At 39.1% G+C, this 144,179-nt stretch overlaps 1 protein-coding gene across 1 annotated transcript; it reads right to left on the bottom strand.

Annotated features, from left to right (window-relative positions):
• Positions 1 to 79,708: 79,708 nt before the first annotated feature.
• On the bottom strand, positions 79,709 to 142,117 carry SLCO4C1 (solute carrier organic anion transporter family member 4C1). The gene is made up of 13 exons (XM_080678747.1): positions 141,751 to 142,117; positions 135,603 to 135,866; positions 100,723 to 100,905; positions 98,860 to 98,956; positions 97,007 to 97,128; positions 93,838 to 93,953; positions 92,646 to 92,790; positions 91,839 to 92,034; positions 88,319 to 88,472; positions 84,299 to 84,489; positions 83,375 to 83,439; positions 81,821 to 81,958; positions 79,709 to 80,012 (listed from the first exon to the last, which is right to left on the bottom strand). Exons 1-13 carry the CDS (start codon positions 142,091 to 142,093, stop codon positions 79,852 to 79,854), a joined length of 2,175 nt encoding a protein of 724 aa, XP_080534873.1. The 5' UTR covers positions 142,094 to 142,117; the 3' UTR covers positions 79,709 to 79,851.
• Positions 142,118 to 144,179: the final 2,062 nt, after the last annotated feature.

The following is a 144,179-nucleotide window of genomic DNA, read 5'->3' as shown; positions in this document are numbered from 1 at the left end:
ACAAGGTTTTGATAAACTACTGTTAAACATAAATGCATATCTTTCCTCATCCTAGCCTTCCTAAGATCCTGACAAAATACTATTGCTTAAAATGATGTGCTTTGGACTACTGACCTTGAACAAATTAGAAAAATTTTTGGTTAAATATGATTTAATTTTAAAGTCACTTTAGAAGTGAAATAGTCTGGAGTGTTGTTTATGATTATGTTGAATGGCAATGTTCACCACCCTCTTTCATTCTCACTTAGGTAATAGGTCTTGCTGGATTCTAAGTGGTGAAAGGACAAATGGAAAAAAATACAACATACTTACGGTATTAAAGATTTGCAAGACACCTCAGAACAAATTCAAACTCAGCTTTCACCTAATGATAATTATCACTACATGTTTTTTAAATGCTTGTATCACGCTGAAGAATTAATGGAATCTCAGCAGGCACAGGCTCTGCTTGTAGTAATTCTCCCAAAACCTTTCTAACTACAAACATTGATTGCATTGCTATATTTACTGACAAAATTTGTTTACCTCATACAAAAACATCTAAATGATTTGTGTATATGTTGTCCAATGGGGTATAAAGTTTCATTTATGCTAGGTGAATTACTTCTCAGATCTGTTTTGCATATATCCAAACTCATCAAATTGCTCAGACTAAATATTCAGATTTGTGTATATCAATTATACCTCAACATAGATGTTAAAAATAATAATTTGTGTATTCCTCAAAATGTGAATACTTTCAGAAGGTATTTTATAAACTATTTATATAGTATTGTTGGAGATGCTGATAAACTATAAATCATGACCCATTTCATTCAACAGAACTCTAAACATTAACTCAATAAATTTAGAAATCTGCCTAGCAGACTAATAATTTTTTTCTCTATTTTTCATGTTTGTTGTTTTGTGTTTGATTATATATATATATATATATATATATATATATATATATACACACACACACACACACACACACACACATACTCACATTTACCTTAAATATTTTTTTGTATGTGTTAATCCTCACATGAGGATATTTTCCATTGATTTTTAGAGAGAGTGGAAGGGAGAGGGAGAGACAGAGAAACATCAATGTGAGAGAGAAACATCGATTGGTTGCCTCCTGCATGCATCTGGATCAGGGGCTTGCAACCAAGGCACATGCCCTTGACTGGAATCGAACCCCGGACTCTTCAGTCCTCAGGCCAATGCTCTGTCCACTGAGTCAAACTGGCTAGGCTTAAATATATTTGTACTCCATGATAAACACTTCCATTGCATTATACAATAATTGGAACACTCTCGCAATTTGCAGAGAGTTGAAATGATCAGGCTCATTAACATGGATCAATATTCTAAATGATTTTCTTTCCAGACCACTTGTGTTCAGAGGTGGGAAAAAGTAGATGTACAGTTGTGAGTACACAATACACATAGTTCATTCTTGTATTATTTATTAATCATTGTATTATTTATTTGTATTACAATTGTAAACCTACTTTTGCCCAGTTCATATTTGTTTCTAAATTCTCTGTGTCATACCTCTGTGAGGAGGCAGGAAGGAATAAAATAGAACTATTTTTGACATGCTCCTAGGGAAAGCAGAAGTAGAAAATTGCGCTTTACGATAAAAAGGAAGAATTAAAATAATGAATAAGTTACATTGTAAATAAACCTACTCTAGCAACAACGAATTTACAATGCCTAACACTTAAGTTTATCTCTAGGGGGCAAAAGATTTAATTTGGAATTTGGGAGTTTTCAGCCAATGACCATCTTTGGGTTTACTGAGTAATTCTGCTCCTAGTCCATTGTCTTGGGGTCACCAATATGATTGTGTTGAGTGTGTGACCGACCGGGGAAAACTCAGTTCTACATATATTTTCTCCCTTCCTCCCTCCACATGACTTCTCTTTTCTCTTCCCCGACAGGCCCTTCCAAGTAGCCTGAACTTCCTTAGGGGATGGAAGCTGTATTTCACAGCCCTGCAGCACAACCAAAGTGAATGTTCAGCGATGTTCTCATATTGATGCTTCCATTAGAAAATCCTGGTTTGTGTGAGGACTAGTAAACTATTATCTAAAGACACTTTGCTTTTTCAAAAATATAAGCACAATGCCAACATATGTCATGACATGGTAAGACATGTAAGTTATCTCATTTATTCTGATCCACTGAAAATTTATTGGACTGCCTATATTTTTATTGTGGTAAAATATATATAACATAAAATTTGCCATTTTTACCATTTTTAAGTGCACAATTCAGTGTCATTCATTACATTCAAAATGATGTGTAACCGTCACCATAATCTGTTTCCAAAACTTTTTATCACCCAAAGACACTCAGTAACCCAGTAAGCAATGACTTCATATTTCCTCCTACTCCCAGTCCCTGGTCACCTCCTATCTCCTTTCTCTGTCCATAAACTAGCCTATTCTAGTTACTGCACATACATGGACTCATACAGTATGTGCCCATCTGTGTCTAATTTACTTTTCTTAGCATAATATTTTCAAGGTTTTTCCATGTTGCAGAATGTATCAGAACTTAATTTCTTTTTATGGATGAAAAAAAAAATTTAATTGTACATATTTACCACATTGTATTTAACCACACATTTGGCTACTGTGAACAATGCTCCAATGAACATTGTGTACATGTAACTGTTTGAGTGCCTCTTTTCCTTTTTTAATTAATTTTTTTGAGTACCTCTTTTCATTTCTTTTTGGCATATACCTAGGAGCAGATTTTCTGGGTCATAGGGTAATCCTGTTTAACTTTGGAAGTGGAGTGACTGTTTTATATTACATACATGAGTAGGTATAAAAATCCATTAGTCTTTCCACTTAAATACATTTGAATGTAAGTTTTGTGTGTGTGTGTGTGTGTGCGTGTTTTAATTTTAAACATTTGTTTGCATTTTTCATCCATACACATAGTCAGCCATAGACATTTTCTATTTTCTGCTGTGCTTTTTTTACTTATTAATGATTTATTTATGCATTTTATTATTCAGTTGAGAATACATACCTATATATTTTGTTTGACTATCTTCACCCATCCCCCAAACTGGCTGGTGTGTTTAAGACACCTTTTATCTCCATCTATTTCTAAAACTACTCTGCCATTTTACCCTGCAACCCGTTGCATGTAGCCACATAAGCTCTTTAAAGAGGATTAAGTAGCTTTGATATTCACGTTATTGCACCTGAACTGAGGTCTCTCAGGACTAACATATGATAGCAGTATTTTACTATTCCTTAAAGGAATGGGAAGACTATTTTTAAACTCAATTTTAAAATATTTATTAACTTTTAATTTTTCTATATTGCTCTTAAATAGCTGGAAGCCACTGCCACTTGCTTATTAATAAATGCAAGCAAATGGCAAACAAGTGAATATCAAAAGAACAAAGCAGAAAACTCAGAAGAGAGAATCTATTTCTATTTTATATGTACTTATTTTTAGTGACATGTGTGCTGAGTGCTTGCTTTTATAGAGACATATACTGTAGAGAAATTTGCCAATAACTAATTAAGTTCATGTGCATATGCTAAAATTGAATCAAACCATGTTTCACCCAGAGCTTCGTGACTCCCAGCATGCCACAACTGAACATACCTCACAGCCTTGAACTTGGAATGTTACAATCATTATAGCTGTCAACTGTTTGGCAATTCATAAGATCAGGGGAAATGCCATCGGAGAATGATTGGAGAGCAGGAAGGCAATGAATCAGCAGAGCAAATCCATATGCCAAATGCAGAGTCACTCTCAGCAACCCAAGACCCAGACATTCAAGCAAAGTGTTATGGGACAATAGATTTTTTTTTGGCTCTGTTACATCTTAAGAGACATCTTAATGAAAGGGAAATGATTAATGAGCAGCCTAGCAAGGCGTGTACTAGGATTAATAAATGGGAAACCTCTGTCACCAACCCCTTCTAAGGAGGCACCAATCATAACTTGTCATCTTAATAACATTTTAATGCCAGCTCCAGATTTATTACATTTTTATGGAAATTTAAATCAGAACCAAGTGTGGAACACCTCCAATAATGAGCATGAAAATGCAAAGAGGTTGGGATTAACATCAGCTACTGAGGAATTGGAAATGTTTCATGAGAAGCTGAGGGGCTCCCCAAACTCTTTTAGGGTATTTTAATGACATAAGTTCAGTTATTATATTTATAGTATGTGTGTGCACTTGGATTGTATCTAAGAATATTACTTTTTAAACTAAAATTTAAGGGAAGAAATTTTTCTCACTATGAACAGTTCCTGTCACAGACCATCCTAAGAAGCTTTATTCATCAATGCACTTCACACAGATAGAAATTTTCTATTACAACTTTACTCCCACAGCTGCACAAAGTGGAATACAGCACAAACCTTCCCAACTTGATTACAGGAGCCATATATATATATATATATATATATATATATATATATATAGTAAATATATAGTAAATATATATATAGTAAATATATATATAGTAAATATATAGTAAATATATATAGTAATTTTACTTCAGAAATCACATCAGAATGTGTACTTCAGATAACTTCAGAACCTGCCTTCCAAATTACATGACTATCTTTGGGACACACCTCAATATGGTATTTCCAAAAAAGTTACATCACACTGACACTTGATACAGTGGAAATCATGAAATCCTCAATGTTTTGCAAAGCAACAATGTCGGAAAGTAAATGACATTTGTTGGCATCTCTGAAGCAGAATGGATACATACCATCCACTCCACAGATGACAGAATCTTGGTAATAACTTAAGTGATATTTTGATGGCAAAAATACCCTTTTCCCTTTTTTCAGCATAAATATATAGGAATCTTGCTAATACATTTTAAAAACTATACTAACCTTGGATTTATATTTAGCTATCAAATGAAAAAATTATGGGATTAATTTTAAAACGAAAACATTCTCACTTCTTAGCCACTATTAAGCATTATTAAATAATTTACAGTGTCAATAAAAAAGCCAAACATGCTTTTATTTAATGCCATAAATGTCAGGTGCAAGGGCACAAACTATCTCTTCCACTTTCTAGCAATGCTATCATCAGGACTCCACCCCCCATCCAGTCCCATCAGACCTCTTCCTTCTCCTTCATCACCTCATTATTTATTGCATGCTTGCATGAATCCACTTACTGATTTATTTTAAGCATATACTTGTGCAAGGCAAAAGGCTAAAGGCAGAAATGACCACTATCATTATTTACAAAGTATAGACCACTATCATTATTTACAAAGTATAATCCACCTGAAATATTTCCACATATTTTTGCACATGATTTTTCTTTCTTTGGCATACCCCCTTCCTTTCTCTCCTGTCCACTCATCATTGCCATCCAGCTAATGTAATGACTTTCTTAGAAGCCTTCCCTTACTCATCCACCAAAAAATACTAAATTTTCTCTCTTCAATACTCTCAGTACCTCTTGTACATGACTCTGTACATATGAGTAGGAAATATGTGTTTACATATTTATCTATCACCCACCGGACTGTGAACTTCGTATGAATAGGAACCATGGCTAATTCATCACAGTGCTTGGAATATAGTCAACATTCAATACATCAATTGGCTTGATGACTGAATGAACAAGAATGAGGCAGCTTCTTTCATTTACCATCTTTCCCAACAACGTTGGGCATTTGTTCTGTATCTACATATATTTTTCCTACCCATAAGTACATATTTAACTTAACTTGGTATAGGAAAAGAATTTCTAAATTGTGAAAAATTTCACAAAAAAAGATAGATTTTACTATAGAAATACTAAGAAAATTATAAGAAAACATCACCAAAATTTTAAGATGATAAGTGGAAAAGTTGTCCTCCTTAAATATGACAAATATCTAATTTCACTAATCAGCATTAAATTGATCAATAGAATGTCAGCTAAAACAATAATGATATTTGTATAAGGGAGAACTTTTCCTTTATACAATAAATACAAACAATACTCGTATTTTCTGCAAATAAAAAAAATCTAACCCTAACCCTATTAATCCATCTTCTGAGTAGAGATTTTTTTATTCAGTACCGTTGAGAATGTAGCAAGTGGTCACTTACATATGCAACAGGTAGAAGTATACTTTCTGCATATTCTAACCACCAAAACCTTCCCCTTACACAACAAATACAAAGAATACTCATATTTTCTGAAAAGGTTAAGTTGTGGATAAAGTTGAGTTGTAATCTAACAAACACCAGTTGACTCTAATCACTAGGAACAAATCATGGTAATACATTTTTGGTCTGTTCCCCCCTCACCCCCCAAGGCAGTAAAACATTAACTAAAGGTCAACAATATGTGTATTTACTCATTGTTTTAAGAAAATCAGAACACCAGATTACAACTCTTCACATCCATAAGTGACACACTCAAGGGGCCAACTCAGTGAGCACCAAAGCCATAATGAAGCAAGTCCCGCTCCATAAGGGTGTCTCCTGCACAGCAGCTCTCCCACTGTAGTTGCAGCTAGTCCCCACAGCCAATTGGCCTGGATGTCAATTTCTCACAGTGACACCAACAGCAATCAAGGCTTAACTACAACAAAACTATGCACACAGCCCACAAAGGGGTGTACCAAGAGTGTCCACCTCAGATGATGGGGGAGGCTGAGCCACTGAACCCTATAGGACACCTACTACAAAAGGCCACTCTATCAACTCAAGGAGGCTTAGCAGCTACCAATACATAGAAACAAACACAGGGAAGCAGCCAAAATGCGGAGACAAAGAAACATGTCACAAATGAAAGAAATGGAAGAAAGCAAACTACTGGATATAGAGTTCAAAACCACAGTTATAAGGTTACTCAAGAATTGTCTAGAAATCTCTGAGGAACTTAGTGAGACTTTCAAGGATCTTAGTGAGAATGCCAAAAAAATGGAAAAGGACCAGACAGAAATTAAACATACACTGACTGAAATAAAAAATAATTTACAGGGGTTCAACAGTATACTAGAGGATACTGAGAATCAAACCAATGATTTAAAATACAAGAAAGCAAAAAAACACCTGACCAGAAGAGCAAAGAGAAAGAAGAATCCAAAAATATGAAGATAGTGTAAGGAACCTCTGGGACAACTTCAAGCGTACCAACATTTGAATTATGGGTAGCGTGCCAGAAGAAGAGAGAACAAGATATTGAAAACTTATTTGAAGAAATAATGACAGAAAACTTCCCCTACCTGGTGAAAGAAATAGACTTACAAATCCATGAAGCACAGGGAAACCCAAACAAGAGGAATCCAAAGAAAACGACACCAAGACACATCATAATTAAAATGCCAAGGGCAAAAGACAAAGAGAATCTTAAAAGCAGCAAGAGAAAAACAGGTAACTAACAAGGGAGTACCCATATGACTATCCGCTGATTTCTCCATGGAAACTATGCAGGTCAGAAGGGAGTGGCAAGAAATATTCAAAATGATGCGTAGGAAGAACCTACAAACAAGATTACTTTACCCAGCAAAGCTATCATTTAGAATTGAAGGTCAGATAAAGAGCTTCACAGACAAGAAAAAGCTAAAGGAGTTCATCACCACCAAACCAGTATTATATGAAATGCTGAAGGGTATTCTTGGAGGAGAAGGAGGAGGAGGAGGAGGAGGAGGAGGAGGAGGAGGAGGAGGAGAAGGAGGAGAAGGAGGAGGAGGAGGAAAAAATATGAACAACAAAGTAACAACAAATAGATTATCTATCAACAATTGAAAATCAAATTAGTAAAAAAAATCTAATGAACAGAATAAACTGATGAATGGAATAGAATCAGGGTCATGGAAGTGGAATGGACTGATGATCCTCAGAGGGACGGGGTGTAGGGGGGTGCAGGAAGAGATTAGACAAAGATCTTATATGCATGTATGCATTACCTATGGACACGGAAAATGGGGTGGTGAGGGTCTGGGATGGGGTGGGAACCGGGTGGAAGGAAGCTATTGGGGGGGGGGGGGGGAGAGGGACATCTGTAATAATCTCAACAATAAAGATTAATTTTTAAAAATTATAAATTCTAGTAGACCCTATGTAAATCCTAAGAGCTTTGATATACTTAGAGAAATTAATAATAACACAGAAACAGTGATTAATTTTAAAAATGTAATATGATAATAAATTATCAGATAGAAAATGTATTTTATTATAATGCAACACTTTTGTATTAATTTCTTGAATTGAATAATTTTGGTAAACTAGTTTATTCTGCTAATATGTCACTTGACTTACTATCATTCATGTTTTAATCAAATTATTACTGTAGTAGACCTAAGGAAGAAATAACTTTGGCTGGGTTTGGATGAACTCAACTAAAGTCGTTGCCATTCAACACTAGAAAATTAATTTGGATAAGAATTTCTTCTCCTTGCACACATTCTATTGAAAGCAATCCTTTTTACTACAATTGCCACAATCTTCATCTGTGTTTGTGATTTTTTAGAATATACTTTTAATGATCTCAGGGAAGGAGAGAGATATAAAAACATCAATGATGAGAGATAATCACTGATTGGCTGCCTCACTGCCTCCTGCACACCCCCTACTGGGGATCGAGCCTGCAATCCAGGCACCTGCCCTGACTGGGAATGAACCATGACCTGCAGGTTCATAGGTGGATGCTCAACCACTGAACCACACCAGCCAGGTCATGTCTGTGATTTTTTAAAAATATATTTTTATTGATTGCAGAGAGAAAGGGAGAGGGGGAGAGAAAGATAGAAACATCAATGATGAGAGAGAATCATTGATCGGTTGCCTTTTACAAGCCCCACACTGGGGATCGAGCCCGCAACCCGGGCATGTACCCTTAACCAGCATCGAACCTGGGACCTTTCAGTCTTCAGGCTGATGCACTTTCCACTGAGCTAAATCGGCTAGGGCAATGTCTGTGATTTTTAAATCAATTTGCTAGCCTATAACTTCCTCTTGGATTTTAGACCTTATATCCAATCGCATATTGGAAATTTCCATGTATAGGATTAATAATTCAAATGTATCATATACAAAACTAAATACATAATCTATACCCTCCCACTCAACCCCACCCTCATTGCCTCTTTTTTGTTCCCTGTTGCAATGAACAGCACCCCCTCTATGCAAATGTCCACATCAGAAACCTGAACCTAGCCTTGCCTTATTTATGGCCTTTATCCAAGTAATAGCAGAGTCTCTACAACCCTTCTTTTTATCTCCATTATCCCTATGAATTACTTACTCCCCCCCCCCCCCAACCTTATCACTAATTTTGGCTTACTGCAACAGTCCTGTAACTGATCTCCTGGCTTCCACTTCTGCTCATCTATAATTCACTGCCATATACTGACTTATCTAAATTAAAAATAACAGGTCAGTCCCTCTTTGAATTTTTTAAAACCCTTTAACATGGACCACATAATAAAATCGGGAATCCTTCGCAAGACTTACAAACAGTTCATGATCTAGTTCTCTGATTAACTCTTCAGTCATCTCCATCACCGTTTCCCTCCTGCTCTTCCTTTGCTCCTAAACTACCACTCACCCTATCATTTGTCCTTTTTAAAACACACAATTTGGTTTTGTTTGGCTTTTTCCTCTAAGCTTCTGCACATACCTTTTCCTTTATAAGAAATTGTCTTCCCCCGCTACTCTTTCCCTAGTTAGCTCCTAGTCTTTCTTCTGATTTAGCTAAGACATGTCTTTTTCACTTCTTTTTTCCAAGAATTATTCTCTGAGTAGGTCAGAAACTCCAGCTGTTTCCTCATCATAGTTCCCTAATTATACTGTAAGTGTCCATTTATTGCCTTTATTCCCTACTGTATGAGAGCTCTATGTTGGACAAGAATCTGTTTTCCTTGACTTCATCATCTCTAACCCGTGGGAGAGTACATGGTAGATTTATTAATAGGTATTGAATTAAGTATTTAATAGACGCATACTGGCTTTAATTTCTTAGCAATCCAAGGGCCATCCTGTGATTACACACAAAATAATAAATGATTATATACCTCTGAATTGATTATAGGCCTCTGAATGGTAAATAAATATCTTCTTCCAAGAGCTCAATAGATTTCAAAGGGAGCCTTAAAACTTCTAGAGCAGTTCTAGCCACAGAACTGGGAAGCAAAGAAGAAGCTTCAAGCATATCTCAGTTAAGATTTTATAGTTCATCCTGTCACAAATCATTTCTGAAGGCATACCTCTGTGTGTTCTTAGTATAGTTCCCTTCATCCACAAAGTGATCATCTGCCATTATAGGTCTCTTTCAAGGAAAAGCCCTACAAAGACTCAAAACTTTATTTCTGAAAAGGACACATTGGTATTTCTCAAATGAAGATAATGTATGGATTAAAACTATATTTCAAAATAAACACAACCAGTTTGATTCTGTGTTATCAAAACAGCTGCCAATACTCACTAAAAACACCTGGTTCCATTCACTTTGGTAAGGGCTCATTGGCAGAAACAGTTAAATGTCTTTAAATAGCTTCCTCAGGATTACCGTTTTCATTGGGATCCCAGACTATCACGGTAATAAATTTAATTGACAAAATTGACACATCCTCCCATCTTCCTCCATTCCTCTAAATTCTTCCCAAGCTACTCCTCATTTCCTCTCAAGATTAGATAGAAAGATAGACATATGATAAAGGATGGATGCATAAATGGATGGGACAGATGATAGATAAGATAGATTGGATGGCTGGATACATGGACAGATACATTGATATATAGATAGATGGACAGGATAGGTAGAAAAATGATAGGTAAATAGAAAAATTTTAAAAAATGTAGGTAGAAAAACCAGTAAAAAGAGGACACTTCAATAATACAAATTACTTCAGAAAATACTCTTTAACTACTTCAAAATGTCACCAGGCCCATCCCACTTTGTTAATAGCAGCATGAGGTACAATGGCTCACAGTTACTTTTTTCCCCTTTTGACAAATTATGGTATTGTATACTGAGAAATAAATACCCAGAGTATATAGTATATTGACAAAGATTTCCAAAACAATATTTATAGTTGCATAGAAGATTATGGGCATAGATTTCTAGATATCACAACTAATTTAAATACTATATGGTTAATCATGGTGAAATTTACATATTGTACAACAAACCACCACCAGAGAAGAGACAAATGTCAACAGTCATTTCCCTTTGGTGTCATTTTTTAAGACCTTGCAGATTCTGAGTGGTAATATGAAATTCTCTTATAAAGATAGTCATCTGGATGGCTTTGTCTTTTATCTTATCAACAGCAAGTTCCTATGCCATCACGGATTAAGGCAAGGCGATTAGAATGTTGGCAGTAAGTGATGTTCCTTGCCTGTCTGCATTATGGATGGTCCCTGGCTCCGTGTAATCCCACCCTCAGTATCCAGAATGCTAACTACAACTAGTCTTTTAGTGAATGACACATATACTAGTATACTAAGAAGTTCTCAAATATTATCACATTTAGTCTTCACAACCTGGAAAGTATTATCCCCATTTTACAGAGAAGGAAACAGAGGCTTGGGCAGATTAAAGATCTTCCCCATCAAAACACAGATAGTAAGTAATGGGACATGGATTAAAACATTTCTTCCTGAATCCAAATCCCAGTTTCCTTCTACAGAACAATCTTAGTTTCAGGAGCTTCTAGAAAGCAGAAGCTTCTGGAATAAAGGAGTTGAAGCACGGAGGCCATACTGGAGCTACCAAAGTCCAGTCAACAACCTGCTATCTAGGAAGTGTCCAGTAACAAAGTGTTTTAAGAGGACATTTTTATTAATGGTCATCCATTTTTAAAAAGTACATAACTGTTTTCATTGCAGAAGTCTCTGCCACAATCTGCAGTGCTGGTGGACCCTGTGATCCTTCTGGTTACAAATTACCCACTTGAAGATGTCACAGTGGCCTGTCCTTAAAACACAGGCCATCAGCTGCCCTTAGGACAACTTCTAGAAACTTCAAATGATTGAGGTTTTGTATAATTATTACCTTACCTGCTTTGGTTTTTTCACTGGAAATAAGATCCAAAGAGTTCCTTAAGCTGCCATTTTGAAATTTGCAGTCCTCATCTTTTATTTTTTTTATTCAAAGGTTTAGTAATATTTTGTATAAGAATATCAATTTTTCAGATTAATCCTTTCAGATCATTGTTTATTGAAGTACAATTTCCATGCAATAAAATGCAAAGAACTTAAATGTTTGGGGTAATGGATTTTTACAGCTGTATTACACCTGTGTAACCACCACACAAAATAAAATATAAATCATTATCATCACCTTGGGAAGCTCCCTCATGTCCCCCCACCCCCAGCAATCCATGGCCCCTGATCCCATACTCCACCCCCTCCAAAATAAAACACATCTTCATATCTATTGCCACAGGTTAGTAGGGAATTGCTTTCTTTTGCTCAGCAAAATATTTGTAAAATTTGTCCAAGTTGTTGTATGCTCAGTGACATTTTAATCTGACTTTTTCAATTTATTGGAGAGGAAATGAACTTCGTGTTGTTACTCAGAGAACAATAACTATTTCTCTGGAAAGATTATATATTATTCTTTTTGGATGAACTAGAAGCATCTATATTTAACTAACTGGATATTTCCAAAGCACAGAAAATGCTTTGGGGGAAACAGCATCAATACAGGAAAAACAGGCCAGTTATTGGCATCAATTGTGCCTAACAGACCAAAGTTCGTAAAACATTCAGACTTCATGAAATCCTATAGTTTAGGATATTCAGTGAGGCACTTAATTTTTCACTCCATAAGAAACCAGTGCTACTCCAATGCAATTCAGAGCATTAATTTACCTCTGCCATTAGAAAACTGATCAGAAGCCTTACACTGTACCATACAGACACAATTTAAGGACTGAGTTTTGTGACCTGCAGAAAGAAGTATTTCTCCCATCACTTGCTGCAGTCACCCACCCACAATTCCCACTATAACATATGTATTTTTTAATACAAAGTATTAAGAAGCACAGAAAACTCCATTTCACTTAAATCAACCAAGGACGCTTTAAGACCTTGACTACTACTGTAGCACTGGCATAAGTAGCTGAAAATGCATTGGTGTGATAATGTAAAATATGTCAAGAGTTACAGAGAGGATCATCTCCTTGAAATATGTTGTCTTTTAGGTATAAAACTATCAAAAGCAAGTTGATATAAAGCCCAGTGGCTGTTGTACGGTTTGCATACACTATTTCTCATTTTTAAAAGTAGCAAAATATATTTTAAAGCAAGTGCACTGCGAAGGATTCAGAGTTCAGCTCAGGCTTGAATCCTTTGTTGAGGGTCCTGGTGGAATCACGGTGTTTGACTGCACAGCACCTTAGTATTATACTGATGAACAAACCGAGTCCGCAAGCCCAGGCTGCTGGTCAGTGGCAGAGCCTACAGTTGAACTTTCGTGATCCTAATCCTCTGCTTTTGCCATGATCATATATTGCATTCTTCCGAAAATCCTTCTACCACTACTCATGCTTACAAAGCTTATGTGGAACCTCACTCCTATTTCTTTTCAGATTGTAATAACTCTGTCTTAGGCTTGTTATTTTTTCAGTTAGAGAATTATAGTTAAAACCCTTCCCAGAGGAAAACAAGACAGCATTTCTTTTTTATTGATTTTAGAGAGAGGGGAAAGAAGAAGTATAGAGGGACAGAAACATTGATGAGAGAGAAACATCAATCGGCTGCATCCCATCCCCCACCCCACCACCACCACACACACACAAACACACACCACCGGGGATCAAGCCCGCAATCTAGGCGTGTGCCCTGACCAGGAATTGATCCAGTGACCTCTTGGTTCATGGATCAATGCTCAACCACTGAGCCACGCTGGCCGGGCAAGACAGCCTTTTGTGTTGAGCCCAAAACAATAAAATTGTAAAATCTCCAGCCCATTACCATCTTCTCAGTCCCCAGCCAATGCTATTTCTGAGAATACAACCTTAAGGTGAAGAAAAAAAGAGGTGGGGATAGAGATTGGTGAATTCAAAGAACTATCACTAGAGATTGTAAACTGTTCACTTGTCCCCAGCCATTACCCTGGACCCAAAGATGGACTGGAGTCAGTACACTAAATGTCAACACTATAGGGCAAGGCTCCTGACTTCACTGCCATAATGCTGCCAAAGCTAAGATCATACTGCTGCTTTAATAGCATAAATAAAATTCCTTACATATGTGTTCCAGAGCCTCTGGGATTCCAGATGAGTCTGGCGAATGTACACAAGGCCCCTGTCCCTGGCTGAAGACATGGTATCATTCTGAATATTTTTGTTTTTGTTTTTGCCTTCTTGGTAACAGTGACCACCTTACAAAGATTCCTGTTTATTCGTGTGTTCTTATGCCTCTAGGTTGTGTCAAGATCTCAACTTTTAACTACTAGTAGGATCCATAGGTTTTAAGGAGCTCTGAGTTCACATCTCCTGTGTAAGATATACTTCTTAATGAACGACAGTTATAGATTGTATCAACCAGCAACTCAAAAGAACAAATCCATTATTACACTACATGCAAACTATACAACAAAGTCACCTACTTTGCCACTGAAAAATTCAACTTCAACAAATTATTGCATGCTCATCTCTGGATTTAATGATTCCCCAAAACCATGGCTTATATACCTCACAAATACAACAGCTTTTCAAACCTTTATAGGGCAGGATCCTCTTTCAATCTGCTCCAAATAAAGCAGACATTTATTGAGTGTCTACTCTAGGGCCAGAGCTAGAGCCAGGAATTACCATACAAAGTCAGCCAAAGGGGCAAACCGAATCTGTGGAAACAATCTAAGAATACAGATCTGTTCCACTAGCCATAAATGATTTCATAAAATGATTTTCAAATAAAAAAATCACACCAAATTAAAGACTGTGAAGATAATATCTCATAGTATTGGAAAAAATAAATGATATTGACAATGAGAGCACAAACCAATATAGAAAATAAAAGTCTTTGAGACATTCAATATAATCCAAATGAAATTTTTGAAGTCAATATGAAAAATTAAATTTTGCTGAAAATGGCATTTTCTAGAACAGATTGAGCCAGTCATCGCAAACTGTATTTTAAGAAAGAAGAGAGACAAGTTTTCTTTAAAGATTAATTTATATTAGACCTTTATTGTTGTGCTGCTCTTTTGCACTCAGGTAATTTTCAATGTCTATCTAAACAAAAATACTGCCTTCCCATGGATCCATTTGATTTTACAGCATAATTCTTTTCACGATACAATCAAGCTGGAGCCTGATCTCACCACTTAAGTGGAAACTGTTTCCTAATGGAAAAATACATCAAAATTGTGTCAATATAATTTTGGGGCAAAGTAATTTAACAATACAAGATTCAACACCAACTCTGTACTTTGCAGAATTCCTCTGCAAATTGTTTCTCAGGACACCAAGCATTCTGTTTTCATTTTTTACTTATTTGGTTGTTTATTTTTTCCATTTTTTATTTTATTTTATTCCCTATTATCTTGTTAGTCCATTTCAGAAATCTGTCTATTTAATGCAAAGATGAGCCCTTGGTAATGAAAGAATGACTACCACAATTTATTGTTAGCATTTCTTTTTTGAAGAAAAAAAAAGCTTATACTTTAACATTAAAGAACATGTTCAATACTGGGAGTTCCAAAGGAATAAACCGACTTCAGACAGGACTGGATCAAGGCATTCAGACAATGTGATTAGGAATCTATCTTTCTCCATCTGTCAAATCTTTCTCCCTCCACATCATCTTCATTTTCAGGGGTGCTCTTTTGGTGACAAATATAGATACCACCACATGCTCTTATATTGCACTGATTGCTAAAAAATTATTCCCAGCAAAGTTTCCAAAAATGACTCTGATTCACCTTGCTTAGGTCATGAGCCCATCCCTAAATCAATCCTGTTGATAAGGAATGTGAGGAGGCATTCTAACGGACAGAACTGAGAGTGTCAACTTCTATAATTGGGTTCTTGAGTTTTGAGGAGAAGCCAGCCATAAGGAGTTTCCCATGCAAATAGGAGTTCTATTCAGAAAAAAGAAACCGCATGATGGGCAGGTAAAAATGCAATGCCAAAGATGACTTTATATTATAAATGTTTTTAATTTCTCCCTCATTGCCCTCTGCCAGTTTATATCACATTCTTAGGCTTTGCTGAGTGACTTATGGGTCACAGAATGACTCACACTGTCTCCTAAGTCTCTCATATTTATTTTTTATTTTCTCTCTCTTTTTTGTTTTTTGGGGTTTTTTTGTTAATCTGCACCTGAGGGTATTTTTTCCATTGATTTTTTAGAGAGAGTGGAAGGGAGGAAGGGAGAGAGAGAAACACTGATGTGTCTGCAATAAATTTTCTTTTCCAGATAAACTGCAGTTTGACTGTTTTCTACCTTACACATAATTAGCCTTTTATTTGTTTGCTATCTTTACAAGTACCCTACAGCTTGTACAGAAATGAATTTAGAAGAATTGTTGGATTACTTGTAGTTCTTGTATGAGGCACTTGATTGGCAATTTATTTTCTCTTCTATGTTTCTAGACAATCTCAAACACACGGATGAGACCGTCAGAAGCACTCAGTATCCTTCCTCTCTTCCTTGGCCTCGTTGCTTACCTGCTTCTTATTCTACGTTAATGTAGCACTATTGTTGGAAAGTTTTCATTTTGTTCATCACTGGTAGTGTCACTGCCTTTTTCATGGCGCCTCAGTAACGTGTTCTGAAATGCCTTGTTACTCAGTTCTTATTGAAGGAGTATTGTGAAAAATAGGAGTTCTATTATTCAGAGGAAAGAAAGAGCATTATAATCCCATTGGCCAAGATTCTTAGTTTGACATATCCTTAATGATATAACCATTGACAGGACTGAAAGACATTCATTATACAATTTTAAACATGTGTCTCAATATTGGATTATAATGCCTATAGTGGCTGTAATTAATAGTCTTATAATTATGTTGAACATAACAAATCTAATAGATTGTATTATATGCAAGATAATTATAAGCAAAAGCCTTAAATAAAAACATCAAAGTGTCAAATAAAAAATAAGAGAGAGAGATAATGTGTATATTAAAAGCATCAGTTTGGCCCTGGTCAGTGTAGCACAGTTGGTTGAGTGTTGTTTCCTGCACCAAGAGCTCACAGGCTCCATTTCCCATCAGGGCACATGCCTGGGTTGTTGCTTGATCCCTAGTAGGAGTGTAAAGGAGGCAGCTAATTGATGTTTCACTCTCATATCAATGTGTCTCTATACCTTCCTCTCTCTCTCAAAACAACAAAAATTGAAAACATTACTTTGATAATGTACATAAAACTATATCATAAAATTTTAATTAAATTTGATTGTTAATAAGATTATGTAGGTTTCAAGAGTACAATTCTATGATATACAGTATAATGTGTGCACTGAATTGCATGCTCTCCACCCAAAGTCAAATCTCCCCTCATCATATACTTGACCCCTTTGCCCTTTACTATCCCCACCCCTCCTCAATTTTTTAATAGTGATTAGCATTTCTTATTTTTAATAGCCTTTAAATTTTATTTTTAATTATTTAAGATTTTCAGAAAAGCTGTGGAGTCAAGTCAGTTTACAGATGCCACTCATAGAGTTTTTCCTGTAGGAAAGGGCTCAGAGTTGAAATGTTGGATACAGACCTACACAATGGGGATGATAGGACCCTGAAACAATAGAGACCAGATGGTGCCTCCAAGTCCTCAGAAACCAAGTTAATTCAACTTTACAGTGAGTGACAAGGTACTTCTACACTCACTCTAATTTTGGTCAGAAGGGATAGAGGTTCTGACCCCAAGATACTTAATGGAATCTGATGTCCTCAAATATATGAGAAACCACCAAGGGTATAAGTCTACTTGTATCATCAAAAGAAACCAAAGATGGCCAGGAAGATGAAGGTAATTGCCCAGTAAAGGTTCCTGCCCAGCTTCATACCAGACTCAGTTTCCAGACTTGAACTTATGAACGGAGAGGTCAGTTCCTCAGCAGGAAGAAGCTAGCAAAACCATGGTAAATGTTTGTTACAATAATGTTCCAGGACCTTCCTCAAAGAGACCTATGGTCATTAACTTAGGAAACTGTGCACTTTGTAAGATAAGTACCCAAACATTTTGAGAATTGTTGAATATAGGACCCAAACTGAGATTTATATATTGGGTGGACAGATCTAATCCCAGAAATCTGCTCTTACCATTACCCCATATGGTCCTTTGCCAAGTCAGAAAAGAAACCTCCCTCATTTCTTGCCTTTTTCTCTCCCTCTCATTTTCTCTCCTAAGAAATACGTTTGTTTTTGTTTTTTGCATCTTAATGTTGTTCTATTTAATCCTGGATTAAATGGATGTGTGCAGAGGTAGAGAAATTAGCAGTTTTGGGTAGTGATCTTGGTTCCAGCAATGTATTGAGTCTTTTGCATATATTTTATTATTTATACCTCATCCTATATAATAAAAGTGTAATATGCAAATAGACTGAACAGCCAAACAGTGGAACAACCATCTGGACCACCATCTGGGACTATACTATGACACTCACTGGCTCCAGGCCAGCCAAGGTGGGTGCGATGTGATTGGTTGGGGGCCCGGCCATCGCCCCACAGTTGCTGTGCAGAGGGAGGCCCAGGCCACTGACCAGCAGGCTGCAACGGATGGGCAGCCTCCCTCTGTGAGGGAAGCCGGATCCCGGATGCCGGAGGAAAGCCGATGCCAGCAGCCAGGGGAAGGAAGGCCTACTCTTGCATGAATTTCGTGCATCTGGACTCTAGTATTATATAAGCAACCTAAGTGTTCATCAATAGGTGAATGGATAAAGATATGATACGCACACAATGAAATACTACTCAGCCATAAAAAATGAAGTCTTGCCATTTGTGACATGGTTGAAACTTGAGTGTATCATGCTAAGTAAAATAAGTCAGACAGAGAAAGACAAATACCATATGATTTCACTTATACATGGAATCTAAAAACAAAACAAACAAATCAAAACCCAGACTCACAGATACAAAGAACAGAATGATGGTTGAGAGAGGGAAGGGTGGCTTTGGATTGAATTGAATGAAAGGGAACAAGGGGTGCAAACTTCCAGTCATAACGTGAGTCATAGGGATGGAATGTACAGCATGAGGAATACAGTCAATAATATGTTAACTCTGTACATGACAGATGATAACCAGACTTTTTCTGGTGATCCTTTTGCAATGTAAACAAAGGTTGAATCCCTGGGTTGTACACATGAAACTAGTGTACTTGTGTCCATTACTTTGCAATGAGAATAGGTGTTATGTGCATCCATTTATATCTGTGTACTTATGGCTCTTTAATTCTGTTGTGGAGAAGAATCAGTTTCATACTATATACTTCTGCCCAACTTGCTTGGAAGAAAGGTTTTCAGCTATTCTAAAGTTGTCAAGGTTTCAATGTATAAAAAACCTGAGGCATTCTTTAAAATAATTTTTAAAATACGAAACCTTAGGTTCATTTTAAACTAACCTAAATAGCTGCTTACCAATTATCTAAAGTTATTGCAAACACACTAATGATACCAGGAAGCACTGCGATATGCATGAAGACATTTATTAGCCATTTACCATTATTCTAGCTTGTGCTATACTCTGATCTCTTCAGGTTTAATAGCCTTCTGCTGCCCTGATAGGAATGTATCCAATTGTACAGTCACAGAATACATCTCGGGTCATTAAAGGGAGAAGCCCTTATTCTAGCAAGTTTTTATGTATTCTCTACTCTGTTTCAAGTAAAGCTAAAGAATATGCATTAACACAATTTTGTTCATGTGGGAGCTTTTTTGTTATTTTATTAAGGTCTCTAGGTATAACCTCTTTAGGCTCAATGGTCTTTTTTAAAAATTCTCTTCTGCAATTTGTGTGTGTGTGTGTGTGTGTGTGTGTATGTTGTTATAAGAAGTTGAAAATAAATCATGACACAATGCATAGAATCTTCCCTCTGTTAATTAAAAAATCAGTTTCATTAAAACAGCTCTTCTCTGAAAAAAAAATACCCTGCCAATATTTGTACTAATTATTCTTTGCTTCTTTTAAAACTAGAGAAAATCACATTCAATAAAGGAAAAATTTACATTGTCCATTTTTACTTTTTATGTTTATCTTCTTAAATTATTTCAAAATGTTACAGTAAAATTTTATTTAGAGCATGGGAAACAGGGAAAATCTTTGAGGAAGAAGCAATTTTTAAGTGTAGATCTTAAAGACCTAGTAGGATTTCAGCAGATGGAGATGAAAAAACTACAGAACACAGTTTTTAAAAAGATGATCATGATAATAGTTGCCATTTACTGATTACTTACTTTGTTCCAGTAGTGCTCTTTGCTTTTCATTATACTTATATTTTTAGAACACAGAAGTTAGGTAAAATTATATCCATTTTACTAATTAGAAAACTACAGTTATGATAAGAAACTTCCAGAGGATCACCCATTATGTATTTGAATTGTACATATAACATGCAAAGATTTAATCCAACATGCAAAGATTTACTGTCTACCTAACAGAAAGACAGTATCTTTCCACTGTGAAATATGAGATCATTGTCACCAGTTTCTGATATGCTGATTTTTCTATTTTTTTTTTTTTGGCAAGAGATAGATATTGTGCAATAGTGATATAAAGTCTCCCTTTTAAATAAAAATTTTTAAATATAAAAATTAACCTAAGCATCCCTGACCCCTTGATATTCCCCTTCAGACACTAATCATAGTTATCTTCAAGCCTAAGGCAGTGCCTGGCCTTAGGGAATGAGGCACTTCAGCATCACAGTCAACTTCACTTCAATATTAACTCCTGACTTTCCTTGAGAGAAGAAAATCCTTTGAAAATCTAATGTGTCCAGTTTATAAATCATTGTTCATGACGCTACCACAGATGTTCAAAGAGATCCAACTCTGTCCTATCATTTGGTATTTCTATGGACTTTGAAATTTTTATCACTTTTTGGAAACCCAGCCTTCAGGGGAGAGACACTATATTATTCTGCATTTTGACAGTGTTCTGAATCATGGAGTTTAGATCATAAGTCTTCATCATTAAAAAAAAAAAAAACACTAAGAAAAATAGATGATTTTCTGATGAAAAGGCATTTGTGAACTGTTTTGGTAAGTATGATACTGATATATCAATTTACCTTCACATACTACTTTGGATATGGTATTAGAATACATACCAGACCTACTCAAAAAAATCAAAGTCTTCAGGCCTTCCTAGGGTTACTCAGTTTTTTTGTATATAGTTGTTTCACAAAATGCAGAAACTGCTGGGCCTTTTCATTGCTCACTAAGGAATATACTCTACTGCTCTGAATGCAACAATGTGAGGAGTTTTCTAAACTATAAAGTATAAAGTTATTCATAACAAGCACAACAACTCAGCTATCACCAATGGGGTATGCTTGTTGAGTACCTGTACAAATCAGGTCTTTCTGCATCTGAATGTCACCTAAAAGTCTTTCTTAGTCACAAATTGGTCTGGGATATCAACAATTAAATCTTATACTACTTGCTTAAATTATGAGTCCAGGAATCTTGGATGTTTAAAAAGAACCCATACTGCCCAGCTGGTATAGCTCAGTGGTTGAGCATCAACCTATGAACTAGGAGGTCACGACTCAATTCCTAATCAGGGCACATGCCCAGGTTGTGGACTTGATCTCCAGTGGGGGGAATGCAGGAGGCAGCCAATCAATGATTCTCTCTCATCATTGATGTTTCTATCTCTCTTCCATATATATATATATATATATATATATATATATATATATATATATATAATCAATCCATACCATCACAAATGGATATCATAAGTAAAAATAATTTACAAGGAAAGTAGAAGAGGGTATAGTGAGGGTAAATGGTGATGGAAGGAGACTTGACTTGGGTGGTGAATACACAATACAATATACAGATGTTTTGTTGTAGAATTGTGCACCTGAAATCTGTATTACCCCAATAAATTCAATTTTAAAAAAAAAGAAAATAATAAACAATTTAACTCTTGCTCTCTCTCTTTCCATCTCTCCCTTCCTCCATCTTTCTCTTTCTCAAGCACACACACATACTTCTGGAAGAAATAGCTCCTAAAAGACCAAGAGAAGAAAATCTGATCTCTGGGCAACCAGGATTCAAATAGTTCATTTTCAGAAGTTAAGTAATTGACACCATTTAGTAAGCAGTGACACACAAGTTTCAAATGCTACTTTCAGATTCAAAGAAGCAATAAATCAACGAAGCATGGAATTTTCTTCCATAGATGCAGTGAGTACTGCAGTAAAACCTTATGTAATGGCTGAGCCATACAAATACAATATGACATCCCTGAGATTAAGTTGATTAAGTAACACAGGAGTTTCAGAAACCACTAAAAAGATCAAAAGGAAACTGTTGATGTAATCTGTAAAAATAAAATAATTTCCATCTCTGAGTGACTGTTTTCTAATAATTTGGAAAGAATACTGCCAAGACCTTAAAGGGATGTGGTAACTTTTCTGTCTTGCTTGCTTTATTTCATGACAAGTCTTCAATGATTAAATCTGAATAAGAGTTGGAGATGTCATTGGTTTTTAATGAGGCCTAACAGCTAAAGATGTTCTTTCATCTAGAACTAAATTTGTCATTTATAATCATAATCTTACTATGAAGAAATATGTGCAAGTCAAATTTTTAATAAATTTCCATAGTCCACCTTTGTCATAGATATTTTAATTACTCTAGAACATAATATGAATATAATACAGTGTCATAATTTCTGGGAACTTACTACCTTGAATCTCAATTCAATATGTAAAATTAATTTTTTATTAAATAACCTCTGAAAAATAACCAATATTACTAATTTAATTGGCTTCAAAGTTTGTATCAATCACTTCATTATAGCGAGAATAAAAAGACATGAAATGTAAATTACAATTAAAACTGTAAAAAGCATTTTTTAAATCTGAAACATAACAGAAAATTTGAAAGAACACCTCAAAAATGTATTTGAATGAGACCTGTTGAGATGATGCTACCCCTCACCAAATACACTAGTTTGTGTTCCTTACAAATGAAGACTCTTGTACATAATCCAACATAGAAACTGAAATAAGGAAATTACTGATACTATGTCCTTTGCTTTGCATCCTGTCAGGAGTCTCAGGATTTAAACTTGTTCTATTATTGATAACTAGAGACCTGGTTCACGAAATTTGTGCACAAAGCCAGGTGGGTGGGGGGGTGTTCCTCAGCCCTCCTGCACCCTCTCTCAATCCAGGACTGCTGGCTCCTAACCTCTCACCTGCCCCTAACCACCTCTGCCTGCCTTCCTGATCGGCCCTAACTGCTTGCCTGCATGCCTGATCACCCCTAACCGCTCGCCTGCCTGCCTGATCACCCCTAATCGCCTCTGCCTCAGCCCCCGCACCCAGGACCCAGGTTTCCCTCCTCTGGCTGGCCGCAGGCACCCAGGACCCAGGGCAGCTTGACCCAGGAAGGACGTCCAGAATGATGTGCAGAACATGCCCCGTCTATCTGGATTAATTAGCATATTACCCTTTTATTAGTATAGATGTTCACTTTAATCAGTAATTAAAGTAGTGGTTGTCAGGTTCCTCCACTAAAAAGTCACATTTTCCCTTTGTAACAAATGAGTACTTGGTTGGAAGTTATTTTGAGACTCTGTAAAAATCTCATTCCTATTCCAAAATTCAATTTCTTTGTTTAAAGCAGTACAAACATAGGACACCTATGTCATGATTCATTACTATCATTTTTTGAGACTTTTTTTTTTCAAAATTTAACCCTTGGAAACCCCACCAAAGCTGGCTCCTATGTACTTTCAACACATACACATTATTTTTGAACACTTCCTTACTCACGATCCAAAAAGAAGTTCCAGCCTCATTGGTACATTTTCTGTCACAGTCCTGGCATTTCTTTATGGAATCATATCCCATCTTTTGGGATTACTTTTATACATGTTGTAACACCAAAGTGCATTGCTGGGACAGCAATTTTTGGTGTTTTTTTTTTTTTGTTTTTTTTGTTTTTTGTTTGTGTGTGTGTGTGTGTGTGTGTGTGTTGAGAGGGTGGGGGGACTTTAAGAGCAAAAAAATTTACATCATTGCCACTAGTTGGTTTTGTCAGATCTTTGGATTTTTGCCATACAAACAAGTGTGTAAAGCTATCTCACGCTGTTTGAATTTGAATTTCCCTAATGATAATGTTGAGCATCTTTTAATAAGCATAATACTAGTATTTATCATACCTTGTATTCTTTGAAGTGTGTTAAACCCTTTGCCCATTTTGTTAAATTGTTCTGTTTTCTTCCATATGTTTGAGTTTTAGGAGCTCTTAATATATTCTGGTTGATGAATCCTTTAACAGAGAAGTGATTTACGAATCTTTTCATCGTTTTTTCTCACTTCGATCACAGTGTGTTTTCCAGAGCAAAAGGTTTAATTTTTATTAAGTCCATTTACCCTTTTTTACTTTCTCAGGGATAACACATTTTGATTTTGTGGTTAAAATGGATCTTCACTTGTGTCCTGGCAGGCACAGGGTTTGCTGCTCTTCTTCTCTCAGAGACTAAGGCTTTCGTTTCATAGGAAAGTGGGGACCCTGAAGCCTTTCCCACAGTGCTGGGGGCTCCTCTTCTCCTGGACTCTACCAGGGAGGCTAGGATTTCCCTTGTCCCTCACCCCACCTCCAACCTTTCCTGTGGGTGCACATTAGAAGTTTGTGGAGAAGATCCTGAGAATGAGTGCAAATTCCCCGTTTGCCTGTGGAATGTGGGAGGGGTAATATTGCCATAGTCCACATTCAGCCTTCAGCAATGTGTTACAAAGTTTAACTGGATTCTTACATGCCCAGCATCTCATTCTCCCATTAGGCACAGTTAAGACTGCGTGTAAAGTATAGGACTGTCTTGGGTTCTATACCCTTAGAGGGACCTGGTTTTCATTAGATATCTGGTAACTTGCTTGTCCTACAACTTCAGCTCTCTTGTGGATACAAAAAAAGTTACAATTTTTTAGTTTATTTCTTCTATTCTTGTGTTTGGTTGATAGTGACAGACTTTTTTCCCGTTTTATATATACCAGGCAGAAGCAAAACTCTGAATAATTTTAATTATTTCTGCATTAAAAACTCAAGGGGCTCTGAGCAGACATTTTTCCAAAATAAAACTCCATAGTAAACGCCTCAAATGATGAACCAAACTTGCTATGTATGCATTTGTGTGTGAGCATTCACATACATGAAAGTGAAAAGAGGTAAGTTTCCATTTCATTCTAATAAGTAAAGTTACAAAGAAGTTAAAGATTTCCAAAAACTGTAACATGTGACACAATTTATTATACGATTTAGCCTAATTTTATAGTTGATTGATACACTAGCATTTTATGTTAGATGCCACTGAACATAATGAGATATAAAATTATGGGACTGCATAAAGCTTGTAAAAAAGACAAATATATATATCAATGGCAGTTACTGTTCAAGGAAATTGCTGATCACCTTTCCTTTACCCTGGGTTATTAAAGACCAATGTTTTCAAACATAATCTGAGAATGCAGTCTGGGGATCCCATCTCTGCTGCCTCTATGGGTGATACAAATAAATATCAATACTTTATGAATTTGAGTCTTCAAATAGTTCACATTGTTTTTGGTATTTTACCTCATAATATAAACTTTATAGCTTTGCCCTAGTCAACTACCGAAATAATGTCTCCATCCAGAAACAATTTTAGTAGAAACTAACCCAAAACCCCTAAAGAAATCAAAAGGAACCAAATGATGGTGTCACCTTCACTGAATATGCAGTACTGGCTCTGGACAGCAGGCCAAGGACAGGGCACTGCAAACCACTTACCTGCCAATTAAAAAACCTGCTGAGAAAGACTGACCTGTCAGGATGGGGGAAGGTGAAAGATAAGAATGGTGGGAGCACCCAGGCTTCCAAGGAGAAGATTGCAACAGCGTGGAAGGGCACACCAATGGAGTCTTTGTGGATGAAAGGGACCACATGACAAGCTCAGGGGAGGCCTGCATGGTGGTCTTGCAAACTCGGAGACCTAAAGTAACCACAAAGGATGGTCTGAAATTAAACTCTAACTAAACGCAGTCATGGTGGGCAGTTACGTCCTAGGCCGGTATCTTCACCGACAAGGTCAGCCTTTACCTTAACTGAGCCTATCTGTCTTTTTGCATCTACGATAACATACCCTTTGAAACGTCTGGGTAACTTGTAATCTCCCCTTTTTCTGGACCCCCTGGGGCACAACCAAATGTGGTGGGCACCAGGACAGATACCACAAATTCCTTCATTACTATCATGTTAATTGTTCCTGCACCCACCTAAGTATGTGTCTATCATTTTACTTTTTATCCAATCCCAGGGGTTCCCCCACCACCACTTTGCTTTCTCCCGCCTCTCTAGATTTCACGTAACCCACCTACATCCCTTCCTTTGATTGCAATGTATAAATACAGATGTAACCTGCCATTCTCTGGAGCATTATCTTAATTCATTGAGGTTCTGCTTCCCATCATATGTTGACAGTTTGGCTCAAATAAAATCACAAAAATACTTTACAGGTTTCAATGTTTTTTTACGTTAACATCTTGAATCATTCACCACGCAGGTAGGTGGGAGGGATCCAAGCCATGCTTACAGTGGTAGCTTGGTGTAATACATTTCTTTGGCTAAAATAAGTTTTTCATCAGATCTATTCTGGGAACTTATAAGTCTAAGGGAATAGTGACCAATCAGAGGGGATATCAAAGCACCAAGATCTGCAGCCTTTATAAGCCATAGGGAAAAGGAACTCAGTGGGACCCTTTCCCCCTCCCCATGTGGGAGTCTGTACTTGTTCTCCAATAAATCTCCACCTTTGCTATACCACCTTCTGTCTATGGATTCATTTTTCAACTCCAGCAGACAAAGAATCTGGGTTCCAGTACAAAAATTCTGTATCTGCTACAGATTCTCATTTATCTACCTCTTTTACATATCTACCCAAAGATTCTGTGTTTTAAACTGGAATGAAGCACTGTCAGGATCATTGCTGGGTCAGTGTTAGCTCTTTAACTTCTAGGAGAGTTTTCATTAAGTACCAGAAGCGAAAGGTCGCAGCTGTAGAGACCAAGACGTGGGGATTTGGTTTACTCTGGTAATTTTTTACTCAAACCAAATGATTTCAATCTGCTTATAACATTACTAATGAAATAAAATCTTTCAGAAAGCCTGCTGTTGACTAGGCTATTGTGGCATCAAATTCAACATGCAGAAAATCCTATGCCAATATTATAACTGGACCAGGGTGTCACTTTACTGTATTCGTTTACCGAACTTGCCTTCAAACACACTCTGTTCAACTCTGTTCTCATTTCCCTGGTCACATTTCAAACACATCACATGACTTTTGAGCCATTTGAAGGGCTCAAAACCCATGTTCAACTAGATTCACATTCAGGTACTAAAAAAAATTCATCCACTCTAAATCAGAACTTTAATCTCATTTTCAATCCAAAGGTTTCCTCCCCCATTACACACCTGCACCATTACTCAGGATCTACAGTGGGAGAGGTAAGACATGTGCTTTCATTTTTACTTGACTTCTTACCCCCTCCACACACCCCACCCCCAACCTGTTTTCAGGGTTTTCCAGAACCTGTGAGAAATTCAGAGAAGCAGGGTGAAGTTTTATATTTACATTTCTCTCTCCCTGCCTCGCATCGGCTGACTTCCAATGTCCCTCAGCTTGGCAGGTATGAAAATGTAGGCCTTTTGTGCAGCACAGGTCGTGCTCCTGGGAGGCCCTGGGAGGGCCCGGCCTTTCACGTTTTCTAAATATGGGCCATTACCCTTGAACCACAGCCTTGTAATTCACCCCTCCTCAACTCATGGTCTCCAAAGTACTCAGCACAACCTCTTACTCTGGGATTCTCCCTGCCCCAGCATGCTGAGGTATTGCTTTCCATTTACTATCTTGGCCAGTGAGAGTGGAGGACAGAGGTAGTCCTTTTCCACTTTGGCATATGATTCCAGTGGCTTTTCTTGTGGCACTTATTTATTTATTAATGTTTGTGATTCTCCCACGGGGGGGAAAAAGTGTACTAAAGATAAACACTAGCATAAACACTAAAGACCAAACACTGGTATAGTCTAAAGAATTAAAAATTAGTCACCCTGGGATAGATCATTGGAGTAAATATCTGCACAGTTGGTCAGCTCAGCCTCCTTTCCCATCTTATGAAAGCATTTTATTTATGTCCATTTGCAAGACATCTAGAAATAAGATTAAAGTCTCCAACTCCTTTTCATCTAAATCTATTCTTCTAGGATAGTGAGAATGCTAACAAAATGTCAAAAAGTTTCCTTTGACAATATCAAATATAAATACACAGCCACAAATTCCCCTTACCTAGGCAAATTTACTCTGCTTGTCAATTGTACATCTTTTACTTTGTAAAGGACTAGCTAAGAACCTGAATGTCAGTTCTGTTCAGAATAATGAATTTAAAATCGCCAGTGACAGAAACTCCTTATTGTCTATTTACATAGGAAAATGTAATGGAGGACAGTGGCTCTTACAGACCGGACATGGAAGTTTTCATCATTGCAGATCCAAAACATTGTAGAAAGCAAAAATGCCTAATAATTCACACATAGGCTAACATAGGTCACAGCAAGAAGAAGCAAAGTCTATGCATTTAATGTATTTTTTTGCACATGCTGGAGTGTGCCTAAAGTGCCACATACCACAGAACTAGATAACTACACAAATTTCATGTGCACACTACACGGGGTACACTGTTAACAAATATTTCACTTTGTATACCCTCTTCTTCCTTAGAGGCAGCCTTAGACCATGTCCCCTTCTTCAAGACAGCCTTCTCTTTGAACTGACATAGGGGAAACCAGAGTGTACTAATCCTTCTCTCCTCCCTGCACCATTCCTGAAGACCAGGCCACATTGAAACAAACATTAGATACAGTCTTGAAAAACTAAACATATGCACACATACACAGAAAACCCTGGGAGTTTCCTGTTATTCTCTGTACCTTTAGTTTGCTCCTCTAGTTAACTCTCCAAACTTCCACACTCCAAACTTTTTACTCCATAACGAAGACCTGAACAGAAAAGTTCACAGACCCACCCCCAAGCCTTTTGCCTTCTATGTGATTGGACCAAGTGAGAGCCCAGCTGGATATTGGAGGGGAGGATAGTGATAAAAGGGTAGTCGTGGTATTTATCCTCCAGTTCCCTCTGTGAGAGGTCACCTTGGATTGGCAATAACCTTCACCCCAATTGAAGGTCACAGCTGCTCTCAAGGTGACTCCCTTCCACAAGGCTGTCTTCCTCCAAGTTCTAGAAACCACCCCCTTCTTTGGTTTCTTCAGGTAAAGAGTGGTAACAGCGGACACTCTTCCAGGATACAACCTTCCACCACTTCTTAAATATGCCTTTTATTTAACTGTTCTTGATTTATGTAATTTGGAGTGTGTCATTGTTTCCTTCTGGAACCTTGGCTAATAGACATGAGGGTGGACAACATATCTGCTTCATTCTCTGCCATACACTAAGTAGGTCGCATAATGCATGACAAGGGCGCATAATAAACATTTAATTCAATAAAGGAAGGAGGGAAGGAGGCAAGAGGTAGGAAGGAAATCTGCCTGCAGGACAGGTTTGTATTCCTTCCTTTGGTGATTACCTGGGAGGGGCTTTATGCTAATTGTAGTGCATCTCTGCCATAGGTCTCTCCTCCAACATCTCAACTGAACTCTTTAAAAAGCTTTAGCAATTTTACTTTTAGGTATTTGATTTCTCTAAAAAATGCATGCCTCAGCCAGTAGCTCCCAAGCTTCTCACAGGCTTGTAGATAAAACCCAAACTCTTGAACATGGCACATAAAATTTGCCGTCTCTAGTTCCCACCATATTTGTTAGACTCATCTATCATTCTGACACCTCTTCATTCTGACAATAATTTGGCATGTCCCCTCCAAAATAAAAAAACTTTCAGCAGAATGGAAACATGTTCATAGGTCCAATATATTATGGAAGCATATATAGAGAAAATATTCTAAAAGTAGTGAATATGGAGGAAAATGAGTAAGATATTCATCAAATGACAAAGTTCAAAACTCCTTGTCCTTACACTTTAGATATAATAGTTCCCTATTTTATATCCTCTATATTGTTGAAATCAATCAGAAATTTTGTATTTATTGCTTCAACATAAGTGATTGATGAACATGATCCAAAAGGGAATTTATTAGAAAACTGTGAGGTAAATCAGAGATCAGTGAGAATAACAAAAGATCTAAACTAAGTAAAAGAACAAAAGCAGAGACTCTGCTAAAGTCGAGAATGGTGATGCTGCTGAACATTCTCATGCAGGCCGCCACCACCACTGGAATACATAGAATTCCATTTATTTTCCTCTTTTCTCTGTCCATTAATTATGTGAAGAGCATCAGGATATACACCCAAGATTTTGACTATGGGGCAGGCATAGTTTTCTAAAAGGAAATCAAGTGTCATTATAAAGAGAATGGAGACTAGATGCTGTGGTAAGGACAAAAAGCCCCTATGTGAAACAGCAAATGTTCACTGAAATTAGATTGTCTTTTATTTATTTATTTAGGAAATGAATATATATATATATATATATATATATATGCATAATATGCTATTAGACCGGACAAACAACCTTCCAGATGAAGCCAGGGCTGTGAGCTGTGAGGGCCGAGCCCCTTCACGAATTATGAATTTCATGCACTGGGCCTTATATATATATATATCACACATATATATATATACATATATATGTATATGTATACATACACACACACACACACACACACACACATATATATATATATATATATATATATATATATATATTAGTGAATAAGAGGTAATGATGGACTTTTAAATGTAGGCTATAGAAATAAAATAAATATGATGAAGTAACAGAATAATTTAAAAATGTGTTTTGGATCACAATATTCTATTTATCTATATCTAAGTTACTATACCAAACTAAAAGTAAAAACTCCCCTGAATATTTAAATGTATTATTTAATGATCTGTTTGTGATATAAAATACTTTAACTTTTTAAAATACGTTTTTATTGATTTTTAGAGAAAGGGGACGGAGGGGGAAGAGATAGAAATATGGATGAGAAAGAAATAAACATTGATCGGCTGCCTCTACACGCCCCCTGCCGGGGATCCAGCCTACAACCCACACATATGCCCTGGCTGGGAATCAAACCAGTGACCACTTGGTCCATGGGTCGACACTCAACCACTGAGCCACACCAGCCAGGTGATAGTTTAACGTTTTAAATGATTTTTCTTTTACTGAAATATTTTAAGACTTCTTTTTCCGATATCCCCCCTGTAAGAATTTGTTTCAGTGGAGTAACACAGCTAATCTAAGGGGAAGCTCAATGCAATAAACAGATTTGATACACCAAAGAAATATCACATTACAGGAATTGTTCAGAAAAACAATCAATCAATAGAGTAGGATGCACTTATTCCGTGTTATTCCTGTCGTGATGTGCAAACTAAACACCATGCTTTTTGTTGCCATTTCACTTAGCTTGCAGAACATAATTACAGAATTATCGGCTGTCTACCCAGAATGGATGTCTAATCTCAAAAGAAGCCAATCGCACACAGCTTGTCCCATTTGTTTTGGTCCCCTTTAATATCAATTGCAATGACTGCCGGTTTGACACAATTTTAGCACAAAGATTATAAGATTATACCTGGTTATATATCACCCATGGAAGGAAAATTAAATGTTTTTCAGCTCTATTATACGAGCCTTTTTCCATCTGCCTTCAATATTTATAGCCTTCTAAGGAAAGAAGGCATCAAAGTGATAAGGCCCCATCAATAAGGATACAATAAAGCAGCTACATATTTCCATGTATAAGCTCCTCATCTACTGTTTACATTTAGGACTCTCTTGGTTATAAACCAACTCACACAAACTTAAGTCAAAAGGCAATTGTTTAGTGCAGCAATTTTCAACCCATGTGCTGCAAGAATTTTTAAAGCATGCAATACCTGACTAGTCAGGGCACTGATCTCTTTTCCCTTAGACTGTCAAAAAAAATATTACAATCAATCCAGTGTAAATGAACCAAAATTATACTTTTGTGTGTGAAATTGGCAAAAAAATATATATTTTTTTGTTTGCCCCAGAACTTTAGTCATTAATTTATGTGTGCCATGAGATGAAAAAGGTTGAAAATCGCCGAGTTAGTACAACACAATATTGAGTATGACTTTGCATTTTGTCATGAAATTGGTGTCTAGGACCCCAAATGAAAATGGAGTCCTCAGACATTCTCCATTTTAGTAAGATTCTCCCAATCATTAGTGAATGTTACAGGTTAAAATTCCAGAAAGCAGACTCTGAGACAGAGTTTAGAGCCCAAGATGTTTATAAAGGAGCACCCTTAGGATCAACAGTGTGGCAGGGAAGGGAGGAATCAGAATTGAGAAGAGAAAGAGGCCAAAGTGCTATACAGGGTTGGACAGCCTCACCAAATCCCAGGAATCATCTGGAGCTAAAGTGACCCTTCTGAGTTGTCCCGCTTTGGAACAAAACAAATGGGCCTTTATTCTCCTGCCGCTGTCAGTCATCAGATGTGAACCGACTCTGGAAGGACATGTTGGTAGGTGAGACAGCTCTGCAAGTCACACAGATCCCTCAGAAGGCGAAGACTATTTGCTGTAGCTCCTGGGATAGCAAGTCCTTCCTTAAAGAGGGATCTGGGTGGCATGTACTTCTATCCACACACACCCCCTCCCTGTGCACCACTGAGATCTACCTCTGCACATATGTCAGGGAGCAGCATCCTTAGAGTCCAGTAAGCCACACTTCTCCAGAAAAATGAAAAAGTAGGTAGAAACTGCTGCCCTGTCCACAGAGGATACCGATTTTCACCATCCTCCACTCCCCATGCTAGATGTCGCTGACTCTCTGCTACCACCTCGGCTGGGCCCAGGGGCTTATTTGATGACGTGACCTACACTCTCATCCCAGAGGGGACTGGGCCTTATGTCAGTATACCATTTTCAGCTGGAGTTGCTATTACTGTTCATGTAAAAATGGAGCAATGGGAGTGTATTAGCCTGCTTGGGCTGACTTAGCAGAATAACAAAGATTCAGTGGCTTAAACAGAAATTGTTCTTACTGTCTGGAAGCTAAAAATCTGAAATCGAGAGCCAGCCGGGCTGGTTTGTGGTGCAGCCTCGCTTCCTGGCCACCTTCTCACTATCCCTCACGTGGCCTTTGCTCTACGCGTGCAGAGGGAGAGCGCTATGGTGTCTCTCCCTCCTCTTACGATACCAGTCTTATTGGATACAGGCTCCTCTCTATGACCTCATTTTACCTAATTACCTCTTTAAGTGCCCTGTCTCCAAATGAAGTCACATTGGACATTAGGACTTCAGCATTTTAATTTGGAGGAAGAGAATTCAACCCATAACAAATAGCACCAAGCGTGCCTAAGCAGTTCCCCTTGGTTCCTTAAGTGGTCCCCCAGCCCCAATAGTGGGTCAGAACTCCTAAGTCCTCCTAATCAGGATCAGTGATTCCTGCCAAGATGGTCTCCTTTAGTCTCTAAACACAAGAAGTTCACAGTGCCCAGCTGGCTGATGTAAGTAATTTGGATAGAACCCTATTAAGAGTGTGCTCACTTTGGGGACCAGACATCTAACCCTGCACAGTCTAGAGTTGCAGGGACAGGATGCATGCAGCCCAATGCAGGTCATTATGAGGAACAGTAACTGAGATCACTCCTGCTTTCACTCTGTGATTCTGGCAAAGATAAACTCAGTTGAGCATTGGCTAAAGCAGTGAAAACATTTATTCAGTAACTACTGACTAGGAGAGAGAGCTGCACTCCATTCCTGTTTGTGCAGAGGTCAGAATGAGGAAAGGGGAAAGATTACACATATAAAATATGCATTTTAGCCCTAGCCGATTTGGTTCAGTGGATAGAGCATCAACCTGCGAACTGAAGGGTCTAGGGTTCAATTCTGGTCAAGGGCACATGCCTGGTTTGCGGGCTCGATCCCCAGTGGAAGGCGTGCAGGAGACAACCAATCAATGAATTCTCTCTCATCATTGATGTTTCTCTCTTTCCCTCTCCCTTTCTCTCTGAAATCAATAAAAAATAAAAATATGTTTAAATATGCATTTTAAAGTTTTGGTCAACAGGAATTAGTTATTGATATTGTCTTTGCATTTCCAAAACAGATAATTAGATAAGAAATTTTACCTGTGGCTTTGTGACAAAGCCAAGCTAACTTGGTCCTTTGTATAATCATCAATGTAACACTATGAACACAAAAAATAATATTATAATAACTAATACATGTTGAATGTTTATATGCCAAATGTTTGACATAGATTACTTCCTTAATTTTTACAAATTTTCTATTATGTAGTTACTATACATATAGTATTATATATTACTAGAGACGCAGTGCACGAAATTCGTAAACGGGGGTGGGGGGGTCCCCTCAGCCCAACCTGCACCCTCTCCAATCTGGGACCCCTCGAGGGATGTCTGACTGCCGGTTTAGGCCTGATCCAGGTATCAGGCCTAAACCAGCAGTTGGATATCCGTCTCACAATCCTGGACTACTGGCTCCTAACCGCTCACCTGCCTGCCTGCCTGATCACCCCTAACTGCCCCTCCTGTCAGCCTGATCACCCCTAACAGCCTCTGCCTGCCAGCCTGATCACCCCTAACTGCCTCTGCCTGCCTGCCTGATCGCTCCTCACTGCCCCCCTTGCCGGCCTGATTACCCCTAACTGCCTCTGCCTGCCAGTCTGATTCCCCCAACTCCCCCCCCACAACTCCCGCCAGCCTGGTTGCCCCCAACTGCCCCTCCCTGCCGGTCTGGTCGCCCCATGCAACCTGCTGTTCGGTTGTTTGGTTGCCCCTCACTAACCCCCCTGCCAGCCTGGTCATCCCACACAGCCTGCTGCTCAGTCATTTGGTTGCCCTTCACTAAGTCCCTGCTGGCCTGGTCGCCCCACACAGCCTGCTCAGTCATTCGTTCAGTTGCGATGGTTGCTTAGGCTTTTATATAGATAAATAGTATTACAAAATATAGTACTTTATATAGTACTAGTGGCCCAGTGCATGGATTTGTGCACATTGAAAGGAAATCGGGAGCCCGTGCCCACATGCCCGGGGAGTTTCCATGTCCCCATGAGCTGCTGGGAAGTCTGTCCTCCTCCTCCCAGCTTCCTGAAAAAATATTTCCAAATGTCCCTTCTGCAGCCAGGGTTACACCTTGCTGGCTGGGAGGTCCCCGGTGGACACCTTGGGTCATGCTGGACACTTTCCACCGCTCAGAGCCGGATAAGAGATGCTCCAAGGTGAGCAATACAGAGTTGGGGATCTTCGGGGGGCAGAGGTGCTCTGTTGTCCACACCCCCTCTCTTCAGATCCATCTCTCTTTGACTTTTACCCCGATTGTCAGTCACCAACTTGTGGCCACTGTTATATTGCTGCCTCCCTCTGTAGCTCCGGAGCAATCAGTAAGGGATGAGATTTGATCTCGATGCCCACAGCAGAGTTCCAGGAGCCTGGCAGTGATATCAGGCTCGTCCTGGTTACTCCAAGTGTCTGCACTTCAACCATTCTCTGGAAATTGTAACTGCAGGTTTATTGGGTACGAGGGATGTAGCAGTGTGCTAAGTGGCAGGCAGCCGGGGAGGAGCCCGAGTTGGGGCCAGGCACTGCACTGCTCCCACTCATTCCGGCCTTGCTGCACCTGCCACCGCCGCAGTTCGGTAGTGCTTCTGCAGAGGCAGAGAGCAGCTGTGCTCACCAGCCATGAGCCTGTCTTCATGAGCACACTGACCTCCAGGGGGCAGCTCCTGCATTAAGCATCTGCCTCCTGGTGGTCAGTGCATGGGATAGCGACTGGTCGACCAGTCGTGCTGGTCCTTCAGTAGTAATGGTCGCTTAGGCTTTTATGTATATAGACTAGAGGCCTGGTGCACAAAAGTTGTGCACGGGAAGTGTGTCCCTCAGCCCAGCCTGCACCCTCTCCAATCTGGGACCCCTCGAGGGATGTCCGACTGCTTGTTTAGGCCTGATCATACCGGGATCGGGCCTAAAGGGGCAGTCGGACATCCCTCGAGGGGTCCCAGATTGGAGAGGGTGCAGGCTGGGCTGAGGAACACCCCCACACCCACCGCCGTAGCCATTTTTGTTGGGATTTATTTATCTTTTATAATTGAAACTTTGTAGCCTTGAGCGGAGGCCTGGGCCTGCCAGGGTGTGCAGAAAGCTTGCCTTCCTCCATTGCCAGGGAAACCCACGCCTCCTGCTCACTCCGTGGCTGCAGCCATCTTGGTTGGGTTAATTTGCATACTCGCTCCTGATTGGCTGGTGGGCGTGGCTTGTGGGTGTAGCAAAGTGATGGTTAATTTGCATTTAACTCTTTTATTAGATAGGATTTTATACATATCATATGTATATATATGTGTGTATATATATATATATATATATATATATATATATATATATTTATAAATTATAGGTCATAATAAAGAAAACAGGAGGATCCAAGATGGCGGCGTAGGTAAACACCTAAACTGCTGCCTCGCACAACAATTTCAAAACTACAACTAAAAGACAAAACGTCTATCACCCAGAACCACGGGAAAGCTGGCTGAGTGGAAGTTCTACAACTAGAAGGAAAGAGCAAACAGCATTGAGGGGTGCACAAGCACGGAAAAGCTGAGGTACGGAGACGTGCGAATCGGGAGCACTGCTGTTTTCAACCCGAAGGGAGATAAGCTCCCAATTACTCCGAACTCCAGTTTCTGGGGAGACGCGAGGGACCCAAACTCCTACGGGGAGAAGCTGGACTGTCTGCTGTGGGGTCGGAAAGTGAGGGAGGCTTGCTTGCAGGGCTGCATGCAGGAATAATTGTTTACTGTGCTGGGCGCGGGACGCAGGGACACAGTCGGAGACTCAGAGCCACAGAGCCGGCTTACTGGCAGCCATCACTGTTTGCCACGCCCTAGCCTAGTCACACCCTGAGACCCCGCCCTGCACAATCTACGAACCCACCCAAGCTCCAAGCAGCGGCTTTAGCATATGAATGGTCTGCCCTATTGCAGCTTAACCTAGCAAACTTGCAGCCCGGGTCAGACAGCTCCAAAAACCTCCAAACCCCAAGCAAAGAGGAGAAAACTGCAGTTCTCGCTGTAGCGCCTGCTGGGTGGCCTCAGACAGTAGCTGACCTGCACCCCATTGGAGATCCAGAAGCCAGTGTACCTATTGGTCAGAGTGAGACACCAGATTTCAACTCCTCACATCCATAAGTGACACATTCAAGAGGCAGACTCAGTGAGCACCAAAGCCCCACTGAAACAAGTCCTGCACCATAAGCGTGTCTCCAGCGCAGCAGTTCTTCCTCACAGCCAATTGGCCTGGAGGTCAATTCCTCCCAGTGTACCAACAGCAATCAAGGCTTAACTACACCAAGACTTTGCACTCAGCCCACAAAGGGGTGTACCAAAGGCGTCCACCTCAAGTGATTGGGGAGGCTGAGCTACTGGCCCCTATAGGTCACCTATCACACAAAGCCACTCCATCAACACAAGGAAGCAGCAAAATGCGGAGACCAAGAAACATGTCACGAATGAGAGAAATGGAAGAAAGCAAACTACTGGATGACATAGAGTTCAGAACCACATTTATAAGGTTACTCAAGAATCTTCTAAAAACCGCTGAGGATCTTAGTGAGACCTTTAAGGATCTTAATGAGAATACCAAAAAAATGGAAAAGGACCAGTCAGAAATTAAGCATACACTGTCTGAAATAAAGAATATACAGAAACTCAACTGTAGATCAACTTACCCCAAGAATCAAACCAAAGATCTGAAATATGAGGAAACAAAAAACACCCAACCAGAAAAACAAAAAGAAAAAATCCAAAAATATGAAGATAGTGTAAGGAGCCTCTGGGACAACTTTAAGCATACCAACATCTGAATTTTTGGGGTGCCAGAAGAAGAGAGAGAGCAAAATATTGAAAACCTATTAGAAGAAATAATGACAGAAAACTTTCCCTACCTGGTGAAAGAAATAGACTTACAAGTTCAGGAAGTACACAGAACCCCATACAAGAGGAATCCAAAGAGGACCACACCAAGACACATCATAATTAAAATGCCAAGGGCAAAAGACAAAGAGAGAATCTTGAAAGCAGCAAGAGAAAAACGGTTAGTTACCTACAAGGGAGCACCCATACGACTGTCAGCTGATTTCTCGGCAGAAACTATGCAGGCCAGAAGGGAGTGGCAAGAAATATTCAAAGTGATGAACAGCAAGAACCTACAACCAAGATTACTCTACCCAGCAAAGCTATCATTCAGAGTTGAAGGTCAGATAAAGAGCTTCACAGACAAGAAAAAGCTAAAGGAGTTCATCACCACCAAACCAGGATTACATGAAATGCTGAAGGGTGTTCTTTAAGAAGAGGAAGAAGAAGAAAAAGGTAAAGATAAAAATTATGAACAACAAAATGACATCAAATACATACCTACCAACAAGTGAATCTAAAAATCAAGTGAATAAAAAATCTGAAGAACAGAATGGACTGGTGAATATAATAGAATCAGGGACATAGAAAGAGAGTGGACTGGCAATTCTCAGCGGGAAGGGGGTGTGAGGGGTACGGGAAGAGATTGGACAAAAATCTCACACCTATGGATGAAGACAGTGGCGGGGGGTAAGGGCATGGGGTGGGGTGGGGAATCAGGTGGAGGGAAGCTATGGGGGAAAAAAAGAGGAACACCTGTAATAATCTGAACAATAAAGATTTATTTAAAAAAAAAAGACAAAAAAAAAAGAAAACAGGCCCAAATTTATTATATTAAGTATTGTAAAGCATTACAGTATTTTATATATTTTTTTAATTCTAGGTCATAAAGAAGGAAACAGGTGCAAAATGTATTTTAAAAATAAACATGCCTGCATATTTCAAACCGTGCAATCCTAAAATACATTAAACATTTCTCTACAATGAATCTCATAGTCTACAATACAGATTCAAGTACCTACATAATACATTTGTCATAAAGTAAAGCTCACCATTTATTCTCTCACTGAGAAAAACAATGAACTTCTGAGGAACCATTAAAGGACTTAGCTATAAAAGAATAGGATTTACTGCCCTACAATAGCTAACTCATCAGTGGAATTTACTCGGTCTATCTTCATCTCACAGGAAGAAAAACAAAATTAACATGTCTGCTATTTTCCTCCAGTGCCAGGCAATGCCACTCAAAACCTTCTTCCTACTATGGAAAGGCTGAATGCACGGAATTGCATCAACCAATATGCTCAAGTATGTTAGGGGAGAAAAGGAGAAGGCAAGATGTATGGTTACAGAATCCTATGTTATCCTAGCCTGCATCACCCTGACTGGAGGTCATCCATCCCCTGAACCACTGCACAAACATTGATGCATTGTGGGATATAGTTCCCAGTTCAACTTAAGTACTTGCTTAAAGTGGATTCACCGTCTAAAATTCCCTGAACTGAATAAAACAAAGTGCTATAACTTTTGGTTTTATTTAAATTGTCACATTGCCATCTTGTGGCTGTAGCTGGTAGAAGAGGAAACTGGTGATCCCTGGGAGGCCCTGATGCCTCTGCTTTGAACTTGGGCTATAAGGGCAGGATATCATCATCTCAACTGCCTGAGTCAGGAGAGGCTAAAAATGCTTCGTTGCTCTTACTGGCAGCTACAGAATCAGATAGAATATAGTAGAACTTCTATATAATATGGGAATGTGACTGCTGAGCAGGAAAAGGCATCTTATAAATTAAGTACAAGGTAAGTAGAAATTAAATTAAAATCTGAAACGAACTTGGTACAAAACATCATATATTTCTCCAGAGAAGGACAATGAGGTTGTTTTCTCAGGACCCGGTACTATTTTCTCTAACTTGGACAATTACAGAATAAATGCTTCTCAGGGACATAACAAATTGAAAATCCAATTCATGCAGCTACAGACTGCCTCCTTGCCCTGGCTGGGTGGCTCAGTTGGGTGATGCATCAATCCCTACACCAAAAGGTTGTGGGTTTGATTCCTTGCCAGGGCACATACTGATGTTGCGGGTTCAACCCCAGGGCGGGGCATGTATGGGAGGCAACTGATCAATGTTTCTCTCTCACATTGACCATTGATGTCTCTCTATCTATCTCTATCTCTGTCTCTAAAATTAATAAAGACATATCCTCAGATGAGGGTTAAAAAAATAAAACAGAAGCCACCCTAAGCAAGTCTTCCTAATTGGTTGATTTAAAAGCTTCAGGAAGGCCTGCATCAAGACAAATATAACCCTCATGCACACTTTGCTGTCTTAAATTACCAACCCTATTTTATTTTGAGTTACTTTTTTTCTTTTAAAAAAAAATCTTCATTGGAAACATAAATGGCATAACCTAGTATGGCTTCATATTAACACCTATGGATTCATGAATTAATCAAAATTTTATCTAAAAGGGAAAAGTAGGAATTTTGTAAAACAGAATTTCTTTTCTAGAATATTCTAGAGCAAGGAAATGTTCAAGAGAAAGATGTACTGGGTGAGCAAGTAAGCAGTTCAGGGAGCCTGCGAGGAGGAAAGAGGGAACAAAAGGCAGGGCAGGCGTTTAAAGAAAAGTCACAGGATCTGGAAGGTTGCACTTTATACTACCTTAGGACTGCTCTGCAATCTATGACCATCACTGTCTCTGTGACACTCCAAGGACACTTGATAGACAGCAAATAGCAGGTCTCAGGACACTGCCACTATGACCAGAGTGAGTACGGCAGGCTGAAGAGACTTGAAGGCCTCCCCTCTCCAAGTGAGTTCACCAAAAACACAGACTAGCTGCACCACACAGGATATTTATTTCCACTGGCCTATTCATCATGGGAAATTCTACTAATTAATAATTTCAAGGCAAGAATAAATTCTTGCTATTCTTCAACTTGCCCCAGATAGTCATCAAACTTGGAAAGACCTAAACTTTGCTAGGTTTGAAGTGCCATTTTTCATTTCCTTTAATTCTTTAAATTTCCAATAATCTTAAAAATGTTATGTCTTCTTACTACAGTCTCCTATTGATTCAAGATATGTGGATTTTCATAAACAACAAAAATATGTGTTTCTATCTCCACCTTAATAAATGATTTCTACCCTTTATATTTAATTGTCTACTATTAAGAGATATGTAGTCATTATTTGGGAAACACTCACTGTCCTTATAAAGGGTGGGGCAAAAGTAGGTTTACCATGGTTCCTATGAAATATAACACAATACTTAATAAATAATAGTACAGGAATAAATTCTGGCTCTGGCCAGTGTTCTCAGTGGTTAGAGCATCACCCTCTCATTGAAGGCTAGTGGGTTTGATTTCCAGTCAAGGTCATGTACCTCTGTTGCAGGTTTGATCCCCAGTCCTGGTCAGGGCACATGCTAGAGGCAACCAATCAATGTGTCTCTCACACATCAATGTTTCTCTCTGTCTCATCCTTTCTTCCCCCCTTCCACTCTCTCTAAAAATCGATGGGAAAAATATCCTTGGTTGAGATTAACAACAACAAAAAAGAATAAATTCTGTATTTCGTGTACTCACAACTGTAAACCTATTTTTGCCCACCCTGTATGTATGAATGCTCACTTAAGAATTTAGCAGAGCTATCACCTCATCTCAGATAATGTCCTACACTTTCATCACTATGGTAATTGCCTGACAGTGGTCAGCACATTACTAGAGACATTTAGAAATGAAATTACAACATAGATTTGCTTTTGAAATAGAAGGAAACAATAAAGAGAAATTATTTTATTATAAATAGAAATTCTATTCATCTCAAATATCAACCCTCTAAAGAAAAAATTGTTTTAGATAATCCTTATAAAGACAAATATCAATACAGACATTTTGGATTTAAGGAAATTGAAAATAATCTATAAAGAGGAGACATTCTGGGAAATTTGAAACACTGGTTCCAGTCTCAATTGAGATCTTTATTTTGAGCGCAGTAGTTAATTAAAGGAACAAAATTTGAAAAGTGAGACCACCGTATAATATTTACATAACAAAAAGTATAATATTTACATTACAAAAATTGACCAGATACCAGGTTAGGTCAAACTTTAAGATGCACTTGTGCGTAGTTCTGTTACTGTGTTGCAGAGGCTCCAGAATGAGCCCACCTCATGTCCTTTGGTGGGAATCTGAGGTGGCCATGGAATGACTGATGTCCACACAAGAAAGTATGAAAGCAGGTAAGTTTTGTGGCCTGAGCTGATCTTCCTCAGCTGAAGGGAAAGAGATGCATGAAGTCAGCCTATTCTCAAAAGGAAATCTGAGCCAAGTGGTAAGTGAGGCTACAAGCATATATAACTGAGCTACATTCTTGACACACTAGACTTGGTTCTAGTCCTTGAGGAAGAATATGTGAACTTGAATCACAAAATCAACATTCTCTCCAGTTCTGCTAATACTCATCATAGCTCTAGAGACTAGCACCCACCACTCTGAGTCCCAACTTTGCAAGTATCACAATCTAGTTTCTGGCACTGACTGATATTGTCAGGGTGTGCATCAGCTATAGTGACAGACACATAGCCATGCTTTTCATAGCCAACAGGCATGATGGAAAAGGCTGCAGCTACAGAGGAAGAATAAGGCAGATGTTCACAGGGCGAGTGAAGAGAGAGAAGCCTTTTACTTCTTCTTCCCTCTCCCCTCCTGGTGGTTTGGCATAAACAGCATGCTGAAAAGCAAGGTTGCTAACATATAACAGCCTTGATTTAAGCTCACAACTGAGAAGGTCATTTATCTGGCTTAGAATTTAACGTGTTAAAAAGCCATAGCCTATACCCTCCTAACTGCTTCACAAATGTATAGAGCAGTACCAGTGCAGGTTACTCACCTGAAGCCTTTACCAAGATTGAATATTGCAAAGCAAGACTAGCCCTTTATATGATAGTAAAGCAAGACTAGCCCTTTGTATGATAATCTTCCTTATGCAAACTTATCCAGACTTCAGAATTTTTTGTTGCTGATGTGTATTAATTTGGAGACATGCACTTAATTTTGTGATAATCAGTTGAGCTCCCAGTTGGCCTCTGAAAAAATTACACATTTGATATGACAGTGCAATTAATATGAAAAATCATAATTGGTTAATAAATATAGAACACTGGACTAACATTCATTTTTCTGAATACTTTCAGGGTTTTCTCAATTCGTTTTACTATCACATATTTTTCACTTGGAGTTTCCATTAACCAAAATAGGAAAGGTATGAACATTAACTTGAATAAACCTCATATTAACAGGAATATCTACATCTACAGTTGCCCTAGCCTAGACAATAATGAACATGAGGCTGCTGGTATTCTGGCTCCATTTGGGGCCTTGTTACTGATGGCCAACATTCCTCAAGGTGTAAGATAGTCAGATCTGAAAAAAAAACAAAAAAAAAAAACACTCTGAATATTCTTAGCTGGCTCAGGAAATTCTAAAAATACATGGAAGTATAGGTGTAATCCTGGTGTCTTGCTTATCATGTTTCCTTTTTCTCAGTAGAAGCCTGAAATGGATTAGCAAGAAAAGCAATAAGTAGAGGATGAAGAATAAACCCAAGATTGAGCAGGAAGACAACTAAGCAAGAGGGAGAAACTTGACCTTGACCACAGATAACCACTAAAAGGACATGCAAAACAGGTGTGGTTGGAGAGAAAGACTGAATTTACCTACCCCAGTGACAGCTGCAGAAACTATCATGTTGTCATTCTCAACTCTGGTCTGAGAGAACAGTCTCAACCCAAGCTCAACAAGCCACCTCATTTTTTCAAACTCCATATGGACTAACTAGCACAACCACTTTTTTCAAATTTTACTCAAGATATCTTGTATTTAAATATGAAACAGTCAACCAAATAATTCAAAGGAAAAAAAAAACTAAGCTTCTAAATTGTCTTATACAATATCAAACACATAGACTAAGAGAAGTAGAAATCATAATCCATTATGATAAAAAAGCAGAAATATTTGCTCATTCCCATCTAATATAAAAAAATGTACCTTTTTCTATTACCAATTAGATTTTATTGATCTTTTTGATAATACATTTCCCTTATTATTGAGAATCAATATCAAAATCATAGTCATTTGTAGTTTTGAAGACACGTAGTCACTGAAATTAAAAATACATTTTAAGAAATTCTATGGCAATATCTCCATCAGATTTTCAGCCTCAGATTTTCCTTGTAAAGATCACAATTTTACTTTTCACCTGCAAAACTTCATTTAATTGAGCTCTACTAAGACATAAGTAACTTTATATTTTTCCTTTATACTGTATCATTAAAATTAGAGATTTCATACAAATCTCTACTGAAAACCTTTGAAGTTTAGTTTTTCAATTTGTTAGCGATGTAAAGTGGTGCCTTTACATTATTATAAAATATATATACACATATAATTTTTAAAAAGCTTATTTTCAAGTTATGAGCTAGAAATATTTATATTTGTTTTTATTATTATTTACAAAGCAAATATACTACTTTTCTTTATTAGGAATTATTTTAAACACAATTCACAAATATTTTGATTAGTTGTATATTTGTGATATCTAATAAAAATGACTTTTAATTTACTTTTATTAAGGAACACTAAAGAATAAAACTGCTTTGTCAAATATAACAGATAGAGGTCATGAAAAATACCATGTTAAATTCAGGCTAAGTAGATTTAAGGGTGTGTAATTTACCTTATTGTGGCTCGTTATCCACAGAAAATAATTTCATTGCAATAGCAAAAACCATGAGCATTAGCATTGAAAACAACTCCACCTTACCAATTTCCTTGTGTTTACCATGTTTCTTGGCATGTAAGTTCATCTATTTAGTCATGTTATTGGTCATAGATCCATTGCTTCATCTTAATTCCCCATTTATATTCGATTTCTCTCCTCCCAACAATGATTGCCATGTTCCTATCACTGCTCTATTTCTACCATGATTAGGAAGCTCTTGCTAAATTATCTTAACTCGCACATTCATCCTACACAAAGGAAATAAAGTGTTTTGAACTTTATTTCAAGAGTTTATACCACTTATAGTATTATGGTATAGATGCCTACTTTTTCCAAAAGTTCAAATATGCTTTTCTCCATTAAAATAAGAAACAAATGGTGACCAGCCTTGAAAATTCCCTGAGCAGACAAAACCAGCTTAGTCATACATACAAGCAAAGTTTATTTGGCTTATTCCACAAGATTACCTTAACCTGGGTCATTTCTTGTTTGTGACTCTGAAATCGTATGCAAAATTAAACTGCTTCCCAAGATTGATATGAGGTAACCACTGACCAATTCTCTTTCATATAAAAAAATTTAATATAATAACCAGTCACTGTGAAGAACAAACAGTCACTGCTTTCTCACTGTAGGGGCTGCTTTATAACAATAAACCCCTGAACCTAATTGCCATGTTTCAGCTTGAATGCTCCCCGTTCGTGAACTGTCTTTTGGTGTGTGTACAATAAACTTTTACTAAATACTTCTGTTATTTCTGAATTTTTGCCACCACATCCTCCAAAATCCATGTTTTAAAAATACCATTGTAGGATTTCTATCTCTTAACTACAGAGGATTAAATTGTATCATACCACCCTTCCTAAAAAGAACAAGGAAAATATAGATAAAATACTTTTTAACACTAGAAATGCATTTAATTTTATTAACCAATGTCATCCCAATACATTTAATTAAAAATTAAACATATAGTTCAATAAGACTTTACAATATTTTTTTTTATCTCTTTGATAACATCAAGGTCCTACCAAGGCAGGCAAGGCTTGAAGTTCCAAGATTACATGTGAGAGACTGACTTCAAAAACGCCCCTGGTTTCCTACTCCTCCCATTTGCATCCACTACCATTGCAAGTTGATGCTATAGCCAGTGGTTGGCAAACAGCGGCTCGCGAGCCACATGCGCCTCTTTGGCCCCTTGAGTGTTCTAACGCCACTTCTTCAAAATAGACTCGCCCAGGCCGAAAACCGACCTCTGCGCATGGGCCACGAAGTTTCAATCTCACTGTAGTGCACGCCCGCACGTGGTATTTTGTGGAGGAGCCACACTCAAGGGGCCAAAGAGCCGCACGTGGCTCGCGAGCCGCGGTTTGCCGACCACTGCTATAGACCCTCCTGTCTAAAGATGGAAGCTTTTCCCACGCGCCTGCGTACAGGTGGGTTTGCGACGCACTTTTAGCCAATGGAATGCAACTACAGACCTGCTGTGCCACTTCCAAGCCTAATGGGCAAGACATTACTGAAGTTTTCTTCTTTCTTTCAGGTCCTCCCCACCACTGCCCTATGCATGCGTTCAGTGGATGACACACATGTGACATGAGAACAGCGACAATGCTCTGGCTAATGGCTAAGAGCAACCAACCTTCAGAAGGGCTGTCTAGTTACTTGTCACTGGTTTAAAAGAAACGAGAAAACCCAGCTGAAACAAAAGTCCTCAACAGAGTCCAGCCCAAATTACAAACCTACAGAATCATAAATAAATGCTTGTAATCCGAAGCTACTAATGTTTAGAGTGGTTTACAGCAGTTGCTAAGTAGTACAGTCCTGGGAGAAAAGAACACACACTGCTTTCCAGTGAAACTCTCTCTCAGCAACAAAGGGTAATAAGACATTCTCAGAAAAGGAACATTAAAAGACTTACCAGCGATGGATGGCTTCTGCCTCGCTTGGCGCACCTCCTCTGTGAATCTCCAGATGCAGCCACAGACCAGCCCCAACCCGGGTCCTGCACCAAGAGCAGCGGCTCACGGCATTGCCTGGGCACCGCCTTTTCCTACCTTGAGGTGTTCCCGACGACCCTCGCCTGTCCTCACGCCTCTCCAAGGCCCACGGCGTGGGTAGCTCCCACTCGCAGTGGCCTTTGCTCTGCCATGTGGCCTTCTGGGCCTCCAGCAACTGAGCAGCTCAGGCAAGCCTTTGGCGTTTTATGGGCCGCATGTGAGCCAAGTGGCTGCTCAAACCACGCTTTGGCGATCGTCCACACCGACAAGGTGCAGCTGCAGGGCCTCTATGCCGCTTGCTTCTCGTGTTCCTGAAGTAGCACCAGCTGGAGACACAGAACATTAAAGGTGGCCTCGAAGAAAACTTCCCAGAAATGTGAAAGTTTGGAAACAGTATTGGAGGGGGGCAGTAATATTTACAAAGAAAACTGATAGTTCATATGTAGAAAAAAAAGCACCATTTCAAACCAAAAAAATATAATTCTATTGCTTAAAAACAAGTTAATTCTTATGAGAGAGTAATTTGCATTTGACTCATTAAATAGCCTATTCCTGAACTCAAGCACCTGTTACCACTTCTTCAAGGCGTCAGTCTCATGTTTAGCATTGAATGTTTATATTTTCTAATAAGAAAACCTCACTTTTTAATGAAGCAAACTGCCGTCCCAGCAATCACAGAGACATTATTTATCTAAGAATATACAGCTTTCTCACCCAAACCTCAGGCTGCCCAGCAGTAGATTCAGATACAGGGGGAGAATAAACTAAGGTGCTAAATCTGTGATCATTGTCATTGGATGTGAATTGAAATTAAAATCTATATTCGCTAACTCTACACAGCCATTACCCAGCTATATAATCTCACTTGATACTTACAGCATAAAATCATTGCCAACGATAAACCAATGGCCCATACCTGATCCCACTCGGATAGAAATGTTTCACAAATGATAGGTATCTGCTTAATGGTCACTTTCACTCTACCCACACACCCTCAATTCCATATATTCTTTTCTTCCGTGTGCGTGTCCGGGAGCGGGGGGGTGGAGACTGGTGTAGTATTCTTCCCTTTTAAACACATTTAGGTTCTTCTCAGAAGAACTTGCCCCCTTTAACTCTCTTTGCTCAATGGGTAAAATTAGATGCATGTTGACCATTTCTATGCATGCAATGACTTCTCCCTGCCCATTTCATATCATTCCAATTCTGTAGGTTAAAAAAAAAAAAATAGCAGTGAAAAGTTTTAAGGGTTGTCCCCAACAAATAAAATAATGAAAAAAGTCCCTAGGTTTTAGGCTTTTCACTTATTCAAATCCATTTAATCGGGGGAGAAAAACTTTATTAGGAATGTAGCTATTCACCTTCACTTGAGAAGCACAGTCCTAGTTATCCCAAGCTGTGATCAAGCTGACCTTAGATTGAGGAGCATCAGCTAGAAGAGGTGACGATGTGCATGGGTGAGGAAAGCCAAGGTCTCATTTTTCTGTGCCAGCTCATCTGTGGGGATATAGAATTGGCTGTTTCATGCCCTTACACTTAGAATCCACATGCCCCTTCCCACTAGTCTAAGTCCTAAAGAGGCCTTATTTTCACTCTCCTGTGCCTTTTAGGAGTGCTAAGTGCAGATAATTTTATCATCAGGACACAGTTTTACTGCCCAAAAGTAACAGAAGAAGTTACGCTGGCCAATCCACACCACCATCAAGTATGAAAAAAAATCTTTCTCTTTTCTAAAGCATCTAAAGCATCTTGCCCAGCAGTGTTCCCATTGCTGCACGATTGGTGGGCTCTTCCTTCCCTGCTAGACAGGAAGAGATACCCAGACCAGAGAAGTGATACACATGCTCCTACTCGTAAGCTAGGAAGTAGATTCTGGAGCATTAACTTCTCATCTGCTCAACTGTGCAGCAGCTGCATTGCCCAGCCTTCCACCTGTGCCATCTGTGGTGTAGGGTTCTCTGTCAGGGTCACTTCCACCAGAGCTAAAGAGTTGCCATATTTCTGCCACACATCTCTATGAAAGGCTCTGTGGTGATAGGGACATGATGCTTTCACTGAACTTCCTTATGCTGGCACATGCTTCCATGGTTAAGGAACATGGAAGATACTTTTCCATTCTTCCTCCCTCTTTCTATCCCTGTCTTTACTCCCCAGACTTACTATAAAACATTAGTAAAATAAGAATTAAAAGTCACATGAATCCAACCAGAAAAAAAAAAGGCTAGAAGGAATTCTTCAAACAGAAAGTAAATGATAAAAGAAAGAATCTTGGAGCATCAGGAAAGAAATAAAACTGGGTAATGAAATAAATTATCTTTATTCTCATGAGTTTTCTAATGAACATATATTTTTTAAATGTTACCAGATCAAAACCAACAAAACATAAAAAAGTATAATATCTCATCTTCACCTGGATTTTATCCCAAGGATTAGAGATAGTTAATATTTACAATGTTAATCAATGTATCATCGGCTAGAACTGCCATATCAAAATACCACATAGACTGGGTGGCTTAAATAATTGTAATTTATTTCCCACAGTCAGAGGCTGGAACTCCAAGATTAAGGTGTTGGCAGGTTTGCTTTTTCCTGAGGCATCTCTCCTTGGCTTGTAAATGGTTGTCTTCTCACTGTGTCCTCACAAAGGCCTATTTCTGCTATGTGCATCCTGGTGTTTCTTCCTCTTCATAAGGGCATGAGTAATATTAGATTAGGGTTTCACACTAATGACCTCCTTTAACCTTAACCATCTTCTTAAGGCCCTGTCTTCTAATATAGTCACATCAGGGGTTAGAGGTTCTTCCAAATTATGAAGGGACAAAGTTCAGCCTATAGTATCACCCACCAAGATTTTTGGGCCCAGACATGTGACTTGCTTTATCAAATAGAATGTGAAAAATGTGATGCAGAACCATGAGCCTAGATTCAGGAATAAGGATACAGCAATGAGAAAGTAGCGAGCCATAAACAATACATCTTTCCAGTAATATAATGAAAAGTCTCAGTGAGTCAGCACAGGAAAAAAACACATCACATAAAATATGACCCTATAAACAAAAAAAGAAAGGAGGTAGAAGGAGAAAGGATAAACAATGACATACATGCTCATATGCCCTCTTCAAGGCTTTGGCCCAGGTTAGAGTCTGGGTACAGTATATATATTTTTTAAATATATATTTTATTGATTTTTTACAGAGAGGAAGGAAGAGGGATAGATAGTCAGAAACATCGATGAGAGAGAAACATCAATCAGCTGCCTCCTGCACACCTCCCACTGGGGATGTGCCCGCAACCAAGTTACATGCCCTTGACCAGAATCGAACCTGGGACCCCTCAGTCCGCAGGCTGACGCTCTATCCACTGAGCCAAACTGGTTTTGGCTGGGTACAGTATATTGGTTAGTTTGGGAGCAATGTTAAGGACAAGGTGCTTGGGAATCTGAAAAATCTGAAAAGTCATCACTTTGTAGGCTGACCCACACCACCTTGCAGGCAGCCATGTTAAGGGAGGGAAAGCCACACTGAGTCAGAAAATATGGATTAAACAAATGCCATACCCTTAGGTCTATGCTAAACATTTTTAAGTGTATAAAAGATAACATATTCTCCTTGCTATCAAGAAACGCACAATTGTTTTGGAGGAAAAAAAAACGATATTAGTACTACAAATAATACACAGATGGTCATCCTTAGGAGTCATATCATCAGTTATAAGGAAACAGAGCCCATGTTTTTGCTGCAGAGTGTTGTGATGCAAAACTGGTTGTAAGATCAAGCTTGGAATTTGAAAAGGAACACCCTGCCAAAAATCTTGCTGCAGTATGTTCCAAAGTACATTTGTACATAAGCATTTCATCGTCAAAATGTCAATAAAGCCAAATGCCACACAGCTTTCCAGTCTCCATGCTATGAGGCAGCATATTTATAGTTATGGAAACTGAGCCCATATTAACCACTAAATAAGTGTACATCTAGTATCATCTTAAGGAACCCATTAGACAGGTGGAAATTAAGTCAATTAATGATGCGTGATCTCAAGCCCTTTAAGTGGTTTTGTTGATCTTATAATTGATTTCAGTTTGAGAGGGATCATTGGTTTATATGTTGTCATGTTTCTATGTGGTCTCAGGCCAAAAAATTCCAATCTGCAGGATATTTTTCCCTCTTTCATGTGTGGTTTTAGAGCCAAGGTTACAAAATGTACTTGGTGCTTTGCTTTTCATAACTGAAGCATAGACTTGCTGAAGGGGTTGAGTTCAGGGCACATTTCATTACACATTATAAAACACTTAACAATTTTCAATTATATCCAGTCAGGCAGCAATATTCAAAAATGATTTTAGTAAAATCTCATTCTTGTTCTTCCAAATAAGCAATGCTTTTCATCTAAAGCCATGTTTTCCAAAGTGGAGTAAAAATTTCCCGTGGACATATAAGTTTTTGCCAATGCACAGAGTTCTGAGACAGGCCTGTATCTTGAATTTGTTAATAGTTCATATTCTTTCCATCCCCATCATTTTTTTCTTTACTTCTGTAGAGATCCTTATTGCTCTGTTGTTTTTCCAGTTTCTTCTTCTCTCTCCTTTATTTATTGGTGTTACCTCTCTCTCTCTCTCTCTCTCTCTCTCTCCCTCTCTCTCTCTCTCTCTTCCTCCTGACCTTTCTTCTCCCCTTTCCCCTTTCTCCCTCATATATACCCACAAGCATTTTTTTCTTCCCCTATTTCTAATCCATAGCACATTAAAGAAACCAGAGCCTGACTTCAAGAAGTGTGTTCCACCCATACAGTGTTACCTTGCAGGCAAGAGGAAGCTACTCATGAACAAATAATGACACTTCTGCAGCAACAAGAGTCCCTATTCTCCAGATAATCTGTGGTGGACAGGTATGAGCCAGCATGAACAAGGCTGCCAATGATAACACCTCACTCTTCAGCCCACACACAGGCCAGGGTTGGGCAAGGTACATAGACCAAGCTAAATGGAATCCTTCCCTGGTGAATTTCTGTTGCTATTGATGGAAAAGACCTGCTTTCTCTCAGGATGTGCACTAAAAGGACAAAACCCCAGTGATGCTCAAGGCCACCCTATCCAGCGAAGAGGTCAGAGGGAAAAGAGAGGACCCTTGTTGCATAAATGTCCTAATTTCAGTCTATGAAGACATCAGGGCTTTCCTGCTTTCAAAATCTATTTCTTCAAGTCTCCTCCAGGTTTTTTTCTAATAAATCTTTTTGTTTTATTTAGTTTTAATTATTTTGCTATGTTTACTAGAGTTCAAACTGTGTTTCTGTTACTTACAATTGAATAAGTCCTAATCAATATTACTATTTATTTCTGTCTCATTCCTTAACAAAATCTTCTGATTCCATTTTTAAGTTGCAAAGTATGATGGCTAATTTTATGTTTTAAGTGACTAGGCCACAGGATGCCTAGATATACAGCTAAACATTGTTTCTGGGTGTGCCTGTGGGCGTGTTTCCAAAGAGAGAGCATTGGGATGTACACACTGTAAAGCAGATCGCCCTCCCCAGTGTAGTGTGCACCATCCAACCCACCAAGGACCTCAACAGAACAAACAGGCAGAGGAAAGGAGAATTATCTCTCCTCTCTCTCTGTGGGAACCACGCCAGGGTCCCCAGATGGTCAAGGCCAAGGGCAGCACAGAGGCCTTATTGTCAATACACCAGAATTGCCAACGCCGCTCTAAGCATGAGCCTAATCAGGGTGCCCAAGGCCAAGGTACCATGAAAGGGTGCAAGGACACAGGATACACTGTGCCTATCTGTAGCCAAAATATGATTGATGTTACTATTGGCATGAAGCCTTCTTTGTCTAAGGAATATATATACAAGTTAGAGAGCAGCTAGAAGAGCAGCTGGGCAGAGCTAGTATAAGAAGCAGAGGAGTATGAAGATGAAGCTGGGAGAGAAGCAGAGGCGATAGGCACAGAGAAGGTAGCTCCTATGTGAGCAGAAGAGGTAGAGAGTTCAGATGGAGCTGAGAGCTGGTACTGCTATGATGTGAGGCTAAGAGCTCATAGAGAGCTCAGGTACAGTTACCATGTTAACCAGCCAGTGTGCTGGGCAAGGAAGACAGGAGAAGCTGCTGAGCCAGACAGGCTGAAGAAGCTACTGAGCTAGAGAGGCTACTGAGGTTGAAGCTCTAAAGGAGAGCTCAGGTACTATGGCTATGTAAAGCGAGGGGTCTAGAGGCATCATGCAGCTGCACAGACAGTAACTGTGGGTACAGACACTGAAGCTGCTTTATGGGAAGGATTTGTATTTACCAGCTGGTGTCTGGCTGCCTGTCTGTATATGGACTTTGCTGTGAAGAACTGTCTTGTCTGATGGCTATATGGCCACTGGCTACTGCAATAAAGACTCACTCTTATACACCCACAATCTCTCGTGGCTTCTCCGTCTGCCCCACCGCCGAGAATTGACCTGGTGCCTCTGACACTCTCCCACGTCTTAAAACTTGACCAGCTCAGGAGAGGCCTACAGATTTACAAACCCAGAGATCGAAAGTAACCACATACGATGGTATGAACATAAAAATTTCCAACTAAAAGAAAGTCATAGTGGGCAGTCACATCTCGGGCCATTAGCTTCCTTGACAAAGGTAAATCTTTGACTTAAGTGAGCCTGTCCAAGAAGTAATTTTTGCATCTGAGATAACACACCCTTGGAATGTCAGAGTCATTTCCTTTCCACACTCCTCAGGGCACAACCTCCCACTGAGTATGAGACCACAGAACCTTTTATTACCTTATCTCTATGTGCTGTAAATGTTCATTGTTAACTATCCTGTAGCCACCAATGTAAAAGAAGTACATGTCTTTACCTCCATTTTATTTTTTATCCAGACTTCCCTTCCTCCCGCCTCCCTAATCTATCACCAATGAATTGCATGTGATGTTCCTTATGTCTCCTGCTTTTACTCTAATGTATAAAATAAGCTGCAAATCTGCCATTCTCTAGAGCAGATTGAGATTTTGCTTCCTGGCAATTGTCCTCAGATTGGCTCAAATAAACTCATAAAAATTATCTATAGGTTTGGATGTTTCTTATGTCGACAGTACACATAGTAATAGCCATGAGGATGAGCTATGTCGATAATGAAATTTCCTCCTCTTTAGTTTTTAAAGCAAAATATATCCTCATTTTTCATAAATGTTATTGATGCTATTTTGTTACCTGCAATTCGGTTCTTATCACATACTTTGGTTTTCAGTTTCATTTCTTTTATGGCTGCTTACCCCCTCCCCCAACCCCCCACCCCCACCCCAAGACACACACTTTTAGTCTAAGGAGGTCAAGGAGAAATATATGAGAAGCAAAATATTTTAAATGAAAGACATCATTTCCCACTATAGGAGGAAATAAAGCAGAGAAAGAAAAGTCAGAGTTTTTCGCCCAGAGCGGACCATGTACCTGAAAGGATCTGAGAGTCACCAGAACATTTTCAGCCGTCCTTGATTTCCTCACCACTGCCTGGGGCCAGACATCAGAATGATTCAACTGAACACTACCAGACCCCGTCAGAGATCTAGTCAAAGGAGCTTTGTAGTTCTCATTATCCTAACCTGTTTCCAGTGGCGAGAGGAATCATTCAGGATAAACCGGAATGTGTGAAAACATGAGTGTGTGAGCAGACTGGGTAAGAACCATTATTGCCATTGGAGGGGACTTGGGATATCAGAGCTTTTCACGAAATGTAGATATTACACAGTGGGTGGAATTGGGTAAAGTTCAGTCCTTGCAGTGGAAAAGTTATTCTAAATAAGTAGAAGTGTATTAATTAAGTGTATAGATTGATATTGGGTGGCGACCTCTTTGGGAGCTTCCCGGGTGTAATCTGAAACTGGCTCCATTCTCAAGGGCCAGGAGAGACTGAAGAAAAAGCCAGAGCACTCCAGGTTGGTAGGTGGCAGGTTTAATAAGCAAGGGAACTTACGAGTCTGTAAGACAAGTAGATTTCTGCACCCACCCATCAAATCATAAAACCTTTATATAGAGACCTTAATTGAGTTTAGTCATGTACCCAGTCCAGATAGTCTCACTAACACATTTCTATCTCGAGGCTGTGTGCTTGGGCAGCCTCTAGTATAGGGAAGGCAGGGGGGCACAATGGAGGGAGTGAGAGCCTCCAATTGCCCCAGCCCAGTTTGGGAGTCAAACCAGCCTTCACATCTTCTTGTCTTCTTAATGGCCTTCCCCAGCAACTAATTGTCCCTGCTTCACATCAGCTTTAAAGTGGTACCCTACCTTTGCATCTTACCTGTCATATTTAAGTCCAGAGCCCTTGTCTTCCTAAATGTAATATAAATGAAGTAGTACTTCTCCCATTCAACTCTGCACCCTAAACCATGTCACTTATAACAGTGAAAATTATCATTGCACGGAATTTTTGTCTTATATCCTATTAGGGTTTGTAGTAGAGTTTGTAATACCGCATGCCTTTCCATCTAAAGCTATTTAAGTCCTAGACACTCTTGCATCCTTAGTTCTCATACTTAATCAGAAGTTAATAAAAGTGATCACAAATGACCCTGTCCTTCCAAGTTTATTTTCCTTCCTTTGCCTCATTCTTTTTTTTAAATATATATATATATGTTTTTGCTGTTGTTGTTGTTGTTGATTTCAGAGAGGAAGGGAGAAGGAGAGAGAGATAAAAACATCAATGATGAGAGAGAATCATTGATCGGCTGCCTCCTGCACGCCCCTCAATTGGGATTGAGCCCGCAACCAGGGCATGTACACTGACGGGAATTGAATCATTACCTCCTGGTTCATAGGTTGATGCTCAACCACTGAGCTATACTAGCCAGACCCCTTGCCTCACTCTTACGTCTTTCCCTCAGTTAGTAGAGTTACTTGAAGTTCTTGTGAAGTACTCTATGTGAAGTATGAATTGGGCTGAAACTATTACAGTACTCAGATGAGAGGCTTTGTAACTGGGACAATATAGTGGCAGTACAAGAAATGAGTTCAGGATGTATTTTTGAAAATTGAGATGACTACTGCTCATGATCAGGTTGTGAAAATAGAAGGCTTATATTGAGACTGAGGGACTATCAGGTTTCGGGGAAAAAGAGGCTTAGGATAATAAAATTTCACAAAGAGCTCTAGTAGACATTCAAGTACAGAAAATCAAGCAAGCATTTATAGTTATTGTGTGCAGGAACACAGTGAGTGCTTGAGATATGAAGTGGAAATTACAAGTATAGAGATGGTATTTGAAGTTATGAGATAGAACAGAGCATGTAGAATGTGAGTATAAATAGATAAAAAGGAAAGACATGGGGATGAGCACCAAGTGTCCCAATATTTAGTGATTCAGAAGAGGAGAAGAACCAGAAAAGTGACCTGAAAAGTAGCTATTAGTGAAGTAAGAGGAAAACTGTGCAGGATTCTGAAGAGGGTTGCAGCCCAGAAGCCAGATTTTAAAAATATATATTATTAAAAGGAAATATAGATCAATGGTGTTAAATGTTAAGAGCTCTAGAAAAAGAATACCATGGATTGTCCATTGGTTCTCAAAGATGGAGGTCACAGAGCACTTATACAGGAGCAATTTGAATGGAGTAATTGAAATGAAACTCTGATTAGAGAGGGTTGAGGAGAGAATGGGAAGTGACTATGGAGAGAAAATGGGTATTTTTAAATCCTTGGATGACTTTTGCTATAAAAGGGGTCATGCAACACTAGCGAAATGACCACGTGAAACTAGGAGGATTGTTTTTAATGGAAAATAAAAAAGAATGTAGAGCAAAAATATAGTGAAGCAAGTAGGTGTGCAGATTTGCAGATGGGAAAATAAGGTAGTTTTTTTTGGATTGCTCAGATTTCCTCAGAAAAATCGGAGATAAAATAGTTCAGCTTAGGAGTGGGAAGAGTGAGTAGAGGTTAGTAGTGAGAGAAGAACGAGGGAATTTTGAAATCATTTTAAGTTTAACCTTTATGAAGGAGACAAACACACAACATTTGGCTGACAAATTGAAACAGCTTTTGATCAGCTCATGGAAATCCTGGAAATCAGGTAACAGTTATAATTTCAAACATACAAGCAAGATGCTGTGTGAATAATTTATGATATAAAGATTATGACCAAACCCTACCCCAATTAATAATAATATAAACAGCAGTGGATCTACCTTGATAGGAGGTAGAATAACATGTAAATAAGTATGTTTGATGGGATACTATAAATTATTAATTTTAAATATGTTTTTAATGATTTTAGAGAGGAAGAGAGAAACATCAGTGATTATGACATGATCCTGACATGCCTGATCATTGACATGATGAGAATGATTGATCAGTTACCTCCTGCATGCCCCCTACTGGGGGTTGGTCTGGCATGTGCTCTGACCAGGAATCACCGAGTGACCTCTTGGTTCATGGGTTGATGCTCAACCACTGTGCTACACCAACTGGGCTAAATTATGATTTTAAAAAGATTGCTTCTACACACTATTCCTAAGAATTCCACTGTTAAAGCTGACTATGCTTAGCTAAAGAGATAATAAAAAAACTATTTCGATTAGACCTAATATCTGTGAATGTTGGTTTTGATCTTTACTGTAGCATAAAATTATAGTGAAAAAGTAAGTACATACTGTGGCTACTAGAAACATCTCATTCAGATGTTTCCTAAATTGCATAAATAAAGATATTTACTATATTCTCATCACTAAAGTCTATTACACTATTCTATATAAATTACCCTAAATGTAGTCGAATATCCACTCCTAATGTATATGGCATTATACAATTTAGAGTTGACAGATAGAATGAAATTATATATATATATATATATATATATATATATATATATATATCCAACTGTGTAAGAATAGAAAGAAAAGAGCTGATAGAACTCCATGTGTGGTAGAAACACAATTTGAACATTACACATGGTTGCTAATATCACAATATTAATCTTAAAATGTCTTCCTGATTTATTTTCCTCTTATCTGATCATTTGTAATTACTATGTTTTACTTAATTTGAGAAAAAGAATTCAAGTGAATGTTTTTGCATTACTGAGAAGAATAAAGTAACAATCTACTCTTTCATATGCCTAGTTATTTATTTATACAAGTAGAAAAATAAAAGCAGGCCATGTGTAACAAGTACAATGTTTGTTGAAAATCTCCTGATTTATATTCTCCTTGTAAGCTTGCTTCTCCCTCCCAACCCCTTCCTGCCACTAGAATCTCAAGATAGGAAACAGGGTAAATACCATTACAGAAAGGAGACGTTGATTTAAGGGAACACCTACCAGACAAGAAGAGAATCCACCCCCAACCCCACACCTAACCCATGTTCCCTGACATTTAAATATAGGAGACAGGAAGGCAGTGAGGGGGAGCAACCTATGTCCTCATTTTTCCTTTCTGGAAAATTCCTGCTTGGAATGGTGGAACTTGAGAACAGGAGAGAGGGAGAGAGGACAATGACATGTTTACCCAGGATACCCTGGGAAGGCTACAAGCCTCTAGGGGGTGGGCAAACTTTTTGATTCGAGGGCCACAATGGGTTCTTAAACTGGACCGGAGGGCCGGAACAAAAGCATGGATGGAGTGTTTGTGTGAACTAATATAAATTCAAAGTAAAGGAGCGGAGGGGAGAGCAAGAGAACCGGATAGAACAGCCGGATCTGGCCCGCGGGCCGTAGTTTGCCCACGACTGCAGTCTAGGGGATGAGTCAACAAATATTTTCTGTAAAAGCCCAGGTATTAAATATTTTAGGCTCTGTGGCATCTGTCATTTCTGTCACAACTACTCAACTCTGCCCTTGAAGCATGAAAGCAGCCGCAGACAACACACAAATGAGTATGTGTGGCTGTGTTCCAATAAAACTTTCTGTACAGTGTCAGGCAGCCACAGGATTTGCCCTACAGGCAGTAGTTTGCTTACCCCACCTCTAGGGAGAGCTTGCATGAGGTCATATTCAACATGGCAGGTCAGGATCATACAGTATTGGAAGACGGAAGTAGTTAGAGAGGTAGCCTCAGGTTGCCCCCGAACTCTGGAAGCTGTGGATGGGTGTCAACAGTTCTGTTGTACCCTAGCAAAGAGACACAGTGGATCAGCAGAAGAGTGAGGGATTGGTATCAAGAAAATGCTATGGGTAGAGACTTCATGATTGGTGGCAAAAGGTGGAGCACACGCACTCCAATAGTAAATCTCAGCATAATACCCTGTTTAATTAACTAAACAAGGAGGCCATAGACTGAGGTGGCACTAGTGCTATGGCAGCCTATGTAAGTAAACCAAAATCTGAGCCCTCAAGGTTACAGAAATGAAACCTAAGGACAAGGGATTACAAACACCCAACTAGGCTTTAGCTATAGCCAATCAACAATTTTTTTAATTTTGCTTCTGCCTTTTTTCTATAAAAGCCTCTCCCCCAGCTCCTGTCGGTGGAGCATCCTAACCATGCTGCCTGATTGAAATCAGTTTTTGCTCAAATAAACTCTTACAATTTTTAATATGCCTTATCTTTTTAAATTTCTATTTATCTTTTAACAGCGCAAACATCCATGAATCAGTACAACAGTCACTAATTTAAGGAATATATATGAGCAGTCACTACAAAGCAGAAACCAGACAAAATCACTTGATTCCAGAGATCTTGGCTCCTGACACTACTAGGTGATCACATAAGCCCCACATCATGTGTACCAGATGGCATCCTGGCAAATAGCTTATGATGATGAAATGTTTTTGAAATATCAAATCATGCCCCAAAGAATTAGTTATCAAGTGACCTAAATTAAAATTGTTTAACTTGCTGAATTAGAATGAGTTTACTGTATTGTAAATTAATTTACTGAAATGGGGTTGAGAGATCATGAGAAACTCTGTCCCCCCTACAGTGTCAAGGCAGTGGACAGAAAAATCAGATATATTATAGAAAGTAAAGAAGCACTTTAATTCAAACATGTAACTATAAAAAAATAAATGTTCAACCTTAGTACATGATTTCACATAGTATTTCTTATTCCTATAAAATTTATTTTGTGAAGAAAGGATGGTAGTCCAATGCCTAGCCTTACAATTCTGTACAATTTTTTCAACATATAAAAAATTAAATAAACTCATGCAACTTTTAACCTTTAAATAGAAGATTAATAAAAGGATTAGACTCTAGTAGAAAGAGAAAAAACGGAACAAATAATGCAGCCCCGTAGAATTAAAAAAATATTCAAATAGCTGGATTTATTTGTAAGGTTAGGAATTTGCTTCATTTTTTCTTAATATTAGCTTCTCCCATTTCCAAATTTCAAATGATAAAATGCAAACTTGGGAATACTAGCAATGATCTAAAGGAGTTTTTAAGCATGTAGATACAGAGCTGGATGATGTTAAAATGAGAAAGAAAATCTGTTTGGGTAAAGTAGCTTTTCCACCCTCAGTAGGCTTGTCCTTGCTTTTATGACATTACATGCTATCCACTATGATAAGAAAGCACTTTGTCCTTGCTTTTAGATTAAATAAGACTTGCCGTTGCTCATAATGGCTACCCCATGTCATCTTTGTACCACAGTGATGTTAGAAAAAAAACCACAAAGTTTATTTGCATTATTCTGAAGGCAATCTTTCTCTCTTATTTGCTGCTGGGCCTGCTTCTAAAATATTATAACTGGAGATAGAAATGAATCTCCATTTTCCCATATAACTCTTGTAAAACATCAGTGACAGAGATGAGCAGAAAGAATCTGGAATTATGGCAGTACTTTATAACTACAATTTTATTTTATGTTTTCATTCATTTTAAAGTTCTTCTACTAGAATGAACCTTTAAAGATTGAATAATGATGTCAAGAACTTTCCAGAAACCCCAGGTTCTATTATCTCCTTTTACTATAATAATGCTTTTGTAAAGACCCCTTGCTATTTATCTATTTAAATTTTTGCTACTTGAAGAGAAGCCTCATTCTTGAAAGCAGTGATTCAAAACTCTCTAAGCCAGTGGTCAGCAAATTGCGGCTCGCGAGCCACGGTTTGCCACTCTGTTGACTAATGACTAATGGTCGTTAGTTGACTAACGACCATTGCTCTAAGCATTCGAATACTCTGAAAGTGGAAAGTACAAACATCTGCATTCCTAAAGTTACAGATAAGTAATATAAAAGAAGAGGGCCAAATATTCAAAACAAAGAATGAATACAATATTATAATGGTAGTCATTATTACAAAGAATTGATACTATATTTTTATGATAAGAATACCATATTTTGTTATTTAAATCCACATTTTTTTTCCCTCAGAATTTCACTCTAATTGAGGGATATGTGAGTAGTGTGCAAGCATCCATGTTCTGATCTATGGTTACTTTTAAATTCTTTAAATCTCACCATTAAACAAAGAATAATGAGTGCATTTAAGAGCTCCTTTTTAACTCTGGTTTCTCTTCAGATCGTATAAATCTTTCGCCTTTTAAGAGCTAGCTCCTTTTATTTACAGACATAGTTAATTAAAAATAAAAGAATACTCTTAATTGAGATCTCCATTTCCTAATATTTATTCCTTTTAACAACCAATTCCACAGAATATAATGTATTTAATCATGAAAAAAAAAAAAAAAGACAAATCATTAGACCTTTCATGTTAAGTTCTGAATTTGGAACTTCCGAGCAACCTTGTTGTTGGGAATAAGGAAAGCAGTCAGTGTGCTTGTACTCTCGGTAATGTATCCTTCTCCAATCTCAAGGCTGCAACCAGCCCTGCAGGATTTCCTTGCTAAGAGAGTTTTGCAGGATAGGCAAACAAAATCTTACAGCCAAGTCTTTTCTCTGTCCTTTGAAAAAACATTAGTCTAATGAAGATATTATTTCAAGTGTGATGAAGCGGGGTAAAAAGAACCAAATCTTCCAGAGGGTTCTTTTTGGGAAATAGGATATTGGGAAGTAAAACAAAGGCCAAAGGAATAGAAGTAACGCAATTCTCTTTCAAGAGGACAACAATCCCGCAGAGTATCTCTAAGTGTTGTTCAGCCTCCCCAACTCTTCAAACTGGCAGCAGTCATAAAAGCTGAGAATGAATGGATTGAGAAGGTAGGCAAAAGGTCAAGTGGAGATTAGAGGAGTATGAAGAGGCACCTGGAGGGGAACTAGTATTCCTTTTCCATTCTAAATCCCCCGACTGTGGCAGGGCTGGGCTAGTTACCTTTGATGCAACAACTTCATTTCTGATGTATTTTGTGAAGTAAAAGTTTAAAAAGGTAAACGTTGATTATAATTGATGTTTTATATTGCTCTTTCAGTTTATTTATGAAAAATGTTGTCATATAATCTTGATAATTTCCTGTGCTCTTCTCCTTACCAAGGGTTTCTGCTAATCTACAGTAAATTTTATGATACATGATATTGTCTCTAAGGATTGAAACATTTCCTGGACTATGCTTAGTTATAGAGCTGTTCAGAACAATTATTTGCTGAGTCCAACGCAGCCTCAAAAAGACCCCTTTTGGGTGTGTTGTGTGCAAGAAAGAAAGAGTGAGGTCTTCTTATTACTGGGTATACACAGCTCCAAAATGTATTATTTCATTCATTTTGTAGACTGTTTGAATTACAGTCATTTAACTTTCTCAAATCTCCACTTCCTCCTCTATTGAACCCTTCCCAACAGGTTGTGTGGACTAAAGAAGTTACTACATATGAAGACACCTGCATTGGTTTCAGGAACATGTGTGATTGGGATGCATGTTCTCTCCCCTATATTTCTGAGGCACAATCATGACTAAGTCAAGAGCAGAACTGAAAGCATGACCAATGAACTTATTACATATCAGCGTTCTGTCCCCGGCAATGATTTACACGAGGTCCCTGACATACTTTCTGCCTGGGCCACAGGAGCCTTTCTGCCAAGAGACCAGAACTCTTTCAGTGCCGTCTTCGTATGGAAGATTTAAAGTCATCTGGGCTAGGCACCCCAGATCAAGTTCCAGTGTGCGGCTCCTCTCCCCACTCATGGTGCTCCGTCATCATTTTAGTCATGACCTTTCTTTATTGCTTAGGGGGAAATTTCTAACAGGTCATAGATAAGCCATGTCGAAAATAGCCATGAAACAAAATGACTGGCAGATAATGCCCTGGGAAGGAAACAAGGTGGATAGGGGAACCATTCACTAGATTTATGTGGCAAGAAATGTAATTTGTATGATTTGTTTAAGACAGGGATTTCCACATCTTCCTTTCAAAAATGGGCAATATGATAAAAAGAAATATGTGTTTTATGTTAGCCCTGTGAGGGCACTTGGAAATTTCATTTTCTGACAGATGTTTTGCAAGGTTGTCTCTGATATTTCCATCAATCAGTAGCTGAGTATATAAAATTGTGAATATGTAGTTTCTGCAAAAGCACCAAAAACCTTCATTTAGAGGACTAACTTGAATATTTTCAGTCTGTATAGTTTATACATGTTAAATATTAGTTTAAAGTATTAATTTAAATTATAAGTAATCGACTTCCTGACATTGCCAGTCTGCTCTATGCCTAGGTCAAAACTGCTTCTGTGGCCAGAGAAGTCCAAGATGCCAGTAAGTGTGGCAGCTGCCCGTGAGTAGCCTCCTTGGGATGGGCTGAGGACATGTGGCTGGGCATTGACAATTTCTTTGTACAGTAAAGAATGCTAAAGAGTCCAAAACATGTAAGACGATTTAAATCTGTGTGACTCAGAAGTGAGTAATAGAATAAATACAGTTGGAAAGAAGAGCAATGTGTAGACTCTAAGTCCAGTTTCAATAGCACTGGGTATGTGAAGCTAATGGAACAAGCAGAATGTGTGTTTGGAACTTGAGAACTGATGTGGGTGACCCTTAAACAGTATAAACAAGGAAACTGGGAACAGGAGAAAAATGGACATCCAGGAGGCAAGAAGAATAGAGCCACCCCCACCCCCCTCCAAAAGAGAATAAACTTAAAGGTTGAAGAACTAGATATTACTACATTGTTATCTGTATTTTTATTAAACTAATGGAATTATGCTAGTTTTGCAATCTTCAGATTATTTATCCAAGATCATTTGCCTATAACATTAACTTGGAGATGTACCAAAAGTTTATTTGGTTTTGCAATGTTAAGTTTCATCCATTACTGATTTAAGACTGGTTGTATGAGAAAATATATAGATAAATAGTACAAAAGTAGACATTCCCTAAAACATCTGTTTTTCAATATTGCTGAATAAATTGTTCTTCTATTTTCAGAATCATTACTCTCAGGAAAGTCTGAGAACAAATGTTCAAAGACTGAAATCAAAACTAGGTTTTATTTTAATTAATTCAAAGTTATTGAAAACAATTTATTTTTTTATCCTTATTTATTTTATTATTTTTTTAAATAAATCTTTATTCAGATTATTACAATTGTTTCTCCTTTTTCCCCCCATAGCTCCCCTCCACCCGGTTCCCACCCCACCTTCTGCCCTTACCTCCCCCTGCACTGTCCTCATCCATAGGTGTATAATTTTTGACCAGCTTCTTCCTGCACCCCCATACCACTTTCCCCCTGAGAATTATCAGTCCACTCCCTTTCTATGCCCCTGATTCTATTATATTCACCAGTTTATTCTGTTCCTCAGGTTTTTAATTCACTTGATTTTTAGGTTCACTTGTTGATAGATATGTTTTTGTTGTTCATAATTTTTATCTTTACTTTTTTCTTCTTCCTCTTCTTAAAGAATACCTTTCAGCATTTCATATAATACTGGTTTGGTGGTGATGAACTCCTTTAGCTTTTCCTTATCTGTGAAGCTCTTTATCTGACCTTCAATTCTGAATGATAGCTTTGCTAGGTAGAGTAATCTTGGTTGTAGGTTCTTGCTATTCATCACTTTGAGTGTTTCTTGCCACTCCCGTCTGGCCTGCATGGTTTCTGTTGAGAAATCAGCTGACAATTGTATGGGTGCTCCCTTGTAGGTAATTAACTGTTTTTCTCTTGCTGCTTTTAATATTCTCTCTTTGTCCTTTGCTCTTGGCATTTTAATGATGATGTGTCTTGGTGTGGTCCTCTTTGGATTCCTCTTGTTTGGGGTTCTGTGCGCTTCCTGGACTTGTAAGTCTATTTCTTTCACCAGGTGGGGGAAGTTTTCAGTCATTATTTCTTCAAATAGGTTTTCAGTATCTTGCTCTCTCTCTTCTTCTGGCACCCCCATAATTCTGATGTTGGTACGCTTGAAGTTGTCCCAGAGGCTTCTTACACTATCTTAAACTTCTTGGATTTTTTGGTTGAGTGTTTTTTGCTTCTTTGTATTTCAATTCTTTGACTTAATTCTTGAGTTCCTCTAGTCTGTTGTTGGGTCCCTGTATAATATTTTTTATTTCAGTCAGTGTATGTTTAATTTCTAGTTGGTCCTTTTTCATATCTTCGAGGGTCTCGTTATATTTATCGGCCTTTTCTGGATATTCTTGAAGAGCCTTATAACCGTGGTTTTGAATTCTATATGCAGTCGTTTGTTTTCCTCCATTTCTTTCGTTTGTGACCTGTTTCTTTGTCGCCGCATTTTCACTGCTTCCCTGAGTTGGTAGGGTAGCTTTGTGTGCTACGTTTCCTATATGGCCCAGTGGGTCAGCCTCCCCAGTTAACCTGAGGTGGACACTCTTGATGCACCCCTTTGTGCACTGTGTGTACAGCCTTGTTGTAGTTAAGTCTTGATTGTTGTTGGTATCACTGGGAGGAATTGACCTGCTGGCCAGTTGGCTGTGAGGATCAGCTGTGTCTACGCTGGGAGAAGTTCGGTACTGGAGACAGCCTTATAGGGTTAGACTTGCCAAATTGCAAAAGCCTCTGTGCTCAGCTTGGATGGGGTGGAGTCTCAGGGCAGAGCAGACAGTCTTGGCTTCCCATCAGCCCTGCCCTTGCGCACGTGCGCCTCCAGACCTCTGCCTTTCCCAGCTCCCGAGTCTCTGCCCAAGAGTCCAGATTCCCCCCGCAAGAGCGTGGGGCCCCAGGGGCTCGCCTGGAACTGGGGTTCAGTGCAATCAGAACTGGGGCTCAGTGCAGTCAGGAGCTTCCGACTCCCTTCTGCTAGGGAAAGCCTGTGGCAACCTCCGCAGTCTTTGTGCGCACTGGCATGCGTGCCTCCAGACCCCTGCCCACCGGGGCTCCCCCGGGTCTCCCCTGGGTCTCTGAGTCTCCGGGTGCCTTTCTCTCTAGCTGACAGTCCAAACTCCCCCTGTATGAGCCTGGGTCCACGGGGTTTCACCTGGAACTGGGTTTCAGTGCAGTCGGAACTGGGGTTCAGTGCAGTCGATGGCTTCCTTCCCCCTCCCGCCAGAGAAAGTCAGCCAGGCTCTCAGCCGCCCTTCCTCTCTGCGCGCACAAAGACCCTTTGCCGTACCTCTGCCGTTCCTCCAATTCTCCGTGAGTTTTTCTCTTTCTTTCTAGTTGTAGAATTTCCACTCAGCCAGCTTTCCTGTGGTTCTGGATGGTGTCCGTTCTGTCTTTTGGTTGTAGTTTTGAAATTGTTGTGTGAGGCAGCAGTTTAGGTGCTTACCTATGCCGCCATCTTGGTTTCTGAAAACAAGTTATTTTGAAACCTAGTTTGTAACCTTAGTTATTGTATTCATTGTCACATACCCCATAATAACACAGTCAGATGACTTTCCCTTGCCTTTGTTTAATAAAAATCTTGTTTTAATTTTTTGGAATTTAGCAAAAACCTAAAATAACACTGCCATTCCAGAGTCAGCTATTTCTGGGATAGCAAGTGTTGTTCTTCTAATCAATGTCACATTTCCAGTATGGGTACCTAGCATTTCTGTAACTAGAGAAAACCGGATGCAATAAAAGCATGTTAGAAATTTACTAGCAAGAGGAAAAAGGAAAAAAAGACTGTGAGGATTTTTTTAGAAGATTCTTCAGGCTTATTATCTCTTGTGGTAGTACTAGAATCTTAGCAGTGTAATGAACTGTGTTCTTATGATTAGTTTAATGTTAAAGCCTCTGGTATCTAGATATTAAATGAACTCAGTGATGATTTTAGTAAGTTATTTCTCATTTTCTCAGCCTCATGGTTTAATACTGCTTATCAGTAACAGAGAAATAATGATTACTTTGATTTTCACAGTGCTTTACTGTTACACACAGATTTTTGAACAAAGATCTTTGGAGCCCATAACTACTAAGGCACATATTGAGCTAAAATTTATCCCATATGAATGACTCACAGAGCTTGCCTTTCTGAGTAACTCCTGATTATTTTCATGCTATAAGCTGCCAGTATTTAGTTTTCAATTAAAAAATGTAAGGTTGTGCTTCTAAGCATAAAAATAAAGCATTCTGTTCCCATGGATGTCTATTACTCTGGTCAAGAAACTTTTTCAAAGCCCCTGACATCAGGACCAACCACCCCTATACCCTGGCACCAACCAATCAGTGCAGAACACAACCCGGACCATGACCCCACCTGCCTTACTCACCATGATTAATGATGTGTCCCCTATATAAGCCACCCCTAGAAGCCATCAGAGAGCCAGGTCTTTGGCATTAGCTAACCTGTCTCTGGGCATGGGCCCCTTCCTGAAATAAACCCTTACTTTCTTTGCTGCAAGCTCCTGTTCATGTCTTAGTGGGCTTTGTTGCGCACAGGCAAAACGGACCCCTTTAATCCAGTAATATACAACATATTTCTTCATCAATTAAACAGTTATTAATGTATAAATCCAGCAGTTTCATGACTAGTAAAAAGGATGTGACACTGGAAAAGTCTTTAGCTAAATGAGCATAGCCTATTGCATCTCCATTTTTTAAGGTTTTATGTGTAAATATCACATATCTGCAATGCAGCTAATTACTGAAGGATGAATAAGGAAAGAAACAGAAAGGCAGAAAGAAGCTAACCTACATGCCATTGTATGTGTCTGTGCTCTCTTATAAAGACTGGATTCATGAACCATTGCCAAAGAAGGTCATTCACTGTAACTGGAATGAAGCACACTAGCAATGTAATTTTCTTAATCTCCCGTATGGCTTTCCTTCCCTGCATTACATTTCCATCCTTCATTTCTTTTGTCTCATTTCATGTCTTTTATTATAGTGCCTTTAATATGCTTACTCCCCAATCTCTTATTGGCCCACATTCAAACCATTTACTGTACGTAATTAGCTTTAGTGTGTCTGAGCCTGTGATACCGCTGCCTGTTCTGTTCACAGCAGTCTTTTATGCGTTCTCTTCTTCATTGAGAATGTAAAGAGTCAAACTCAATGTCTGTTAAGGACACTGTCTTCGTTTTTCACAGTTTCTAGCAACTAATTGTTCTATTATACTCTTTTGATTAAAAATACAAACCCATTGACAGATGTACTGTTTAATTATAAAGTAACAGGATAAGTCAGAATAAAACTTAAGAAGGGCTATTATATCACAGATTCCCTAAATCCAAAATCTAACACCAAGCAACTACACAGATATGCTGTATAAAATGTGCTCAGAGAGACTTTAGGGCAACTTGAAATAAAGTCAAGGAATTTGCATCCCCTGGACCAAGACAGCCTTAACATTCCCTCAGCTCGCCTCAATGTTAGAAAAGCTTCTTGCTGACTCTGGCCCTGACTCCCCTTCTTAGAGCCTTTACAGTACTTTAGAAACCTGGCCATTGTAAATTCTTTCTCTGCCATTTGAGGTGTAAATATTTGTAAAAGTTTCTTGCCTGTTTTACAACCTAGGAAGATAGGGAGATAGCACCCCATTCTCCAGGCCCCCCATTTCTGTGGAAGAATAGGAGCCTCATCTCGGTGGGTTCCCTGATCTGCATTGTAAAACTACCTCCTGTCATGAAGATAAGAAAAAGTTTACTTTTCTTTTGGCTAAAGCCAGTTGGAAAACACAGATGGCCTGTGATGTCTCCCTCTCCTGACCTCTTAAAAAAATATATACTGCTTTTTGTTTCTGTGGAGTTGAGAGACTGAGTTCTAATCTCTTGTGAATAAAGTCTTTCTTACCTGTTTAAATACGCCCAGTACAATTTTTGCTTTGACACCCTAATGCCTGATGAAATTATTTTTTTTTATTTTTTGTTGTTGCTGTGACTTTATTTGGGTGGGATAATACCAAGGGCCCTTATTTGGAATTTGAGAAGTTTATAGCAGATTTTCATTCTGACACTTGTACCAAGACTATTTAGAATTCTCTGAATTCTCTTCATGGGTTCATTGTCTATTCATGCCACACTGAGAACATCATTAATATATGGCAGCCCATCTGGAAACTGAGTGGCAAGGTCAGGTAGAAGTCATGGAACATTCCAGAAAGACCAAAATTCTAAATAAAAACAGCTTAACTCAGAATGCTCTTCAGCAAATGATGATTGTTTTGGCTTCTGCAGCAACATCTGCCATTAAGAAGCTTCAAACAAGTAGATTTTTTAAAATCTTGCCCTTCTCAAAGTGGAGTAAGAATTTCATTGGCTGTAAGCATTAGATATAGGCATTCATTAAATCGGAGTGTTTTCCTGAAGGTCACACATTGTCATTATTCTTTGGTTCTAGCATTACACTGTCCAGTATAGTAGCTGTTAGCCAGGGATGATTAAATGAACTTATTTTTAAAATATTCAAAACCACCTATTTTATTTCATAGCTTTTCCCCAGGACCGGCTCTAGCCAATCAGCTGTGGAGCAGGAAAAGAAGAATTCAAGAAAATAAGCATTTCCATTTTGAGTTGATATCAGCAAGTGATTCATATTTCAGATGACTAAATTATCATAATTTTTATTTGAAAATGAAAATGAAGCCAAGAAATTTAATTTAGTATATTATCATTCTTGATTTTTTCTGAATTCAGTTGTTTCTTGACAATATATATAGATAATGGAGAAATAAAAATTCAGTTTAATCTAGAAATGACATTCTGTGAATTCTGCTTTCGTATGGTATAACCCAATACACAGTTATTGAAGAAATTTAAAACTGTGTTTATATGTTATACTTTCCTTGAAATTATGGCCCCAATATTTGTTGCTGGGTTATAGCCTGTTGTCAAGATAGGGATCATTTAGGGGTTTAGAATAGGACTGTTGGTGGGTTTACAATGCAAAAGCAGAGGGCGTCTGGGAGTCAGCTGGGTACAGCCATTACCCAACGTGGAGAACACTAAAAGAGGAGAGGCCCACTTGCTGCCTGTGATTTAGCCCAAGGGACATGTCACTATACATATGCCTGGATATGGGAGGCAGATCAGGGCTGGAGGTGGGCATTTAGGAGACATAAGGGGAGTGAGTGGTTTTTCTAGAGAAGGGAGAACCTTGAACTCTTTACATGTGAAAGAGGAATGGAGAAGAGATTAAGGTAACCTGCAGAATACTGAGCAAGATCCTGAGAAAGACGATCAGAGGGACTCAGAATGAAATGAAGGGTCTAGGTTTGTATATTACCTTTGAAACAGAAGAGACTCTTTCCCACTGAGGCGGTATGAAAATCAGATAAATGTTCATTGGTAAACAGGGTGTAAAGAAATGTAAATAGAAGCTGAAAGGAGTCCTATTTAATGTCTGTCTCCTTTCTGTAAAGCAAAAAGCAGGCTCGCCTGTGGAAAATGAGGTTGGGATGCAGGTTCAGGGCTTCTAAATGCCTGTTCCAGTGTGGAGCAAGCTCTAACTACACTAGTTTCAGCATAAAGCTGTGCAAGTCATTTGTGATCAGGTTTTGCTTTGTAACATGACGTCAATCTATCACTTTCTAAATCACTAACACAGCTGTCATTCTCCTGCATAAAAATTCCAGATAAGAATGTTGAGTCACTCCCATTGTGCATTCTCGTAACAATTTCAACACTCCATAATTATATTTCTTTACAGCTTTATTGACTGTAAGCACCAACTTGGGAGGGGCAGTGAGGGTAGGATCGATATTTCTGTATTATCAGTGCTGTGCTTGACACCAAACTCCTCTACATAAAAAGCCTGGTGATAAAAGTGAACTCTGTTTTAATATAATTGATTAACCACCATTCTACTTACAAAAGTCCATGAGACCCAGAAGAATATAGTCTGTTTGGAGATCCAATAGTTCCTGGAATTAAGTAAAAGGCCAATAAATGTTTATGGAAGCTGAATGTTTTGACGTTTATTTAAATCTTGAATTGTTGTACTTATTAACTCTGCACAAACCAAGGCTTTATTTCACCAATTAGATACTAAGTTTTTGAAGACAGTAACTCTAGTCACAGCACTGCATATTATAGCCCCAATTGAATTAAAAAGAAACTTTGAGAGAGACAGTTTGTAAGAGAACTACAGAACATAATGCATTTCCTGGCTAGCGAGAAAGGGTTTGAGAATTAGAAACATACTTGTATATAATTAAAGTATATAATAAATATGAGAACATATTATCTACTAGTGGCCCGGTGCACGAAATTCGTGCATGGGAGAAGGGGGTGTTCCTCAGCCCGGCCTGCACCCTCTCCAATCTGGGACCCCTCGAAGGATGTCCTACTGCCAGTTAACAGGGATCGGGCCTAAACCGGCAGTTGGACATCCCTCTCACAATCTGGGACTGCTGGCTCCAGCTGCTCACCTGCCTGCCTGCCTGCCTGATTGCCCCTAACCACTCTGCCTGCTGGCCTGCTTGCCCCCAACTGCCCCCCTCCGCCGTCCTGCTCACCCCCAAATGCATCCCCCGCCATCCAGGTCACCCCCAACTGCCCCCCGTGGCAGCCTGCTCACCCCCAACTGCACCCCCTGCTGGCTGGCCTGCTTGCCTCCACCTCCCCTCCCCACTGGCCTGCTCACCCCCAACTGGCCCCCCTGCTGGTCTGCTTACCCCCAACGGCCCCTGCCATCCCATCCTGGCCTGATCACCCCCCAGCGATCCAAGGGCCCAGCCCCTCCTTTTTTTCTTTTTCTTTTTTTTTTTTTTTTCAGCGCCTCCTTTAGTGGAGGCCAGGGCCAGCTGGAAGCAAGTATCTAGGATTTATTTATCTTCTATAATTGAAACTTTGTAGCCTTGAGTGGAGGCCAGGGCCGGCCAGGGCGGGAAGCTTGGCTTCCTCCATCACTGGGGACAAACCAAGCCTCCTGCTCAGCTCCAGCTCCGTGGCTACCGCCATTTTTGTTGGGACTTATTTATCATCTATAATTGAAACTTTGTAGCCTTGAGCGGAGGCCAGGGCCAGCCAGGGTGGGCGGGAAGTTTGGCTTCCTCCATTGCAGGAGCAACCCAAGCCTCCTGCTTGCTCCAGCTCCATGGCCAGCTGCCATCTTGGTTGGGTTAATTTGCATACTTGTTCCTGATTGGCTGGTGGGCGTGGCTTGTAGGTGTAGCAGAGTGATGGTTAATTTGCATGTTTCTCTTTTATTAGTGTAGATATCCTCAGATTCATTTTCTAAAATTCTATTTTCAGATGATCTTATAGATACTAATGGCAAGAAATTCCAGTATAACAGTAAAAATGTTAATAATTTTAGAATTCATGTTTGCCACAGGAGAGACTAACTGGTCAAAACCTAGAAATTTATTATTTTTGCTATTTCTTTTCTATGCTTTATAAGAAATACTATTTAAATGGAAGATCATTTAAATAGCTATTTGGTGTTTAAAATAAAATATAGACTATCTAAAATACATTCTTGTCAAATATCTGGATAGAAAACCAATGAAATCAGAAATGTGTGCCATTCTATTTTCAAATGAGAAAAAAAAATAGAAGTAGTGAAAGTTGCACCGGCAAGTAATTCTCATTAGTTAAATAGTTTCCCTTCTAACTGGAAATCCTTCCCATTACCTGCAATGAAAAAATAATTCTGGAAAAATCACCAGAAGTATAGGAACAATGATAATTTAAAAATGCAAATGAAATTTTGACAAGGAACAATACTCCTCTATTAAGAAAAGGAAAAGGTTCTGAAGGTAAAGTATCTTTACTGGGGTAATAAAAACAACACTGCCACCTTCTGGTAAAAATATAAATTGCAACCTGGAAATATGAAAGGATTTAAATTTAACACTTTTTTCTGTGACAGCAAATTTTATACGTAGTGACTCTCAGAGTTGCTTACTAACTATAACTTCATGAAATATAATTTTTAGGATTGAAAATATTCATAATTAAATTTGTGGATTTTTTTATTTTAATCTATGTACTTATCCTCAGCGTATGCCAATGGGAAAAAAAGGCCGAGTTTTGGAACCACAGATACTTGGATTCAAGTTCCAGCTCTGACACTTACTAGCTTTTTGGCCTTGAAAATGTAATTTCCCTGGGCTTTAGTTGTCTCTCATGTGAAATAACTCTTAGTATTATAGAGAATATAAAATGTGTATTACGTCTAGCACATTTCCTCATACTCAATAGATGAGCAACAACTGATATTTTCAATAAGCAATAGCAGCCTCATTTTCACTAGAATTACTTGATCTATGTTATATTTTTAAAGTGTTTTCATGAGCAGTGTTAGTCAAGTTTTGCTGCTTATTTTTCAGACCTTCCAATTGCCTGTCAAAGACATGTGATAATTATCATTACACAATTTACTTCTATGTTTAAAAGAAAAGCCAATAATAGCTTAACTTAATCTAAGCAAGGCAAAAGCAAGATGTATATAAGACAAGAAAAAAGAGAAGAAAAAATGTGGATACCCCTATCCAGTGAATAGAGCCTCTGCCTGTGGACTGAAGGCTCCCGGTTTCAATTCCGCTCAAGAGCATGGGCATATACCTCAGTTGCAGGCTCCTCCTTGGCCCAGGCCCTGGTCAGGGATTGTGCAGAAGGAAAACCAATCGGTATGTTTCTCTTACATGGATATTTCGCTCTGTCTTTCCCTCTCTCTTCCATTCTCTCTAAAAATCAATGGAAAACTATCCTTGGATGAAGATTAAAAAAAAAAAAAAAAAAAAGGAGATATATTTGATACAGCGATTTATTTTTTCCTTTCCTTGGGTAAACTGCTTTGCTGGCAACTAGCAAAGAAACTTGTCAGAGTATTTTGTCATTGGGAAGCCAGAGGGGTCAGGTGTTTCCAGATTCTTTGGAAGATCTCAAGAATATAGTTCAGGAATATGTGCCAGGATGTCTCTCTGTTTCATGTCTGTCAGTGTGTTAACTTCCTCCACTTACTTATGTAAAATCTACTCCATTTTCCTTTACCAGAATTTTTCACATTATCACTACGGGGTGCCATACACTCAACCCTAACCTTGGATCTCTCCAGGAAATATCCTATGTGAGTGTTATGCCCACATTATTATGGAAATGGCTTACTTATGCAGGGAAAGAAGGAATTTATCAAGTGCTAATCTCTAAGTTCTTATTGCTGAAATGAAGAGCCTTGGGAAAATTTTTAAAAAAGGTAAATTTCTTTGTATTGCTTTCCAACTTTCTGGCACCTTTCTTCCCCAACTCAATACTTTCCTATGTTCAGAAGCCCCCAAAGTTACCCCATTATTCCCTTTCTATCCTTTGCTTTCAATCCAAACTTTTATTCTTAGAGACCAAATTAAAAATAAGACATAATTAAATCACTCACAAAATGTGATCCACGACCTTTGCCTAAAATGTATCTGATTTCACTTTAGCGTCATCTAGATTTTTAACAAGTGAATTTAATTGGTCCTGGAGGGGGTTGAACAGGTGAGTCGGTGACCTCATGCCCCCAAATTAGAACTAACTTGTAGAAAAGCTTGTAGAACTAACTTGTCCTATTAGAAGAGGGATAATAAACTCACTAGTCCTTCTCATCTTCTGTATTCTCCTGCAGAGGAGTGGGAAAGAGGCAAAAAGCTGACACCACCAGGACTTACATAATCTTCTCTCGTAGGTCCTGGCTGACCTCCATGCCCTCCTTTCTGGCAGGCCTGTAAAAATGCTGGCTTAATTATGGGGTGCAATTGTAGGTCCATAGTGACTTCTGAAGTGATCAGTTTCCAGACAGGCTGGTGCTCCCTTGAGCTGACTTCTTACACTGATGGGGAATATAAGACATTTTGGGGGGGGCCAGCAATCTGAATCTGTGCCAGTAACCTGCCTTCTAGCGCACACTCTTGCTAGCCGATAATTAACTCCATTGATGCCTGTCCTGCCTTGCAGAACCTGTTTCCCAGAATAATCCCATTTTACAGAGGCCATAAACCATGAACCATACACAGACCCCAGAGGGGGTTATCAGCACTGGCGCCAGGCCAGGCCTTTGAGTGTGGTCTCACATCCCCCATCCCAACACACAGGGCTTTTCGCAAAGCCTGTGAAAGGTCCAGAAGCCTGATCCATATTTGGGGGACAAAGAAACCAAAGGGTATAAAAGGAAAGCTTTCTCTATATTCACTCACTCAAGATTTGGAAACAGGCTCCAGAGTCACTGTACTAGTACATCTGAAAATAAATGGTTTTTTCCCGAATCTCCGAGTACTCCCTGTGTATTTTTCGGTCGCCTGGTAAATTCTGTAACAACACAACTACTCACACTAGCTCCGGCCTAGACAGATGCTTATCCACTGATGATGGGATTATGTCCCAATAAACCCATCATAAATTTAAAATATCACAAGTGGAAAATACATTTAATACTCCTAACCTACCGAACATCATAGCTTAGCCCAGTCTACCTCAAACACGCACAGAGCATTACATTAGCCTATACTCGGGCAAAGCCATCTAACACAAAGCCTATCTTATAAAAAAGTGTTGAACATCTCATCTAACTTATTGAATACTGCCCTGAAAGTGAAGAACAGTGGTTTTAGAGGTACTCACCATTCACATACACAGCTGACAGCACACTGGGCCTGAAGAATGTTTGAAGCATTGAACTACAAGACACGCTGGCAACACAGTGCACTGTGGAGTATCAGCGGTTTACCCTACTGATTGCCTGGCTGACTGGGACCTGCCACTTGCTTCCACTGACCAGTATCACTATCCTGGGAAAAGATAAAAATTTAAAGTATTGTTTCTACTGAATGTTTATTGCTTTTCCATCATCACAGAATTGAAAAATCGTAAGTCAAACCATTGTCAAGTCAGAGAGGCTCTGCGGGACGTCACAGCAGGCAGCTCATTTGGGCAGAATCCCATCAAGACTGCTCAAGAATGTCGTTCCCTGGCCTCTCAGGGCAGGGAAATTCTTGTCTTCAGATCAATGCAGCTACTCCTTAGGCGTTCTGTCTGGGTGTTGTGCTCCCTTGGCTTAAGCCAGGAACCCAGTTCTGTGATCCTTTCTTCCCCTAACATATTGGGGTACATACTACATTCTGATGGGAATGAACTCAGCAAACATCCAATTAGGGAGGAGATACCAGCCTGCTTTCTGAGAAACATCTTTATCACTAGCATGATCCCCAGCAATGTTTTTGTTTTGTTTTGTTTTTAAACATTGTTTCTAATATTTCTTCTTTACACATCAACTCCACTGTGGCATAATTCACTCATAGTAAAATGCATCATTTTAATATGTAAGTTCAATTTTTTTAAGAAGACACTAACATTGCCACCGCACGAAATAGTTTTGCCATGCCCTTTTGTAAATATGGTATTAACTATTGCTCCAATGCTAATTTCCTGTGTTACATAATTGCTCTATGGATACATGAAATGTTAACATTAGGGAAAGCTGAGTAAAACATAAGAAAACTGTGTGTACTATTTTAAAAACTTTTAATAAGTCTAAAACTATTACAAAATTTTAAAGTCAGACAAGCTAAATCTAAAAAAAGATAGGATTCAATTATTGAGGATGATTTTTATAAGGTAAATTTATTTTACTAAAACATTAAAATATTCTGATCCAATGTACTGATTCCATTTTTAAAAATACAGTATTTTATTTCTTTTTCAGCACTCACATATAATGTATAAGTTCATGTTTATTGTTTGTGGCACAAAAAAAGGCTGAGGGAGCCTGAATGTGTTGTAGGGAGGGGGAAAATGACACATCTCAAATTAATGTCCAATCTGCTCTCTTTAAAAATTATTGCACTATTTGGATAACCCACAATGAATTTAATATAACCTTTACAAAACATTACTTTGCAGTGCCAGGTATTTCACAACCAACCATCTGTAACGTGTATCCTATTCATAAATCTTATATATCTATGTTTCATACATGTAAACGACTGTGTGAAGAACTTTAGTAGATATTTCATAATGTATGTGGTTTATACTGAATTAAATACATCTGTTGAGATACCACAAATCACCAGATTAACTAAATCACATTCACCAAGTTCAAAAGTACACTGCTTTTCCCTCTCCCAACCATCATATGTGCATGTATTCATAAACAGACAAATCATTTCAAAATCTGTACCATTTAATAAGGTTAAATATTTAAAACCAACCAGTATAGTCTGATTTTAAGAAAAAGTATGTATATACATTTTGCACAACTGTTTACAATAAAAAATTTTTGAAAGAAAATAGAGATAAAATTTTATTTATAATTTCCTCTAATTTACATAGCTAAACCACCTGTAAAGTTCTCTTCCTGTATAAGAGTTTTACATTTGGATTTCCTACAGGAAGAAAATCCAAATATTAAAATAAAAGTTTAAGACATCTGTAATTAATCACATACCAAAATCACCACAGGTCAACTGACAGACTCAAGCTTACTTAAAAATCATTACAAATTGTGAAAAATACATGTTATGCAAAATCTTGTTTTTAAAAGTAGCATAATACCAACCCGTATAATCTAGGTGAATCCAAAAATATAAACAATGTTTATAAATTACAGTAGTGTCTATACTGCCCTATCATGAAAGGAGGTATTCTTTGTAAATATATATATATATTATAAATAAGAGACTGACTTCCTTCATGTGCCAAAATTATTTTCACTTTAACCATTATTTAAGTTTGTAAAATGTATCAGAAAACTGAGTAAGTACATAGAGTACAATAAAACCCCTGAAACTAAAAGTCATTATGAATGCCAATTATCTAGTGACTTGTTCAACAAACTATTTTTATGTTTGGGGTGATTTTTTCTCCTTTTTATTATGTGGCCTTAGAGGAACATGTTTTCATAGTTATTGTCTCCTCTCTTGCTGTTGTTTCACATCTCTATCAATGAGTTCCCTGGAATTTGCCATTATTTTACATCTAGAAATTTATTTTTATTCAATTCCCTGCTTCCACATATAGACACAGAGACCCTAAACTGCCCTTTAGCCTTGGCTCCAACAGGGGCAGCATTTAAAATGTGTTTGGCTGGGTGGAAGGGAGACTGATTTTGAATTGAGGTATCACGTGTTTCTTTCCAGCCTACCTTGCACTGTCTCTTTGGTTGTTATTAATTTCCTGCTTCCCAAATATCTGGTTTTTGACTACCCATCTGGCCTCAACCTCTGGTTTTTATGTTCCTGGTTTAAGTTCATCTGTCTCTCCGATTCCTGACCCCACTGCTCCTCTAAATCTACTACTCAGGTGGGTTTGCATTCCTTCCTTCTTGCATTTCAATACATAAATGCTACTGGTTTCTTCAATCATCATTGGCCACAGATTACCATGAAACATAAGCTCTTAAATTATGTGGGTTACTAGTGCTTCTGGTCCTGGTTTCCCACCAGGCCTTTCCTCTCAGTCTGCTATTGTCTGTTATTCTGGTCACCGTGTATCTATAACACACTGCTTGTAAAAAAGCTAACCTTATTAAATTAGTAACCTTACTTCACAAAAATTTCAAGTGGGTATGGCTCAACACTTTTCTTAATCAGTAAAATTCCTGACCAGGCAGATATTGTTTTTGTTGATGTTCACTGATCTATTTTCTCCACATTCTGAGTAGACAAAGTTGGCTCAAGTCTGACCTGAATTGATGGAGTGTTGCAACGTTATCAGACATGTGAAATAGCCTATCTTTCTTTTTTTTTTTTTTATTAAGGTATTATATGTGTACATATCTTACCATTGCCCCCCCACCCCATTCCCATACATGCCCTCACCCCCCAATGTTTTGCGTCTGTTGGTTATTCTTAGAAATAGCCTATCTTTCAAATGAATGGATTGGTTACAGAGTAGAGTTTGTTGTAATCAACAATAATAGTGCATGCCTACTATAAGCAACACACTATTTTAGGTGCTATAAGAAATGTACTAGCTAATCATTTTTTTAATGATAAAAATTAAAGTACTGAGTATCTAAACATTGATCAAAAGTTCATTAAGAAATCTTTTCAAAGAAAACCAATAAAATGCATCTAAGTCATTATTTTTTAAAAGAAACCCTTTTGTGTCTAATTGGCACTTTTATTTGCTAGTATTTTTCCCAGGAAGATATGTAATTGAATAATACTTTCATAGATTCCTATTAAGAGGTAAATGTTAAAAATCAGCAATATCAACAGATTACCTCCTAGATTTCCTGAGTTAAAGTGAAAATATGTATCTACAATGCTGATATTTCTAAACTCACCAGGTAGTGGGACACAAAGAAGATAACCTGTGTTATAATAGTTTGGTACCTTTCTGTGATAAAGGACAGATCAGTATATGTCAATTTAAAAACAAATTATATTATTTAGCTGGTTCTAAATTCATGGGTTGTCAATAACAGTTTTTGAAAATCACTCATAAATTTAATTAATTTTTTACACCATAATTTTAACTAATCATTGGCTATTTTTTTCCGGTTTAATTTATTGGTTGGGAATTTCATACCTAGACAATGGTGTGAGTGTGTGTGTGTGTGTGTGTGTGTGTGTGTGTGTGTATGTGTGTGTGTGTGTTTCGAGGCTTTTGGTGGGGTTTTGAAGGCACAGGTCTGTTTCTTACTTTAAAATAAAACAAATGAGTCCATATATATATGCCATAAATACACAAAAAACACATTTAATTATAAAATATCAATTTTTAAAACGATTGTCCACATTGAGTAGATAATGCTGCAATGGCAATGTGCATTCTTACAAATGGAGGCCAATTCTCCAGCTGTAAAACACTCTCCTCTTTTTCTCTTTCATCCTTCATTTCTTGCTTTGTTGAGGTCACAGTCCACCGAAAGAGCAGTCAAAACTGCATTCGAATTTTGAAATGACACATCTGTGTCTAATGATGGCGGATTATACAAAAAGACTGCAAGCCCATTGAAGAAAATGGTGATAATTTTACAAGTAACACCTAAATATAAAAAGAAAAATTAATTATGTGTTGGGCCTTTATTACAAAAATCAATTCTCACAACAAGAAATTCTTCACAACTAGAAATTCATTACATTAAAAAGTAGAAGTGGGTAGGCATTATAGTTCTATGTTTTAAATTTTTAAAACTTTAGGATGAAAAGTGATATTCTTCAATAAAAAAATGTATACATTTCAATGAACTATCCTATATTTTCTTTCTAAACAATAAAAACATACAATAATTATTTTATTCTTGGTTATAATTATACATATTTATAAAATAAGTGTTGTATAAAAGTAATTCCATATTCCATTTCTAATTTTATTAATACTTTATCTATAAAAAAACTATAATCAAATGTTAATGACAAAGAAAAACAGCTTACAACATCCTTGAACATGAAATAAAGTTGCAGAGTTTTCATGTTCATAATGGAAAATAACTCTAAAAATAAAAAAGCTTTGGAGTTCTTAGGAGAAAGCCTCTATGAAAATATATCACATTCAATACTCAACCAAATTTACTTATAAGCATCAACTAAAAATATGAAACATCATGATTCACTTCATAAGCTTTGATTTGTTTTCAAAGAACTCAGATTTTGAGCTCAGCTATATTAACAGAAACTAGTTCTGGCCACATCACAAGCATTTAAGTTCCAGTCAAAAAAGCTAAATGGCCTTACAATGTAGTTTCTGCAGTGTAGCTACTTTGTTTGTGTTAATCATTAATATTTTGCTCAAAATGTGTATTTGGAAAACAGGAATGAGCTTAAGTATTTCTAGGTTTATAGGAAGATTAATTACATAAGTACCACTGTTACAATGTTTTTGAAAAATTTAAAGGTCTATATGTTTGGGGGATAAAATTAGTCACATTTATCACAGTAGGAAAGGAAACAATTCGTTATCTGTATCTTTTGGTGAAAGAGTACAAACATAATCAATTACATTTGTAAAAATGAAGACATTTGGAATAAAAAATGCTTTTAGCAGGTAAAAGTACTAGAGAGATTAATTTTGTCTATTCTAATCAATATTTAATCTTCTTTTTTTTGTGTGTGTAATTTATGTATTTATTTAGGCAGTGGATGCTTTATTACTCTATCATCATAAATTCAGACAGCATACTCTGGGGCTAAACACATATAAGAGCAATAAGCTGTCTTGATACAAATGCCAAAATAACTGCAAACACAATTGCAATAAAAATAACACACCATGTAAATATTTTCTATCTAGAATTTGTTTTAAAATGTTCTAATTTCTTAGGTTGATTTAAAATGTTTATCTCACTCTTACAAACTAGATGCATTGCTTTGTTTCCTTAATCTTAATTTTCATTTATTGCTTAACCAAGACTCTATAAGACAGCCTGCCAAAGGTAAAAGAGCTTAAATATCATGGCTAATCTTCTAAACTTATGAAAAGATTCTCGTAACATGCCTTAGAGCCAAGGACACGTCCCTACCTCAGCTCTATGTGCCTTCCAAAGGCCAGGTACCTAGATGAAAACATTCCAGCGTCTTAGAATTCTCCTTCAGTTTTTGTTAGACTTCCCAAAAAACTTTGAGAGAAGTTGTTAAAAGAAAATTAAATGATACGCAATGTAATGAAATCTATAATGTTCTTCTATTATAGACTGAGTCTTACAGACTCCGAGTAAAGCCTTTGTAACCTGCGGATACCTGATCTCTGCTTCAGGACTGAACATTTCAAATCAGAAGTAAGTAACAGTAACTTTTTTTTTTTTTAATCTGGACATCATCCATTTGCTCTGAAGTTATTAAGAAGTCACTACTTACTTATAGCCACAAGCATACGGGCCATCCTGATGTTATCATAAATCCAGCAGGCTCCTTTAATTCCACATTCATTAACATCCCAGAGAATACATGTGCTGTCTATTGTAACACCAAAAATAATTGGTCCAGGTATTGAGCCTAGAGGATTATATGTGAAATATACATAAGTAAGGATTACAGTTTATAGTTACAGATTTTTATGTCCATGATTATACATATATTTTATACAAATAAGAATAGGTATTAATCTGTCCATTTGCAAATAAATCAGTTCATGTACAAGTAATATGTATATAAAGAAACATAGGCAAAAATTATAAAATAATTGTACATAATTATATTTGTCTAACCAATTAAAATTATTGTAATAAAAATCTCTGGCATATAGTGCATTGACATTTAGTTAAGTAAATATTTTAATTCACTGCTTTTCTAATTTAATAAGTGTTTTTGAAATTAGCTATTATACTTCTAAGGAATCAAAATAAATTATTGATGCACAAAGTAAGTACTAAAAACAGTTATGCGTGTTATATGTGTGTATATGCATGTGTATACATATACACACATATTGACATATATGCGGATGCATGAGAATGCATGTGTACACACCACTATTAATACTAACATGCTTAGTACTGCTATGTCGAACACACACCCTCCTCCATGTGAGGTCAGAAGGCACAAAACTTTCACATAATTAAAGAGCTTCCAATTGTTACAAATCAAATATATGATTCTAAGTGGTACTTCTTAGACAAAGGTTGCAGCCACATCCAACCTATTCTTTCCTGACCTGTGGCATGACAGAGTCAGAAGAGCACTGGACTGAGTCAGGAGACTGTTTTCTTACTCTCATTTGCACCATTAGTTGTGTAACTATAGGCAAATCCCTGAATCTCTCTGGGCCTTCATGTACTCATCTGAAAAATGGGAAAGTTGGTTCAGGTGACCTCTAATGTTCCTACTTTTGGTGAGTTTTTTAAAAATGATCTTAATATTATGTGTATAATATGTTTGTCTTTCTTATTCTTCCTGCATCTGGTACCTTATAAAATTTTCTAGTATAAATTATTTCTTCCATCAATTCTTAACTATTTTTTTAATTATTGATGAAACATAATCATGCCCCAAACAGAGATAAATGCAGGAATAAAAAACATGACAGTAGTTATAGATAAGATTAGCATAATTTGTTGGTAATGGGTTTTATATGAATAGGAAAAACTGTCTCTTACTATGCTCTATTAGAAATGCATTGTTGATCATATATTACATTTCAAATAAATATGATATACTCTTTAAGGTTGTATTTGCAACTGAATTAGAAACAATAGCCAACAAAGCAGGTAGGTAAAAAGTAAAGTCATTATTTTCTTATGTAATATACAAATAATATATCTTTAATATTGGAAAGTAGTTTCTTCAACAGCAATGATGTAGTTTTCTACTGCATTTAAAATAAGTACTTCCTTGGCACATACCTTAAATAAATCAATGACACTAATGAACAAAAATAACCAAGTTACTAATGAATTGAGAAAAATGGCATACCTAATAATCGAAGCATCATAAACTGTATTCCCAAGGCTAGAGACCGTTGCTTTTGATTGACACACCTGGAGAAAGTAAATACACATGAGGCCAAAAATGGTGTACAGTACATTACACCGTGTCTCCAGTATGAATGAGACACAGTGCTGGGACACGAGAGAGAGAGAAAAGAGATCAACTAGTCTTTAAAAACAAAATGCAGTTGAAAGGTGACATAGATAGTTTTTTCAAAACAAATTTTAAAAAAGCAGAGTCCCTATTTTCTAAATAACTCCAATTTCCATGTAGTGAAATATTAACAGACTCTTTAATGTTTTTTAGACAGAGTCTCGAAAGCTTCCATTCATCAAGAAGTATGTGAAAAGGTAAGTATCAAGGAACCAAAAGTGAAAAGGGCAAAGTTTATTAGGAGAGAAACAGAAAGGCTCATGAGCTTAAGGAAGGGAAGACAGGAAATATTTTTACAACGAGATGTAGGAGGAAGAGCAACAAAAAGTACACAACACTGTGAAGAGCCAGATGACAGCTGGCTTCTTATTAGCGCTGCTCACAGGAAGGCACCTACTGTCTAAGGTAGAATGCGTGTCATTTTGATTCTGAGATACATGGAATGCATTGTATTTCCATCATACTCAAATGTAACTGAACATATTTCAGCTTACAACTGAAGCCTCAGGAAAGAAGCAGAGAAGCTAACTAAGTATGTAACAGGTGGACATTGTCAGGACACTTTTCACATACATGATCTCATTTAAACCTCATACATCTGGTGTTCAATGAAGTAGGTTTTTTAAAAGCATCAAACTAATGATCTTGTAAGGGCTGAATTCATATTAGAACCAGTGGTCAATATAAACCGAGTCTTTTTCTTTTTCATTCAACATGCTGCCTTAGGGATGGCAAATTTCAAAATAAAATACATACCTTAGGATGGACACAGTTATAGGAGTACCGGCCATAAAGGTAAAAACAACTGCAGCAAAGAAAATGCCAAGGAACAGGGGCAAGTTTGTACATCGAGTTTCACATTTTCCAGCTTTAGCTTCATAACCAAAACTTTCTGCAGGAGGTGTTATTTCTGTTTTCATTTCAATACAGGAACAGTTGTAATATACCTAGAATATTAGAAATAAAAATATCAAAAGTGTTTAATTTGAAAACATGTTTTATCATTGTAAATTAGGTAATCTCTAGACATGGTTCTCTCCCGCAGTCTTCATCCATACACAACAAATAATGCTGAGAAAGAGTAATTAACACTAAGAAATTAAACAAGGAAAACAAGCAGCCATATTTATGAAGCAGAATCATCTCTATTTGACTTTTGTGTTCATTACTTCAATTTTTAACCTATTATTGACTCAGGATTTACAAAACAAATTGACAAGAATGTAACAATTATGTTATCACACTCATTCTACACTGCTGTGAATGAGCATGATTGTTCAAATAATTTACCTGCTCACTTTCTTCATTTCCATTCTAGGACACACAAATAAAGCATGCGTAGTGACAATCTCACCATTACACTAGTTTAAAAGAACAAACACTATAATTTAAATAAGTGCTTCAGTAAAATTAACTAATGTGTCACAAGAGTTGGGGGGGGAAATTGCTGCTTTCAATTAAACCTTTTTACTATACTTTTCTGAACTTGTTGAATTGTTTTACCAAAAGCAAACTGTCTCCCTCTTAAGATGACATATTTATGAGTATCAAAAACTAGAAGTGATTACATTATCTGGTAGGCTATTTTACATGTAAATAACATATACATATAAATTAAAAATATGAAATGTTGAAAGGCAACATGTAAATAAATCACAAGTATTGCTTTTGCATGAAAAAAAATCAGATTATTTTAAAAGTTAGTCATGATTATTTTTTAAAGCCTTTTTACATCTCAATTCCATCCCTGCAATAAATCTTTTTACGCATTAAAGGACTCAATGAAGTCAGCAGAGACAGAGAAGTAAAAAAAAAAAAAAAGTGGTGCTTTTATTGTTCTGAAGTCAGAGACCTTTTTGGGTGCTAAAATGTTCTATGGCCACTGGTACTGATTCAGGACACCCAAACATGCAGATGACACCCCCAAAATGGACTATTTGAGACTCAGCAATCAGATGTATCAAACAATGAAGTAATGTCACCTTTTAAATTTTTCAAAAGAAAAAATGAGAAGTCTTTTTGTCTTTCTTTAAATGTATATTTTTATAATTTTAAAAAAATTATTGTTGTCAGTATCACAGATATCCCCCTTCCCCCTTAGTCCTTCTCCAGTTTTATCCTGTTTGTGATGAAACTTTACAACTTTCTTGGATAAAAAAGTATACATTTGCCTAAATATAGTTGCAGTTAGTCAGCATCTGTTTTTATATTTTGGGCCACTGGTGTTAAATATAAAACTAATATTTCTGTGAACAAATGTGTATAAATATTTATTATATTATTATCAGTGCATTTGCCTATCTGAAATATTCTGTAAGAAAAAAAATCCCAAGAAAAAATGAGTTGTTTTACATGGAATATCCTATATAATAAAAGCCTAATATGCAAATTATCCCTCTCACTATAATGTGTGCTGACCACCAGGGGGCGGTGCAGAACATGGTGGGTGTCAGCTGCGCAGCAATGGCAGCGGGCTGCAGTGGAGGCACTGCTGCCCCGGTGGGAGTGGAACTGCAGTGGGATGGTGGAGCAGGAGAGCGAGCGATGACAGGCTAAGGTAGGTGCGAGTGGGGGCCCAACTGCCCCACCAATCACCCCACAGACAGTGACCAGCGGCGGCAAGGGGTGAGGCTGCTGCCCAGCTCCCAGGCCCTAAGGGAGCCGGGCGGGGTGCCCGGCCCCAATCAATCGCCCTGCAGGCAGGTGGTGGAGCAGGTGAGGGGGTAGAGGGGCTAATTGGGGTGGGGCCGGCTGGGAGGAGGAGCTGCGGGCATTTGGCCGGCTGGCCCTGCCCCTGGTCAAACTCCCAGTCAAGGGAACAATTTGCATATTAGCCTTTTATTATATAGGATCTTTTCTTGCAATCTTTTTTTAAAACATATTTTTATTGATATCAGAGATGAAGGGAGAGGGAGAGAGAGATAGAACATCAAAGATGATAGAGAGAATCATTGATCAGCTGCCTCCTGCATACCCCCTACTGGGGATCAAGCCCGCAATCCTGGCATGTGCCCTGACCAGGAATCAGACCAAGAATCAAACTGTGACCACCTGGTTCATATGTTAATGCTCAACCACTGAGCCACACCAGCCAGGCAGCTTTTACTTGCAATCTTAAATTTATTTTTTTATAAGGAAAAAAAATGCTATTTCACTAGTCCATATTTCAGATATTCAAGATTATGTTCTTTTGTCACCTTATTCATTGTGTCCTTTTATATCATAATATATATTTCCCACAGATCTTTTTCGTGTTATCACATTATCTATTATTGCCACACATATTATGTAGTACTAGTGGCCCAGTGCACAGATTCATGCATATTGAAAGGAAATTAATTAGAAGAAACATTTTAATATCGCCATTCACCCTTTCTCTATAATAGAAGTGTCAACCAAATTCACAATTGACAATGACAGACAGAAATACATGTGTGTGATTGGCGCCAGCAAGAGCTTTATATGTATCGTGCATGCGCGAGTCAACGTTTATTTTTAAATTGCCAATGCACGTCATATGTACCAGCCAGTCAGTCGGTCGGACGGAAGGACATTCGGTCACTTAGCCTTTTATATATATAGAATAGTAATGTGACTATTGTTTCCAAGGTTCTTAAATTTAGCTAAGATGAAATCTTTAGATTATATATATAATACCATAAAATTCTATTGGATTCTATTAAAACAATTTGCATTTAAAAATAAATATCTAGGTAAAATGATACACATTCCAATACAGACTTTAAAGTAAACTTTTATTTGAGAATGAGATAATGACTTGAATATCTATATAATAAAAGCCGAAGCGACCATTATGATGGAACGACCAGAACGACCGGTCACTATGACGCGTACTGACCACCATGGGGCAGATGCTCAATGCAGGAGCTGCTCCCTGGTGGTCAGTGTGCTCTCATAGGGGTTGTGCCACTCAGCTAGAAGCCAGGCTCGTGGCTGGCGAGCACAGCGGCGTTGGTGGGAGCCTCTCCCACCTCTGCGGCAGCGCTAGCTAAGGAGCAATGACCCGAGCAGTAAGGAGCAGCAAGCAGGTAGGTGGTAAGGGGCAAGGGGCCCCAGACTGCAAGAGGGCGCAGGCCAGGCTAAGGCCCCCTTCTTCCCCAGTGCATGAATTTTGTGCACCAGGTCTCTAGTTTTCTAATAAATCCATGGTGTATCAAATAAAAGCAACAAATATTTATGATGTTTCTACTATGTACACTGTACTTAGCAAGAATAGGATAAGTTCCCTGACTTCAAGGGAGGTGTATTGTTGGTAAAAAAAATAAAGAAATAAAACATTCCAAAAAGATAAATAACACTTTACTGCTGTAATAGAAGTAATGTTACAAAGATGTATGTAACTGCCAAGTTAATTTTTTGACAACAATTGCATCTCAGATTTAAAAGGCTCTTTCTCTGTTGGTGTGGTCAGGTTTAGTGTGTGTGTTTTTTGGTGCGTGTGTGTGTGCATGTGCTCATTTGCATGTGCAAGTGTGTGTTTAAGGTAAGAACAATTACCATGAGATCTACCGTCTACCGTCTTAACTAATCCTCAGTGTACGATACATAATTATTGACTATCAGTACAATGTTGTGCAGCAGATCTCTAAAGCTTATTCATCCTGTGACTGAAGCCTTATGCCTGGCTTCTGAATGGAGGAGGTGGGCCCAGAAGGAAAGAACAGGCATTGTGCGACTCCATAGAGGGATCAAGAAGGCCATCCATACACAGACAAATACATTGCCTCATTAAGGTGAGTAGCAGACACAAGTTACCTCTGAACGTCTCATTGAAACAGAACTTTTACAACCTGCAAAGCAGGGAGAAAAGTATTGGACTCCATCTCTGCCACAGACAGGATAATAATGTGACCGCATGCAGTTACAGTTGGCATTACAAGGAGTGGTCAAGTTTCCCAGGTTTCCTGTCCTGTCAACAAGAAATGAAAGACGGGCAAATTATCTCTGTTACAGTATTTAATGAACAGTCCAGAAGCATTGTTATATTTTTCCATGCAGTCATTTATTCACTCACTCAGCATATATTTAATTACTAAATAAACAAAATGTCAAAAAAAAATGTCTGCCTTTTCCCATAGAGCTTAACTTCTTGTGGAAGAGAGAAGCACTTGAAACAATCTATCTATATAAAACCCTAACATGCAAATAGACCCAACGGCAAAACAACCTAACAACCAGTTGCTGTGACATATGCTGACCACCAGGGGGCACGCGCAGAATATGGCAGCCGTTGGCCGCAGCAGGATGATGGAGCAGGTGAGCAGGGGCGCCAGACCAAGGTGGAGCGCCGGTCGCTGCCATCGGGGCGAGCCTCTGGTGGTTACTGAAAATTCTTTGCTCCCACACTCCACGGTCCCACCCAGCACTCGCACCTGCTGCCAGCACCGGCCCCGCTCACACGTGCTGCCAATGCCAGAGCCACCGCTCGCACCCACTGCCGGCCCCAATCACTAGGTGCCATCAGCAGATGCAAGCAGCGGCTGCCGGCCCCAATCGCCCTGAGGGCTTCCCCACCTCCCCCTGCTGCTGAGTGTGATCTGGGCAGCAGCTGCTGCTCGCATATGCTGCCAGCGCTGGCCATGATTGCACCTGCTGCCAGCGCCAACCCAATCACTCCACGCTGTCGGCGGGTGCGAGTGGGGCCGGCGCCATCAGCGAGTGGGAGCGGTGGCAGCGGGAGCGGGGCTGCTGGCAGACAGGGGACTAGGGGCTGCAGCAGGAGGGGCCAAGCAGGGTGCGGAGGATGGGCCGAGACCCGCCCCTGTGCCCACCACAGCCTAGCGGCCCACAGTTCCTTTCAAGGTGCAAGAATTCGTGCACTGGGTCCCTAGTAGTTACATATTACGTCGGTCAGTGAGAAGAAAAATAGGCAGAGTAAGCAAACACAGTTTCTCATTTGATAGCAGAGAAATCCTTTTTTTAGGGCGGAGGGGCTGATTCTGAAGATTGTAGGGTGTTCTGCAGCATCCATCCTGGATGCCAGTAGCATCCCCTTAGTTGTGACAACTGAAATGTCCCTAGACATTGCCAAATTTCCCAGGAATACAATGAAATTTTTAAACCTGGAAAGATGAGTAAAGTCATGGTGTTCAACATATTCATTTTATCAACAGGAAAAAATGAGGCCCACAGAGATTAACTTACTACTTTTCCTTCTTTGCCAAATATAATACTCCTTGTTCCCAGGCTCAGTGTTGTTTCAAGCTGCCTCTGAATAGGAGGCAATATAAAGGGTTACCCTAAGCAAGGAAACTTCTCCAATCCCATATTTATTCACTGACTCAGCCGATATATATTGAGCAAGTGCTGGGCCCCATGCTAGCTATTGGGAATACAAAGATGAGTATGCTATTTGTTGTCCTCAAAGATTTCAATCTAGGAGAAGAGATGGACATATAATTATACACAGTCTGGTGAGTGTGATTAAGGTAGAAAATACCAAAGGGACTCACATCTATATCATTCATCTGTCAAGGTGATAAATTAGTGGTACACTATCCAAAACGTTTTGTTCTTCCAAGAGGAACATACAAAAAAAGTCATTTCTTGGGACAGGTTTGGGTGAAATTTACAGATGTGAAAGCCAGGTCTACCCAACTTACTTCCATAGTCCCAGATATTTTTCTACTATTTCCAGACACAGGACTGAGTCCGTTCAAACAGGTCCCTGAACCTAGCCTTCACTTTCTAGCATTTACTGGCTTAACATATCTCCTCTACTTTTCCCTCTTCTAAAATCTTCATCTCTCAAAACTTTTCACATCCTGAAAGGATATTTCATCCCATTTTTCTCTTATGCCATGAAGCCTTTCCTGAGTCTAGTCAAAGGAAACTGAAAAGCTCTCTTTCTGAATTCCATACCCTTTGTATGTCTCTCATTACCTAATGCAGTGGTCGGCAAACTGCGGCTCGCGAGCCACATGCGGCTCTTTGGCCCCTTGAGTGTGGCTCTCCCACAAAATACCACGGCCTGGGCGAGTCTATTTTGAAGTGGCGTTAGAAGAAGTTTAAGTTTAAAAAATTTGACTCTCAAAAGAAATTTCAATCATTGTACTGTTGATATTTGGCTCTGTTGACTAATGAGTTTGCCGACCACTGACCTAATGCATTGTTCATTCGCTGTTTTGTTTCCCAGTCTCTCCTCTTACACGGAAAACTCCTTTAGTGTATGGATTTTTGCCATAAATTCTGCCAGAGGGAGCAGTCAACAAATGCTGACCACATGCAGTGGAGCGGAATTAAACACAGCTTTATATATATATATTTTTTTTAATTTTTTTAATATATCTTATTGATTTTTGACAGAGAGGAAGGGAGAGGGATAGAGAGTTAGAAACATCAATGAGAGAGAAACATCGATCAGCTGCCTCCTGCACGCCCCCTACTGGGGATGTGCCCGCAACCAAGGTACATGCCCTTGACTGGAATCGAACCCGGGACCCTTCAGTCTGCAGGCCGATGCTCTATCCACTGAGCCAAACCAGATAGGGCTAAACACGGCTTTAAAAGAATGACAGACATGAACAGCAACTACCAGTCATAACTGTTAATGGCAAACTTTTCCAAAGTATATCTCCTTAGGTTATCTGAATGCCGTATCATACAAAATCATGGAGTCCCTGACCTGGAGTACCATCTCCCTCAAGAGCCTCAAACATATAAAATACACTGCCATGCAACCTCCTGTGTGAACCCCTGCTCAGGGCCTAGGACTTAAGTATGAAACAAACAAGGCAAAGAAAAGTAGAACGGTTAAACCAGTCATAGGTAGAAACATGTTTACAGATTAGAAGGATAAGAAGTCGTTTATTCCTCTAAGGTAAACATGAACTTCTAAAGCAGATAAAGCAATGATTAGTATCACCTAGGACTAGCTTCATTTTAATTTCTCTCTTAACCCATTTTCAACCCACCTAATACAAGATTTTCACCACAGGGAGGCATCTTCATTTTTAAAAATTTAATGGGAACATACAATGTGAAAGCCTCCCTATGATGTGAATCCCCTCTGGGCAAAGATTCTGCTGTATTAAATCATTGTAACCCTGAGCATAGTACTCAGTACAGAATAGTTGCTCTCTGAATAAATACCCAACTTTTAATAAGATGTCAATTATTTAAACTAAAAATAAAAGGTGCCTATTCTTACAAAAGAAAAAGCCTTTCAGTTAAAACATTAAAAAGCCAATCTCTCATCATTTTATCATATATTTAGAAATACACACATAGTTTATTACTCTGATATTAATATCAAAAAGCACTGAAACATACTTACCCGTTATATGATTCAGACACTCCCGCAAATGGCTCATTTTCACAGCTGGCATAAACAAATACAAAGCTCAACACAAGTGCAATTAAAGATGTGAGCAAAGCAAACTTCATTGTGTTTTTACATGTCATTTTGAACTTTGAAACAAGAACACCACCTAAAATCTGACCCAGAGCAGCTCCAGGAATTAAAATAGCTCCTAAGGAGAAAGACAGAAAACATACAAATATACTCAGTAACTCCTACCAACTGGAAAAGATCAAAAACAAACAGCAAGTTGGTTTTAACATACGAAAGCACTCGTGATTTAGACACATGAATAAATGATTCGTTATATTAAGAGATTAATAAAATTAATGTGTTTTTTTTAATTGATTTTTTACAGAGAGGAAGGAAGAGGGATGGAGAGTTAGAAACATCGATGAGAGAGAAACATCGATCAGCTGCCTCTTGCACACCTCCCACCCGGGATGTGCCCGCAGCCAAGTTACGTGCCCTTGACCGGAATCGAACCCGGGACCTTTCAGTCTGCAGGCTGACACTCTATCCACTGAGCCAAACCGGTTTTGGCAAAATTAATGTTTTAAATATTAATATTACTATATAGTCTCCTTAGCTATATAGCTATACAGCATCTGTACCTATCAAGTTCATACAAAATATTGACTGATGTCAGAAAATCAGAAACTCTTATCAAAATCAGTATAAAGTTTAAATTTCAAGGACTCAGCTATCCAAAAGTATATACTATTCCATTAGACAATTAAATTGGTACATTAAGATTACATTAGGACAAAGAAAATGTTTTACCTCCAAGGGTAGCTGCAAAGCTGGACGACAATCCAAATTGGTTTTCTATAAATTTAGGTAAAAATGCAGCAAATCCAGTAGTAACTAAGGCTTCTGAAGAAGTTGATATAACTAAACACATAAAGACAGTATTCCTCATGGAATTCTAAAGAAAAAATACAGTTCACCAAATGAATAACTATGATACAGCACAGAATGTGCAAAATACCGCACAGAATGGCAACTTTTTAATAAAAACCATATACTTATCCATAACATTTCAGCTTTTTCTGCCAGCATAAAAGTATAAATATGGGTTAAGTAGCTTTATTTAGAGAATGTTGAGAAAATGTATCTGTGAAGCACTTGAGAGGATTGACAAATGATGCATCAGTAGGATGACTGTGCCTTTGTCATATGCAAGGGACCAGAAAAAGGAGGTACAAACCCACTTGGAAAGCCTACCCTTCTCCAGTCTTACTATAAAATCTCCATACAATAAATCTGTCCCTTATCTGACATTTTTATTGTGTTCTGAATTGCTATGTCCAGTAAGTGAGCACAGAGAATGGTCTTTAAGTATCAAACTTGTAGTATCGTTCCGAGTCTACATCTCAGTAGTTCAGAATCTTAAATAGGCAGAGAGTTAAGTCATTTTAAAAAGGTGTCTATGACTAGACTTCTCAGAATGTTATCAATCTATCAGAAGGGAGTGTAGACATTCATTAATTCAATATACTTAACCATATATTGAAAACCAAAGTATAGTTCTGGAATATTAAATACAAAAAAATTCATAAAACCAACCACAATACACACACACACACACACACACACACACACACACACATACACACACGTGTGCACACCACAAACACAAGAAATGGCATGGAATAATGGGTTATTGTGCTAATAAGGAACCATTGAATATTGATATTGCCAATGAGATAACACATGTTCTTTCAACCATTCTATTCTGAAATAGTTTTCATTTACTCAGAACTCAAAAAAATTAAATCTGGAGGGTTTTTTACAAGAGCTAGAATAATAGTAAATAAGCAAACAGCAATGAATGCATTGTGGAAATAGTCAAACAATGCATTGTGGGAATATTTGTATGGTTATATATGTGTTTATGTATATATTTAAGGTATACATATATCTACATATTTATGTGTGAGGGTGGGTGTGTGTATGAACCATATTATTTTACCTTTAGTGCAGCTGGAAAATCTTTAAAAGTTTTCCCAAAATTCTCATCTATATGATCTAACGAACTATTACTCTGATGAGTCTGGGAAGTTTTTCCATCTTGAACTTTTGCTGTACCTAAAAAAAATAGTAAATATACTTGCTCTATTACTTCATTCTTCATTTAAAACATGCTTTTTAATTGACACACACTTCTACATGTATATAAATTCCATAACATAAGAAGCCAGTACCTCTTTTTGTCAAAAAAACCTATATAAATATCCAAGTCTGCACTCTGGCAAGAGTTACTATTATTACAACTAGCTAAGGAAGTTCCAACTGGTCTAAAATTTAAGATGAGAGAGACACTCTTCCTCTAATCACATATCTATTCTCCGTATTTAAAAAACTTTCTTTAAAAATATCTCTTTTGCTCAAATGTTTCTCTTTCACATCTTTTATATATTAAACAAAGTATGTTTGTGGCTTTTTTTCTTTTACTCTCTTTAATTCTAACATACTTTGCAGATGAAACAATGTTTAACAGCTATTACCAGGTCCCTTTGATTTTTAATAATGGTTCTATGAATAAATCTGAGAAAACAGTTAATATATTGAATCATAAGTTGGATTGTCCAAGGTAGAAGAAAAAAAAATCAGCCCAGCCTGTGTGGCTCTCTGGTTGAGCACTGACCCATGAACCAAGAGGTCCCCAGTTCAATTCCAGGTCAGAGCACATGCCCCTGGCTGCAGGCTCAATCCCCTGTAGGGGGCATACAGGAGGCAGCTGATTGATGTTTCTCTCTCATCAGTGTTTCTTTCTATCCCTTTCCCTTCCTCTCTCTAAAAAATCAATAAAAACATCTTTTTTAAAAAAAAGCTATGGTTCCACCTACTTCTACTCTGTGAACATTTGTTTTGCCCATTTCCAAATGGTAATCTTCTATCCTGTTTTAAATAATACCTGAGCCTAGAGAAAAATACATACGTGTATATATAACAAACAACAATGCATTATGGAAATATTCCAACAACAATGCATATCCTATATAATAAAGAGGTAATATGTAAATTGACCTTCATGCCCTCGCACAAGATGACTGCCCCCATGTGGTCAAAGATGGCCGCCACAAGATGGCCAGCAGGGGAGGGCAGTTGGGGATGACCAGGTCTGCAGGGGAGGGCAGTTGAGGGAGACCAGGCTGGAAGGGGAGGGCATTTGGGGGTTACCGGGCCAGCAGGAGAGCAGTTACGTGTCAATCAGGCTGTCAAGGGAGTGGTTAGGGGGCAATTAGGCAGGCAGGCAGGCGAGTGGTTGGGAGCCAGCAGTCCCGGATTGTGAGAGGGATGTCCCAGATTGGAGAGGGTACAGGATGGGCTGAGGGACACCCCCCACCCTCTCCAATCTGAGACCCCTCGAAGGATGTCCTACTGCCGGTTTACAGGGATCAGGCCTAAACCGGCAGTGGGACATCCCTCTCACAATCTGGGACTGCTGGCTCCTAACCGCTCACCTGCATGCCTGCCTGATTGCCCCTAACCACTCTGCCTGCCAGCCTGCTCGCCCCCAACTGCCCCCTGCCGCCAGCCTGCTCGCTCCCAAATGCCCCCCCACGAGCCTGATCACAACTAACCCCCGGGCCAGTGTGCTCACCCCCAACTGCCCCCCCTATTGGCCTGATCGGCCCCACCTCCCCTGCCCACTGGCCTGCTCGCCCCCAACTGCCCCCTGCTGGCCTGCTCACTCAAAACTGCCCCCACTCCACTGATCACCTCCAACTGACCCCCACTGACAGCCTGCTCACCCCAAAATGGCCCCCCTGCTGGTCTGCTTACCCCCAACGGACCCTCCCCCCACCAGCCTGATCACCCACAACTGCCATCCCATCCTGGCCTGATCACCCATAACTGCCCTCCCCTCTTGGCCTCTAACCGCCTCTACCTCAGCCCCACCACCATGGCTTTGTCCAGAAGAACATCTGGAAGGTCTCCTGGAAGGTCTCCCAGTCTAATTAGCATATTACCCTTTTATTAGTATAGACAGAGGCCTGGTGCATGGGTGGGGGCCAGCTGGTTTGCCCTGAAGGGTGTCCCGGATCAGGGTGGGGATTCCCTTGGGGTGTGGGGTGGCCTAGGTGAGGGGCCTGTGATGGTTTGCAGGCCGGCCACGCCCCCATGGGGTGAGGGTCCCCACTGTGGGGGCATGGCCAGCCTGGGTGAGGGGCTGAGGGCTGTTTTCAAGCTGGCCACAGCCGCTTCAGGGTAGGGGGCCCCGCTGGGGAGCCTGGCCAGCCTGGGTGAGGGGCTGAGGGCCGTTTTTAGGCTGGCCACACCCCTTTCAGGGTGGGGATCCCTGGCCAGCCTGGGTGAGGAGCTGATGGCTGTTTGCAGGCTGGTCAAGCCCCCCAGCGGGGACCCCCACCCCATGGGAGTGTGGCCAGCCTGGGTGAGAAGCTGAGGGCTGTTTTCAGACTGGCCAAGCCCCGTGGCCGCCTCCATCTTTGTTGGGCTAATTTGCATACTCGCTCCTAATTGGCTGGTTGGTGTAGCGGAGTGATGGTCAATTTGCATGTTTCTCTTTTATTAGTGTAGATATATATGTGTGTGTGTGTACATATATATGTATATATATTTGAACTTCATGATTATACAGAAGCAAAATATCAGAGAGAAAGAAATAGATATTCTCTTCTATTAATCTTTTCTTTTTTGAACAGACTGTAGTGAAAATGAGTATACTACAGCATGTCTTTGATGATAATTGAAAGAAAAGTACTTGTACTTTCAACAGCAAATAATAAACATCAATGATTTAAGGCAGATGGGCTCTTGAAGTTAGTGACTAACTAAATACAGACTAATAGTTTAAAAGATATTGTATCTTATATAGATATATACAGCAGGATTCCAGATAACAAATAAGCAACAAATTTAGTAAGTATATAGTAAATAGGTGAATATATATAGTTTTGCTGATTATGAATTGAAAATTAAAGGAAACCATGAATATTAAGATTGCTCCCTAATATTTCCCAAAATAGAGAAAGCTATTCAAAAGTTTGCATAGGCAGAAAACTGAGATTCTAAAAAACAAATAAATTTTCTAGGGTTCTTACCAATCATATAGAAAGCAACACTTGACCTAGAATTGGACTAAAACTTCCTTGTCTTAAAGATATTATTTTTACCTGGTAAATGTTTTGGAAAGCAAGAAAAAGGTATTATTAAACACCAAGCACAGAGACAAGCCATGAGAAATCCAATCCACCATGCCCCGAGCCATCGCGGGTCATCCTCAGTTATATCAGTGCTATATGACAGAAAAACAAAAGGTCAAAGTCAACCCTATTTTGTTCATTAAAACTCAGTTATGATAATTATATACTTTATAATTCAAGTACATTTATAGAGTAATCCTATCTAATAAAAGAGTAATATGCAAATTGACTGTCACTCCAACACACAAGATGGCTGCCCCCATGTGGACACAAGATGGCTGCCACAGATGGCCAGCAGGGGAGGGCAGTTGGGAGGGACCAGGCCTGCAAGGGAGGGTCGTTGGGTGGGGGGGACCAGACCAGCAGGGGAGAGCAGTAAGGGGAAATGAGGCTGGCAGGGGAGGGCAGTTAGGAGTGACTGAGTCAGCAGGGGAGTGCAGTTGGGGGGGACCAGGCCTGCAGGGCAGTTGGGGTGACCAGGCTGGCAGGGGAGGGCAGTTGGGGGGGACCAGGCCTGCAGGGGAGGGCAGTTAGGGGTGACCAGGCCTGCAGGGGAGGGCAGTTAGGGGCAATCAGGCTGGCAGGGGAGCAGTTAGGCATCAATCAGGCTGTCAGGGGAGTGGTTAGGGGGTGATCAGGCGGCAGGCAGATGCAGTTAGGGGCAATCAGGTAGGCAGGCAGGTGAGCAGTTGGGAGCCAGCAGTCCTGGATTGTGAGAGGGATGTCCGACTGCCTGTTTAGGTCCGATCCTACTGGGATCGGGCCTAAACGGGCAGTTGGACATCCCTCAGGGGGTCCCAGATTGGAGAAGGTGCAGGCTGTGCTGAGGGACACCCCCCTCCCGCCCGGGCATGAATTTCGTGCACCGGGCCTCTAGTATTTTTATAATATCCAAAATTTTAAGAGGAGCCATTCTGATGAATCAGACAACAGATAGCAAGCATAAATGAGAGCTATAAGAATAATGGTTTGCAACATATTTCAGACTGGCAAGTAGGACATAAAAATTTAAACTATTTAATACTAAATATACTATTGAAAGTACACATAGAATTTCTGAACATTCTTTAACTTTGGCTAAGTCTTCATTCTCTACTATATTAAATACGTCTCACAGCATATCTGACCTATGTTAAAAGCCCATACACTGTGCTTCAATTACAGCATTTTTTTAAATATAAGTCTTTGTAAAATGATTCATTACATTTTTTATAATGGTTTCATATTTTATAATAATAGACTCTTCCCCAAAATACTCCACTCCCACAAAACTTATGCAATTCTCCACTGAAATTAAAATGTCCTTTCTTAAAATCAGCTCTCTGCTTCAAGGCTTCCCCTGACACCTTTTTCTAGTCTCTGTATGAGACAAATAAATATTACCTATTACTATCCTCCATGGTCAGTTATTTAAAAAAATGCACAACTGTGATCTCTAAGATATCATCAGAGATACTAGAGAACTCAGTCTGAGAATCATGCACTCTTGACTCTTCAAGCTATCTACCTCCAGTTAAATCTACTAAAAACATAACTAATTTTGATTAAATTCTTCTTTTGAACAATTTATGGCATCTTATATGTGTATAGAAAAATTATACCAGGTGACTATTAAATATCCTTATTTATGAATAATAAATGTTTTGTACTAAAAGATGGTATGGATTAACTCATGAAATAATGTAACCAAAACATTACATAAAAATTGTGTGTATTCAGTTCATAATATGCTAAAGAAATACTGTGAAAATATTTCTGTCTATGATGTTAACACTAAAATAATGAAATAAATTTAAATAAAAGAAAAACAGATATTGCCTTGCCTTTGTTCCAAACCAACATCAATGTACACAGTTAACAGCTGTCCTCCCAGCACATAGCCAACAGCAGGGCCTAATATTGACATGGAATAGCCAATTCCTAGTAGGACAAAGACAAGGAAAATTGTCATCTGTACAAGTTTGCTTTAAATGTCTAACAATAGCATAGATACAAATATTTTACTGTAGAAAAATCAAAATGGTTAGAACAGTGGTTGGCAAACTCATTAGTCAACAGAGCGGCAAACCGCGGCTCACAAGCCGCATGTGGCTCACAAGCCGCAGTTTGCCAACCACTGGGTTAGCAATTACATGAAAATTACACATATTAGCCCTAGCTGGTTTGGCTTAGTGGATAGAGCCTTGGCCTGAGGACCAAAGGCTCCTAGGTTTGATTCCTGCCAAGGGCATGTACGGTTGCAGGCTCCTCCCCAGCCTGGGCCCTGGTCAAGGCACCTGCAGGAAGCAACAATCAATGTGTTTCTCTCACATCAATGTTTCTCCTCGCCTTTCCCTCTCTCTTCCTCTCTCTCTAAAGGATCAATGGAAAAATATCTTCAGGTGAGGATTAACAAAAAAAAAGAAACAAAAAAAATTACACATATTTTCACTAAAAAAAATATGTGATGCCATTTGAATGGTATCACTTGTAAAATCCAGGAGCTTAAATTATATAATTTAAAAGCTATTACACTGAAATAATAATTGCAATAATAATAATTGCAATAAATCCAGTTATTATAAATCCATGGCGGGTTATATCTTTAACTGGTGGCAGGGGTAGTGCATCGACTATTATCCTTTACGGACGGTTACAGTAATTATTATTTACAATCCTTATGGAAAATATATGAAAGTATAAGCCTTTTCCACTCTGTACACACTACAAAAGCCTTCTTTATTTTATACTACAGCAGCTGATAAAAACCTGGATCTGGTCATTAGTCTGTTTCTTAAAAACAAGCAATTCATTTAGTCATATGCTTTTAGTGAATCTCCCATTTTTACTTGCAGCAGAATTAAACTGACCTTATTTCTCTCAGATATGTAAAAATTCATCACATGTAACATTTAAATTTTGCAAATTAACCCCTCACTAAACTCTGAATCAGTGGGTACCCTGATCTTGGGCTTCCCAGCCTCCAGGAGTTTTAAGAAATAAATGTATGTTGTCTATAAGCTAACCAGTCTATGGTATTCTATTATAGCAGTATGAATGGACTAAGATAGTCCTCTACATCACTAGTAGAATAATAAATTGATAAAGTAAAAACTCATATGCAAATAAATTGCACATTAATTGACTATAGGGCCATGGATTGGCTGTAGGGCCATGTAGCTCTACCTTGCAGGTACATCAGGAAAGGAATTTGAGATAAACTTATGCTACCAAAAAATCAGATCACAAAGCGGGGGAGGGGGAATCCAGTTATATATCAAAAGGGTTAATCTGAAGTGGAAAACTCCACAGAGTTTCTGGGCACTATCTTGTGTTTTCTTTTGTTGACTTTAGTCAGTAGGATGTGGTAAGTCCCATAGAATGGCAGAGCTCCATCTCTACACCCTGTGTAAATCAGCCTGGAATTCAAGCAGTCCAGAAAGTCTACTACTTGAACGGCACTTCCAGGAAGGCTGGCATGCCCCGTATAAGAAACAGTGCAGGACATTCAACAAAATTCAATGGAAAGACATGTTATGTCAGTAAATAATAAAACCAAAAAAAAAAGCAATATTGCATGTATCTCATAGATACTCTTACGATATTACAACTAATTTTAAATAAGCATATGTTATGCTTTACTTATAAATTTAAACATCAATAAGATGAAATGACACCCAGACATTCATATCACAGAGCAAACTTACCTATATAGAGAGAAGATTTGTGTGTGGGTACAGAGTCATCAAGAAAGGCTGTTCCCAGGGTATAGAGGGGAGTTCCTCCTGCTCCCAGCAACAGTTGTCCCAAGATGAAGACATACAAGAAGTTGGAAAGTGAAGAACTTGAAGAGGTACAACCAGTTCTATTCCTTGCTATTGAGCAAGTATCTTTAGAGAGGGAAAAATAAAATTGTAAACATAAAGAAATTCAGAGAAAGACAAACACAATATGATTTTACTTACATGTGGAATTTAATGAACAAAATAAATTAACAAACATAATAGAAACAGACTCATAGAGACAGAGAACAGACTGACAGTTGAAAGAGGGGAGGGAGTTGGGGGGCTGGGTGAAAAAGGTGAAGGGATTAAGAAAAAAAAAACAAAAAATAAAACTTATGGTGATTATCAGAGGAATGGGGGAATAGGGGGAGATAGAAGAGGGCATAAATGGTGACAGAAGGATACTTGATTTGGGGTGGTAAATACAAATAACAATATACAGATGATGTATTATAGATTGTACACTTGAAACCTATATAATATTATTAACCAATGTCACCCCAATAAATGCAATAAATTAATACATGAGCACAGAAAAATATCTATTAAAAAAGAAATTCAGCTAATAATTTAAATATTTATCTTGGAGAAATGATTGATTCTAGGACTGGGCAAGAATTATACAGGATGAGCCTGGATCATCTCATAGTGCCAACAAGTAAAGAAGTATTAAAAACAAACAAATAAAACCCCACAATTATGGAGGTCTGTCAAAGGGACACATGAGCCAACTGAAAGGATTCTGATAGCCAAAGCTGGAATAATTTGAGCAACAAAATAAAGTAGTGTTGGAATACATATATATCCACACTGAAAATCAAAAGGCTAAATAAACAAACAAATGTGGGAGAAAAAGACAAGTCTTTAGTTCAGAAGCATGTCTCGTAATTTATGTCAATAGTCTATCCTCAAAGAGGTAGAGCATAACACCCCACTTCTAAAGTGTGGGTGCACATAGTGACTTTCTTCCAACGAGTATGTATGGAAGGCAAGAACAAAAAGAGTGACTTCGCAGTGTATTAACCTGAAGTACCTCAGTCAGGTGATCAAGATCATCATCAAGAGTGATAAGTGATGTTGAGAGTGTATACCCTTGATATGATATGATGAAAATGGCATTTTGCCAGAGTGGTCCTCTCCTAAAAAACTCATAGCCCCAGTCTAATCACCAGATAAATCCCAGTTGAAGGCTATTCTACATCTGACTAGCACTTCTCAAAACTGCCAAGGTCATCGGAAAAAAGGGGGAATATCTGAGAAATCATCATAGCCAAGAGAAGCCAATTGAGCATGACTACTAAATGTTACATAGTTCCCTGCATCAGATCCTGGAACAGAAAAGAACATTAGATAAAAATTAAGGAAATGTGAATAATGTATGCACTTCAGTTAATAATTATAAACATTAATGGGTGATATATCAACATTAGTTCATTAATCATAAGAAATGTAGCATATAACGTTAATAATAGGGGGAAATGGAAACTATATACTATCTTCACAATTTTTCTGTAAATCTAAAATTGTTCTAAAAGTCAAGTTTAAAGTACAGAATAAAACAACACATTATAAATACAGGCTTAAACTTTCATAAAAATTAATAGTAAATAAATAATGAAAATATATAAATTAATAGTAAATAAATAAACAATGAAAATATATAACAGCAATTTTAATTAAGCAGATTCCACCAGAAGATGCAAGAATAAACAGAAGAAGTTAAAACAACAGAATTTAATTTTCATCTTTCTCAGTCCAAGAGCACAAATTGTTAAAAATAGGCAAGGAAAGAGAAAACCTGAACAATATAATTAGTAACATTGAATTTAGGAAAGCATGTCAAATTCCATACTCTGATAAAATTGTGCCTTCCATTTTTAGGTCCCATGGACAAGTCTAACAAACACTAACCAAAATATTACAATGCAAAAATATCTATATACATTCCAAAGACTAAATGACAATAAAATCTATGATCAAAATAAAACAAAACTAGAAACTTCTAAGCCCTTCTATCTAAAATTCAAAAAAAAATTTAAAACTATTAAATTATTCTTAGGTCAAAAAAAATTGGAATTACAAAGTTTCTCGAAATGATTCTAGAAATAATGCAAATCAAAAATTATATGCTAAAACTACTATAATAGTTACAAGAAAGCATCTTATTCAAACAGGAAAAACACACCAAAAATAATGAAATCAAAGTTTAAAATATATAAAAATAAATCACACATTAATGAGCTGCTCCCAACACTACCACCACTGCAGCTAGATGAGGTTATTATAGAAAATCTATAGAGAAAATAACATGCAAAAGAATACCTAAAAAAAAAAAAATAATGAAAGAGGCAAGCAATTAAGAGGCCTCCCTAATTTAAAAAAAAAAAAAAAAGTAACAAATAAACAGAAATCTGATCAATGGAATAAAAAAATTATAATTAACAAAAAGTAATTTGAAATAATCAGTAAAATATGCCAGTAGCTAACATAATGAAAAAGAAGAAATTATATATGTATACAAATAATACATGAAAAAAGGAAATAAACTCTAAAGAGAGGAAATTTTTTAAAAATCACAAGAGACTACTTAGAGCAGATTTCTAGCAAATAAATTTGAAAATCTAAAATGATTAATTCTCAAGCCCATAGTTCAGAGATGAATTTTACCAATCTTGTAAATATTAAATAATGACAATAATCATATTATTATACTACTTAATGCTACTTAAAACTATTCCAGAACATAGAAAAAGGGTTAAAAAGTACCAAAATGTTTTTATGAATTGAATACAAATTGACACCAGCATGTGAAAAAGTTTAACAACAAAAGAAAAATGCAGCAGGACTTTATATGTATATTTAATTTCAGAGAGGAAGGGAGAGAGAGAGATAGAAACATCAATGATGAGAGAATCATTGATGGGATGGTGATCAAGCCTGCAGGGGAGGACAGTTAGGGGTGACCAAGCCGGCAGAGGAGGGAAGTTGGGGGCAACCAGGCCTGCAGGGAAAGGCAGCTGGGAGGGACCCAGGCCTGAAGGGGAGAGTGGTTGGGGGGGACCAGGCCTGCAGGGGAGAGCAGTTAGGGGTGACCAGGCCTACAGGGGAGGGCAGTTGGGGGGGACCCAGGCCTGCAGGGGAGAGCAGTTGGGGGGGACCAGGCCTGCAGGGGAGGGCAGTTAGGGGTGACCAGGCCTGCAGGGAAAGACAGTTGGGAGGGACCCAGGCCTGCAGGGGAGAGCAGTTGGGGGGGACCAGGCCTGCAAGGGGAGGGCAGTTGGGGGGGACCAGGCCTGCAGGAGAGGGCAGTTGGGGGGGACCAGGCCTGCAGGGGAGGGCAGTTAGGGGCAAACAGGCTGGCAGGGGAGTGGTTAGGGGGTGATCAGGCTGGCAGGCAGAAGCAGTTAGGGGCAATCAGGAAGGCAGGCAGGCAAGCAGTTGGGAGCTAGCAGTCCTGGATTGTGAGAGGGATGTCCGACCACCCGTTTAGGCCCGATCCCACCAGGATTGGGCTTAAACGGGCAGTCAGACATCCCTCAAGGGGTCCCAGATTGGAGAGGGTGCAGGCTGGGCTGAGGGACACCCCCCTCCCCCGTGCACGAATTTCGTGCACCGGGCCTCTAGTAGAAACATAAAGGCAAATGACAAGTATTTAAAATCTTTTAATATATTTAAAATCTCATGAAATTAACTTTTCCTGGAAAATCAAAAACTATTAACCAGAGAGTGCATTTCAGAGATGCCATGGGGACCTGAAAGCCATACATCACAATAATATTAAATAACTCATTACATTGCATCTGTTAAAAACAGCTAGTTTTACCTATTATGTAAACTATGTGGTATTATTTGCTGAGGAAACTATTTGAACCTAGAATTTCAACTTCTAATGGGGAATAATAAACTATCTGAAAATAATACTTGTATCACCAATTTAAAAACATTTGATTTGACAATATAACACAAGCGGGAGCTCCTCTGTTGTGTGTGAACATGGAGTGTTGTTAATAATAAAATTGAGGCATAGAACTTCACTTAATATACAAACTAGTGACCTGTCTGCCCTACTAACATGGATGGGAACTAAAGACAAAAAAGGCAAAATGAAATCTACATAGAAAAATATTTAGCAGTTAAATATCAAGCTCAGCTAAACCCTCATCCCCCACTCAGAGGCCCTCAGCCTCCTCTTCCCCTGGCATTTACCTTCAAATCTTGGAAATTTAAAGGGGCTATGTTTTCCTCGGGGCTCATTCTGCTGCCTTTAGTACAGCAGGATGCTGGGTCTGAGATGACATTCCACACCCCCAACAACAGTTTTGTGACAGTATTTTCAGGAAGTATCCATACCTCCTGAGAAGCAGAATAGTTTTCTAGGGAATCGAGTCTGCCTCATTGCCTGCACCAGGTACTTTGAGGTGGCTAACTTTAATCAAAAACAGTCTCTTTTGCAACCGCATGGATGGAACTGGAGAGCATTATGCTAAGTCAGTGGTTGGCAAACTGTGGCTCTCGAGCCACATGCGGCTTGCGAGCCACGGTTTGCCGCTCTATTGACTAATGAGTTTGCCGACCACTGGGATAGGGCTTAATCACAAGGAACAATAACAGCCTGTAATTATTGGAATCGAGAGTCTAGGTCAGTGGTCGGCAAACTCATTAGTCAACAGAGCGGCAAACTGCAGCGAGCCACAGTTTGCCAACCACTGTGCTAAGTGAAATAAGCCAGTCAAAGAAAGATAAATATCATGTGATCTCACTCATTTATGGAATATAATGAACAACATAAACTGATGAACAAAAATAGATCCAGAGACAGAGAAAAATCGATCAGACCGTCAAACCTCAGAGGGAAGGTAGGGGAGGATGGGAGTAAGGGGGAGAGATCAACCAAAGGACTTGTATGCATGTATATAAGCCTAACCAATGGACACAGACAACAGGAGGGTGAGGGCATGAGTGGGGGGGATTGGGGAGCTAATGGGGGAATAAGGACACATGTAACACCTTAATCAATAAAGATATTTAAAAAAATTCACACACAAAAAAAAAATAGTCTCTTTCTCCCTTCCCAGGGAGTAACTATAATTTTCTCCCCCTGGCTCTACTTCCCATCTTCTAACCACTGCAAAGCAATCTATAGATTCAACATAATTCCTATTAAAATATCAATAGCTTATTTTACAAATCTAGCACAAATATTCCAAAAATTTATATGGAACCCAAAAAGACCCCAATAGTATCAGCAATCTTGAGAAAAAAGAACAAAGTTAAAGGGATCACAATACCTATATCAAAGTATACTACAAGGCCATTATAATCAAAACAGCCTGGAAGAGGCATATATATATACTGTATAGTTCAATGGAATAGACCAGAGAGCCCCAAAATCAATACACACCTTCATGATCAATTAATATTTGACAAAGGAGGCAAGAGCATACAATGGAGTAAAGACAGTCTCTTCAATAAACAGTGTTGGAAAAACTGGACAACTACATGCAAAAAAAAAAAAAAAAAGAAGAAGAAGAAGAAAATAGACCACCATCCTACATCATACACAAAAATAAACTCAAAATTGGTAAAAGACATAAATGTATGTCGCCTAACTATAAAAATCCTAGAAGAAAACATAAAGGCAGTAAAATTTCAGACATCTCTCATAGCAATATTTTTGCTGATGTATCTCCTACGGCAAGGCAAACAAAGGACAAAATAAACAAAAATTGGACCACACCAAACTAAAAAGCTTACACAGCAAAAGAAACCATCAAGAAAATGAAAAGGGAACCCATGGTGTGGAGAACACATTCGTCAATGATACATCTGATAAGGGATTAATTTTCAAAATACATAAAAAACTTACACAGTTCAATTACCAGAAAGACAAATAATCTGGTTTTAAAAACAGGCAAAGGACCTGAATAGATACTTCCAAAGAGGATATACAGAAGGCCAGTAGATACATGAAAAAATGTTCAATGTCACCAATCTTCAGAGAGATGCAAATTAAAACCACAATGAAATACTCCTCACCTGCCAGAATGGCTACCATCAATAAATCAACAAACAAATGCTGGTGAGGATGTGGGGCAAAGGAAACCCTAGTGCACTGTGGGTGAGTATGCAGACTGATGTAGTCACTGTGAAAAACAGTATTGGAACTACCTTTTGAGCCAGCGATCCCACTTACGGGAATATATCCTAAGAATCATGAAACAATTAGAAAAGAATATATGCACCCCAATGTTCATAGCAGCATTACTTACAATAGCTAAGATCTAGAAATAGCCCAAGTGCTCATGAGTGGATAAAAAAGCTGTGGTACATTTTCACCATGGAATACCATGCAGCAGTAAAAAAGAAAGACCTCTTACCCTTTCAGACAGCATGTAGGGACCTGGAGAGTATTATGCTAAGTGAAATAAGCCAGTCAAAGAAATACAAGTATCACATGATCTCATTTATATGTGCAATCTAATGGATAAAATAAACTGATGAACAAAATAGAATCAGAGGCATGGATATATGGAATAGACTGACAGCTTTTTGGGGGAACCAGAGGGCTGGATGTAAGAAGGTGAAGGGATTTGCCAAAAAAACATTTATACATAACACAAAGACACAGAAAACAGTATGCTGATAGCCAGAGGAAAAGGGTGATGGAGAGTATGTGGAGGTGGGCAAAGGGGAGGAAAATGGGAATGGAAAAAGACTTTGCTTGGGGCAATGGGCTCACAATGCAGTGTGCAGATGATGTCTTATTGAGCTATACACTTGAAACCTGTATGGTTTTGTGAAACAATGTTACCGCAATAAATTCAATTACTAAAATTAAATTAAGATTTTAAATTTTAAAAAAGAATACTTAAGAAGCAGTCTGGTAGTGCAGAACAAGGCTCAGAAGTCAAATACACTTGTAGTATATCCATGACAAATTATTTAAATGAATAATAAAAAAAAAGAACAACAGGAAATGTTAATAAAACAAGGTGGCCAAAGGAGATTGTATGTACACATAAGTACATAAGGGGAAAAAAAACCTAACATAAATGAATAAAATAATGAAATGTATAATTTCAGAAAACATCCTTAATATTTAAAGTATGTATATAAACCCATATACAGTACTTCAATATGCATAAGTGGGTGTCAGGGAAAGATGACATGAACAGCCATAACTAAGACATAGCTTAGTATGGACTTTCAAGAGATAGTTAATTGCATAGACATATGGACTACTGAAACTACTGCATTCTTTTTAGAGTACCAGCAGTATGCTGTATATCAAGTATCACAAGCACTTCTAAATGACTTCAGAATACACAGGTGAACAGAGGCTATTGAATTCTTAAGTAATGTAAGAATGGGATAAGAAATTCTAAAAAAGGCAATGATCAAATTACGGAAGTACAAAGGAAAAATATTGAAGCTACGAATATGAATAGCACCTTCTGAAAAATAACCCATTAACCTTTAACAACAATAAAATGTATCCTACTTTACACATTGCATTGTTCAGGAGGAAAAAAACAACTATACAAATATTGTTAGACTCATGGTGCTTCTCAATACTCAAAGCTTTCACATACATTTCCCAGTCTAACCTTTATAACTTTCTGCAAACATTTAATAAATGAAGAAACTAGAAACCCAAAGTCACATTGTGCAACACAAACCAATAATCTGATTCCTATTCTTCTGGTCCTCCAATGTATTCCCCATGAGCTTTAAGCTACAACAATTTAATAAGTTGAACCATCCTCTAAAAGGCTATAAAGCAAGATTTCCCCAACTATATTTTATGAAACCCCTAGGCTTCTGAGAATTTCCATGAACAAAAGGGTTTGAAACGGAGGGTCCTTATGACTTTTAGCTTTAAATCCTAGCTCTAGAAATCACATCTTCCTCCCCCTCTCCTGTAGCAGGATAAAGAAAACTTCTTAATCTAAGCTATGTTTCAGCTCCTGAGCCCTAAGGTAGAATGACCTCTTGGCTGGTTTCCCATGAGAGGGAACAAGGGACACAGGAACAGAACTCAGAGCTGTTCTCAACACCTGAAGAAATGATTCAGCTCCATCATCTCACCTCTGACCAATCAGCTCCCAACAGGACCCCAAACCCCTAATCCAGTGTCCTGTGATATTGCCCTATACAATCTGTAACCTATGTGCCATCAGGGACTTCAGGCTTTTGAGCATAAGCTTCCCGTTCTCCTTCATGGCGCCATTATAATAAAATAACCAATATTTCTCCAATTCTTATTGTCTAGTGTTTGGTTCTGCTAGCAATGGGAGAACAAACTCTATTTGTTTGTTTGTTTATTTATTTACTAGAGGCCCAGTGCACAAATTCGTACACAGGTGGGGTCCATCCAGCCATTAGGCTGGGCCGGCAGGGGGGAGGAGCTGTGGGTGGTTGGCCAGGGTGAGGGGGACCAATTGGGGGCAGCGCTGGCCAGGTGGGGAGCCAATACTGGCACAGATCAAGCCAGTTGGCTGCTGCAGTGTGCATCGTAGCCACCAGTCGTTCCGCCGTTCTGGTCGCTGGGTTTATTTATTTATTTATTTATTTGACAATTGAGAGAAACAGAGAGAGAGAGAGAGAGAGAGAGAGAGAGAGAGAGAGAGAGATCAATTTGTTATTCATCTATTTGTGCATTTGTTAGTTGATTCCTTTATGTGCCCTGACCAGGGACCAAACTGCAACAGTGACTATCTGAACAACGCTGTAACCAATTGAGCTTCCCAGACAGGGTTTTCTGTTCTGTAACTGGTTCTATGGTCAAATTAGTTTGTAAAACACTGTATTCTATTACTGCACCTCTCCTCTTACAGAGTAATACGCATGCATTTATATGTAGTAGGACAAAGTTTTACATAACATCAATCATATAGTTGTTACCTTTTTTTCTCCATTAATGTCTATCATCTCACAGAACCAGTGCTCTATAAAACACAATTTTGAAAAATGCTTGTCTGAAGTATGACAAAGGTATCAAGTAAAGCAAAACAATGCTGGGCAATAAAATTTTTAAAATTTAATCCTTGTATAGATAGACTTAAATCATAGAGAGTTAGTCAGATCAATCAATGATCACTTAATGATTCCAACTGTCAAGATTTAGGATTTTCTCTTTTCACTTTCTCCCTTACTATTCTCTCTCCTTTAGAATAAACATCCACTACCATGGATGTAGAAACTATGAAGATGACTACAAATCTCAAAGTTGAATTTCCAGTATCTCTTATGATCTAGAACTTCATTTCAAATGCCAAATGTCTACCTCTAAAACAAACTCACTCTCTTTCTCACAAAACCAAATTCTCTGATTTTCTAATATCTGTTTATAATATCCATTTTCTAATCAAGTTTAAAACATAAAAGTCCTTCAATAGCATATTCCTTGTTTATAATGACCACACCACATGCTTTTCCTACTGAAATTTTACCCATTGTTCAAGCCCAGCTCAAATTCCACTTCTTATTAAAAGTTTTCCCCTGAATTGCCCAAAGGGAATTCTTCTTTCAGTGGCAATAAACCACACGTTTTAATTGCCTGTATGACTCACCAGGTTCTTGCTTATCATGGCTAACTTATCTCTTATCTTCATATATCTCAATAGCAATAATTATAGTAATATTTACTGAGTGCTTACCTTATGCAAGGTCATTCACTGGTATGCATTATCTAATCCCCAGAAATATCCTATGAAGGAGGTACAATTACTTTCCTCATTTTACAGACCAGTAAAGTCGGGGTTAGATTAACTCCTACAATAGCTCTAAGATTTAAGAGGCTACGCTTTTAACAGATTCAACTCATGATTAATGGTGACATAAAGTAAAACTTATCAGCCGAAACCGGTTTGGCTCAGTGGATAGAGCATCAGCCTGCGGACTGAAGGGTCCCAGGTTCGATTCCGGTCAAGGGCATGTACCTTGGTTGCGGGCACATCCCCAGTGGGAGGTGTGCAGGAGGCAGCTGATCGATGTTTCTCTCTCATCGATGTTTCTAGCTCTCTATCCCTCTTCCTTCCTCTCTGTGAAATATCAATAAAATATATTTAAAAAAAAACAACTTATCAGTTGCTTAAATAACCTGGGATATAAATTCAAAACATTTCTCTAAGGGTTTCTATCAAGATAAAGAGACAAAAGCTTTTGACGTAAGATCAAACAGTCAATCTCCTTTATCTTCTTGAAAATGCAAACTCATGACCTAACCAAGAAATTTGAAAATCTCTTAAAATAAAAATATTGACCATAAGTGATATAAAATTTGAATGAAGCCATAATTCTGGAATATGCTAAAGTAATAATCAGAAGTCTACCTCTGAAATCAACCTATCTGAAATTATTTTTCTAGAGAATTTATATTAAAGCTCAATAAAAAAACAATCAATTCTTGACTTAATCTGTCTCAATATAGAAAAGAAAAGAAAAGAAAAGAAAAGAAAAGAAAAGAAAAGAAAAGAAAAGAAAAAGTTCCAAACTTGTTATAATAGCATTAGCACACCCCTGGTCTGGTTGCTCAGTTGAAGTGTTGTCTCGTGCACCAAAAAGGTTGCAGGTTCTATTCCCCATTGGGAATATATGATTCCTGGTCAGGCATATTATCTAGGTGGCAGGCCCAATCCCCAGTCAGGCTGTGTACAAGAGGCAACATCCAGATTGTAGGTTTGATTCCCTGATCTAGATGCATATGGGAGACATCGAAAGGATGTTTCTGACATTGATGTTTTTCTCTCGCCCTCCCTTCCTCTAAAATCAATAAAATATATCCTCAGGTGAGGATTAAAAATATACGTATATTAACAAAATTTCATTTCAAAATAGCAGTCATTTATGAGAAGGAACTTTAAATATTTTTTAAAAGGTAAAAGTTAAAATATGTGTATGGATATTTTTATGTATCAATTAAGGCTGCAGTAGGACACCAACAAAAGAAATAACTAAAGCAAATTAAACATTTTTTAATGAATGTAGATTTTTAAAAATATTTTTTATTGATTTCAAAGAGGAAGGGAGAGGGAGAGAGAGATAGAAACATGAATGATGAGAGAGAATGACTTATTGCTGCCTCCGCATGCCCCACACTAAACCGAGCCCGCAAGCCAGACATGTGCCCTGGTCTGGAATCAGACCATGACTTCCTGGTACATAGGTCAACACGCAGCCACACTGGCCGGGCTATGAAGTAGGCTTTTTAACAAAGGCAGAGTTAAGAGAACAAACAGTGAGGGCTACTACCACTCGACAGTTACCGGAGCCCTGCAAGTTCTACAGCTGTAAGGGGCAACCTCTATGAGCTGTGGACTGAGGTAGGAGCACACAGCAACTTTTGCAACATGTCTGGTGGGGAGCAAATGAGGAAAATAAACACTACAATCTCTTCTCAACATGCAAACTCCCTTTCACTGAACTCAACTGGAAACCAGGGGGCAAATGCGCTGGGGCAATATGGTCCGTGGGACTTCTGTGAAGTGATAAAACAGGTGACAAATAATGAATGGCAGATCTGGGGGCATAAACAGAGACTATCCAGCACTGTCCAATATTTTCTTTGGTACCTTAGCACCCACTTTTATCTTCATTCAGATGAAAAATGTATCTCCAACACAAGAAATCCACAAAAACCTATCAGCAAAATATCATCCTGGGCAACGTCAATCCAGTTATTCTCCTATCTGAACCCAACACTGAGATGTTAGCCACCAGTGGACTCCATATAAGTGGTAGAGGAAAACAAGGGCAGTAGGACAACTAACAAGTTCTTCCTTCTGCAGCTGGTCAAAAAGCCTGTGTTGACAATCATTATTTATTTTCCTATCAAGCAGATCATGTTCCCTTTACTTGACAGGTGCCCCAGTTGGTCTGGGATTTTATGTTGCCTTTACAAGTCTTCAGCTGTTCTATCACTATTGGTTGCTGCAGTTTTCCTTTTAACAAATATTGTTGGGTGTGGGAGTGTTAAGAGGCACCCAAATGAATTCATTCAGTGCAAAATGCATCTTCTTTGCCAATATATAAAAGCAACCCAACTTCCTCTTGTTAACTAGGATCTCTCACCTGTGCCAGTTCAGCGACCATCTCTTCCTGATTATTTTGCATGAAGAGATCAAAAATGATCAGACAACAATGTCAGCTTTGATTCTAAGGGAATAAGGACTATGTTGCCTGATAGAAGCATTCATACTTTGGGGACTAGAACTCCACAAGACCAAGGCAGGAAGCAAAACAGTCATAAATAAATTTTTAGATACAGTAGTAAGAGACACCAATCCATGGACACTGCCTTGCTCCCTTACCCTTGCTCCCTTGAGTAACAGCCATAATTAAGCATGTCCCTAAAAGTCAGTGATAAGTGGAAATTCCCTTTGATAGGAGAGGAGAGGATTAAGGTACAGATTTATATTGATTCATGACCCCACACAATCAGGAAGAAAAGATGGTCTGTCCAGTGAACGTCAATCAGTGTTTTTCCCTGGCCACTGTGGTGCTTATATAATTGTCCCAGGTTAAAGGTGGCTGTATAGCATAAAAAGAAGCTGAGCAGAGTAAAAAAACAAACAAAAAACATGCCCTTTCCCTCTTTAAGGCTGTTCTAATTACCTCCACCTCCACTGCCGATGCAGTTCTGGCTATGGAGGAGCCAACAACATAAGTAGTTTCTGCCTTATTTAACACATATACCATGTTTATAGGGAAGGAAATTATTATTCTGAAAGTTGTGACCAACAGACACCATTCTAGCAAATCAGAGGCTTCCGAGTGCTGGGAGACAAAGACAAGCCAATTTCATGAGTACGAGCTTGTTACCATACTTTTTTTTGCGGCAGGTGAGTTTCTTGGTCAGAAGTGATGATGTATATGACGCAATGAATAAGGCATTCTGTAAGTCAAACAACTTTGAGCGTGGGTAGAAGCATTGCCGCCAGGAGAAACAAACTCATAGTAGAATATACATTTACCTCAGGAGGATAAATCGCAACCAGGATAGATATATTTTGGTGGCCCTGGGGTATACTGGTTGCTCTGGGGAATGCTGCAATACCAGGAGCTCTCAGGACTGGCCCCTACAGTTTGTAATCAAGCAATGCATCGGCAGTGGAGGTGGAGGTAATTAGAACAGCCTTAAAGAGGGAAAGGGCATGTTTTTTGTTTGTTTTTTTTTTACTCTGCTTAGCTTCTTTTTATGCTATACTGCCACCTTTAACCTGGGACAATTATATAAGCACCACAGTGGCCAGGGAAAAACACTGATTGACGTTCACTGGACAGACCATCTTTTCTTCCTGATTGAGAGCCTTTTCCACAAAGAATGCCCTCACGTGAGCATTAACAAGTGGCAAAAATATCTTTCTATCCTGGGCCCATGCCAAAAGGCACACTACACATCTCTTAGCTGGAACTCCTTATACTTTGTAAATAACTTTCATTTTAGTTTTTCTCAAGCTTCTGACCGGCCAGCTTATCTATTGTGTGGGGTCACGAATCAATATAAATCTGTACCCTAATCCTCTCCTCTCCTATCAAAGGGAATTTCCACTTATCACTGACTTTTAGGGACATGCTTAATTATGGCTGTTACTCAAGAGCTGTCCACTTCTGGTGGGTGCCAACATACCTTACATACCCTCTGTAAACCAGGCTATACTTCTTTTTCCTCTAAGAGCCAGACACAGGGAACTCTGAGGTCCTTATAATGACGCCATCTAGGTTTTTTTTAGTAAGGCCATGTTAACTTCAGCCTACAATGATAACCTTTCTGCATTTGAAGAAAGAATTGCAAGGCAATAAAAATAAGTAGCCGTAGTCTGAGATAGCTGCCTAAATAGCTACTTGTGCCTTCCAAACCTACCTGTACCTAAGATTTCATTTAACAATGAGGGGTACCTCACACATCTAATATTATGATTTGTTATAGTAGATAACACATACCTCATGATCGGAGTTCAGCTCACAGGGTGTTCACAATCAGGTTTAATCTAACAAACCAGTATCAAGGAACAAGCCAAGAGTTTCTTTTCAAAAGGAGAATAGTGTAGGCAGGATGATGATCTTACTACAAAAAAGTAGGGTTCTTACTTGATATTGCCATGCAGACTTGTCAGAGGCTTCCTACATCCTCCCTGCCTTAATCACTGTCTGTACCTGCTGCAAGAACTTCATCTTGTTCCAGACTTATGTATTACCTGGTAAATGGTTTGGAGCAATGTACACAAGTGTGGTAGATGATATCTCCTAAACCCCAAACCCTGTGCAAGTGCAGAGTATACAAGATGCAAAGTGGAAGCTGTGACATGGCCCAAGCCACTGGACCACTAAAATCTTAACCGTTATGGTATGACTGTCATTAAAGTTTTTGTGGTGTATCTCCTATCTTCTGGTACACACATGCTTTATTATGGCAACTAAAATACAACTCACCAAGTCCAATTAGCTTAATACCTTCACTATAGAGTCTAGCATGATCATGGTACCTCTAGACTAGGGTTTCACAACGTTGACACTATTGACATTTGGAGCCAGATAATTCTTTTTTGTGGGGGGCTCTCCAAATGCCTTGTATGATATTTACCAGTGTCTCTGGTCTCTACCAACTAGAAGAAAGTAGTACCCTTCATCCTAATCATAACAATAAAAAAATGTCTCTAGAAGTGAAAAATTGTCCTCAGTTGAGAACCACTGCTCCAGACCATCTTATGATAAAGAACAAGAGGATGTATGTAATGCTGAGATAAGATAGTGATAATGCACTCTTGTTCCTCCACAGAAAAGCAAATTATCTAGACTGTCTTTGCAGTTGAGAAGGGAAAGAAAACATTCGCTAGATCAACAACCATAGATTAGGTGTCAGGGTCTGTGCTGACTTGCTCCTGAAGCCTGAAGAGGTAAGTTCCAAATGTGGAACCATAGCTGTAATTAGTACACCACCTGATTATGTTTACAATGATCTAAAGTCATTTTCTATTACTTTATTCTGCATCTGCATTAAATACAAAAAAAGAGAGAGTGTAGTAGGAATCACCACCCCTATGTCTTTCAAATATTTAATGGAATCACTAAGCTCCATAACTCCCTTATTGGTTTACTATCTCATACAGGGGGTTCTACTTAGCTCTTCCTTCAATAATATCTCTTATTCCACAAGTCAGGAAAACAATGTGGGGATTCTGCCAGCTGGTATACCTATATCCTTTCTACAACCTCAGACTAGGAAAATAACTACAGGATGGATCCACTGTGAGATAGAGTAGTCTTGGGCCACCTTTATTATTGGAACTCCTTAAGTCCTCATTTTACAAGAGGACCATGGAAGTATTCTAGCGTTCCAGAGATCAGATCAGCTCAAAATCATTATCGAATTACCACCAATGAGTTTGAATACTACACTTTCCCCTCAAACTTGGGATAAAAGGTGTCAGGATAGGTTTAGGGGAAGAGAAACATTATGTACTCCTAGCTGTGTTGTAAAGTTCTTTACAGAGATTTGTCTTCCCTACCTATATACATATAAAAACCTAATATGCAAATTGTCCCCACGGGAGTTTGACCGGGAGACCGATCACATGCTATGACGTGTGCTGACCATCAGGGGGTGGCACGGAATGAAGGAGGCCCCAGCCAGCAGACAGAAGGCCCTGATTGGCCCTGATCGCTGGCCAGACCGAGGGACCCTACCCATGCATGAATTTTGTGCACCAGGCCTCTAGTCAATAATAAATTTACTTAGGCCTAGAACTGGTTTAAGGGTTGTAAAATCCCACCATACTGATTAAGATGGGGTTCCTGCCCATAACACTTAGAGTTTTCTCACTTATGTCAATTCAATCTCTGGAACTTGTTTGAATAATTGAGCCAAGCTTTCCTTTAAAGGTTAGCATAGCCACTTAGTTTCTATCCTCCCAGGATCTGAATGGGCAAATGAAAACTATCCAGTAGAATGTATATCCCATAGGTCTTTTTTCATTTGTGGGGGGGGGGGGGGGGGAAATCCAGAAGATAAGAATACAAGATTAAATTAAATTTTATAGCAAAAAGCCATAAGTTTTAATTCAATTTAGTAAACAATTGCAGGGTAGCTAATATAAACCAGGCATTTTAGCTCCAACAGCCCAATGCCCCAGGCCTCCTCAGCCACCACCAGCCAACCAGCCAGCCCTCCAGGGCTCCCCAAGCACATACGAGCCAGCATTGGGCATAAGCAATCTTACACAGAAGTCACTCCTACACAAGGACACTCCTTTAAGATTAGCTATTTCATCTAATTGATAGTGACAAACACAGAAAGTCAAACAAAATGAGAAGACAAACACATGAAAGGACAAGAAAAAAAGCCCTAATGAAACAAAAATAAGTAATTTGCCTGATAAAAAGTTAAAGAAGAATTTGAAATAAAAAATGTACTAGAAGGAATCAACAGCAAATTAGAAAATACAGAAGAACAGATTAGTGACCTGGAAAACAGAATAGTGGAAATCACCCAATCAAAACAGTAAAGAGAAAGGGAAATTTTTTTTTTAATGAGGATAGTTTAACAGACTTCTGGTACAACATCAAGCATACTAATATTCACATTATAGGAAACACATAATGAAGAGAGAGACAAAGGGAGACAGAAAACTTACTTGAAGAAATTATGACAGAAAGCTTTCCTCACCTGGGGAAGAAAAAATACATCCAAGTCCAGGAAACACAGGAAGTTCCAAACAAGATGAAACCAAAGAGACCCACCAAGATATATTGTAATTAAAATAACAAAAGTTTAAGACAAAGAGAGAATCTTGAAGGCAGCAAGAGATATCAAGTAGTCACACACAAGGGAAATGCCAAAAGGTTGATTTGTGATAGAGAAACCATAAAACTCTTAGAAGAAAACATAGGCAGTAGACTCTTTACATCAGTCTTAGCAATAATTTTTTGGATACGTCTCCCCAAGCAAGGGCAACAACAACAAAAATAAATCAATGGGACTACATCAAACTAAAAAGCTTTTGTATAGCAAAGGAAACTATCAACACAACAAAAATACAACCTACTGAATGGGAGGATATATTTGCAAATGGCATATCTAATAAGGAATAAATATATAAAATATATTATATTAATATATATTAGATGTAGATAAAAAAAAGAACACTACCATACAACCTAGCAATTCCACATGAGTAATTAGCCAAAAAAATAAATAAAAAGAATAAGTTGGAAAAATATGATTACCTCTATGTTCATTGCAGCATTATTTACAATAGCCAAGATACATCTAGGTGTCCATCGATAGACAAATAGATAAAAAAGATGTGATACACACACACACCATACAATATTAGAATATGATTCAACAGTAAAAAAGAATGAAATCTTGCCATTTGCGACAACATGGATGGACCTAGCAGGGGTGGGCAAACTTTTTGACTCGAGGGCCACAATGGGTTCTTAAACTGGACTGGAGGGCCGGAACAAAAGCATGGATGGAGTGTTTGTGTGAACTAATATAAATTCAAAGTAAAGGAGCGGAGGGGAGAGCAAGAGAACCGGATAGAACAGCCGGATCCGGCCCGCGGGCCGTAGTTTGCCCACGGCTGACCTAGAGAGTATCATCCTAAGTGAAATAAATCAGACAAAATAGTCCATGCAAATGGAAATGAAAAAAAAATCTGGGGTAGCAATACTCATATCTGACAAAACAGACTTCAAAACAAAGGCCAAAAGAGACAAAGAACATCACTACATAATACTAAAGGGAATGATCCAATAAGAAAATATAACCTTTGTGAACATATATGTACCCAACATAGGAGCACCTAAATATATTTTAAAAAACTCTTGGAGGACATTATGGGAGAGCTCAATAGCAATACAGTCACAGTAGGGAACTTTAACACCCTACTGACATCACGGATAGATCTTCCAGACAAAAACTCAACAAGGAAACAGCCACCTTAGGTGACACATTGGATCAGATGAATTTAATTGATAATTACAGAACATTTCATCCCAAAGCAGCAGAATAGACAATCTTCTCAAGTGTACAAGGAACATTCTCAAAGATAGACCACATGTTAGGACAGAAAATAAGTCTTTACAAATTCAAGAAGACTGAAATCATATCAAGCATCTTCTCGGATCATAATGGCCTGAAACTAGAAATCAACTACAATAAAAAAACTCAAAAACATCCAAACACATAAAAGCTAAAAAGCATGTTATTAAACAATGAATGGATTACCAATGAGATCAAGGAAGAGATCAAAAACTTCCTGGAAACAAACGAAAATGAACACACAACTACCTAAAATCTCTGGGAAAGGGCGGAAGCAGTACTGAGAAGGAAGTTCATAGCACTACAGGCCTACCTCAAAAAAACAAGAAAAATTTCTAATAAACTATCTAAGCCTACAACTAAAAGCATTAGAAAGAGAACAAGAAAATCCCAGAGTAAGCAGAGGGAAAGGAAATAGAGACTAAAAAACAATACAAAAGATCAATGAAAACATGAGCTGGTTCTTTGAAAAGATAAACAAGATTGATGAACCTTTAGCCAAACTTAACAAGAAACAAAGAGAGATAACTCAAATAAATAAAATCAGAAATAAAAGAAGAGAAGTAACATCTGACATGCCAGAAATACAAGGGTTGTAAGAAAATACTATGAATAACTATATACTAACAAATTGGACAGCCAGGACAAAATGGACAAATTCCTAGAAACATATAATCTTCCAAAACTCAGTCAGGAAGAATCAGAAAACATGAATAGGCTGATAACAACTAATGAAACTGAAGCAGTAATAGAAAAACTCCTAGCAAACAGATGGCTTCACAGGCAAGTTTATCAAGCATTCAAAGAACTAACACCCATCCTCCTAAACTATTCCAAAAAAATAAGAGGAGAGAAGACTTCCAAGCTCTTTTTATGAGACCAACATTATCCTAACTCCAAAACCAGATGAAGTCACTACAAAGAAAGAAAATTGCAAGCCAATATCCCTGATGAACATAAATGCTAAAATTCTCAACAAAATATTAGCAAATTGGTTCTAGCAATAAATTAAAAAGATCATATTCCATGACCAAGTGGGATTTATTCTGGGAATGCAAGACTGGTACAATATTCACAAATAAATAAACATGATACATCACATTAAAAAAAAGGATAAAAATCACATGATCATATCAATAGATACAGAAAAAGCATTTGACAAAATCCAGCACCCATTTATGATGAAAACTCTCAGCAAAGTGGGAATAGAGGAATGATACCTGAACACACATATAAAAAAACCTACAGCCAATATTATACTCAATGGGCTAAAACTAAAAGTGTTTCCCTTAAGATCAGGAATAAGACAGGGATGTCCACTTTCACCACTCTTATTCAATATAGTACTGGATAGCCATAGCAATCAGAAAAAGAGGAAGACATAAAAGGCATCCAATTTGGAAAGGAGGAAGTAAAACTTGTCATTACTCACAGATGACATGATATTGTACATAGAAAATCCTAAAGAACCCACTACCAAAAAACTGCTAATAAATAAATTTGGCAAAGAAGGAGGATAAAAAATTAATCCCGAGAAACTGAAGGCATTTTTATATACCAATAATGAACTCTTAGAAATAGAAACTAAAAAAACAATCCCATATACCATTACAACAACAATAAATAAATAAGATACCTGGGAATAAACTTAATAAAAGCAGTAACACACCTGCACTCAGAAAACTATAGTCATTGAAAAAGGAAATAGAGGAAGATACAAACCAGTGGAAGCATATACCATGTTCATGGATTGGAAGAATTAAGATCTTTAAAATGTACTACCCAAAGCAATCTACAAGTTCAATGCAATACATGTTTCAGATCTAGAAAAAAATATTCAAAAAATTTATATGGAACCAAAAAAGACCCTGAATGGCCTCAGCAATCTTGAGAAAGAAGAACCAAGTTAGAGGGATCACAATACCATATATCCAACTATACTACAAAGCTATCGTAATTGAAACAGCCTGGTACTGACATAAAAACAGGCATGTATATCAACTGAACAGAATAGACACACCAGAACTCGACCAATGCCAACATGGTCAATACATATTTGACAAAGGAGGCAAGAGCATACAAAGAAGTCAAAACAGTCTCTTTAATAAATAGTGTTGGGAAAACTGGACAGGTACATGCAAAAAAGAAAATAGACCACCATCTTACACCATGCACAAGAATAAACTCAAAATGGATTAAAGACTTAAAAGTCTTAAAAATCCTAGAAGAAAACATAGGCAGTAAAATTTCAGACATCTCACATAACAGTATTTTCACCCATACATCTCCTAAGGTAAGAGAAACAAAGGACAACATAAACAAATGGGACTACATCAAAATAAAAAGCAAAAGAAACCCCCAACAAAATGAGAAGGGAACCCACGGTATGGGAGAACATATTCACCAATGATACTTCTGGTAAGGGGTTATTTCCAAAATACTAGTATATAAAGAATTCATACAACTCAACACCAAGAAGACAACAATCCAATTAAAAAATGGGCAAAGGACCTGAATAGACACTTCTCCAAAGAGGACATACAGATCACCAATAGACATATGAAAAAATGCTCAATGTCACTAATCATCAGAGAGATGCAAATTAAAACCACAATAAGGTATCACCTCACACCTGTCAGAATGTCTACCATCAATAAATTAACAAACAAGTGCTGGCAAGGATGTGGAGAAAAGGGAACCCTAATACACTGGTGGTGGGAATACAGACTGGTGCAGCCATTATGGAAAACAGTATGGAGTTTCCTCAAAACCTTAAAAATGGAACTGTCTTTTGACCCAGCATTCCCACTTCTGGGAATATATCCAAAGAATCCTGAAACAACCAACAGAAAGACTATATGCACCCCTATGTTCATAGCAGCATTATTAACAATAGCTAAGATCTGGAAACAGCCCAAGTGCGCATCAGTAAATAAGTGGATAAAAAAAGCTATGGTACCTTTATACAATGGAATACTCTAGGGCTGTAAAAAGAAGAATCTCTTACCCTTTGTGACAGCATGGATGAACCTGGAGATTATTATGCTAAGTGAAATAAGCCAATTAGAGGAAGACAAATATCATATGATTTCTTTTATGTGGAATCTAATGAACAAAATAAACTGATGAACAAAATAGGTCCAGAGGCATGGATGCATGGAACAGAATGACAGATCTCAGCCCTGGTTGGTTTGGCTCAGTGGATAGAGCGTCAGCCTGCAGACTGAAGGGTTCTGGGTTCAATTCTGGTCAAGGGCACATGCTCGGGTTGCAGGCTTGATCCCCAATAGGGGGCATGCAGGAAACAGCCTATCACTGATTCTCTCTCATCATTGAGGTTTCTATCTCTTTCTCTCGCTTCCTTCCTCTCTGAAATCAATAAAAAAATATATATATTTTTTAAAAAGAATAACAGATCTCAAAAGAGAGGGGGCTTATAGGGAAGGGCAAGACATTAACCAAAGAACATATATGTACACTAGAGGCCCGATGCATGAAATTCATGCACAAAGGGAGTCCCTCAGCCTGCCCTGTGCCCTCTCAAAATCCGGACCCCTTGGGGTATGCCGGGCCTAAACCAGCAGTTGGACATCCCTCTCGCAATCCGAGATGCTGCATGCACCAGTGACCATACTTTTCATACAGGTGAAAGGCATCTTGCTGTTATATGGGCAGCTACATTTTTTAGCCCTGATTATAAAAAGTAGTACATAGCATGATCCTTCTGAGGCAGTCATACCATTTCCCCCATCTTATGGGTGGAAAAACTGAAGCAGAGAGAAGTTGAGTAATTGGCTTTGTCACATAGTTATAAGCGTCAGAATCAGGGCTGACCACAAAATGTGCAAGCCAGAGTCCATGCATGTCATCGCTGCATCATCCTGTTTTTTCAGTGTTAGAGTAGCCTTGCCAGGTTTTAATTTTTAAATCTAAAAGACTGTTCCCAATACAGGCAGTCCTCGGGACATACATCATTTCATGGTTATGTCTCCATCTCCCATTTACAGTATTTATTTTAAAAAAAAGTTCCATCATTTCGACGTATGTACGTATGTGTTTTATGTTTTTTATTATTTATTTACCACAAGTAAAGGTCAGGAATTATTAACTTTCTTTTAAAATTTTTTTACTGTTTCACTTCATTGCTGCTGTGTATGTGCTCCATGTGAGTGACATAGCTGCTTATGTAGATGGGTTCCAACTTACGGCGAAAATCGAGTTACATTGCACTGTGGGAACAGATCTCCGACATAACCCGAGGACCTACTATATATAGGGTAGGGTCCCTAAGCCTGGCCGGCAATCAGGGCCATCTGTGGGGCAACTGGCAGGTGGAGCGATCGGGGGCCCCCCACTGGCACCTGCCTTGGCTGGTGGCCTGGCACTGCCTGCTTGCCAGCCCTGCCCCTTGCCGCCACCGCTGGTTGCCTCCCTCTGCAGGGCAACAAGTGAGTGGGGCAATCGGGCCCCCCCTCCCCACTGGCACCTGCCTGGCGCCATCTGCTGGCCAGCAACCCCCCCAATCTCTGCTGCCAGTCACCTCCCTCTGGGGGGGGGGGGGGCGGGCAGACGCTCAACACAAGAGCTGCCCCTGGTTGGTCAGTGCGCGTCATAGCAACCAGTCATTCCGCCCATTGTTCCGCCATTCGTTCGATTTCCATATTAGGGTTTTATTATATAGGACTAGTAACCGGTGTACAAAATTCGTGCACATTAAAAGGGGATTAATTAGAGGAAATAATTTAATATTGCTATTTGCCCTTTCTCTATAATGGAAGTGTTAGAGATGAAAGAAAATTAGTAAAATGTATATGAAAACCTTCCTCCCGTCAGAGTCTGGGGCTCACCACGGGACCCAGAGTCAAGTCCTGCCCACCCACATGCACCTCAAAATCGCATGAGACCTAGACCTGGCTGGCCCCCCCAATTGGACTAGATCCAGACCCGGCCAGTCCCACCCTTGTCAAGCCCTGCTGGACAGGGGGCATAGCCTCAGGTCCCCTGGCCCGGTGCCAGGACAGGGGTGTGGCCTGAGGTCCCCTAGCCCAGACCAGGGTGGTGGGGGGGCGTGCCTTGAGGTCCTCCGTCAAGCCCTGCCAGGTGGGGGACACAGCCTGAGATTCCCTGTCAAGCCCCACCAGGTGGGGGGCATGGCCTGAGGTCCCCTGTCAAGCCCTTCCAGGCGGGGGGGCAGCCTCAGGTCCCCCGGCACAGCAAGGGGAGGGGGGCGCAGCCTCAGGTCCCTCATCAAGCCCCACCGGCAGGGGGGTGCAGCCTCAGGTCCCCGGTCAAGCCCCACTGGGTGGGGGCGTGGCCTGAGTTCCCCCAACCCAGCACTGGGGGTGCACCTTGAGGTCCCCCATCAATCCCCACTGGGTGGGGGGCACGGCCTGAGGTCCCCTGTCAAGTTCAGCCAGGCAGGGGGGCACAGCCTCAGGTCCCCTGGCCCGGTGCTGGGGCGGGAGGAGCAGCCTGATGTCCCCTAGCCCAGCACCAGAACAGGAAGAGCACCTTGAGGTCCCCTGTCAAGCCCCACCTGGTGGGGGGAGCAGCCTGAGGTCCCCCGGCCTGGCACTGGGGCGGGGGTAGCAGCCTGAGATCCCCTAGCCCAGCACCAGGATGGGAAGCACACCTTGAGGCCCCCGTCAAGCCTCACCGGGTGGGGGGCACGGCCTGAGATCCCCTGTCAAGCCCTGCAGGGTGGGGGACACTGCCTGAGGTTCCCTGTCAAGCCTCATGGGGGCTGGGGAGGGCGTAGCCTCAGGTCCCTGCTGATTGCTCGTTAAGGCTCCTTATGGGAACTTGGCCTCAGCTGTGGGTGCTGCCATCTTTTGTGATGGAGTGATGGTCAATTAGCATATTCCCTCTTTATTAGATAGGATATGCATAGTCCATATACACAGACAATAGTGTGGGGAAGGCCATGGATGGGCGTGGGGGATAGGTGAAAGGGGGCAAAGTGAGAGAAAATGAGGGACATCTATAATACTGTCAACAATAAATTAAAAAAAAAAAACACAACAAAGGAGGATTGACTAAATAGATAAATTATCTATAAAATGAAATAATATAAAAGCATATTCTATAGCTCTTTTTTCATATATAACAATGTCCAATATTATTCTAAGTAAACAAAAAAGTAGAGATCCATAATTTCAAAATCTTGTTTCCTTAAAATATGCATTTGAATTTGTATGTGTAAATGTGATATAATGATTACATATGAGTGTCAGTAAGAGTATGTGGATATGACTGTGTGCTTACTGTGCAAAATAAATGTGTGTAATTATCTGACTATTTGTGAATGCATGTATGAATATGTATATACATTTAAAAGCTTGAACAATATTAACAGTGTAACTAGGTTATATTATGAGCAATTTTTATTTCCTTTTTTTGTTCCACTTTGTTTCCTTTTATTCCGTTTTTGTTTTCTATCTTCTGAATGTCCTGCAAAGGACGTATTCAAAATTTTAAATTAGGAAAAAAGATACTTTAAAAGAGGCAAGTTGGCCATTTAAAAGGCAGTATTTCAACATGATACTTTAGTGGATCCAATTAATCTGAGCTACATCAAATAAGTTTATTTACTTACCTCATAAGAAGAATACAATACTGGAAACATTATCTAAGTAACACCCTTTCTAATATATAATTTTGAAAGTGGTTAGCCATACTTTGGGGGTATGTCAATATCAAGTGATGCCTACAAAAAAAAGAAAATAATGAAAAATGTACCAGCCCAGCCGGGGTGTGGCTCAATGTTTGACTGTCGACCAATGAACCAGGAGGTCAAGGTTCAGTTCCCAGTCAGGGCACATGCCTGGGTTGCATGCTCAATCCCCAGTTGAGGGGAAGTGTAGGAGGCAGCAGATTGAGGATTCTCTCTCATCACTGATGTTTCTCTCTCTTTCTCCTTCTCCCTTCCTCTCGAAATCAATAAAAACATATTTTGTTTAAAAATGTACCATATTAAAAGACTTGTAATTATTCATATTAGTTTTAACTACCATTGCCAATAACTAAACAAACCAAGATAGGCAGTTTTTTACATTAGTATAGCTGTTACTGAATTACCATAAACATCATTATTATTCATTGCTCCTATTTACTGAGCACTAACCAAACCAAACACTAGGTACAGCCTAGTGTACAATCTCCCACAAGGTAGCAGTTTTTATCATCATCATGATATAGTTGCATAAACTTGTCCAGGGTCACATACCAGTAATACTATTATACAGTGCTGAAGCAAAAATGTAAGCTCAGTTTTGTCTGCCCTTAATATCCCTGCTCTACTACTGCATACTTTCACTGGCTAATTTGTGCATTTCTTAAGAAAATAGAATTTCCTCATTTTGTTCTTTCCACAAACCACATTTTAACCAACCTTTCTGAGGAAGCTACAAAAAGCATTGCTTAATCTTTACCTCCCACATACATTACATCTGGTTAGATACAACTATGCCTATGATCCACTTGAATGCCTTGTCAAAGCATTCCCTTTTGTTCTATAAATTAAGATAAATAAGGCCTTGGCTAGTGTGGCTCAATTGGTTGGGCATCGTCCCAGGAGGTTGCCAGTTTCATTCCAGTCAAGGGCATATGCCTGGGTTGCAGGCTCCATCTCTGGTCTGGGGGGTGAGGAGGAGAGAGAGTGTAGAAGGCAGCCGATTGATGTTGTACCATTGATGTTTCTCTCTGTCTTTCCCTCTCCCTTCTTCTCTCTCTAAAAATCAATAAACTATTCTAAAATAATAAATAAATAAATAATCCTGACATTTCACACCACCTTAGAAGTACAGTAGATACACAGTGAAATCACTATTTTAATAATTAAGACAAAAACCAAAAGCTACTATTTCTGAATATTCTTCTCATTTTAGCTTCCTGTTCACACTGTAAAATTTTCAAATCCTAATTCTTACCTCAAAAAAGTTCATTTATGCTAAAATAAATTTTGCCTCTGATAACACAATTCTTCCCAAATTCAGTGGCCAAAAGAAGATAAAATGCCCCATTAAACTTTAAGCCAAGTTTATGGAAAATGTGAACAGAAAATGGCAATCCGCTTTTATCTGTGATTACCTACTCTTAATGCCTTCTGTGGAAGCAAAAGTCATCAGATTTCTAATATGCCTCCACTGAAGGGATCCAGTCATTCATTAATTTATTTGACAACTCAACACGCATTTCCTGAGCACCTACTATCTCTCACATGCTGTTCTAAGTGCTAGCCATAAGGACATTTCTAAATTCAACAAGAGCTTTCAAAATCGCATACAGTACTTAGATTCACAAAATTCATTCACTTTTACAGTGATGCAATATAGACACCTCTTTAACTTTTTCCCCAAAACTCATTGAACCATAGCACACATTTTTAACATACTCTTAATACCTTCAGAAACTATGCTTTGCAGATCATACTTTAGGAAATACGAAGACAGAGTTTCTTGGTCAAGGCCATGGATTTTGAAAATGTCTATCTTTCTACAAACTATAACTGTGAACAGAATTGAGACTGTGCTAACTTCTCATTGACACATGTTTTTCTACTTATTTATTTCTGTGAATTTCCTCTATTTCAGAAGTTTGGTCATTTGAATTTCAACAAAAGTAACTACATTAAAGTACCTAGTATTTCATGATGGTTGTGAAACTCCTACGTTAAAGGAAGATATAAAGCAACTAGAGGCCCAGTACATAAATTCGTGCACCGGTAGGGTCCCTTGGCCTGGCCTACGGGATAGGGCTGAAACCAGCTCTCCGACATCCCCCGAGGGGTCCCAGATTGTGAGAGGGCACAGGCCAGTTTGAGGCACCCCCACCAGTGCATGATCAGGGCTGGGAAGGGACGCAGGAAGTTGGCGAGCTGGGGAGAGACCACGGGAGGGCTCCAGGGCGTGTCTGTCCCCTCCAGATCAGCTGCACCCCCACAGCAAGCTAACCTACTGGTCAGAGCGTCTGCCCCCTGGTGGTCAGTGCACATCATAGCAACTGGTCGACCAGTCACTGTCTACCCCCTGGTGGTTAGTGCACATCATAGCAACTGGTCAATCGGTCAACTGCCTGCCCCCTGGTGGTGAGTGCACATCATAGCGAGCAGTTGAGCAGCCTTAGCATATCATTAGCATATTACACTTTGATTGGTTAAACAGCCGACTGGACGACCGAAAACTTAGCATATTAGGCTTTTATTATATAGGATAATCCTGAAATGAAAAGAATCTTTATGCCCACAGTTGAAACTTTTTAATTAAACACTAAAAATAATTAAACACTAAACTGGACAAGTGTTTCCAAAAATGGACTAATATGATAACCTTGGTAATTTTTTTAAAATATAAATTCCTGAGTTCTCCTCCAGACTTACTAAATAAGGATCTCCAAAGGACATTATTAAGTAAGGGTAACAACCATACAGAGTAATTCATATTATCTAGGAATTTTGGTGAAGACTAAAGTGCTTCTGATATTAAAAATTGTGGTATTTTATATGGAGCAAATCTAGCTCTTTTATTCTGTATTAACTTTAAAAATATTTCTGAATGATTTGTTTTATTACAAAATTATATCTTCTAAACTAAGAAATCACCTCAATTCACTTCAATTATATGGACCCTGAGAACATTATCTACTAAGAAGGGTTCCTGGTGGCTTAACTGGACTTAAATTTTAAAAAACAACAAAACAAAAACAGAGCCTGGAAGCCATTTCTAAAGAGGGGCCTCGCACACAAACTGTACTTCAGGGATAAACCTGCACTACACTGCCTTTCTACACTGTACATATTTCTGCAATCTGAACCAACCTTTGAGGAGTTCCTGGAATCCTGTTTCAACCAATAGGACTAAGGCTTCTCCATCCAATCGAAGCTGCATAGCTATATCCCTATCAACATCTTCACTGACCAATCAGAGCCGCTCTATTCTGACCTATCAGGACAGTGCCTTTTGAACCAATCAAACTGGGAGGATTTGGAGACCTCATTTCCATGATGATGGACCAATCAGGGACCAGAGGTGGGACTTCTGTCTATATAAGCCAATGTGAGCCCACTTTCCCTTCCATTGAAGACTGTGTTTCCCCAGATGGAGCTTAAGCACCAAAGGCATTGTCTCCTCAGAGCAGAGCAGAGCAGCTCAGACAGAACTGCCCAGCTAAAGAAAGCCCTGGCCACAGGGCTGCCTCACAGTCCTGCTGTATCACAAGTGAGCTGTTGCACAACCATGCTATATCACCACCATGCTGTAACATGTTCCTTCTTCACTGTACCTCAGACTGGGGATTTCTGTTGGTGCCAATGGCCATCACTGAAGTTACAATAAACTTAAATCATAAGAAAAATAAAAGTTATTTTCATAAGGAAGAAGTAATATCAAGAACAGGCCAAGCAAATTTAAGGCATCCTATATTATATTAGTGCTTGAAAAACTAAGATTCTCAGCACTATGTCTGTACCAATCTAGGCAAGTATTCCATACTTAAAAAAAGGCCTTAAGAGTACAAGATAAAAGACAAAACAGTAACTAAAAATTAAGTACAATGTTGAGTTCTGCTCTAATCATTTCCCTAGTTTAGCTTTATTAAGTAGTCACCTTGCATAACCAAAGTCCTTTGTTGCAAAATTATCCCTAAAATATCAATCTACATTAGAAATTCAGTGCTAAAGCAAAAAAGTGTTGAGATCTACCTTTTTTTAAGAGAAGAGGATGGAAAAAAGAAACAAGAAAAGAATGCAATTTAAGAAATGTTATCCAAATGTTGGTCAATAAAGAAAAAGAGCTTTACTGGATTTAGTAATTATTCTCTTTAATTCCTAAGTATATACTAATGACTAATGATACCCTGCCCAAAGTCTCAGAGAAAAGATTATTTTGCTTAACAAGATTAAATTAACACTCATCCAAAAGGAATTAAGCAGTGCTTGGATAAAAAGAAAATGTAATATGATAAAGATTGAATTATTACATTTTTTAAAATATTTAAGTTTTATTAAAATATGTTGCATTATGTTAATGTTACCTTAAAATACATCAAAAGTGTCAAAAGGATTTACTTGAAAATGTTTTCAAACACCATTTTATTTTTCAGGTTAACATATGGAAAAATTAGCTCTTAGAAGCATTTATATCTCTTAATTTTAATTCTTCCCCTTTTTTGTATACAACAGAAATCATCAAAACTTACCTTTAATACATGTTTTTATCTCCCTTCAAAGTAAGATAATCACTTCTCACCCTTATAGCTCCATAAAAGCACCCCTTAAAAAACACTTTCCCACCCTGGCTCGTGTGGCTCAGTTGGTTAGTGTCTCCCCATCCACCAAAATCCCCAGGGTTTGATGGTCAGGGTACATACCTAGATTGCAGGTGCAATTCAGGCCTGTGCAGGAGGTAAGCAATCAATGTTTCACTCTCACATCAATGTTTTACCTCTCTCTTCTCCCCTCTCCCTTCCCATGTCTAGAATCAATAAAAAGCATGTCCTTGGGTGACAATTAAATAAATAAAATACTTTCCAAAAGTACTTAAATTTATTTTTTTACAAAATAGAAAATTCAAACTGCTTCCAAACACACTTTTCTACCTTTTGCTAAGTCCGAACCTCCTTTTGTGTTCTCACACCTGTGGAAATGTTAATGAGTATCATACTTCACATTTTGTTTTCTTCTACTTCCCTTACTGTTAAAGATTTCAAAGGTGTCTTCTACTTACCAACTATATTACATTACTTTAATCTCTTCTTAGAGAAATTATATCATCCAAACTGAGGCCTGACTTTGTTTTATCTCAGATTCAAAAACAACAGCCACAAAAAAAGCACACAGGGAATATGTTAATTCTTTCAATAACTGTTTCAAATTAGGTTACATGTATGATCCTATCTAATAAAAGAGTAATATGCAAATTGACTGTCACTCCAACACACAAGATGGTTGCCCCCATGTGGACACAAGATGGCCGCCACAAGATGGCCTGCAGGGGAGGGCAGTTGGGAGGGACCAGGCCTGCAAGGGAGGGCAGTTGTGGGTGATCAGGCCTGCAGGGGAGGGCAGTTGGGAGGGACCAGGCCTGCAAGGGAGGGCAGTTGTGGGTGATCAGGCCTGCAGGGGAGGGCAGTTGGGAGGGACCAGGCCTGCAAGGGAGGGCAGTTGTGGGTGATCAGGCCTGCAGGGGAGGGCAGTTGGGAGGGACCAGGCCTGCAAGGGAGGGCAGTTGTGGGTGATCAGGCCTGCAGGGGAGGGCAGTTGGGAGGGACCAGGCCTGCAAGGGAGGGCAGTTGTGGGTGATCAGGCCTGCAGGGGAGGGCAGTTAGGGGTGACCAGGCCTGCAAGGGAGGGCAGTTGTGGGTGATCAGGCCTGCAGGGGAGGGTAGTTAGGGGCAATCAGGCTGGCAGGGGAGTGGTTAGAGGGTGATCAGGCTGGCAGGCAGAAGCAGTTAGGGGCAATCAAGAAGGCAGGCAGGCGAGCAGTTGGGAGCCAGCAGTCCTGGATTGTGAGTGGGATGTCCGACTGCCCGTTTAGTCCCGATCCTATTGGTATGTATGTGCAGGTGTTGACACTGTAACAGATACCGAACTCAGGAGTGGTCCCAGATTGGAGAGGGTCCAGGCTGGGCTGAGGGACACCCGCCCCACCCCCACCCACCCCCGTTCACGAATTTTGTGCACCGGGCCTCTAGTTTAATTAATAAAATAATTTCTTACTGTTATGCTCTTTAGGCTATTTATGTTATGTTACCAAAGAAGATGCACATTCCCTGGCTTCTAATTTATCCACAGGACGTTTCCAACTAATTTGTTTCCTTTTCCCACATCAATCCTCAGTTTTCTTCTGCATTGAATAATTCAGATTTTGGTGATAGGATTCCATATTTGCAAAAGTAGATTAATTCACTTGAGCAGACAATTATGTTTTAAAGGAAGCACAGACCAGCCCTGGCCAGGTGGCTCAGGTGATTGGAGCATCATCTGTACACCAGAAGGCTGCAGGACTGATCCAGGTCGAGGCACACATGGGAGGCAACCCCTTGATGTGTTTCTCTCTTTCTGTCTCTCTCTTGTGTCTGTCTATCTCTGCCTCTGTCTCTCTCTCAACTTCCTCTCTCTAAAATCAATAAAAGCATATCCCAGGGTGAAGATTTAAAAAATAACAATAAAGTACAGACCATTATAACTGGCTATTTGTAACTGGGGGAGAAATGGCTTAAATCATAAAAATATCTAAATTACTCGATATAGTTAAAAAAACCTACTACGAATAATAACAATTTAGAAAACATTTAACAAAGCATAAAAACTAGTATTAGTTTTAGCTGTTATTGACCATCTGTGAAATTACTTTTAAGTCACTTCACCTCTTGTCCTAAGGTTCTACATTGCAAAAAAAGGGATTTCTGATTTCCAACATTTCTTATGTTCTAAATGTCTGAGTTCCTTTAAATATATAATGCAACTTCAGTCCTGAGTTCGGTATCTGTTACAGTGTCAACACCTGCACATACACACCAACACATACCATAATAATATTTCCATTAAAGAAATTTTTAAGGAAAAAATAATGTAAAAATTCAAAATAGCAGCTGGGCATTTTCAAATTGACTATGGGAGAGTAGCTGCTATATTCCTTCCTAAAAGTCAGTGTGACATTATCTATGAAAAATTAGAATGAGGAAGCCCTTCAAACCCAGTATTTGCACTTCTAGGAATAAAGACTAAAGAATGACTTGCACATTTACATAAACATATGTGTTCACAGATATATATTACAACACCAGATATACAATATGCTGTTCTACATAGTGTTCCACATTCTAGCAAAGGGCCCCAGTTGGTCAAGGCAAATATCGAAGAGTCAATCTTCATTCCTCCTTCACAATCAATCCACTAGAAAGTCCGATCTCTTTTTCCTTTAGAATACATTGAAAATCAGTCACTCCTCTAGATCTCTTCTGCTACCAACCCAGTCCCAACCACCTGTGTCTCACCTTGACTACTGTAAAATCCGCCCGAGTGATTTCTTCCCACTTAATCTTACCCTTCAGAACCACAGAAGCCAAAATGATCATTTTAAATAAGACCACGCACTTCCCTGTGTAAAACTCTCTCTCTCACACTTTCCATTGCACTTAAAGGAAAACCCATGCCTCCACCTGCCTCTCCAAGCTCATCTCACGCCACATTCTCCATTGTTTTGATCATGCTAGGCCAGTGGTTGGCAAACTCATTAGTCAACAGAGCCGCACTTTGCCGACCACTGTGCGAGGCAAAACTGACAGTCATCAAACCTGCCATGCTCTTTCCTGCTACAGGGCCCTTGATCGCGTTTTTCCCCATCCTGGAAAGCATCTTTTTTTTTTTTTTTAATATATTTTTATTGATTGCAGAGAGGAAGGGAGAGAGAGAGAGAAACATCAATGATGAGAGAGAATCATTGATTGGCTGCCACCTGCACACCCCACACTGAAGATTGAGTCTGCAACCCGCGCATGTGCCCTGACCGTGAATCAAACCATGACCTCCTGGTTCATAGGTTGATGCTCAACCACTGAGCCACGTCAGCCAGCCTGGTAAGCTTCTTTCAAGGCTGGTTCCTCATTTTCAGTTATTATCAAAATAGCCTTCCCTTTGCCACATATTTTTCCTTTTGTACACTACTACTTCGTACTATCTGTTGCATTCATATACTCACCTCCATCTTTACCTTGTTTACTTATTTAATTTTCTATTTCTTCACACTAGTACATAATATCCAGATGGCATCAACTATTTCACTGCTATTTTCCCAGCAACATATAGTTCATACCAATATTTATTACATGGATGGCAGACTAACATAAGGACAACCTGAGTTATTGCTTTCATTTGCCACAGATAAGCTATTATTTAAATTAAGAGTCTTAGAGTAAAAATTTTACAGACAGGCCAATACCTTTATCTAACCTACTTCAGCTAAAATAAGAAAAAAATATCAGTAAGAATTTGGTGAAAATTTACACAATATACAATAATGTACTAAGTTTATGATCTGGCTTCGGCAATCTTCTTGGCTTCATCTCTGGCCCATACCAAAACTTGTGACCATTTCCCTGTGGGAAATATAAATTATCCAGATTGGCTGCAACTCTGGATGCACGTGGCAAGAAATGAAGCTAAGAAGATTGCTGAGGACAGATCAGGCTTTTGTACTGGAATAGGTGATTATGGTTTAGAGCGTAAGAGGTTTGTCATCAAAATTTGTGTACTATATGAACAAGTAGGGCAACTGATCAACTACAAGAGTGAGAGATTAGATTCAGTACAAAGGTTACCTCCTACATGCTATAAACATTGTAATATTTTTACCATCATAGAATCAGTATCGTTTCTTGTGTGACAGACTAAAATTTAGATTTTCCCTTACTGTTAAAGATTTCAAAGGTGTCACACTAAAGCCTGTAACACCCTGTTTCACCCAGAGAAATTATGTTGGCTTTATGAAATCTTGTCCAATCTTAGATAATGCACTAGACTCTGCAGAACCCCTTTGAGCCTCGGCGCCGCCCCAGGCCGGGGAGGGACTGTTAGACATTGGCTCCAGGGCATGTCCAGTCCAGTCCATCTAGCCCAGTCCCGCCCTGCCGGCCACCTTCTAATTAATTTCCCTTCAATGTACACAAATCCGTGCACTGGGCCTCTAGTCATTCCATAATTGGGAATTTGGTCTTAGGAAATGTTAACATTTTAATATTAATTTTTAATATTAATTCTCACAAACTTAACAATCTTAACTTTTAAAAAATAATGCCTATATTGCAGCAGCCCCCAATTCTCCTTTCTTTTTACTCTAAGCCTTTTCTTCACTTACCCAAGGCCCAGCTTCTGATTTGGTAGCCCTCTGATTTTATTCTATGTTACTATTAAGATGCCAGGAAGGATAATAGAAATGCTAACATCTACTTTCACTAGTACATTCCTCTTGTAATACCATAATCGTTTTTCCATTAAAAGTTATTCTTTCAGAGAAAAAAAAGAAAAACAAATAATCAAATTTCTTTTTTAAGACCCTGAATAACACTTTTTCAACTAACTTGAACAACACATTACATAACTCCTGAAGTTCTGTGCCTCAGGGGACTCTTTTTTTGTGTGTGGAAGTATTTGTTACCAACTTTATTTGCAGGTGAATAGTACATTGATAAAACATATTTTGTACAATCAAGTCTGCACTGCCCCACACACTGTGGGGCTAAGGAAGACATAGTCCCTCCAACAGCTAGAAACAGTCCCAGATAATGAGTTTATGAAAAACACTTTCTCTTCCTCCTCCAGGAACTCTTAAATCCTTCAGTTCTTAGGAGAAGCTTAAGTTCTAGAAATTTCACCTCTTTTTATCTCAAATCAGGAATAAACAAGTCTGAGTACAGAGCTGTAAGCACAGCAAATAAAACGCAAAGGGAAAAACTATAGATCTTAGAACTCCAGTGAGGTCACAACCTCAAAGAAAAATATGTCATCGTTTTTTGAGGACTGTGTATATTATGGGGAATGAGTATCAGAGGACTAAAAGTTTGGAACCACTGAAGTGATTTCTGATGCACAATCTGTCTCTGTAATCTACTTCACACAATTCCCATCACAACAAAGCAGTGAGCAATGGATGAGACCTTACCCTACTTACCTGTACAAGTGAGTTGCAATATATAGTTAATGGCCAAGTTTCACACTACTTCTTAAAGTAAAACAAACAAAAACACAACAGAAACTTACCTTCAAAAGGGGACCCCAACTGGTATTTTCCACTAAAAAATTTTGGCAATGAAAATACAAGTGCTCCCAGTCCTATCATGAAAGATGCAAACGCAAGCCATCTTGGTTTGTGTCCTCTTTCGCCAACATATGAAACAAATAATGACAACAAACAGAATGCAATATCATAGCTTGATGATATCAGGCCGGTCAGGGAACTCTTCATTTCATAGCGCTTCTCAATAGTGGAAATACTAATATTTACTAGGCCATTTACCACAACACCTAAAAGAGGAAAAAAAATTATGGCATTATTACAACTTTACCATATAGATTATGATTACTAGCACAATGTACTAAAGTTTGGTTGTTTGTTATTTTTGATATTTTTAAATGTACCAATTTTAAAAGACTCAAGGTTTCAAAGGTAGGAAACTCTAAACATACTTGCTTACAAAATCAGTTTGCTCTTAAATTGTACACTTGGGAATTTTCAGGTGTTAAATAAAATTGATGCTTACCACATCCTAAATTGTAGCTAACTTCATTTTTCTTTAAATGACAATCAAAAAGTCAGACTGGTAAAGTCTCATGAGGCCAGTTTGCCAGTTTCCAATTGTACCATACTTTCACCGCCCTAACTTAGAAGAGTACTAAAAGTACAGCTGATTCCAGAGGTCATCTGAGCAATGCTCAAACACTTCCCAAGTTATTCAGTCCTTAAACATATTTATATATAACAAGTGACTTAAGTCTTTGAAAGTTGAAATTGAGCTCTCAAGCCTCTTTTTCTTTCTAACGCTCTTGAAGATATTAAAGTTAAAGGTCCTGGAGCAAAGGTAAACATAAATTGCCCTAGCCAGTTTGGCTCACTGGATAGAGCATGAGCCTGTGGACTGAAGGGCCCCAGTTCAATTCGGGTCAAGGGCACATGCACAGGTTGTGGGCTCCATTCCCCAGCAGGGGGCATGCAGGAGGCAGACGATCAATGATTCTCATTATTGATGTTTCTATCTCTCCCTCTCCCTTCCTCTCTGAATTCAATAAAAATACTTTTTAAAGTAAAAATAAATTAAGAGCATTATTTCAACCACTGGAATTCTAAATCATAGGTAAAGTAAAATAAAAATAAAAAACACCTTACACTTCATCTGTTTATTATAACTATGATGGAGGCATATAATGTAAAGAAGTAAAAGCTAAAAATCCAATTTTGATTGATGACAAAAATATCCTGTCCAAATATTGATTAAATTTAGTTTATACATTACTATAAATTGGAAAGAAAAGGCATCTGACCAAATTACAAAGTGTTTAATTAGTTACCCCTTTTACTTAAGAGAATATCATGAATTGTTTTCATTTATTTATTAATAGAAAAAGTATACAGAAGTCATAATATTTGTAATTGTTTTATTAATTTCTTTATTGATTAAGGTATCACATATTTGTCCTCATCCCCCCATTCCCATCCCAAACCCCTCCCCATGTATGCCCCCACCCCCCTGTTGTCCATGACCACTGGTTAGGCTTATATGCATGCATACAAGTCCTTTGGTTGATCTCTCCCCCTTACCCCCATCCTCCCCTACGTTCCCTCTGAGGTTTGACAGTCTGATCGATGCTTCCCTGTCTCCAGGTCTGTTTTTGTTCATCAGTTTATGTTGTTCATTATTTCTCCTAGATGAGTGAGATCATGTGATACTAGAAGCTGTGGCTAGGTTCTGCCTTTTTTCTCAACACTACTTTTCTGATGGCAAGGCAGCACCTTCTGAATGGGAAATCATGTGGCCGCTCAGAATGTGTACCTCACTGAATGCACACCTGCTTAATGGTGATGCCTTGTGTGTGGGATCTGGTTCCCTGTGCACTTGTGAACGCCCAGAAGTTAGGCAGATCAGTGTCTCTAGTCGTACCCAGTTTAAAAGTCCCTGACATGATTTGACCATTTCTTCCTCAAATAAATGTACTGGTGGTGATTTGGGGAAAAAATAAAAAATATATATATATATATTTGTAATTTTTTTAAATTTTTCTTTATCAAGAAAATTGATAACAAGTTTCTAAAAGTTCTAATATACTTATACGTCAGTTTAAGTCTATAAATAAATTACAATTACTAAAATGTCAATGTAAAATAAAATATCTAAAGTACCTAGGAATGATATATTAACTGGTATAAGGAGATAAGAATATGAAAATTTCCTCATCTAAAAATCAGCTTCCCAACATATTTGCCATACTGATTAAAAGTCAGTCATTTGAACTCATTGCCTTTATGTCAAAACTTTTCTGAAAAAGTTCATTTGTGAACTCTTATGGAAGTACTAGAGGCCTGGTGCACAAAATTCGTGCACTGGAGGGAGTGTACCTCAGCCCAGCCTGCACCCTCTCCAATCTGGGACCTCTTGGGAGATGTCCTACTGCCGGCTTAGGCCCAATCCCACAGGCCTGGATCTCTCACAATCCAGGACTGCTGGTTCCTAACCGCTTGTCTGCCTGCCAGCCTGATTACCCCCTAACTGATCCCCTGCTGGCCCAATCGCCCCCAACTGCCCTCCCCTGCTGGCCTGGTCACCCCCAACTGCCCTCCCCTGCTGGCCTGGTCACCCCCAACTGCCCTCCCCTGCTGGCCTGGTTGCTCCCAACTGCCCTCCCCTGCTGGCCTGGTCATCCCAGTGGAAGCCGTGCTGAGCAGCAGCCAGGACCCACCCCCCGGCGGGGCTGAGGGAACTCCGGGGAAGCCATGCGGAGCAGCAGCCGGGACACTCCCCACCCCCCAGCAGGGCTGCGGGAACTGTGGTGGCAGGCACGCGGAGCAGTTGGCCCCGCCCCTGTTGTGCACACCACCATCTTGTGAGTGTTATGGTGTGAGGGTTAATTTGCATATTACCTCTTTATTATATAGGATGGCACTTTAAGCCTATGAATCTGAATGTGAATTTTATGCTACAGAAGTTCCAAGAACTCTACTTTAAAAAAAATAATAATTCTATGAAATACTGCATATTATGCTTGAAGTTAGGAAGTACGTTAGGAAATTAGGTTCTAAGAGAAATCCTGTTTATCTCTGAGAAATGTTGGGTTAAGTAAACTCACTTGATAAGTTTTGGGGTTCTCCTGCAATTAAACATGTATTCATATACAATGGAAATGGTCTTCTCAAGGATCATGTTTGAGAGACATGGTAATAAAGCGGGGACCTCTGGGTAGATGTAGCTGCAGGCTAAACACGTTTTAAGAGTGACAATTATATTTTATAATAATTTTTAAAATGTTATATTAAATGTAAAATTATGTCATCTGGAATAATATAGAAATTTTAGAATACCTTTTAAGAGAAAACACAAGAATTTTTTTACTTATGTCCAACTGTTATAGAATAAGAAGCTAGGAAAATTCCAGAACAAGCACAACAGGGAAACTAAGATAGCTACACAGCAGTTTGCAGCCACATAGTAAATCCTACCTTCCCTAAACCAAGGATACTTAAGACTAAATGGTTTATAGCTTAAATCAACCTACTCAGGGAGACGGATAACAGAAATCCAATTAGTGCTTTTTGCCAACCACACCCAAGGACAGAGAAATTAAGAGAATAAATCTCATTTCGGTACATTAGCATTAAGCTGATGAATATTCTATTGATTCTCCCCTAAGACCTCCCCTAAATGCCCATCCTTTAAAACCCCTGAAAAGGAAGGTCTTCTCATGGATCTCACCCATGCCATTCCCTTCCCCCTGTCCTTTCCCTACAGGCACTTATTGCCTAAACTTTAAGGGACCCAAAAAGACTTGCAACTAGGGGAGCAATGACAGCAGCAGCTCATCCTGGCTAACCCCCACAACTTGTCTCCAAGGCCACCTTTTCTCTGATTTCCCAGTGAAACAGAAATTTTGGGGGGTGAAAAAGACAGGTTTTAGGAAATTTTAGAAACTAAAAGGACCATAGAAGAAGCACAGGGCTGCAGAGTAGCAGAAGGTGTATCTCCATAGAATAGGGGAGCTGAAAAGCTGCAACAGGTGTATTTCCATAGAATGAGGAAGCTGGGAACACCAAAAGGTCTCTATTTACAAAATAAAGAGAAGGAAGCCCTTCACCCAGAAGAAGAAGAAAGCCCAAAGGGAATAGGAAAACAATAAGGAAGGAGCCCAGGACTTACTATAGTAACCAGTCCAAGGGAATAGTGACCAATCAGAGGGGATATCAAAGCACCAAGATCTGCAGCCTTTATAAGCCATAGGGAAAAGGAACTCAGTGGGACCCTTTCCCCCTCCCCATGTGGGAGTCTGTACTTGTTCTCCAATAAATCTCCACCTTTGCTATACCACCTTCTGACCCTGGATTCATTCTTTGACTTCGGCGGACAAAGAATCCGGGTTCCAGTCCAAAAATTCTGCTTCACCAGTGAGCCAAAGCAGCCCAGCTGAGGCTCTCCTGCTGCTTCTTATATGCCCTTGTTTCACTGATCTAAGTATATTTTTGCTGTGGTCAATAAATTCTTGCTTGCTTTTCTACACTTTGTCTCTTGATTGAAATCTTTCCTTTAAGGAGACAAAAACCGCCCTGGCTGGTGTGTTGAGTGGTTAGAGCATTGGCCTTCGCACTGAAAGATCTCAGGTTCATTCCCAGTCAAGGGCACATACCTGGGTTGCCGGCGTGTGCAGGAGGCAACCAATCCATGTGTCTCTCTCACATAGATGTTTCTCTCTCTCTCCCTCTCCCTCCCTCCTTCCCTTCCACTCTCTCTAAAAAAATCAATGGAAAAAATATCCTCAAGTGAGGATTCACATACACACACACACACACACACACACACACACACACACACACACACACACGACAAGAGCGGAGGTCTCCTAGGCTTGCTAACACAACTTTTTTTAACTCTCCAATCCTTTGGCACTGAGATGCTTCGCAATCACAGGTTTTGGACAACTGAGATCAAGAAATTGACTAGGATGAAGATATTGAGAGAAGGTGAACTTTGGTGGGGGCAAGAAAGGTGGAAAGGGAAATAGCTCTAACATAAAACTACCTTTAGTAGAAGAGCTGAAGTTAGTACCACTTACAATCAACAAATACTTAGCACCTAACTTGTGCAAAGCAAGGGACATTTTGTTCCTTTGAAACAGGGGAGCAAATATGTTTATATTTATTCTTCTGTTCATCTCAGAAAAGAGAATTTCCAACCCCTCCGCCAAAGTTTCTTAGAAGACACTTCTTCAGATCCGTCCTTGCTTGCCTCCTTACACAGTATTTTAAAAAATATGTACATATCGTTAAATTAACCTTCAGCATGTCCTTTAACATGCTCCACCTTAATGTCTACCTGCCCTCACTGTGTCAAGTTAGTGTTGGTGTCATTTCCCATTTCTCTCATCCCCTGCATTAGACCACAGCTTGTACCTTCCCTTTGCTCCCTTTCAGGGAGCCGCTCTCCTCCACCCGAAGACTCACTCCTCCAAACCAACCTTAGACGGCAAACTCCTGAGGGTATAAGCCTGGACTTTACCAGCAACTCCCAAGGGAAGGTAAGAGAAACCCTTGAACAAAACGGAGGCTGCATCACAGACTGTTTGAAGGATCTCACCCTCAACAACGCCTGAAACCTTTGCTAATTGGACTACACTTGCGCCTTCATACAACTCGGACTACATATAGCCACAAAATATTAAAACTTAATATCCAACCTATACTATACATACTCAACAAGCTTCTCCTTTGAGAACCAGCCTACCCTCACCTGCAAATTTCTTAATTAATCCGTTCCAGAAACTGTAAAAAACAAAATCCCTTCAATTGGAGGTTTAGCAAAATGCATACTTTTGTCAGGTAGAACGAATCCCCCGGGGGAACCCCGCCCCACAGGATGGCTCCGATCTTTTCAATCTTCCCTGGAGGGATCGAATCTGCTAAACTGAGGTAAGGACACCAAAGAGCAAACGCTGTGTGCCAAGTTTTAAACAATCTTAGCGATAACGGAGAAGCTAAAATGTGGAAGTCTGAGCCTAGCTGGTTAATGTGGGTGGGAGCTCCTACATGACCGCGGCCAGGGCCGCCTCGCGGGGCACGTGGACCAAGCTCCCGCCCTCGCCGCCCGCACCCCGCCCGCACCCCTGGTCCCGCGCCCGGCGCACGCCCTCTCCAGCGGGCGCCAGACCTTACCTTGCGTGAGGGCCAAGAGGCAGTAGTGAATCAGGAACCCCTGGGGCGTGTTGCAGAGCTGGAGGCACTGGGGTCTGAAGTTGCCCCACCCGCAGGGCCCCTCAAACTCCGACCGCGACTCTAGCCCGGACCGCGCTCGGGAGTCCGGGGCAGTGGCCGCCGGCAGAGGGGGCTCCCGGGACTTCGGATGCTTCGGAGGCTCGGGTGGCCGCGAATTCTCCGCCTGGGTATTGGCGGGCGAGGTAGAGACCTCGACGTGAGAGGGCGATGCAGAGACACGGCGCGGGATGTCTGGGCTGGAGCTGAGGAAAGCCGGGTTCTCAATGCCGCCGCCGCGCTTCATGGTCCCGATGGGTTCTCCCGGCTTCAGTGTGTCTGAGCTGAAAAAAAAACACCACCAGGTCCCGCTCTGGCTCCGCCCCTGGGCAGGTGGCAGCGCCCTCGTGCGGGGAGATCCCGCCTCCCGGTCTTCCTCTCCGGCCCTCGCCGCGCAGCCGCCGGGCCCCTCCTCCGGCGCTCGCCTCCTTCTGGCCGAGGAGGTGGCGCCCCGCCGAGTCTCACCTGCGGCCACCGGGACCTACCGGATGCGGGGCGTGGGCGTGCCGGCCGCCGCCAGGTGAGGGGACGGGGAGGCCGGGGGGGGGGGGGGGGGGGGCGGGACAGCCCGCGGCTCTCCCTCCTGGCCGGAGCCGGGGACTAGGAACCTGATAGAGGTTGTAGGAGTCTGTGACCGTATGGCTCTCCCTGGGTGCTGGCAGGAAAGCTGTAAACACAGTTGCATCAGGAGATCATTCAAGAAAATATTCTGTGGCTTTCTTCCTTAGCTGCTTACCACACCAGGCTGGGTTTGGACTCCCAGAATCTGGCAGCCACAGGTACAATACTTCGGATTCCATGAGCATCCTGGTGAGACTTCTACCTGTCATCTCCCTGAAAAAAGGAAATTCCTACCCGCCTGCTCCCCATCACAACCTAGCCGCCTTTTTTTTTTTTTAATTTTACTTCCCCCAAACTGAAAGAAAAGGAATTAAGAAACTTTAAAAGCAGATATGTGATTTCTACCCGTGGAATAAATTTTTAAAAGCACGTTGAAGAACTGAACACCATTATACGGTAGTGGTTACAATTTATTCATTCATTCGTGGAAATATATTTATTTCCTGCGTGCCAAACACTGTTCTAGCCTCTGGAGGTACAAGCGTGCTTAAAAACCGACAAATACCCCTAGCCTTATGGTGCTTGCATTCTAATAAGAGATAGATAATAAGTAATAACTATATAGTACATTTAATTGTGGTAAGTGCTGGGGTGGGGGGCGTGGAATAAAGCAAGAGCAGGCTGGAAAGTGTGTGTGTGTGTCGGAGAAGGGGAGGAACACAATGCACTTTTAAATTAGGGGGTGAGGGAAGGCCTCACTGAGAAGGTGACTTTTGAGTGAGACCTGAAGGAGGTAAGGGTGAGAGCCCGGCATGTTGGAGAACAGTAGCTGGGGTAGAATGAGATAGTTGGAGAACAGTAGGAGTCCAGGCAGGTAAAGGGGTGCAGGTGGGGTGGAGAAGTGCTTGGGGCCAGACTTTGTAGGCCATCATAGGACTTTAGCTTTTATTGTGAGTGAAATACGAAAATGTGGAGCCAAGGAGTGACATGATCCTGACATGATTAGGTTTTCAAAGGATCCATTCTCTCTCCCCTTCTAAAGATAGACTAATATGTCCCAAATTAGTATATTTTAAACAATGATGTTTTTGAAACTATATGTTAAGATCTCAAAATGTTTCTTTCCCTAAATTAAATGTTTATTCCAATAAGGAATGTAATAAAACATACATATTTTCTTTTTGCTAGTTACTCTGGGCTACATATACAAAGTTGTTATGCTTCATAAGACTGTACAGTGTTAAGGAACCCACTTCCTCAGATCTAATTACTGATTATAAAATGTCTCAAAACAGGTCTCAGATGTTACTGGATACTATACTGCCATATTATATATATATATATATATATTTTTTAAGATGAAGTTTTTTTTTTGTTTTTTTTTAAATATATTTTATTGATTTTTTACAGAGAGGAAGGAAGAGGGATAGATAGTCAGAAACATCGATGAGAGAGAAACATCGATCAGCTGCCTCCTGCACACCTCCTACTGGGGATGTGCCCGCAACCAAGTTACATGCCCTTGACCGGAATCGAACCTGGGACCTTTCAGTCCACAGGCTGACGCTCTATCCACCGAGCCAAACCGGTTTGGGCTATATTTTTTTCAATACACTACTATTATTCACATATAAGGTCCCCATTTTATTAGACATTAGAGTATTTCACTACATATTAATTCATTGCGCTATCAAGTTCTAGAGAGAATTTTCAAGTCTTGCTATCTTAATTTAACACATGGCTGATTGCCTGCCCAAGAAGCTACTTGTAGA

Source organism: Plecotus auritus (genome assembly GCF_963455305.1).
Source record: "Plecotus auritus genome assembly, chromosome: 7".
Lineage (NCBI taxonomy): Eukaryota > Metazoa > Chordata > Mammalia > Chiroptera > Vespertilionidae > Plecotus > Plecotus auritus.
This window is presented reverse-complemented; position numbering and strand designations above follow the sequence as displayed.

Coding starts and splice junctions, on each gene's coding strand:
- SLCO4C1 (XM_080678747.1), bottom strand. CDS start 142,093: ATGAAGCGCGGCGGCGGCATTGAGAACCCGGCTTTCCTCAGCTCCAGC. Junction 100,906..135,602: donor GTTGGGGTCCCCTTTTGAAG/GTAAGTTTCTGT, acceptor CCCTCTCTAAAG/ATACTTGCTCAATAGCAAGG. Junction 92,035..92,645: donor CTTTGCAGCTACCCTTGGAG/GTAAAACATTTT, acceptor CTTTCTCCTTAG/GAGCTATTTTAATTCCTGGA.